This window comes from Podarcis muralis, chromosome 6, assembly GCF_964188315.1.
Source record: "Podarcis muralis chromosome 6, rPodMur119.hap1.1, whole genome shotgun sequence".
Taxonomy (NCBI): domain Eukaryota; kingdom Metazoa; phylum Chordata; class Lepidosauria; order Squamata; family Lacertidae; genus Podarcis; species Podarcis muralis.
The window spans coordinates 91,701,648-91,823,563 of record NC_135660.1 but is presented as its reverse complement, the minus strand read 5'-3'; the positions used below and the strand labels follow the sequence as shown (position 1 = coordinate 91,823,563).

The following is a 121,916-nucleotide window of genomic DNA, read 5'->3' as shown; positions in this document are numbered from 1 at the left end:
TGAGACAACAAAAGCAGCAGCAAAAAAAGTGAATACTATTCTAGGCTGCATCAACAGAAGTATAGTGTCCAAATCAAGGGAAGTAGTAATCCTGCTCTATTTTGCCTTGAACAGACTTTGCCTGTAATACTGTGTCCAGTTCTGGGCACTACAAATTTAAGATGAATATTGATAAGCTGGAATGTGTGCAGAAGAGGGCAACAAATATGATCAAGCTCTATGAGGAATATAGCCAAAATTCTATACTACTAGGTCATGGCAATCTGTGCTTGAACTTGATTCAATTACTATGTTCTCAGAGAAGTTTGAGTCTGATAAAGCATATAGAATGGCATTTGTCCACCTGATGCAGCAGACAAAATCACCAAAAACAGACTGCTGGGTCACACAGCCAGAGCAGTGTGGATGAGGATCTCAGGTGAGTGCGGACCCACTTTTTGAAGATTGCTCCGTCCTCATTGACTTCTACTGTGACATTACGCTTTTTTGCTGGGCTGCCAGGCCATAGGACCAATATGCATGGGCTTAGGATCCCCAGTAAGTGCCCCTCTTCTGGTCCTGCCCCACCGGTCCCCCAGAACACTCTTTTCCCCAGGTTTAAACCAGCAGCACCTTAGAGAGCAACTAAGTTTGTTCTTGGTATAAGCTTTCGTGTGCAGGCACACTTCCTCAGATACACTGAAACAGAAGTCACCAGACCCTTATATATAGTGGGAGGGTGGAGTGAGGTTTTTCTCAGGAGGGTAGTATGAGATGGGTATGGTAAACCTGTTCAACGACTGCAATTAGACCTACAAGAAAAAGCAAGGGATAGTATGCAGATGATTAGATTATGTAATGAGACAGGAATCCAATATCTCTATTCAGACCAGGTCTCTCCATAGTTTTCAGTACCATACCAAGAACAAACTTAGTTGGTCTCTAAGGTGCTACTGGACAATTTTTTAATTTTTATTTTTATATTTCGACTGCTTCAGACCAACACGGCTACCTACCTGAAGGTTTAAACCAGTTTAAGGTTATGTCTTGTAGCACATATTTCAAACATAATCCATTCACAAGTTCACAATCAGCTCAAAGATAAGCACTGTGCATATTTTACAAACTGGTAATGCTTAGGTTTGGTTGGATTGCTCCTTGTTTCTTTCAATACTGCACTTTTTTATAAAAACAAAGCAAACTAATTTAAAACTTAAATATGGCTGGTTTCTCAAGCAAGCTGTGTATTAAGGTAAGTGCTGTGTGTTTTCAAAGGGTCTTCCGGGGGGAAAGTCAGATTTTGGAGCCTAATGAAAAAGACGTGGTGGGATGAATCCAGCTCATCACAAGACATGGCAGATGAGGCACAAAACCTCAATCCAGCTCCATACCAGCCATGCCTTCCAAGCTTAGTAAGCATCCACCTATGGCCAGCCCTAGCTGATGCTAGCTTGTTACGTAGAAGGATGAGCAAATTGCACACTGTTCACATGCAAGGGCCACTGGTTTCTATGCAACATTAAATAGGTCTCTTTACTGGAGACTTCCTGAATTTGAAACTACAACTCGGTTCTGTTCAAAGAATGGAAACACTCCTCTTGAAGATTTACAGCATGCCTGTTAATATGTGGCTTGCTTTGCCTCTGCTGCATAGCAGAGGCCAGCAAACCATGCACAACTGGAACCCAGTCAAACTTTTATAGTCTTTCAAATTGAAGTTGGAGCCGGAGAGGAAATACTAAAATCCTGCATATACAACTTCTGTCTCTGTGTGCGAGAGAAATTCCATGAAAATCAGTGCAGTGATGAATAAAGTCATATCCCATTTAAATGGATCATTTCTTTCTTTCTTGAACTCCTTTAAAGATATGGAACCTTTAAATATTATTGAAAAATGAGCTTTCACTACAGGGTAAGGACTTAATTAGCACACAACTCATAGTTTATGAAGGCTAGTCCAGTCAAACGTGTTTGCTTACAAAGATAAAACCCACTTAATACTTTTAAATAGCACATCCTATACACATTCAGTTAAAATTCTGAAATCAACAGATCCAGTCTACTGCCTTACTGGTTGTTGTTTTTAAAACACAGGAAAAATCAGGAAAAGCTGCCATATCTTATGTGCCACTCCAGTCAGTTCAGAGGTGCAGAAAAGATATGTAGCCCAAGCCATTTTGCTGCCTGCAACAGAGCCTCCCCCCCCCACGGAGTGGCAGCAGTCAATGCTTATTGCACCCACTGTATTGTCACAGAGTAGTGGCCCAAAGTCCTGTGAGACTTGTAGAAAACCTCTCCCTTGCACAGCCAGCTTCTGCCTGCTCCAATGCTGCTGGCTGGTCTAGCTGAATGCCAATGGCAGAGCAGCTGGTTCTGTATGACAGCTACAGCACTTAAGTGACCCACTGGTGGTCTTCCACTGTCTGACACGGTGCCAGCCAGGCAGCTGCAACTATCAGGGACAGCAGCAGCAGAATCCTTCCACTACCTGCCCCAATCTACTGTCGGAGGCAAAAAGCTCAATATGCCTCATAGTAACATCGGTCCCAGAAGGACCTATAGCCATGCATCCGGAGAGGGGGCTGGATGGGAAGTCACTAACTGGGGGTTTGCAAGGCTTTGCAACTCATGTCATAGTTCTCTTGGAGAGATAGATGAATGCAAGAGATGAGACAATCTTGAATATCTCTTTTATTATAAATACATTTATATACCGCCATTCATAAAAATTAGAGCCCTTTACAACAACCAGGCATAAAACCATAAAATGAAAACATATAAAAATGGAAAACCAGAGATCAAATATTGCAAAGGGATATTTCAATTGCCAGTGTAAGCCTGGCAGCATAGAAATGTTTACAACAGGCATTTAGAGGTTAGAACAGAAGGCGCCTGCTGAATCTCTGTTGGCAGAGCGTCCCTCGACTGGACTGGTGACACTAAAGAGACAGTTTCTTGTTGCTGTCCAGTGAGCCTTGCCAGCTTGGGGCGGGGGGGGGGGGGGGAATCAACAATGATCCTGTAAATGACTCCTCATTTAAAGATACATTATAATGTTTAGGTGTTCTTAAGTGAATGGAAGCTGGAGGCAGCTCAAAAATTGTCAAACTCCTACTCGTTTCAATAAGTGTTATATGTTTGCTGCTGGTTCCTAAGAGCGGAGCAAGGCATAGGAGATCAGTGTGGTGCATATACAATGTGGCTTCAACCACATTGCGCTGACCTCCCCGCACCTCACCTCTGCCTCTCAGAAACCGGGAGCAACCCTCAGCGTTGAAGAGGCATGGGAGCAAACCCCATTTTGCCAGCACCACACCACTGATCACTACTGGTTCTAGGGCTGGTTAACACTTGCACTTAAAAAATCATCACTTGATAACTTCCACCCAAATAAGTTACCTCCATTGAAAAATACTGCATTTTCAAGTGATAGGGAAGTTTTCTCTATGTCTCAGCCACACAGGATGATGCAAACAATTCAAACTTGCATATGTAAAACTACATTAAAACATCCCACCCATACAAAAAGGCCATAGATGGTTAAAAGGCAAAGGCCTGGTTTAAAAGGGATGTTTTTGCCTGGTGCCTAAAGTGAGCTTCCCGGAGGAGTGTTCCAGAAATGGGAAGCCATTGCAGAAAGTGCCTGAGCGTGTGTTGCCGCCCAACTAATTTTTCCTGTGGCTCAACAGTATCAGAGAAAGCAAAGTGTTCCAGTGGCTCATTCGTGTATTTCAAAAACAGTTTGATCCTACAATGGGGAGTTATTTTGTTATAATTAAATAAACATTTTGGATTAATGATCTGGGGTGATTGACTCACCACTAGCGAATGTGGGAGAAATTGGACTCATTTCACATTTAAAGGCAAACCAACTTAATTCACTTTTCAAAACAAGATACGAACCAAAACACAGCAGTCCTTTGAAATTCACAGTTCTCCCTATTTTGCAATGAAGTTCTCCATCCAAGTAAAGTGTGCATAAAAAGGAAATATTAGCAAAAGCAGCATTAAAAAAACATAGTTAGGAAAAATAGGATTTGCATATTTGTTTTAAGGGGAGGGATCTCTTTAATATTGATGAATTTTCATGAGACCTTTCTTTTTTTAAAAAAATGCAAACTGATATAGAAATGTGAATAACTGAACTTAAGACTGGAAAACTGATAAAGTGAGAAAATCACTGAGTACATAAGAAAAATGTACTGAGAAATAACTTTATGCAAGAAGTTTTTTGATCCAATACTTTCCTTCTTCAAATAATTTGGACTATGCATAGAAACCTGATGCATCACTGTTGCCTGTTTTTACTATTTTGATGTCCGTGACCATGAATATGGTTTGCCAAGTAAGGAGAAAACTTCATACATCTGACAAAGTGGTCCATTCTCCCAAAAATCCGAAATACCACATAACTTGTTTTGTTATTTAACCTTTGGTTATAAAGAGGAAAAAGTAAGGTAATTTAGTGAAACACTCTGACATTATAAAATACAAAAATTAAAATTAACAATCTTGTAGTTTTCATATCTGTAGTATTTACGTTTGCTGTAATTTTTAGGTTTGTTTAGAGATGGTGTATTACAGCGCCACCTGGTGGCATTTGCTAAATATAAAAGCGCTCCTGCAAGAGGAAAATTTGATTGGAAAGGAAAGTCCTGAACAATAATTAATGCAGGGGTGGGCAATATGAGATCCTAAGGAGACTCAAGATTTACCCACTCTGGAAGAATGGCAGATGAAGGTGATGGACTACATGGAATTGGCGGAAATGACTGGCAGGATCCGAGACCAGGGAGAAGAGTCAGAGGAAGACTGGAAAAAATTTAAAGACTACCTACAGAGACATTGTAAAATTAATGAATGTTAGAATGATGTTGGATTGAAATTAAGTGGTTTCTAGCTGAAATAGTATAAAAGAATATGAAAAAATGGTTTTTTATAAGTGTAAATTCAAGGTTATAATAATTTAAGATTAAAGATCTGGGTAGAATAAAGAGGGAAAGAAACTGCTGAGCTAATAAATTGAACTGGAATACAAAAAAGGGAGGTATGAGGAGGTCCGAGAAACAAGTAAATGAAAAATAATGTGATGAAAAGATTTATTGTTTTTAACTATTTTTATTTCGTATTTTGTATTTTTTTCTTTTTCTATTTTGTAATGTAAAAATCTTAATAAAATTTTATTTAAATATATATATATATGAGATACTAAGGAACTTGTGTACAATCCCAGAGCTAACTTCTGGCTCCTTTACATATTATTGTGGAAATTACGTGGAAATTTCCAGGACTATGTTTCATTGCAAAGGAAATCTGATGTGTGGGTGGGTGCGCTTATATTTTAATCGCAGTGTAGTGTGAACACTGCAAAATTTACATGCATGGCATGACGAGCACCAATACGACAATGAATTCCAATCTGGGAGCACCCTCAGATTATTTCAGAATAGTTATGATGCCATAATTGTTTTTAGATATTGGAACCCATTTCTGTGTCTGCTGGTCTATACTGGAACCCCCTATACTCTCTCTGTCTCTCAGAGGAAAGGTGGAATATTAATTTAATAAATTAAAAATAAATAAATTCACCCATTAACAAAACTTTTCCACCTGTTTTCTGAGTTGTATAGTTCCCAAATATTTTCCTTTGCTACAGGGTCTAAACTTCAATCACATATTGTGATGGGTGGACCTTGGGTCAGCCACCTGTAGATCTAGAAACTAATCAGAGCTGGGTAGTGTTCCATCCAGGGATGCGGGTGGCGCTGTGGGTAAAAGCCTCAGCGCCTAGGGCTTGCTGATCGAAAGGTCGGCGGTTCGAATCCCTGTGGCAGAGTGCGCTCCCGCTGCTCGGTCCCAGTGCCTGCCAACCTAGCAGTTCGAAAGCACCCCTGGGTGCAAGTAGATAAATAGGGACCGCTTACCAGCGGGAAGGTAAACAGCATTTCCGTGTGCGGCTCTGGCTTGCCAGATGCAGCTTTGTCACGCTGGCCACGTGACCCGGAAGTGTCTCCGGACAGCGCTGGCCCCTGGCCTCTTGAGTGAGATGGGCGCACAACCCTAGAGTCTGGCAAGACTGGCCCGTACGGGCAGGGGTACCTTTACCTTTAGTGTTCCATCCAGTCAGGAGGAAGGGGAGTTAAAAGTTAGACCCTGGCAGTTAAAACTGTTAGATAGGGTTCGGTTAGGGCTGAGATAGGTCTTGACAGTCAGATAGGGAACAGACAGGGATTAGGGACCCTGAGGGTCATCTAGTCCAAGCCGCTGAAATGCAGAAATCTCAACAAAAGCATCAGTGACTATCCAACTTCTGCTTTAAAACCTCCAAGGAAGGAAAGCCCTTGAGGGAGACCGTTCCAAGCTATTGGTTTGTGTCCTGCCCTCCAGAGCATGAGAACACAAGGCTGGTATATTAAATTTATGTATTAAGTGTAATTAAATAAAATAAATAAGCATGGAGCAACCAGAATTTATTAACCCCTAATTTACAATTGAATACTTCCATTGTAACCAGGCCTTTGGCCTTGAATCTGTGGCCTTTTAGAAGCAGGTGGAATGTTTATTATTGTTGTTGTTGTTTATTTATTTCATAAAATTTGAACACCGCTTGATTGTAAGGAAACCTCAAAGCCGTTTACAAAAAAGATACAACATAGAACCATAGAATTGTTGAGTTGGAAGATACCACGAAAGTCATCTAGTCCAACCCTCTGCAATGCAGGAATACAGTAAAATAATAAAACCCACAACCCTACTTTAAGACATATAAAAGTTAAAAATACTCATACAGATTAAAATGACCCCGACTTTGGCACCTGCATGTCAACAGGCAGTGAGTTCCAGAGTGCAGCCGCTGCCACACTAAACATACAAATGTGGGAAACGGGAATCATGCAGCACATGTAATAGTGCCATGTGTCTGTGCACTCGAACATTTCCCCCTTGGCTTTAATTGTAGCTGGGGGCATGGGAATAGCCAGGATTTATGCTGGGTGGCAGAACCAAGCTACAGTGGTGCCCCGCAAGACGAATGCCTCGCAAGACGGAAAACCCGCTAGACGAAAGGGTTTTCCGTTTTGGAGGTGCTTCGCAAAACGAATTTCCTATGGGCTTGCTTCGCAAGACGAAAATGTCTTGCGAGTTCCTGCAGGGTTTTTTTCCTTTCCCCCCCCTTTTCCCCAAGCCGCTAAGCCGCTTATCAGCTGATCGCTAAGCCGTTTATCAGCTGATCCACTAAGCCGCTTATCAGCTGATCCGCTAAGCCGCTTATCAGCTGATCCGCTAAGCCCGCTAAGGACGCTAATCCGCTAATGGGCTTGCTTCGCAAGACGAAAAAACCGCAAGACGAAGAGACTCACGGAACGGATTCTTTTCGTCTTGCGAGGCACCACTGTATCTCCTATGCAACTGGTCAGTTAAGTAGTTTTATTTATTTTCGTTGTAGAAAAAAATGGGGGGTTGGCTTTTGCTACCTAACTCCCCAAAGGGACTTGATGAGTCCCCTAAGTCCATGATCAGTCAGAGAAGAATGGGTGGAGGCAGGATCCAGTGGAAAGCAAGGCAGACCTTTATTTTCCTGTTGCAACTGTTTCCCCGCCCTGCAAGGAGGTGGGAGAGACCAAGGAGAACAAAGTGCACAGGAATCTTTAATATTCTTTACAAAGACTTACTTTCTTTTTCCCCCAATTTTTTTTATTGGTTTTCACAACATTATAAACAAACACATAAGACAAACAAACATATTGAAAATTACACTTATTAACATTGTTAAGTGACTTCCTCGCTTCCCCTCGGTTGAATTTCCTTGCATGTCCTTTTAACGATTTTCCAAATCACCGTTCTTATAAAATTTAACTTAAACATTAACATCCTTAGATCTTCACATTATGAAATTAAACATATTAATTCAGCACTAAACACAAATAAAGTCCTAAGCCAATTAAGTATCTGCAAGCTGTTTTCAGTTAATTTAACTTAACATATTTAACTAAGTAATCACTGAATTTAATCCACTCTTCCTGATACTCCTCCTCCTTCTGGTCACGGACTCTTCTGGTTAGGTCAGCTAGCTCTGAAAAATCCATCATCTTCATCTGCCATTCTTCTATCCTTGGTAATTCTTGGGTCTTTACAAAGACTTTCGCGTTGCTCTGCTCAACCCCTTAGCCAAAGGCCACCCTAAAAGCATCACATGTATGTCACTGATGACGTTACACGGGTTGCGTTACCTGGGCAGCCTGGCCCATTCTTTTGTGATGGTAAACACTTTAGTCTGTGAATCCAGGTCATTCATGCACAAAATATGCCCTTAAGGCAGGATTTGCTAAGGGAAAGAACTATGGGGAAAGGTTTCTGAAGGGAGCCCTGTTTGGGGAAGTTTTTAATTATTTAATGCTGTACTGTTTTTAACATTTGATTGGGAGCCGCCCAGAGTGGCTGGGGAGACTCAGCCAGATGGGCAGGGTATAAATAATAAATAATAAATTATTATTAATAGGCACATCTCTGGCTCTCTAGATATCCAAAGGTCATTCCTAGCTGGGCGGGGTATAAATAATAAAATATTATTATTATTATTATTATTATTATTATTATTATTATTATTATTATTATTATTATTATTATTATAATATTAGGCACATCTCTGGCTCTCTAGATATCCAAAGGTCATTCCTAGCTGGGCGGGGTATAAACAATAAATTATTATTATTATTATTATTATTATTATTATTATTATTATTATTATTTCTTCCAGGATATCTCCTTCTTCAGAGGAAATAATTCATTAGGAGAGCCAAGACGTGTGTTTTTGGGGTGTGTGGGGGATGGTTCTGTGGGCTAAAATAATATGCAATTTTCTCGAGGGGAAAAATCCTACATTTTGGGAGGCTACGAAGGTCGAAGCGTGCGTCTGCTATGTGCGTTCACCCTGAAATTTTATAACCATTTACTTGATAAAAGGGGGGGCGGGCAACGACCCCCCCCCCGCCGGCTGCTTGTTGCGTGTCTGCTTTATAACTTTTAGCAAATAACAACAAGTTCTCCGCCTTCCTGACGTGTTCGGGGTGTAGGGGAGGCTTCGCCGCCCCATGGACCGAGTACCCCCCCAGGGGAAAAAAAGCGAGTTTTCCCCTCACAGAAAAGCGCGGGAAAGAAGAGGCTGCCTCCCCCTCATATTATCCCCCCCTCCCCCCCTCAGGCGCTTCAGCCCGGCCACCCCGGAGAGGTCCAAAAGGGACGGCCTGAGAGGAGCCAAACCTGAGCCGCCTCCCGCTTCTGCCCCTGCCCGGGCGGGAGACGACGAACCGCCGAGGCGTCTGCGCCGAAAGAGCCGGGCGGGCGAGCGAAGGGAAGCCCGCAAGCGCGCATGCGCCAGTCTCAGTCTCAGTCAGTCAGTCTCTCTCTCTCTCTGTGTGTGTGTGCGTAGCGAAGAGGCGGGGCGTGCGCGTCCGCTAGCGTCCCTCGCAGCTCAGCCAATGGTAAAAGCTCCGTCTTCCAGCGCCGGAGAAGCCCCGCCTTTCCTCTCCCCCCTCCCCCTGAGTATGTGTCTGACGTCAACGGGGCTTATGTCCAAAATTACGATGGGAGGTGAATGGGTGAGAACGAGTTACCGAATTGTAATAACACTTACTTACTTACTTACTTACTTACTTACTTACTTACTTACTTACTTACTCATTCATTCATTTACCCCTAATAGGGGCTCACCTTGCCAACAAAGGTCCGTATAGTTAAGCCATGGTTTTCCCAGTAGTGATGTATGGAAGTGAGAGCTGGACCATAAAGAAGGCTGATCACCGAAGAATTGATGCTTTTGAATTCTGGTGCTGGAGGAGACTCTTGAGAGTCCCATGGACTGCAAGAAGATCAAACCTATCCATTCTTAAGGAAATCAGCCCTGAGTGCTCACTGGAAGGACAGATCCTGAAGCTGAGGCTCCAATACTTTGGCCACCTCATGAGAAGAGAAGACTCCCTGGAAAAGACCCTGATGTTGGGAAAGATGGAGGGCGCAAGGAGAAGGGGACGGCAGAGGACGAGATGGTTGGAGCTACCAGCATGAGTTTGACCAAACTGCGGGAGGCAGTGGAAGACAGGAGTGCCTGGCGTGCTCTGGTCCAGGGGGTCACAAAGAGTCGGACACGACTAAACAACAACAATAACACTTACTTACTTACTTACTTATTCATTCATTCATTTATTTACCCCTAAAAGGGGCTCAAAGCAGCTTACAGATTAAAAATAAAAACAGCTTAAAAAAAACATACGAGTGGTTGTGTGTGGGGGGAAATCATTAAAAAATATACTGATAGAATTCAAATGAAATGGGTATAGATCAAATTCATACAAATAATGAGACTGAAGAGTGATGGAGATCACTCAGTGAACACTGAAATAGCATGTATAGAATTTAAATAATAAATAGGGAAAATAATAATTGATGTGCCCTCTCTTTACTGAATGTGGTTTGCAGGCTTATCAGTTGTCATACCTCATGTTACGTTTGCTTCATGTTACGTTCTTTCAGGTTACATCCCGTGGCGACCCAGAAGTACCGAAAGGGTTACTTCCGGGTTTCGCTGCTTGCACATGCACAGACACGCAAAATGATGGCATGCGCAGAAGCACTGAATCGCAACCTGCGCATGCTGAGGGTTGCACTATTTTCATGTTGCGAACGGGCCTCCAGAATGGATCCCATTCGCAACCAGAGGTACCACTGTACTAAATCTTGTTCTGCCAAATTTTTGGTTGGTGGGTCAAATACATGTTTGTAGTACTGTTGCTATTTTTGCAGTTATATGTTTTATGCTTGTCTACTCAATGGGTCTTACTCCCAGGTACTTGGGTATAGGAATGTGGCCCAACAGCCTGATTCTAAGCATGTCTGCTTGGAGGATCAGTGTCAGTGAATTAAGTAAAGAGAGAAGCTGGGGACAAAAGCCATGGAAAAGTTATACTGCATAGAAAGAACCACACAAAAATATGCATAAATTGTACAGTAATGGAATAATGATTTACTTACTTACTTATTTTATTACATATTATCCCACATTTTTTCCATCATGGAACTCAGGGTGATGTTGTTTTAAGCATCACCCAACCAGGGAGGGAGGGAATGATGCAAAGGTACAAATTATGACGTTGCCAAGTTACCCTAGTTGGACTCCTGTGTTGTTTGACAACCCTGCAGAGGAGCAGCTGGAAATTTTGTGTGCCACATCAGCATAAAATCTAGAGTGGCCACACCAGCATAAGGTGACCCGATTTCAGATAGAAATTAGCTGGATAGGACTGCATGCAGACTCTATGGCTGTGTACACAATATAACGTTCAAGCACATTTTAAGGAATATTCTTTCCCTCAAAGAATTCTGGGCACTGTAGTTTGAGGCTTGCTGGGAATTATGACTGTGCATTGTAAACTAAGGTGCTCAGCAGGGTTGGCCCACCCACGGGGCAAGGTAACTCATAGAGTCCTGTGCCCAGTTCTGAGCACCACAATTTAAGGATGTTGACAAACTGGAATGTGTGCAGAGGAGTGCAACTAGGGTGATCAAGGGTCTAGGAGCTAGAAGTTATAAGAAAAACTGCTCCCTTTCCCTTATGGGGTATTCAGGAGCCCATATAGAGTCCTTAAGTAGGTTCACTATCGGTAGGATAAAACACAGGTCAAACAGAGTATATTGAGAAGCAAAGTGGCTAGTAAGCCTGATCTTTATTTAAGGAACTGTTGCAACAGGGTTCCCACTCACCACACGGAGGAGAGAGAAGAACCCTGAACAATGGTGCACAAGCCCTTGTATAGACGTTTGAAGTTGCCCACCCTGTAGCCCAAGACCACCCCTCAATACATCATACATACATCACAGAAGCAGGCGGTTTACAGCAGAAATCCTGCCCGCCAGTATTCCTGATAATGGTCACTGATTGCATTACCTGGGCAGTCTGGCCATTCTTTTGTTCTGGTTAATACTTTAGTTCCTGAATCCAGGTCACAGGCTCACCCTATTCATACAAAAATATGCCCTTAAGACAGGATTTACTGCAGAGTATTTGAGGTCATTGGAAGAGTCAAAACGGCTTCAGGATTGCTTTCCCATACTATTTCAGACACATGGTTCATATATTTAGATATGTGTGCATTTATGAATATTCTATATTTGAGACCTTAAAATTCTTATAACAAAGCCAAGCTTTATGAGGAACGGTTGAAGGATCTGGGTGTGCTTAGCCTGGGAAAGAGGGGACTGAGAGGAGATACGATGGCCATCTTCAAATATCTCAAGGGCTGCCCCATGGAAGATGGAGCAAGCTTGCTTTCTCCTGCTCTGAAGGGTACGACCTGAGAACCAATGGCTTCAAGTAAGAAGAAAGGAGTTTCCAACTAAATATCAGGAAGACCTTTCTGACAGGAAGAGCTGCTTGAACAGACCTCCCTTGGGAGGTGGCAGATGCTCCTTCCTTGGAGGTTTCCAAGTAGAGATTGGATAGTATCTGTCATTATTAAAGAATTAAAGAACTTTTTAATGAGGGTGAAAGAGGAGAGTGCAAAATATGGTTTGAAGCTCAACATCAAAAAAACGAGGATCATGGCCACTGGTCCCATCACCTCCTGGCAAATAGAAGGGGAAGAAATGGAGGCAGTGATAGATTCTACTTTCTTGGGCTCCATGATCACTGCAGATGGTGACAGCAGCCACGAAATTAAAAGACGCCTGCTTCTTGGGAGAAAAGCAATGACAAACCTAGACAGCACCTTAAAAAGCAGAGACATCACCTTGCCAACAAAGGTCCGTATAGTAAAAGCCATGGTTTTCCCAGTAGTGATGTATGGAAGTGAGAGCTGGACCATAAAGAAGGCTGATCGCCGAAGAATTGATGCTTTTGAATTATGGTGCTGGAGGAGACTCTTGAGAGTCCCGTGGACTGCAAGAAGATCAAACCTCTCCATTCTGAAGGAAATCAGCCCTGAGTGCTCACTGGAAGGACAGATCCTGAAGCTGAGGCTCCAAGACTTTGGCCACCTCATGAGAAGAGAAGACTCCCTGGAAAAGACCCTGATGTTGGGAAAGATGGAGGGCACAAGGAGAAGGGGACGACAGAGGATGAGATGGTTGGACGGTGTTCTCGAAGCTACCAGCATGAGTTTGACCAAACTGCGGGAGGCAGTGGAAGACAGGAGTGCCTGGTGTGCTTTGGTTCATGGGGTCACGAAGAGTCGGACACGACTAAACGACTAAACAACAACAACAGTATCTGTCACGAATGCTTTAGCTGAGATTCCTGAATTGCAGGGGGTTGGACTAGATGACCCTTGGATCTCCTTCCAATTCTATGATTCTACGATTCTAAGGCTGAAATCAGGGTCCCCTCTCCTCTCTTGGCTTCAGTTTCAGCGAGGACCAGCTGCTGCGAACCCGCAGCCACGCCGCCTCTGCACATAGCTGTCAACGTTTCCCATTTTTTAAGGGAAATTTCCTTATTCCAAATAGGATTCCTCGCAAGAAAAGGGAAAAGTTGACAGCGTTGTTTCCTATGGGCGGCGGCGGCGGGAGGAGAAGGAACCGGGAAGTTCTACCTCCGGCCCGCCGAGAGCAGCTCTGTCCGTTCTTGCCTCTACGTGCGCGCGGGGAGGCGGGCCGGCGGCCTGCGGGCGCGCTTGCGTCACAGCTCCGTGCGTGGCGGGGAGCGCAGGGATTGGTGACGCACGGATGGCAGGGACGTGCCCCGCTGGCTATATGAGCTCAGTGGCAGCGCCGCCTCGGCCTTTCTCCGCCTCGCTCCTTGCTCTCGCCGGGAGTCGCCGCCCAGCCACTCCGCTCCCCGAGGCCGCCCGCCCGCCCGCCCGCTCGACCCACCGCCGCCCGACGACGCCTCAGCCATGATCATCTACCGCGACTGCATTAGCCGTAAGCGAATCTCCCTCAGCGCCGTCGAGGTCGGGCCCCCCGCGGAGCCCCCAGAGCGGCGCCCTACTGCGCTTGCGCGGCTCCGCGGCCCGGGCTCGGCACCTCGCGCGCCCTCCCGCTGCACTGCGCCTGCGCGGCACAGAAGAGAGGGGGAAGGGAGACTGGTTCGCGGGGCGGGGGGGGGGCGAGCGAAGGCTGGCGCCCCGCGGCATTCTATTCACTGCGCATGCGTCTTTTTGCCGCGGCTACCGCGCTTGCGTGAGCGGGGCTGGCGAAGGGGCCGTGGGGCTGGAGGCCTTTGGCGGCGCTTCCGGCGTTGTTCCCTCTTGGCTTCCGGCGCAGCCTTCCCGAGGCCTTTTTCCGTTCCGGGCGGCGTCGCCGCTTCTACCTCTGGGGCCTGGCAAGGCCTGGACCGGAAGGGCGGGAGGGAGGGAAAGAGGGGCGACCCCTGAGAGGAGGGTGGGGTTTGGGGGAGGGGGAACGGCCGGCCGACCATGGGGAGCCCCCCTCACGCGCTCTCCTCCTTCCTCCCCCGCAGAAGACGAGATGTTCTCGGACATCTACAAGGTCAAAGAAGTGGCCAGCGGACTCTGCCTGGAAGTGGAAGGGAAGGTAGGCTTTGTTTGTAAATCTACTCATTTTATGTAGGTGGGGTGGGGTGGGGTTCGAACCCTCGCCATAGTATAGTTCAACTGGTACCATGAGGCCCTTCTTTTAGCAGTTGCTACCCTTCACAGACACTCGGATCAACTTCTGTTATTGGGGGGGGGGGTAAATTGGCAACACCTGAGACAAACTGGGAAATTTCAGCCACTTCTATGAAGTCATAAAGTAACCAAAGCTCACATTTACTGTGCAACGACCATGTTTTGGTCTGCACAGTTGCAATGGGAGAGATCCATGCTTTAGCCTTTCATAATCTATGCATCACCATGGAAATATGGGTCACCTTTATAGCAGAGATGTCACAGTGACTTGAGAGGGGCTAGGTTGCAAGATAAACTCTGACACATCCATTAAGCCTCCACAGTGGTAATGGCGACATCCAGACTGAGTAATTTGAGGCGTGGTGTTTTAAAATCCCTTAATTTTAATGGGAAGAAGTAAAAAGTAGCAGGTTGTGTGTGTGTGTGTGTGTGTGTGTGTGTGTGTGTGTGTTTCGAAAACCTTGAAAATTAGAGTCTTAATCATAAAGACTTCCGATTTAAGATTCTCTGGGCAGTTTATTCTCCCTTTGCTGACAAATTCCACTTGGATAGCTTTGCTCATAGCTGAACTAGTTTCAGGACTTAACTCTGTTTTAAAGATTTGAGTAGATTAATGAACAGGAGGAGATCATTTTACAATTAGATTTTGCTTTTCAGTGGTGGTATTTTTCTCCAATGAATGGTTTAGATGGTGAGCAGGAAAGAAGGTGAAATAGATGATGCTTTAATTGGTGGAAATGCGTCGGCTGAAGGTCCAGATGGTGAAGGGGCAGAGGCTACCGTTGTCACCGGTGTTGACATTGTAATGAACCACCACCTTCAGGAAACAAGCTTCACTAAAGAGTCTTACAAGAAGTACATCAAGGACTACATGAAAGCGTAAGTTATCCTGGTGTCTCATTTCAAGGCTAGAAGACAGTTATGACGAGGGTTATAGAGCAGACACTCTTGGAAGATGTCCATAAGGTTGCAGCACTCCCTTGTGATGGAGATGGGCTGCTGGGATCCAGTTGTGGGGATGATTACAATGGTGCTCTTATTCTGAAAGATCTATAATTTAAAGCCATAACCACCTGCATACACATTTTGCTAAGATACTGCTTCTTTCCACATATCCTGTTATAGTATTGGATATCTGAAGGATGTCCTCTTAAATATACTAGGTTTGGTACATCATGTTTAAGTCATCAAGGTCAAAAGGAAAATGCTACTAGTGAGAACCCTAAATCTTAAGGTTAATTTGAGGCCACATTTCTGATATGGTAACAAATGCACATAGTGATTGCAGTGCTGATGTAAGCATACCTCAACCTTTCCTCATAAGGCTTGGCTTCCAGACCTGTGATCCTCTTGGTTGCCATCCTCTGCACACATTCCAGCTTGTCAATATCCTTCTTAAATTGTGGTGCCCAGAACTGGACATATGACTCCATGTGTTATTCTGCCATAAAAAGGTAAAGGTACAGACTCTAGGGCTGTGCACCCATCTCACTTAAGAGGCCGGGGGCCAGCGCTGTCCGGAGACACTTTCCGGGTCACGTGGCCAGCGTGACAAAGCTGCATCTGGCGAGCCAGTGCAGCACATGGAAACGCCGTTTACCTTACCGCCAGTAAGCAGTCCCTATTTATCTACTTGCACCCGGGGGTGCTTTTGAACTGCTAGGTTGGCAGGCGCTGGGACCGAACAACGGGAGCGCACCCCACCGCAGGGATTCGAACCGCTGACCTTTCGATCGGCAAGCCCTAGGCGCTGAGGCTTTTAGCCACAGCGCCACCCGCGTCCCCCATTCTGCCATAGTCAGAGTGATATACCTTCCCTTGATCTGGACACTATGCTGCAGTATACTGTTGGGCCCTGGATCTTTTTCACATGTAAGCCAGGTGTCCCCCATCTTAAATTTGTGCATCTGGTTCTTCCTGCCTAAGTGCAGAACCTTACATTTGTCCCTGTTGAAATTCATTTTGTTACTTTGCGCCCAATTCTCCAATCTAAAGGTCATTTTGAATTCCAATTCTGTCTTTTGTGGCATTAGCTACCCCTCCCAATTTGGTATCATCTACAAATTTGATGTGGATCGCCTCAATTCCATCATCGAAGTCATTTATAAAGAGGATGAACAACAGTGGGCCCAGAATAGAACTCTGTCACCCCACGTCACTTTTTCCTAGGATGACTAGGAACTATTCATACGTTTTTGAGTTCTGTTAGTCAACCAGCTACACAACAGCTTCTCCACAAGAATGTCATGGGGAACTTTGTCAAAAGTATTACTGAAATCAAGATACACTATGTCCATAGCATTCCCCAGATCCACCAAGCTTGTGTATGCTTCTTATAAAGCCACACAAGTTTATTTAGGGGTGTCTCACTTTTTTTTCTGGAATTGTCTGCATTTGTGCCTTCATTATTTCACCTTTAACAAACTCTCATCTTGGGCTCCCTTTTCTTGACTATTTTTGACCATGAGATCTCACCCGGTACTTCAGGCATAGGCAGACTCGGCCCTCCAGATGTTTTGGGCCTACAACGCCCATCACCCCTAGCTAAGAGGACCAGTGGTCAGGGATGATGGGAGTTGTGGTCCCAAAACATCTGGAGGGCCGAGTTTGCCTATGCCTGCAGTAGTTCCTTAAGCATCCAGAAATCAGCCTTCTTAAAGTCTACAACCGATTGCACTCAGTTTTCCCTTTCCCTGTATCATGAAATCCAAGGCGACACGATCACTTTCTCTTAAAATTCCCAGTAAGGACCAGCTGGGATGCAAACAACTCAAAGAGAGGTGCAACCAAAAGATCCTGGTTATTGGCAGAACTGATCAGTGGCTGTGCTTTTTGCTGTAGCTTCATGGAGTATTTAAGGCTCTGTATTGCAGATAGGATGTTGCTTTATATTTAGAAGCCAGATATCTGGGCCAAAGGCAACCCCTTCTTTTGATACAATATTGTCTATTCTGCTATTTTACTGTTGCCTCAATGGAAGCACATACAGAAATCTGCTGGCATATTTTACCATGTCAGTTTATGTGGCCCTGTGTATAATGTATAATAAAAATGTTCCCAAGAAATAGAATTTAAAACTGCCAGGTAAAATAAAGCACTATCCATGCAGGGGAGCAGTAAAAAGCAATGCAGTGTTTTCCTTTCAGATCAGCTATTAGAAACAGTTGGGTACAATCCTCAAACTTGTTAAATTGCAGGTGTTAGAATTGTTGTTGTTCTTCCCCTAGAATCAAAGCAAGACTTGAGGAAACAAAGCCAGAGAGAGTAAAGCCGTTCATGACTGGAGCAGCTGAACAAGTCAAACATATCCTTGCAAACTTCAAAAATTACCAGGTAAGTTCCAAAGCTTCCTCTCTTTTTTGTAACATTTTCGGTACTTGCATACTGTGAAGTAGCTTTTGCTGCTTGTTTTAAGATTGGCATTTTGTGGGAAGTGCCTGATGCTTGAGCCAAGGAAATGTGCATTGTTATGTGAGTGAATATTAGTGCTTTCTAAAAACTTATTTGCATCAACAGATTTTTTTTCCTTCTGAAAGTTTTTTGTAGGCGAGAACATGAATCCAGATGGAATGGTGGCGTTGCTGGATTTCCGCGAGGATGGTATCACTCCTTATATGATTTTCTTTAAGGATGGATTAGAAATGGAGAAATGTGTAAGTATACATTCCCGAGAGAACTTGCCAAGATTAAAATCTTGTGCGGTTTTAAATTTTGCTTGCTGATAAATGGGGTGATTTGCTGCAGAAACGAAACCCTGTGTCCATCTAGTCCAGCATTTTCAACTAACCAGCCAGGTACATGAAGGAACAGCCCTTGTTCTCCCAGCAACTTGTGTTCTGTTGCAGACTGCCTCTGAACCTGGAGATTTGACTTACCTGATTGCATCTTAATAGCCATTGTTCTCTGCTTCAGGAGTTCACCTAATCCAGGGGTGCCCAAACTTTTTTCAAAGAGGGCCAGATTTGATGAAGTGAATATGTGTGAGAGTTTTTTAGGATTTTACCCAAGGACATATACTAGCATGGGGCTGGATTAGGCCCCCCAAACAGACTTTGGACATGCCTGAAAAGCCATCTAAGCTTCTGGTAATCATAATATCTGGTAGGAGGAAAGTGTTATAAGTAGTAGCTTTTGTCTGCATACAGCTGATGAATTGTGTGGCCAAGCACTAGTGCTGTAAGAGGAAGAAAAAATAAATATGCTTTCTCCACGCCATTCACTCATCTCACTGAAATTCTAACATCTTTCCTGCTTTTTCCATGGGAAAAAAAAGAAAAGCCCAAATGATACCGCCTTTTCTATCAACTTTCCTAGCTCTGTAGTATCCTTTTTGAGATTGTGCAACCAGAGGTTTGTACACCTTTGTGAGTGAGGCTGCACCCTCAATTCTTAAGGCTAGAGTGATACTGGAAGTTCTGAAGTTCTGTACTTCAAAACTATCCACTCCAACTCAGTCACAGCCAATTTACTCTCCCATCAGTTTGTATGAAGCTGGGATGGTTATTTGCCCTGAATGCAGTGTTTTTTAAGTCTTACTCTGAACTTCATTGTCCTTTATTTTTTTGCTTATTCATCTAGCTTGGAGGGAGGGAGGGATCCCTTTTCAACTTCTTTGCAGTTTGGGTTTTCAATATCCTATATAATTTGGTGTCTTCTACAAACTAGGTTACCTTGTTGCTTATTTTTGATTCTCGGTTCGTGTGTGAACAAGTTCAATAGCCTCTTAGTTTAACTTTCTAGATTTCCCCAGAGTTCCAATAAAAAATTTATCTTTCATTACTCAGTTAACAATGCTGATAGAAGACAAACTATTTATTTATTGACTAGTCTTCCATACAGCTTAGCATATGCATTTTCTGCCCTTCTAAGTTGAGGCTTTCCTGCCAATGGCTTAAATAGAAGAGCAGATCATTCAGGTGGGCAGGGGTAAGAACAGAAAATGCAAATGGTATGGATTGTTAGATTTTTTTTTTTTTTAAAACCCGCTGTTGCTAGATTTAAATCTTGGGAGGTATTTAATCGGTCATTAATTTCAGTAGGTCTACTCTGAGTAAAGCTTGGTTGACCACCGCACTTCGCTTAATATCAAACCAAAACATTTATTGGCTGTATTTTGATATGGCTGTTGAAGCTATTACCCCCTTTCCATAAATGAAAGGGTGCTAATCAAAACTGGTACCCTCTCAAACAGTGCCTTAGGGAAGGAGTTGAGATGCAAGTTCGGAATGTTAAGCATCTGCTGATAGGCTGGGAACAACTACTTTTGCTCTCTAGCTTGCATAAAGATGCAACAGCAATTTCCTTGCGCTTTCTGTGTGCCTGATAAACGTGGCAACTCAGATTGAATAAGGGAGAACATTTAAGAGAGTGAATATTTAATGATGACATAAGGAATTGGTACAAGCATAGGCTAATTCTCATTAATTTCTTAACAGTAACAAGAGACCAACCCTTCTGGATCATCTATCATCATCATAATTGGCTGCTGTTCTTTATTCATCAACAAAACATCATGACTCAGCATTGTTTGAAAACTGGACTGATGCCATCTTGAGCTTAATTTGATTTATTTTGACCCTGAATTAATTGGAGTGGAGGCATTGGTTTTTAAAAACTTGTCATGTAGGCTGTCTAAAATAAAGAAAAACTCATTTAAACCCAGCATAGATAATGCCTCTTGGTTTAATGCATTCGGCAGGGTTCTTCAGCAAGCTTCTTGTAGCTCTTGTGAATTTGGATTTTTGACTTCAGTAGCATAGCCTGGCCTAATGCATGTGTCAGACTGTCGTCCGATACTGGTGACCTAGAACTGGAAGATCAGCCGGCTACAACCGACTTGCTTCTAAACACCTGAAAATGATTAGTAGAGAAGAAGGCTTTCATTCTGAAATGGACCGAGTTTCTTGATGTTCAACAAGCCACAATAGCTAGCTGGAGGACAGAATTGGAAGACTGAATACAGACTGCTGATTAGAGTTCTGAACCAGTCAAGGAGAGATGGATTTCATCAGTTTATCATGGCAAATTATGACTAAGGCAGAAGCAATGGAACAGCAATCTTTGGTGGCAGAAACAAGCATTTTAGGCAGGGATTCTGCACACAAGAGGCTGTAGTTCAAAGTAATTATAACTTAAAATGGAAAAGTAATACTGGTTTAATCACAGGACACTAATAATCTTTGTGGTTTATCAAAGCCTAAATTGGTTAGTTGTGGTAATGGCAAACTTAAGCACTAGTCCAAAGAATTAGTGTAGACAACATGTGCATCATACTGTTTTTGCTGATGTTTGCAAAGTCCTGAAGTATATTTTATGGGCTGTCCCAGGAGACGTTTGCCTGACAGGCCATGATAAAGTAAATTGGTTCCCATAGGATGCAAAAATGAGAGCTCTGTGCCTTTCCCATCGTTCCACTTTCTGCTCCCCTGACATGACATTGTTCAAAGCATAATACGAAGTGGACTTTGCACTTGGAGCAAGGTTAAAGAAGCGTGTCAAAGCCAAGCAAATGCAACATGGTTTTTAAATCAGGAGGGCTGCTATGATCTCAAAATGGCAAAAGCTACAAAATTTGCTACAAATTTATACTGGTAGTAGAAGCCATAAAGATTGTTGGTTTGCATCCTAATAGACAAAAGAACAGGAAGATTCTTTGAGAGACTTGGCGTGCTACAAATACTCATAGCAGTAGTATGGGAATCTCCCTGGTTGGCACTGTGAGCCTAGAGCAGTTTTGGATCCTTGTTTCCAAAAAGATCGGAAACCTGGCATGTAGAGGAAGTAGCCAAGCAGCTAATTGACCGCTTGCTGTGCTGTGTATCAAGAGTGTATTAAGAAACTTAGGCTGTGTATTCCTGAGACTTCTACATAGTCTTGCATGTGTGTTACGGTTTAGTAGTACAGTTTTGTTATCCTTTTTAAGTTTTTCATTTTGGTTCCCCTTTGATGCTTCAATGCTTGTTCTATCCCTCTTTCCCATCTAGCAGCTTCATCCTGTGAATGAAAAAAAAAAGTGTAACACCAGAATGCTTGCTGCTCAGAGCAAAATCATTGGTTTTTTGGGGGGAATAGAAAAGGGGGTTGCAGATACTGTGTACAGCTTGTGGTCTATTTTTGTTGATGTATCACTGATACTACTTTTACATCAAAACAAAATTTGACCAATTATCTGCTGAAGCAAGCAGAGTTTTGTCAGGCAGTGTGGAGTGATTCATTTCCCCCCCAATCATGTTTAACTTGATTTTGAGAAACTGATCCCTAAAAGGATGTCTGTGTCCGTCCGTCCCCCAATTAATTTCTCTGCACAGAATTCAGTTACTGGACCACTATGCTTGCGTGCAGTTACTCTGCCCCGTAAAGCTTCCTGTAACCTCAAAATCTGTTCTGGAAGGTTGAGGGGACCCTCCAGGGCATTTGGGGGGGGGGGGGGAGAAGGCACTAGTTTTGTTCCATGAGTGAAGCTCCACTTCGCTCCAGAGGATAGCTTGTAGCGGATAGGAGCTGGAAAAGGTTTTCCACCATTGAAGTTTCTCTTATAGGCTGGTATAATCCCAAAATGAACAAAATTAGTGTATTAAAAAGAGTGCCAAAGTATTGGTATATTTGACAGGCAAAACTTTGTAGTCTTTTTTGTACCCCTGAATCAAACTTTCCTATATCACCTATGCTAATGCCGTAGAGGGCCACAGAGAACTAGCTCTGTTCATCCTTTTTAAAAAAATATATAAATTGCTACTATGATTACAAGAATGCCTTTCACACGACCTTGAAAAATTTCAGGAGCCCATGCACTGTACTAATGACACCTTAATGCCTCATAAGGTCTGAAGTACAAAATTTACCCATTTAGTACACCCAGGGTCAAACTTAACTCTGAATTTAGCTGTCTTGACATGTGAGAATTGGCTGTGAGAGGGGAACTTTGCAATAGCACAAGTTTTTTGGGCTGTTAATTGAAGTATAATTTCTCCACAATGTTCTTCCCAAATATTCATGTTTCCCACACATGGCCTAAAATGAGCAGTGGTGCAGGTGGGAGTCACAGTTTGCTTCAATATGCACATTGCTGTGGCAAGCTGCTCATCTTGGAAGGGGAGTTTAGTATGGGCTTATTTGACTGTGGCCTTGGCTGCACTAGCTTGGGGAAGGGATGGCAGATATGCCACATGTTTTCCAGAAATTTATATGAACATCCTGTGGGCAACCCCCACCATATTGCAGGAAATTGCTTTCTCCCCCTTATTAACAAGTTTCAGGTAGTTTAGTTCAAAATGTAAGTGAATGTTTAAATTCTTGTTCTGGGTTGTGTGATTATTTGCTTATTTCCAGCTGTGTTGAAAGATAACCTTGCCAGAGTGAAGCAAGGCCATTATTTAAAAAGCGGTGGCTGGTGCAACAAAAAAGCGAACTCTGCTACCATGCTAGTTTGTGGTATGGATTTGTTGCAAATTACATCAATCTCTGCTCAGCCCTACTTTTCAGAATAAAAGCTTTCCTGCAGACTGGTACTAAAGCAGTTCATGAGAAGGATTCGGCAGTGGGTGGAGGGGAGCCACTGCCTGTAGACTAAAATTCAATCAGTTAATACAAAATGAAAAGGAAGGCCACTCATTTCTGCCAGTAACTCATTTTTGTGTTAAGTCTACAGAACTTGGATGATCCACAAGAGAAGGGGGCAGTGCAGAGGTGCAATATGTTTGTCCTCTTAGCCCAAAGTCTGCTGCATTTGTGCACTGGATAGGCTAAATAAAAAAAATTTCAACCGTTGTTAAAATCATCATATTCTGGCTACAAAACCAGAAGCACCTTTAGCTCTGATGGTAACGTAATTTACACAGAGTGTACCCAAAAACGCACAGCAAAACTGCAGACGTTTTGCATGCAAGCAGAAATGACAGAATTAAACTAGATGTGGGTAAAAGCCTCAGCGCCTAGGGCTTGCCGATCGAAAGGTCGGCGGTTCGAATCCCCGCGGCGGGGTGCGCTCCCGTTGCTCGGTCCCAGCGCCTGCCAACCTAGCAGTTCGAAAGCACCCCCGGGTGCAAGTAGATAAATAGGGACCGCTTTCTAGCTGGAAGGTAAACGGCGTTTCCGTGTGCGGCTCTGGCTCGCCAGAGCAGCGATGTCACGCTGGCCACGTGACCCGGAAGTGTCTCCGGACAGCGCTGGCCCCCGGCCTCTTGAGTGAGATGGGCGCACAACCCTAGAGTCTGTCAAGACTGGCCCGTACGGGCAGGGGTACCTTTACCTTTAGCAATGGCCTGCTAAAGTATTTTTCTTTTAGTTATTACATATCTATACCACTCTTCATCCAACACCTTTGGTTCATGTGAAAAAAGTTTGTTCTGAGGCCCATGGTGTGAACAGAAACTACTGTTACAGAAATCAGCCTTTCATTGAAGCTACGCCAGACTCCACCTGAACAGTGACCTTAATCTTAGTATTTCAGATACAGCCTTGGTCGGGGCTCTCAATTTCTTTTCCCTCTTCCCTTTTGCCATTTTTGCAGTTGATTCATATTTGTTATCCACATCTATGAGCCTCTGCATACTGCTTCAGTTGCCACCATCTTTAGTTTTTTGCAGTACCCTAAACAATTCAGTTCCCCAAGGTAGCAGATGCTCAAAGTAGCTTTTCTACAAAAGATACTCAAGGCAGCTGACCAAATTTCAAAAGTTTACATACACTAACAACTTTGATTGCAGGTCGAACAGTAGACTATGAAGATAAGCGCAAGGTTTTTAACCTGCCTCTCCAAAAGCCTGAGCCACGACGGCACTGTGGACATGTTTGTAACAGCACCTTGGTGTGTAAATACATCTGGCAATCAAATTTAGCTTAACAGCATGGCTAACTTCAGCTGATTTATGCAAACTAGGGTACTGTGACCCAGGATAAAGATTAAAAAGTACATTGGTCTCTTGTCCCAGGTTACTGAAGAGGGCACATACGTGGCTTCTTCCCTTGCTCTCGGGCACTGTTACGAACAGGAGTTAGTTGCCCTCCAACTCTTCCTTCTATAGTTTCAATCTGCAGCTGCTCAAAGAAAATTAATTAAGTGAGAAATCCCTCTGCTTATCTGCTCAGTCAGATCTTTTACCTCCTAAACTGGTTCTTCAGGAAGGTCTGATTGGCTCCTAATTTTTGTAAAAAGAACGTTTGCACTACTGAAAAAGTGCAGGATTTTGAAGGTCCCACAGAACTTGAACAAATATATGAACTCAGGAACTGAGTAATGCTTCCTAATTTCTAGAATGGCTGGTCATGTAGAATACTGATCAGCTGACCCTTCTGGCATAAAGCCACCATGAACGTTTTAAATCTAAAAGCAGAAGAACAAGCATTTTGTGTTTGTACAAATTAGAAACTGCTTTTATTAATACAGAAACAAAATAATTTTAATACAAAGAAGTCATTGTTACTTACTGTATTTAAATGCTTTCGTGTTGTATTAATTTCCTCTTCCCATCATTTCAGGAGCTATTCAAACTATGTTCCACTTCTATTTCTTAATAAGGCATAATTCAAAGAGTTGGACAGCAACCCATAATATGGTCAGGACCATACAGAATTTTAGTAATGAAATAAACACATCTCTGCAATAAATAATACCAGTCCTTACTAACATTGTTATATTTTTACAAAATGTAAAAAAATAAAAATGATAAAAGGCCAATTATTACAAAGAAACCTAATGCATGTTTATTCTTTAAATAATATGTTTGCAGAACCAAAACATGTTTCTTGCAGAATCTTTTTTTAATGAAGCTAGACTTCTTAAAAATTATCAACACTTAGCATTTTAAGGGTGAACAGTTCAGCAACTCTTCCTGCTCCTACAATTGACAGATTTCTTGCTGGCTTAACGATTATGCTAATCGCTCTTATCTTCTCCTTGGTAATGCCTGTATTCTGGCTTAAGTTCCCACGTGTTTTTGTGTGTTCCCTTAACGTTGTAGATGCCTATTTCTCTTAAAATTTCTTTCAAGTAGCTCTGAAAAAAAGGAAAAGGAAATATTTAATTTGATATTAATATCAGGCTATTTTACATTAGTGATAAAGATGGTACTAAAACAAACTAGCCTAGGCCAGAAATTGCTGCTTAACAGTTTAATAATGGAATTTTCATCTGCACGCAGAATTACGCTCTGCTTACCTTCCATGTAAATCCTTTAATTGCAACAGTTTTGTTTAAGAGTATCAATCATATGTTCATGGGAAGAACAGAACTGCAGAGCCACAAAAGATGAAGATTCTTACACAGAGGAAATATGCTCCGGAATGCAGACTAAGGTAGTTCAGGTGTTGCAATGATAAGACAACAGCTGTTCCACAGGGCTGCATGTGTTTGTGACAAATAACAGCCTGTGGGCTTTATCAGGTCCACCAGGCCTCTGAATTTGGCCCACAAGGCCATTTGGGGCAAACCACACCCACCTGCCAGTCACCTGAAGTTCATATGCAGTTAAGTACAGAGAGATGTTATCGCTTATCTAAGCACAACAGCAAAGAGGGGAGCCTCTGCCTGCTGCCTTTTTGCAAGCAGAGCTTAATCGCCAAGAGGGACGCGGGTGGCGCTGTGGGTTAAACCACAGAGCCTAGGGCTTGCCGATCAGAAGGTTGGCAGTTCGAATCCCCGCAACGGGGTGAGCTCTCGTTGCTCGGTCCCTGCTCCTGCCAACCTAGCAGTTCGAAAGCACATCAAAGTGCAAGTAGATAATTAGGTAACGCTCCAGCGGGAAGGTAAACGGCATTTCCGTGCGCTGCTCTGGTTCGCCAGAAACGGCTTAGTCATGCTGGCCACATGACCTGGAAGCTGTCTGCGGACAAACGCCAGCTCACTCGGCCTATAGGGCTAGATGAGCACCGCAACCCCAGAGTTGGTCACGACTGGACCTAATGGTCAGGGGTACCTTTACCTTTTATAATCGCCAAGAGCAGGCAGAGGTGCAACTCTGGCCTTAGTGCTGTGAAGGCTACAGCTCTGTGATGGAGCATCTGCAGGAGGTACCAAGTTCAGTCCCCAGCACCGCTAAGCAGGACTGGGGGAAATTCCTGCCTGAAATCCTCAAGAGGGGCTGCTGTTCATTGTTGCCATTACTGAGCTAAATGGACCAGTATAAGGCAGCTTTCTATCTCCCTGGTCCCTACCTCTGCCTGCACAATGCAATTGCTCTGGCTACAGTTTGGAAGGAAACCGCAACATGGCGGACAGAAGCTTGTCAACGCTTTCTTCCTGCACCATTTTCCTGATCACGTCCTCCTCTGGGCAAAAAGATGAGCTCATGGTTCTAGACTTTCCTTCAAAATTACAGTCATAGCAACTTCAGTGTATAAAATAAAATATCTGTGTGTATCTGAAGAAGTGTGCATGCACACGAAAGCTCATACCAAGAACTAACTTAGTTGGTCTTTAAGGTGCTACTGGAAGGAATTGTTTTTGTTTTGACTATGGCAGACCAACACGGCTACCTATCTGTAACTAAAATAAAATATTTAGTTCTAACCCTTAGGCTGCAAACCTATGAATATAGTGAGATAACTTCCAAGTAAACATGCTTAGGATCAGGTAATGTTTCCTTTAGTCTTGGGAAACGATGAAAATATGAGAAACAGAAAATATATTGCAAAGTGAATTAATGTAGGGTAGCTGAAGGATCTCCAGTCTAGTCTTCTAATGGGGTTGGGGGCAGTTGTTACCCCAGATTACCCCATAAATGTCAAGGTGGTGGTTAAAGAGACTGGGTGACCTACTGTGGCCAGTCTAATCCAGGACGGGTTTTGCCGCACAATGCCTCCCTGTGGTTACAGGCCTGTGACACAGGAAGAAAATAAAGTGTGTATCAGCCCTGGAGCAGGAGGTCCATGAATGACAAGCTTCTGATGTGTCATTTTATGTCTGATTTTTCTCATTTCCTTTCTGGGTGAATATGGACAAAGCATTGTAATCGTGGTGGATGCAGTTTGAACATACATTCCAGAGCGTGTTCAGAGCAACAAATGTCTGCTCAAACCACTTGCACTACACTTAATATGTTAGATCTGTTTTCGGCATGTTTTAGCATTTCACTGCTGCAAGGATTACTCATACAATATCCTCCCACCACCAGATGGCAGCAACTCATCATATGAGCATCCAAAAATTTTTTGGAAAACTGCAAGTAATAGAAGGCACCATTCTCGACCACTGCTCTGCACTCACCATAGGCTTCAAGTGTGCCTTTCTGGCACTGATGGTGCAAAAGGATGTAGGAAGTACGCAATATAGTGCTACAATTGTCGTACTCTGGCCAAGTTTGTCATGGTTATTGGAAATAACCGACTTGGCGATGACTGCACCATGGCTTCTTCCAGGGCATCTAGACATGCTGTCCTAAGTGCCTGTTCTGCAACCTAGTCTGCCTTGACTGTACTTCTCCAGTAAGGCTGCCTAAGGCACAATTTTGACAATGAGCCATCCTTCCACATTAAGGAAAAACTTTGTGGACCCCATGGAAGAGATCCACCCCTTTGCAATCAACACTAAGCCTTCACATCCCTGCCAAAGAGGCATGGAGTTTGATAAATAGTTGGCTACATTGCTAGAAAACACACTAACTGCATTGTAAGGTCACCTAGATACAGTGGTGCCTCGCAAGACGAAATTAATTCGTTCCGCAAGTTTATTCTTCTTGCGAGTTTTTCGTCTTGCGAAGCACGGTTTCCCATAGGAATGCATTGAAAATCAATTAATTCGTTCCTAGGGAAACTGCTTGCCAGGCTGGCGGTGCGGAGAAGGGCTTTTCTCCCCACCGCAAGCCTTCAGGACAGGTACGGGAACAGAGGGGAAGGCGCGCAGCGCTTTCCCTCTGTTCCCGGGGCTTGCGTGGGAGGAGGGTTTTTCCTCCCCACCGCCAACATTCAGAACAGCATTCTGAATGTTGGCGGTGGGAAGGAAAACCCTCCTCCCACCCCAAGTCTTCAGGAAAGCCATCCGAAGCCGGGCGGCGGGAGGAGGTGTCCCCGCCCCCCCGCCCGGCATCGGAGCTTCGTTCTGATGGCGGGCGGCGGGAGAACGCGTTCCCGCCCCCCCGCCCGGCATCGGAGCTTCGTTCTGATGGCGGGCGGCGGGAGAACGCGTCCCCGCCCCCCCGCCCGGCATCGGAGCTTCGTTCTGATGGCGGGCGGCGGGAGAACGCGTCCCCGCCCCCCCGCCCGGCATCGGAGCTTCGTTTCGATGGCGGGCGGCGGGAGAACGCGTTCCCGCCCCCCCGCCCGGCATCGGAGCTTCGTTCTGATGGCGGGCGGCGGGAGAACGCGTTTCCGCCCCCCCGCCCGGCATCGGAGCTTCGTTCCGATGGCGGGCGGCGGGAGGAGGTCCGAGGACAGTGGGGAAGACACGCTGCGCTTCCCCGCTGTCCCGGAGATTTCCCTATGGGCTTTCGTCTTGCGAAGCAAGCCCATAGGGAAAATCGTCTTGCGAAGCAACTTGCAAACGGAAAACCCTTTCGTCTAGCGGGTTTTCCGTCTTGCGAGGCGTTCGTCTTGCGGGGTACCACTGTAATTTCAAATTTCTAGTGAAAATATAAGCCGGCTATACCAGTTGGGCACATGCACACTGCTTGCCGATGAAGGCCAGAACCAAGAGGTAAGTAATCAGTCCTGGCAAAAAAACTAAAAAGTGAGTTTGATAAACACTTAGAATCATAGAATTGTAGCGTTGGAAAGAATCACAAGCGTCATCTAGTTCAACTCCCTGCAACGCAATAATCTTTTGCCTAATATGAGACTTGAACCCACAACCTTGAGATTAATAGTCTCATGCCTTTCAGAAGCCCACCCAAGTTTTTCTGGAGATTCTGGTAAGTACTGAGTGAAATAATATATGCTTCATGGGATCCACAAAAACGCAGGCGTTTCCCTGCTTGGAAGCATCTACAATGATCTAGGAAGGCTTTGCAAGTGCTTCCTCACCATCAGCCTGACCCAAGGCCAACATCTTGGGTCAGGACATTGCCAGCACTCCATGCATCAGCTTTGGTGATCACACGCTTGAGGTGGTAGACAATTTTGTCTACCTGGACTCCACCATAACCAGAAACCTGTCCACTGATGCTGAACTGGACAAGTGTATTGGGCAAGGCAGCTCTGGCAATGACTCACCTCTCCAAAAGTGTCTGGGAGAATGTGATGCTAACGACCAATACCAATATGAAGGAATAACAAGCTTGTGTGTTGAGTGCACTGCTTTATGGAAATATTGCAGGGTCACTTCCATGGAAAACCTTTACATCCTTATGGAAATTCATGAAGCAATTCATAATTAGGTTGCCAGTGTCGCTTCAGATCCTCATGCAGTGCCTAGACGGCAGGTTTCAAGTCGTAAAAGGGTGTTAGCTCATGAAAAGTCATCTGATACCAATGTGATTTCAGATCCTTTTAAACCCTTTTTGGCTCCAGAACTCAAAGAAGCAGAGTGTAGAATGAGGAGTGTGTGTTACCCGTAGACCTTTCCAAGATGCACATTTTATTCTCTTGCTTTGCAATATATTAGCTGTGTTGATCCTCCCAGCTTCCCCTGTCAAAAATCAGCAACTGGAGTCTACCACTCAACGTCAGAGAGAGCTGTCACTCCAGTCTATTATCATGTGACTAATCATGTAATATACTCTGACACTGACTAACATAAGGAGGCACAAATAACCATTAACAATTCTGATTGTGGACTGCTGGGAGGATTAAGAACACACTCTGGGCCAAGACAAGAAATGGACTAAGGCGTTGGCTGATGGCTACTGACAAAGATCTTACTGCATCTCCTGCCTTCAGGCATGAGAGGGCAGTATAACCCCACCATGCCATTGTTTACTGCCTCTGAATAGGCATGACTAATATCGGTCTACAAATTCAAACAGGTCTGCTCTGAGAAGAGATTAACTGGATGCAATCCAAAGACTGCAGTAATATTATGAACACTTATTTGGTAGTAAATCCCAATGAAATCAATAGGATTAACAGGATCTGCTAACTTGGGCCCCAAGTGTGTGATCTTTATGTGCAGTGGAAGCACACTGTATTTGATACGAAATCTGTTGGGTGACATTTTTCAACAACAACAACAGACTGGGTTGTCCCAGCCAATCTGGGTGGCTTCCAGCAAATTATAAAATCACAACAAAGCATCAAACTTCCCTAAACGGGGCTGACTTTAGATGTCTTCTAAAAGTCCTCAGTTTATTTGTTTGACATCTGATGGGAAGGCATTCCACAGGGTAGGTACCACTACTGAGAAGGCCCTCTGTCTGGTTCCCTATAACTTCACTTCTCACTGTGAGAGGACCACCAGAAGGCTCTCGGAGCTGGACCTCAAGTGTGAGGTATACAGGGCCCTTCAAGTATACAAGGCCAAAGCTGTTTAGAGCTTTAAAGATCAGTGCCAACACTTTAAATTGTGCTTGGAAACATACTGGGAGTCAATGTGGATCTTTCAGGACCAGTGTTATATGTTCCCAGCAGCCACTACCAGTCACCAGTCTGGCAGCCACATTCTGGGTTGGTTGTTTCCGAGTCACCTTGAAAGGTAGCCCCATGTGGAGTGCATTGCATTAGTTCAAGAGATAACCAGGGAATGTCCCACTCTCAGCTCCATCGGTATGCCGGGTCTTAGCTGGCATACCAGACGGTACTGGTAGACAGTTGCCCTATGGCACAATGGAGAGCTGTGAGTCCAGAATGACTCCCAGGCTGCACATCTGGTCTTTCAGGGGCACAGTTACCCCATTCAGGACCAGGGAATCCCCTGCACCTGTTCGTTCTCTGTCCCCAAGAAACAGTACTTCTGTTTTGTTGTGATTCAACCTCCATCAACAAACCTTCATCCACCCATCCTCCAACTGCCTCCAGACACCCACACAGGACGTTTCCATGATTGGGCCTGAAACCTGATTGGAAGGGGTCCAAACAGTCCAGACGTGCCTGCAGTTATTTCTTCAGCCACCCACTTGATCACCTTGCCCAAGAGACTGGATGATAACTGGCCATAGTGGTGGGGTCCAAAGATGTTTAAAAAAAAAGAAAAAAAAAAGAAATGGTTTGATAACTGCTTCTTTAAGGGGGTCTGGGAAGGCTCCCTCCAAGAGGGAAGCATTCACCAACCCACGGATCCCAGAATAGGAAAGGGTTGAGAAGAAAGGTGGTTGGTTTTACTCATCCAAGCAGCCTCTCCACATCCTCAGAGGTAACAGGTTGAAATTGATCCCCTACAACTTGACTAGATAGAGAGCTGGCACTCCCCCGGCCTGGCCTTGCTACCATGGTGGAATTTACCTCCTTCCAGATTCAACCTATTTTATCTGCAAAAAAACTTTGCAAAATCGTTGCAGGAGTACTTGGAGTTCTTACTGGACCCTGATGACGAAGGTGGTTCTACGAACTACCGGAAAGAGTCTCCTGCAACTGTTTTCTGCTGATGCAATGGGGGCAGCAATGAAGGTGTTCTTTGCCTTTGCCATTGCCACTTGGTAAGCTCGATGTTCAGTTCAATTCAGAATGAGTCTTTCACTGCTGTCACTCTAGCCATCTCAGTGATTATCTCATCGCCCTCAGTCCTGGGGAATACCACAGAACCGTTCGAGCTCCATAGAATCATAGAATCATAGAGTTGGAATAGACCACAAGGGCCATCGAGTCCAACCCCCTGCCAAGCAGGAAACACCATCAGAGCACTCCTGACATATGGTTGTCAGGCCTCTGCTTAAAGACCTCCAAAGAAGGAGACTCCACCACACTCCTTGGCAGCAAATTCCACTGTCAAACAGCTCTTACTGTCAGGAAGTTCTTCCTAATGTTTAGGTGGAATCTTCTTTCTTGTAGTTTGGATCCATTGCTCCGTGTCCGCTTCTCTGGAGCAGCAGAAAGCAACCTTTCTCCCTCCTCTATATGACATCCTTTTATATATTTGAACATGGCTATCATATCACCCCTTAACCTCCTCTTCTCCAGGCTAAACATGCCCAGCTCCCTTAGCCGTTCCTCATAAGGCATCGTTTCCAGGCCTTTGACCATTTTGGTTGCCCTCCTCTGGACACGTTCCAGTTTGTCAGTGTCCTTCTTGAACTGTGGTGCCCAGAACTGGACACAGTACTCCAGGTGAGGTCTGACCAGAGCAGAATACAGTGGCACTATTACTTCCCTTGATCTAGATGCTATACTCCTATTGATGCAGCCCAGAATTGCATTGGCTTTTTTAGCTGCCGTGTCACACTGTTGGCTCATGTCAAGTTTGTGGTCAACCAAGACTCCTAGATCCTTTTCACATGTACTGCTCTCAAGCCAGGTGTCACCCATCTTGTATTTGTGCCTCTCATTTTTTTTGCCCAAGTGCAATACTTTACATTTCTCCCTCTTAAAGTTCATCTTGTTTGTTTTGGCCCAGTTCTCTAATCTGTCAAGGTCGTTTTGAAGTGTGATCCTGTCCTCTGGGGTGTTAGCCACCCCTCCCAGTTTGGTGTCATCTGCAAATTTGATCAGGATGCCCTTGAGTCCATCACCCAAGTCGTTGATAAAGACGTTGAATAAGACCGGGCCCAAGACAGAACCCTGTGGCACCCCACTAGTCACTCTTCTCCAGGATGAAGAGGAACCATTGATGAGCACCCTTTGGGTTCGGTCAGTCAGCCAGTTACAAATCCACTGAGTGGTAGCATAGTCAAGACCGCATTTTACCAGCTTCTTTACAAGAATATCATGGGGCACCTTGTTGAATGCCTTGCTGAAATCAAGGTAGGCTACATCCACTGCGTTCCCTTCATCTACCAGGCTTGTAATTCTGTCAAAAAACGAGATCAGGTTAGTCTGACATGACTTATTTTTCAGAAATCCATGCTGACTATTGGTGATCACAGCATTCCTTTCTAGGTGCTCACAGACTGTTTGCTTAATGATCTGCTCCAGAATCTTCCCTGGTATTGATGTCAGACTGACTGGGAGATAATTATTTGGGTCCTCTCTTTTCCCCTTTTTGAAAATAGGGACAACATTTGCCCTCCTCCAGTCTGCCGGGACTTCGCCTGTTCTCCAAGAATTCTCAAAGATGACTGCCAGTGGTTCTGAGATCACATCTGCCAGTTCTTTTAATACTCTTGGATGCAGTTCATCTGGCCCTGGAGATTTGAATACATCTAAACTAGCCAAGTATTCTTGTACTATCTCCTTAGTTATTCTGGGCTGTGTTTCCTCTGCTGAATCATTTGCTCCAAATTCTTCAGGTCGGGCACTGTTTTCTTTATCGGAGAAGACTGAGGCAAAGAAGACATTGAGGAGTTCAGCCCTTTCTGCGTCCCCTATTTGCATTTCACCATCTTCTCCTCTGAGTGACCCCACTGTTTCTTTGTTCTTCCTTTTGAACATGCATTTGGAGAGGGCGCTTTAGAGCCAGACAGTCGATAGCCCTGGTTAACTCCACATTCCAGTGGGCCACCATGGAATCAGCTGAGAGGCTACCACTCTCTGGAAGCCTTTTGGATCCATTAAGTGGTGGGGCGGACCATCAAACTGCTCCCACCTCCCTGCAGAGAAGTCTAGTTGCACCAGGAAGTAATTTGACCATGGCACTTCTTTTGTTCCGCTGGAACTTAGTGTCAGATCACGCACGCCGAGATCTAAGCCATTGGCTTAGGGCCAGATTTATTCAGGGAGAGCCCCATGGAGGCCATGCTTTCCACAAAGTCCTGAGCTGTCAGGAACAAATGCTGCCAAAATAAAATTGCCCAAGAGGGCCATTAACAATGCCTAAATGAAATTAACCTAGTCTGTCAAGCTGCCAGCTTTACAAGCTAATTACTGACATCTAGTAATCAACAGACAGTCAAGAACAAAGCAGCCAAATCAGGTACTTTGCAGAGATGAAAAAGAATACAAAGATAAAGCTAACAAACTGACAGCAGAAAAGGGCACATTTTGAGTAGCTAATTTGGGAAATGCAAGTACTTAGAAATTAATTTTAATACAGTACTGAAAGGGCTTGGAAAACTGGCTAAGCAAAAGCTTTGAATACTAAGATTAATTTCACCTTGTTTAACAAGTGCTGAGAAAACTTTCAATCAGAAGAAAAGCAATGAAATTGTCTCAACATGACCCCACCTTCCTTTCTCTAATCCGGGGGTGGCCAACTTCCAAGAGACTGTGATCTACTCACAGAATAAAAAACTGGCAGTGATCTATCCCCATTCTTAGGGGTTCAGGTCAAAGTTTTTTTTAGGGGGTTCGGGGGAGGAATAAGTTGCTTAGCTTTTTGGGGGCGCAACATTTTTACATTATTTTGGGGTCAAAAAGAAACAGCAACTCACCGAAGGATTGCTGGGGGGAAAACAGCCTCAGTTTGTAAACTCTGTCTTCCCTTCTCCAACAATGATGGAGGGCAGGGCAGGGCGAGGGGGAAGGGCCAGCGATTGACCGCGATCAACCAAAGCCTCACAGGGATCAACCAGTAGATTGCGATCAACCTGTTGGACATCCCTGCTCTAATCCACTCACTCGGTTCTACATTACTGTTCTCAGTAGGCTTCCTCAAACTCGGCCCTCCATATGTTTTTTGCCTACAACTCCCATCATCCCTAGCTAGCAGGACCAGTGGTCAGGGATGATGGGAATTGTAGTCTCAAAACATCTGGAGGGCCGAGGTGGAGGAAGCCTGGTTCTCAGTCTCTGGGAGCTGGCAACCAGGGCCAGTAAAGATTTGAGAGGCATTGGTGGAAAAGACAGAACAAAGTGAGCTCGTGCCTCTGGGGCTAAGGCTGGTTGCTTATCTAAGGCTGGTTGCTTGCTGCTTGAAGGCTTGCTTGTGTGCTTTTGTGTGTTCTTGGCCATGTGCTGTACTACAGCACATGGTCTGAGGGAGAGGAACTGAGAAAGGAAGTGAGATGGAGCTAGCAAACCCCATTTCTACATCACTGGGAGATTGCAAACAGGGGTGTTTGTGAAGGTGTTTCGCAGGAAAAAGCTGGAGTGTTGTGCTGGAGTGCATAGGAGCAAGAGACATGGATAGCGAGAGCTGCTGCAGTGACCAGCCGTGCCAGTGGCTTGTTTATTTTTCTACCTGAGGAATTACACAGCTTTACCTGCAGCAAGTGGCTGCCCTGCTGGAGGAGAAGGTACAACAACCCCTTGAGGCACTTTGAGCTATCAGGGAAGATGAAAAACTTCTGGACAGAGCAGAGCAGGCTGTTCTGGGAGAGCAAAAGATGAGGAGTGCTGTACGAAATTGCTGTCAAACACGAGTGTTAGTGCATGAAGGGGTTAAGACCACAGAGTTGCATTGCTAGACTCAGGTCATGCTTCTTATTCACTTTCCTTTCCTCACTCTTCATGCCATGTAACCAACCAGAAAGGACATGTCTGAGTTTGCTCCAAGTTCAGAACGCATGCTTGTAATAATCTTTCTATATTCTGTACCTGTGTTCTTCTTGCTGCTGCATGGAATAACGCGTGAACCAGACCTTTGGATTTTGTCAGTAAAGCTTTTAAACTTACTTAACAGTTGTGTGGTCTGTTCATTGTCAGAGGGGTAGAGAGAGGGGCAACCACTAGAAGTGAAACAAGATATGAAAAGGGGTCTAACAACCTACATTCCCAAGCTATGCTTCTGCTGAACTCTGCAACTGTTTTAAACTTTGCTGCAGCCTCTCTCCTGCTGGAGAGAATCCAGGAATCTGGCCAATTCTGTTGTTAATTACCCATATGTGGGTCACAGATCTTATTTCCCCCCAACAGATGCCTCTAGAGAGGAAGATCACCACATGCAGCAAACAAACATGTGGAAGAACATGGCCTTTATCATGTGAGGTGAATTTTATGTGGTACAATTCATTTTACACACATATGTCTGTGATCTAAAGTCTGGCATTAACGCCAGGCTTATGGATAATGACAATACTTTGCCATTTTCCATGGAAACCTGGCACGACAGCTTTTTAGTCCCTTTCCAGTTGGTATTCTGGGGACAATTCTCACCCCAGAGAAAAGTTCTCTGGAATTCTCCAAGGACAAAAAGTGTGAACTGGGAGGCCCAGAAGAACCTGGCCAGGATAGAACCCCATAATGTCTATCTTGCGGTTCCTGAATTTGCCACCAAACCAATTCCCAACATTTTTGTAAATGCTGCCTTAAGAGTTAACCACAAGATTTGTTAAGATCTGTTATTTGTTCAAATCCATAGAAATGTACTTTCACACTCTTGCTTTTAAAAGGATGCTTGTTAAATTGTTCCTGCTTAAATTGTTCCCATGGTAGTTAGGTTTTGTTTTTTTCGAGAAAACAAATTGGTGATAATGGCAATAAGATTGCACTTGCAGCACAGAAGACTGCCAAAAATGCATTTTATAAAAATGCATTTGGTTACAAGAAAGCTATTAATGATCCTCAATATAGATTTTTAAATAAAGTGTAAGCTGTTCATACAGCATAATAAGAGCATATTCTGGGGAGCTAAAGAGTTCAAAAACATTCAAGCCCTGAGTAATACTTTTCAGATATTAAAGGTAAAGGTACCCCTGCCCATACGGGCCAGTCGTGACCGACTCTAGGGTTGTGTGCTCATCTCACTCTAGAGGCTGGGAGCCGGCGCTGTCCGGAGACACTTCCGGGTCACGTGGCCAGCATGACGAAGCTGCTCTGGCGAACCGGCACCAGTGCCGCACACGGAAACGCCATTTACCTTCCTGCTATAAAGCGGTACCTATTTATCTACTTGCACTTAGGGGTGCTTTCGAACTGCTAGGTGGGCAGGAGCTGGGACCGAACGACGGGAGCGCACCCCGCCACGGGGATTCGAACCGCCAACCTTGCGATCAGCAAGTCCTAGGCACTGAGGTTTTACCCACAGCGCCACCCGCGTCCCTTTCAGATATACAAGGATGATAAATACAAGTGAGAAATATAAATGTCTCAGAATGACAGGAGGATTCGCAGAAGCGTTTGGACACACTTTGGAGTACTCAAAGCATCTATCACAGAATCAAAGAATTACAGAACTGTAGGGTTGATGAGTTGGAAGGGGTCCCAAGGGGCATCTTGTCCAACCCCCCCCCCCCAATGCAGGAATCTCAACTACACCATCCATGGCATGCGGCCATCTAACCTCTGCTTATAAACCTCCAAGGAAGGAGAGTCCACAGCCTCCTGAGGGAGACCGTTCCACTGTCAAACAGCTCTTCCTGTCAGACAGTTCTCCCTGGTGTTTACTCAGAATCTCCTTTCTTATAACTCGAAGCCATTGGTTCAAGTCCTACCCTCCAGAGCAGGAGGGAAAAAAGTGTGTTCCCTCTTCCATGTGACAGCCCTTAAGATATCTGAAGATGGTTATCATGTAGGAAATCAGCCCTGAGTGCTCACTGGAAGGACAGATTGTGAAGCTGAGGCTCCAATACTTTGGCCACCTCATGAGAAGAGAAGACTCCCTGGAAAAGACCCCGATGTTGGGAAAGATGGAGGGCACAAGGTGAAGGGGACGACAGAGGACGAGATGGTTGGATAGTGTTCTCGAAGCTACCAGCATGAGTTTGACCAAACTGCGGGAGGCAGTGGAGGACAGAAGTGCCTGGCATGCTCTGGTCGGACACGACTAAACGACTAAACAACAACAAATCATGTGTCCTCTCACTTTCCTCTTTTCTAGGCTTAATATACCGTATTTTTTGCTCTATAACACGCACCCGACCATAACACGCACATAGTTTTTAGAGGAGGAAAATCCGTAGGCATGCCACCCGTAGGCATTCCCTCCATACACGCACAGACATTTCCCCTTACTTTCTAGGAGGAAAAAAGTGAGTGTTATGGTGCAAAAAATATGGTACCTCCTTCAACCACTGCTCATAAGGCTTGTTTTCTATACCCTTGATCATCTTGGTTGCCCTCCCTGGCACATGTTGCAGCTTGTCAACATCTTTCTTAAATTGTGGTGCCCAGAATTGGACACAGTATCCCAGGCATGGTCAAAGGTGGAACAGAGCAGTACTATCACTTCCCTTGATCTGGACACTAGACTTTTGTTGAAGCAGCCGAGAATAGCATTAGCTGTTTTTGCTGCTGCATCACACTGATGACTCATGTTAAGCTTGTGGTCTACCAAAACCCCTCAATCCTTTTCACATGTACTACTAGCAAGCCAGGTGTCCCCCATATTATATTTGTGCAGCTAGTTCTTCTTCCTAAATGCAGAACCTTACATTTCTCCCTATTGAAATTCATTCCGTTAGCTTGGGCCCAGCTCTCCAATCCGTTAAGGTCATTTTGAATCCCGGTTCTGTCTTCTGTGGTCTTAGCTACAACTTCCCAGTTTGGTGTCATCTGCAAATTTGAGGAACATCACCTCAATTCCTTCATCCAAGTCATTTATATAGGCGTTGAACAACAATGGGCCTAGGACAGAACGCTGCTGTACCCCACATGTCACTTTTTTCCAAGAGGACAAGATTTCACCCCTCCCATTCCAAGAATCTGCTGATGTTCTCTGCTGATTCTCCAGAGAGGAGGGGGCGGTTTCTGCTCACTACTTATTCCGCTCCAGCCTCACATCAATGAGAGAGACTGAGTGTTAGAGAGAGAGAGAGTGTTATCTCTGTATAGATAAGGTTGCTGCTAAGAGCAGCTGCAGACACTCAGTGCAGTTCAGCTTCTCCATTTAGCTCTGTATATAGTTTGTATGATAGTTGTAGATAGAATAAAAGTAGATATTCTACAGAGCTGTTCTCCGAGTGGTTTATGCTCTGCTATACTCTGCTGTGCAACGACTGTCTTCGGGAGTGAATCTGGTGCTCACAGCTCTGAGTTGTGAGTACACAGCACTTTGACCTGTTCCTGTTCAGAAGGTGGTCTCTGGAAGTGCTACCCCAGCTCGCCTGGCCCAGTCGGGCTGAAGTGGATGAGTCCAGTCGGTGGCACTGACTCAAGGGCGATGCTGACATGTCTGTCATCTGCCATGGTTGCTTTAGTTGAGATTCCTGCATTGCAGGGGGTTGGACTAGATGGACCGCTGGGGTCCCTTCCAACTCTACAGTTCTGTGATACTCAGTAGCTCCAGGTGGGCTATGAGCTGTAGAATCCAAGAATTACAAAACAACACTGTGGACGACTGATTTTCACTTCCGTCTCACACTATTGAAGAACCGCAATAACAGGCCTCTGTCAAGCCCAATATGGTGACGCAGCCTCAGCATAATGAAAACAACAATCCAGAGAGACTGGAAGACACAATTGACACAACAGCCTTGATTGCTTTAATTAAAAAAGAATTAGCTGATGACTGGGATAAGGCATTAAAACCACTAAGAATATTTTTCAATTCACCCAGTGTATCCACAACAGCAAATAAAGACATGGAATTCAGTATGAAGAACAGAGCCATCTGACATAAAACTGCAGCTTGAAGATGTGCAGGATCAGAATCGCAATCAAAATTTGCACTAGAGTGGGCCTAATGGGAAATTTTTCTTAAAGGCCTGCTACACAACTCCTGTCTGACAAATGGTTCAATTCATAAAATAAAGATCTATATAGCATTTCCTAATAGATGATGCTGCAATACAATATTGGGAGGGTCAGTTACGTTCAGAACCTACTGTTATATTAACTTGAGATGCAGTTAATGCATTTGATTGCTTGAACTGGCAATCTCTTTTTGCAATTTTATGTTCCTTTGATGTAAGCACATCTCAGGTCAATATGCTGCCACACACAGGCCCAAGGTTCAGTGGGACTGAATGGGACACGTTCTTCAGCATATCTCATTCTCAAAGCTCATTCAGCACTTACTAACAGCAGTTAAATTAGTGATAGCAAAATACTGGAAATCTCTCGGTACAAACCTGTTTGAAGCCTGGTTCTCACAAGAATGGGACATTTATGGACAAATTAACCATTCTACAAAGGAAGCACCGCACTAGGGAAGAAACCAACACTTTCTACACAGCATGGCATCCCTTTATTGACTTTGTAAAATTGACTGAGCATGGTTTCCAACAGCCAACATCACATGGAAGAAAAACTATGGAACAACACCTTTCTTTGACTGCCTATATTGGAATTGAGGAGACTACAATCCTTATGTGATACTTACCTTTTACACTTGCCAAAGCTCCATATTTCATATTTGGTAAGTGTTTCTAGGTTTTTTGTGTTCAGTATTGTTAACTGACATTTTTTTAAAAATCCAATAATATACATTTTTTTAAAAAAGAGGCCATGAATGCCTATTTTTACAGAAGGCAAACCGTTTCAAATGAGATCATGAATGAGAATGAAAGCTTTGCTCTTCCTGCAAAGCACAACTTTATGAGGAAGACCCATAGAATCATAAAATTAGAGAGTTAGAAGGGACTATGAGGATCATCTAATCCAGGCACCCCAAAACCCGGCCCTCCAGCTGTTTTGGGACTACAATTCCCATCATCCCTGACCACTGGCCCTGTTAGCTAGGGATGATGGGAGCAGTAGGCCAAAAACATCTGGCGGGCTGAGTTTGGGGATGCCTGATCTAATCCAACCTGCAATGCAGGAATATTTTGCCCAACGTGGGGCACAAACCCATGACCCAGAGATTAAGAGTCTCATGCTATCTGAGCTATTCCAGGTTTGTTGATGTTGTACATCAGGCACAAACTTAGCCAGGGCTATTATTGTGGCTCCTTACTGAATCTCTTGCAGACCATTCAAGCTCTGTTGACCCTATTATATCTGCTCATTACCTGATTCCCAGCTCCAAGGTCTTTCAGATTCTGTAACTATTATTAGCTAGTGACATACCTGCAATCATTATAGGCAGTAAGTGCTAGGAGAGGCCTTGCAACAATAATCCCAAGTGCAGTAACTCAGTTTTCCCCACAAGCGGGTGGGAGAAAGGCTCAATTCCCCTCCTCCAGCTGTCTTCAAGGAGCAGATGGCAAACTTTGCCCTTAAAAACAGTCTCACCTACAGTTCTTGTGCTGCAAACTCTGTCCATTATGGGTAGAATTTGGCTTTGACAGAAATGGGAATCATCATGGATGCTTTAGTTGAGATTTCCTGCATTGCAGGGAGTTGCACTAGGACTAGGTGACTCTCAAGAGTCCATTCCAACTTTTCCATTCTATGATTCTATGCACTGGAACTCCATACCCTAGAGAGAATCCTAGAGCAAGAGGACTGACATGCTAGCAACAAATTCTAAAAGGCTTGAAATCTGAATCTAAACGTTGAAGGGGGCACGGGGATTATTAATCAATCAGTGCCAAGTAGTCAAACCCTTCCAACTGTTCCATTACACAAGAAGCATCTCAGTTTTCTTTTCTTTTCTCACTTAATCCCCAATATGTGAAGAGTTACTTTGTTGTGTTTCAGAACTTGTGGCTTATACAGTGGTACCTCTGGTTACGTACTTAATTCGTTCCGGAGGTCCGTTCTTAACCTGAAACTGTTCTTAACCTGAAGCACCACTTTAGCTAATGGGGGCCTCCCGCTGCTGCCGCCGCGTGATTTCTGTTCACATCCTGAAGCAAAGTTCTTAACCCGAGGTAATATTTCTGGGTTAGTGGAGTCTGTAACCTGAAGTGTATGTAACCCGAGGTACCACTGTACACCGATCAGGAAGAACAACAAAACGTAACCAATTTGCACGGCTTTGGTTATTTTTAAACATGCAGTTGCAATGTCTGTTATTGGGAAAAAACAAACCTGTATGTGCCGATTCATTTAAAATGCAGGTTATGCACACGTTACATACTAAAGCATTTGTCTTAATAAGTTAATGTATTTATCAGCGACAAACGGCATCCATTTTCAGAACAAGCACTTACCACCGGCTGTTTCGTTATGTCCACCAAGTCCTTAATGTTGTAATACTGATGTTTTTCAAAGGCTGAAAAAAGCATGTCCAGCACTTGCTGCTTTTCAGCCCGAGCCCTCTTCCCATCTTCCTTTTTCTTCTTTTCATAATCAATCTGTCAATACAAATGGCATAATTTTAAAACGGTGTTTTTAACCCACTCCAGGAGAACCACCATATGAATTTGTAGCTGCAAGGAACAAAGCGCGCGGGGGGGGGGGGGTGTCGAATCAGTTCTGCTTTGGGTATGAATAAGAATCTTCTTAACTCTTAGTTGAGGCACAATGAAAGATAAACCAAATTATAAAACAGAGCAAAGTCCCCCAAAGTACTGCATCCCATTTATGCTTCCACTGCCATTCCTTGAATCTGAGAGCAGCCAATTGCCATGGGCCTCCTGCTAACCATTTTAATGTATTTCTAGTTCCACAGAAGGGGACGCGGGTGGCGCTGTGGGTAAAAGCCTCAGCGCCTAGGGCTTGCCGATCGAAAGGTCGGCCGTTCGAATCCCCGCGGCGGGGTGCGCTCCCGTTGCTCGGTCCCAGCGCCTGCCAACCTAGCAGTTCGAAAGCACCCCCGGGTGCAAGTAGATAAATAGGGACCGCTTACTGGCGGGAAGGTAAACGGCGTTTCCGTGTGCGGCTCTGGCTCGCCAGATGCAGCTTTGTCACGCTGGCCACGTGACCCGGAAGTGTCTCCGGACAGCGCTGGCCCCTGGCCTCTTGAGTGAGATGGGCGCACAACCCTAGAGTCTGGCAAGACTGGCCCGTACGGGCAGGGGTACCTTTACCTTTACCTTTAGTTCCACAGAAGAATTATTTTACTGTAAGAAGTGGCAATCACAATTAATTCCTTTAAAAAGACCAATTGTTTCTTTTATATAACTTGTTAAGCGTACCTGTTATGTACGCTTTACTTGATATTTCTGCACTTCAGGGGGTTGGACTAGATGACCACAGGGTCCCTTCCAACTCTACAATTCTATTGGATTCAAGTTTACAAGAAATGAGATTCCGACTAAACACCAGGAAGAAATTTTTGACAGCTAGAGCTGTTCAACAGTGGGAGTCTCCCTTGGGAGGTTGTGTATTCTCCTTCCTTGGAGGTTTTTAAGCAGAGGTTGGATTCATAGAATCATAGAGTTGGAAGAGACCACAAGGGCCATCGAGTCCAACCCCCTGCCGAGCAGGAAACACCATCAGAGCACTCCTGACATATGGTTGTCAAGCCTCTGCTTAAAGACCTCCAAAGACGGAGACTCCACCACACTCCTTGGCAGCAAATTCCACTGTCGAACAGCTCTTACTGTCAGGAAGTTCTTCCTAATGTTTAGGTGGAATCTTCTTTCTTGTAGTTTGGATCCATTGCTCCGTGTCCGCTTCTCCGGAGCAGCAGAAAGCAACCTTTCTCCCTCCTCTATATGACATCCTTTTATATATTTGAACATGGCTATCATATCACCCCTTAACCTCCTCTTCTCCAGGCTAAACATGCCCAGCTCCCTTAACCGTTCCTCATAAGGCATCGTTTCCAGGCTTTTGACCATTTTGGTTGCCCTCCTCTGGACACGTTCCAGTTTGTCAGTGTCCTTCTTGAACTGTGGTGCCCAGAACTGGACACAGTACTCCAGGTGAGGTCTGACCAGAGCAGAATACAGTGGCACTATTACTTCCCTTGATCTAGATGCTATACTCCTATTGATGCAGCCCAGAATTGCATTGGCTTTTTTAGCTGCCGCGTCACACTGTTGGCTCATGTCAAGTCTGTGGTCAACCAAGACTCCTAGATCCTTTTCACATGTACTGCTCTCAAGCCAGGTGTCACCCATCTTGTATTTGTGCCTCTCATTTTTTGCAATACTTTACATTTCTCCCTGTTAAAGTTCATCTTGTTTGTTCAAGGCTCATCACAGCTTTAGGAACATAAAATTAAAGGACTTGACACGTAGGCAAGTGAGGATTATGTTCTCCTGTCTCATGAACCTGCTGGATTTCTTTGAGAGAGTTAACAAGCATATAGCAGTGATCTCCAGTTGACATAGTGTACCTGGACATTCAAAAAGCTTTCCACAAGGTCAGTGCACACCACAGTTCCTCCCCCCCCCAAATATCATTTTAAGTGGGGGGGGGGGAGGACTGTTGTGTACATTGACCTTGTGGAAAGCTTTATTTCATGTCCTCTTAAAACTGTGAATTCAGGAAGAGAATTGCATGCACAGTCAGTATTTATTGCAGGCAGGAGCTTAGAAAGTTCAAAACGCATCTATAAAGTGATATTTTAGTTCTAAGTCGATGGTGATAAAAGGCCAGCATCTGCCAACATTATTTTATTTCTTCAATGATGTCTCTTATTGTGGTGTGTTCCTCTTCAGGCAATGCTCAGGAAACAAAAAACATTAACCTAATGAAAACAGATATATCCCTGCATCGGCTCGCTTGAGCCTTCTCCTGAGAAAATGACTGTGCTGGCCATTTTCTCTTTTATGTATTTGGAGAGCAGATACACGCCCACACAAGGAGAGCTTAAGTCCTGGTGAGAGCTTATGACGTCACCTACTGAGTGTTCCTGGCAGAGGCAAGATTTGAACTGGGGATTTCCCTATTACCGCACGGTTCAGCCTCCCGGCCACTATAAAACATTAGACACTGCCTCTGTCTCATGTTCCATCATGGTCTCTATTATAACATAAATTCCTTATTAAGTAGGACTGCACAGATACACAGAAAACATGTATATGTACCAGCTGATGACATGGCTCCCCAAATCTCTTTTCTGATGAGAGCAGCTTTTGCATCTCATTTGGAAACCAAGGACCCAGAGTCTGGAGGAATAATGGGGAGGCACACAATGCCAGATGCTTGAAGTCCAATGTGAAGTTTCCACAGTCTGTGTTGAATTGGGGAGCCATGTCATCAGCTGGTGTTGGTCCACTGTGCTTCATTAAGTCCAGGGTCAACGCAGCCGTCTACCAGGAGATTTTGGAGCGCTTCATGCTTCCTTCCGCAGACGAGCTTTATGGGGATGCTGATTTCATTTTCCAGCAGGACTTTGTCACCTGCCCACACTGCCAAAAGTACCAAAACCTGGTTCAGTGCCCATGGGATTACTGTGCTTGATTGGCCAGCAAACTTACCTGACCTGAACCCCATAGAGAATCTATGGGGCATTGCCAAGAGAAAGATGAGAGACATGAGACTGAGCAACGCAGAAGAGCTGAAGCCTGCTATTGAAGCTTCCTGGTCTTCCATAACACCTCAGCAGTGCCACAGGCTGATAGCATCCATGCCATTGAGGCAGTAATTGATGCAAAAGGGGCCCAAACCAAGTACTGAGTACATGTGCATGCTTCTACTTCTCAGAGGTCCAATATTGCTCTATTTGCAGTCCTTGTTTTGCTGATTTCATTTAATATTCTAATTTTCTGAGCTTGTTAATTTGGGGTTTTCATCAGCTGTACGCCATAAACATCACAATTATAACAAATAAAGGCTTGACATATCTCGCTTTGCATGTCATGAGTCTATCTCATATATTAGTTTCACCTTTTAAGTTGAATTACTGAAATAAATGAACTTTTCCACAATATTCTAATTTTCCAAATTTCACCTGTATATAGAGGCTGCCCCTCAACTCTGTAATGCACTGGGGACTGCCAAACACCTAACTACATTGGGAAGGAATATTTTTTCAGCAGCAGCATCCCATTATGCTTTTGAGCACGTTCAGATGGCAGGTCAAAACAGTTCTATTTGATCATGTGATTTACAGTCGTATTATTCTTTTTTTAAAAATTCATTCCTGCCACTTCACTGGGTGTTTCATTGCACTAACTGCTGCTGAACTATTCTTTAATCCAATCATTTGCTTTATTGCTTCAATGTTGTTTTATTCTGCCACTAGGCTGACCTGGCGTTGTGCCGATTATACCTCTCCTTCAATTAAAACATACTGAGGTATTTGCTAACTGTAAAAATCAACTGAACCTCTTCCAATAACAATTTGAAAGCCAAAAAAATTAAAATTAAAATGGGTATGCACAGGATTCTGGACCTTTTAAAATAGATTTATAGAAGTATGCTCTTATGCTGTTGTATAATACAGATGACTTAATAGGTCAACTTAAACACAATTTAACTTAAGTCCAACTTAAATACAGTTGGACTGAGTGCTGAATTTCATCTCTTGAGTTGAACTAACCACCTAGTGATTTGGCAATATTAGTTTAAGAACTACAATAAGGGTTAACATGAAAAGTAACTCACATTATATTGATGATTAGCCACAGGTTTGTAGTTAGTGGTTACAGCTTTGTCCAGCTGCATAGTCCAGCTTACAGGTTTAGAAGATTCTTCAATCTGAAGCCTAAAAGAAAGAGAAAAGAAATTAAAAACCAGTAAAAACAACATACGCTCATAATAGTTTGGTTGTATTAGATATCCTGTCACAGGTGCCAACTTGAATAAAATAGGGGGTGGGGCAGGTAAGCCCTACCCTGAATAACTGATCACATGATGTGGTGCATGCACACCATTTGAATGGCAATGCCCATCAACTGGGGGGAGGCTGGCCCCCTCAAATATTTTAATGGGGGACAAAGAATCCTCAGCCCCTAGGTATTGGCTCTGTACAGTTCTTATCAACCCCACCTAAAAAGGATATAGTACAGATCGACAAGCAAAATGAATGCAAACTTCTAGTGTCAAATTCCCTAGAATTTTAATTTTTTTAAAAAAATCAAGAAATGATTTTAAAGAAACAATTACAAATCAAGGTGTAAATAACTTTCTTGCAAGCCTGAGCTCATCCTGAGCTTAAGCCTGCCTGATAGCCACCCTTCTAGATTCAGATAGGTAGCTGTGTTGGTCTGACGCAGTCGAAATATATATAAAAATTGTCCAGTAGCACCTTAGAGACCAACTAAGTTTGTTCTTGGTATAAGCTTTTGTGTGCATTCACACTTCTTCAGATACCTGTGGTGGCACATACGTAGCTAGGAGCACTGATGGCATACGGTTTCAGATCAGAGTCCATATATCCAGAAACACCTACTGTGATAGTGCCAATACGTGAGATGATGGGGGGTGTCCTGGATTTCCTGGTTTGTGTATTTTGGGTAGAAGATAGAAGGTTCCTGGTCGAGGTTCTGTTGGTGTGTTTGAGAGGATCTGTTCTTGGATGTGGGGGGGGGGTAGCTCTTTAACTATCTTGTTCAGTTCTTTTTTGTATTCCTGTGTGGGGTCTAAGTCCAGTTTTTTATAAAAGGCCCTACTGGAGAGTTGTCTGTGAACCTCCTGGATGTAATCAGTTTTGTTCATGATGACAACAGCTCCACCCTGAAGAAGTGTGCATTTGAAGAAGTGTGCAAACTTAGTTGGTCTCTAAGGTGCTACTAGACAATTTTAAATTTTATATATATATATTTTGATATTCACCCTGCAATTGTTGGCTCCTCTGTGATTCCCCCTTTCTTCCGTTTCTTACACATGCCCATCTTAAATCTCAGCTCATCTGCCAGCTCCTTATCCAGCCACACCGGTTTCTTTAGACGCCTCTCACTTTCCTTTCTTGTTGGAACTGTCTGCCTTTGGGCCTTCAATATTTCACCTTTAAAAAACTCCCATCCATCTTAGACAGCGCCTGGCATGCAGAGGAATGAGCTCTATCAGCCCTAGCCCTGTGAGGCACCAATGGCTGATAAAGGTCATTCTTCTGCGAACCAGACACTGTCAGTGAAGGGAGTCCCTCTGCCACCAGCACCCGGTGCACCGAGGGAAAAATGTGTTCCATCAGCTCTGGTGCCACACAATCATAACTTCCTTTGTTTGAGGACCAGAGCGCAATGGCACCTTAGGAGTGGCAGCGGTTTCACACGTGGTATACCACTGAGTGAAGGCGCCATCGTGCTCTGGCCCTCAAACCAGTCCAGGACGATGTATCGCTACATCACCCAGGCCTACTAGTGTGGTGTTGAATCCAGGCCCAAGATAAAAAGTGCTGCCACCGAGTCTGCAAACAGGTCGAGGTAAATATATTTCTGACAGTTATTGTGAGTTAGTTCTCGAAACTCGCCAGGAGAGGGACATTTGTGTACCCCTCTCGTATAATGTTCATAGGTGTTGAACATTATATAAAGAAGCTTGTGTGCTAGCTGAGAATCAAGGTCAGAAGCATAGAAGCAATTTCCCTTTTTTTTGTATCACACGTTGGCCCTAATGAACTTTGGCTAAGAGCAGATCACTCAAAGTCTATTCAGTATAGGAAACTGTCGTTCCACCAGGAAATTTTAGAGAATTATTATTTCTAAAAGCACAATGTCTCCAAAAGCATGCTGTTACCACATTATGTTCCTTACACCTACGAGTGGAGTTTTTCTTCTAGGCTAGCATCTCATGCACATTCCAGATTGAACAGTGAGTCATGAAACTCTTGTTATTTTCCTGACTTTTATTATAATGACAATATGCATCCAACAAGCATGACTGATTTCTCCATATGATGCATAAGATAAAATGGAATCAAACAGGGATAGCTATATAAAGATACGGTTATGTGAAAGGTTCATTTAGTTCTACATTGGGGAAGTTTCTGAGACTGCTTAATGTTGTACCTGGGGTTATTAACAACCTAAATTTCTCAAGCAAGAGGATTAAGCATCAGTAGTAGATTATGCAAACAAAAAACAAAACAAACAAAACAGGAACAGCAGCTAAAGAATAAAATGTCCAAGGTTCAAATTTCATGTCAACCAGAAACTCTCAGCTTCATCCACCAACCATCCCAATCTGTAATATGCCTGCTATAAGAATTTTCTGTTTTTAGGTTTTTCTATTTTATCTGTGCTTTTGTAGTATTATCTGTAAGTTGCCTTGAGTCCCACTCTGGGGAAAAGGCGGAATATAAATATATATAATAAATGTTTTGGATGCTTAAAAACTCTATATACATAATTGCTAGGTGTGATTATTCAATAAATAATACAACGAGCTTTTGCAGTACAAAAAGAAAACCATGATATCTTTGTAACTCTCTGATCTTAGCCATCTGGATCCCTATTTGACTGGGTACTCAAGTACAGCGGTACCTCGGGTTACATACGCTTCAGGTTACAGACTCTGCTAACCCAGAAATAGTGCTTCAGCTTAAGAACTTTGCTTCAGGATGAGAACAGAAATTGTGCAGCGGTGTCACGGCAGCAGCAGCAGGAGGCCCCATTAGCTAAAATGGTGCTTCAGGTTAAGAACAGTTTCAGGTTAAGAACGGACCTCCGGAACGAATTAAGTACTTAACCCGAGGTACCACTGTACTTGGACATAAGCATATGAGCAATCTTAAGAGTTGAGTTGGAATATAGCGACTGCTGCAGTCAGGTATGCAACTTAACCCCCTCATCCCCATCATATTGAACAGAAGCATGAAAAAGAGCAAACAGGGGATGGAAGAGCAAAATGCACAAGTTATCATCCAAGCAGGAAAAAAGGAAAACAAAGGAGGAGGGAAATAAACACATAATGTAATTGCTGTCAGGGCTATCACCAACCACTCCAAGAACATCCATCACAGGATGGAGCTGCCGAAGGGGCCGAGAGGACCCCCTCTCCTTGGCCTGGCACAAACCCGGTGCAGGCTTGGAACGTCCCATGGGCCTCCACCCTCCAGCGCTGCTCCTGGCATCCTCCCTGTCCCCTTGGCGACAGAGTTGAAGGGGAGGAAAGCCCTGCGAGTGCTGAGTGGGCCCTCCCCCTTTCGCAGCCTCTGCCATGTCCCTTGTTGGGATGGTGGCCGTGAGGGAAGCCCAGTTCTGCCGCCTTCCCCACCCCAGCCCAATCATCTGCAGACCACTTTGCCTTGCATAGCCTCATCGATACCCAGCAGGCTTGCTGCCAAGGGGCAAGGCGAGCCCCCAGGCACACAAGCAGCTCTCTCTGCCTCTCTCTCCTTCTCTTTTTCTCCATCTTCTTCCTCCTCCCCCTCCATTACCACAGCCGCCTCCACCTCCCCTCTTGCCGGAAATGCCCATGGCACCTTTTTCTTCTAGAAAAAAAAAGCACTGACCTTAAGTATGCATACAAACTCAATGAGAGGTGTGAGCCTGATTTTGCCATGTAATCTCATTTATAATTATCTAATTTGAGACAAATTCCCATCTCCTCATCAACACAGAGAAGCCTTTCTCTTTTCTGATCTTTCATATTTGTCAGAGTTGAAGATCCTTGTTCACAACAATATATCATGAAGAACTGTAGAAGAATAGCCAATGCGCTTGGAGAGAGATTGTTTCTGGTTGTATAGCCAAAAAAAATTATTCTGATACTATGCCATAGTGAAATGTTTAACTGTTTCTTCAATTCTCCATGAACCTTCCCACCACACTTGCCATCCTCTCCTGCCACACCAATGTGGTGTACCCACTGGTATAGAAATGTGAGGTCTTAGCTCAGGAGGTCCAGTGGAGAAGCTTCAAAATTTCTTTCTTAAGAAAGTATTTCCTTTACCTGTTGGTACCAGTGCAGCATATGGCAGTGCAGAAGTGGGCTGGAACAGGCTAGAATACAAGTTCGACTCTTAAATTTCTAGAGCAGAATGTAAACTCTCCCATTTTCATGTCTGCTTTCTATAGCTTATGGCGCGCACTCAAAAGTCAATTGCTGCTTTGCCTACACTTGCTAGAGAACTTGAGAGTGAGCTGACTAAGATCCAGTCACGGTCTAAATTGCAGTTATTGTTTCTTGTGTATGAGAAAGCTTCTTGGATATGCCATTTATCCATTCTTTTGAAATTTTCTAGCTGCATGCACATATTAAGACAGTTAATCAGAAAGCCAACTGTTTGGAGGCAGTTACCTTAGCTTCACAGAGAATTGCTTTTACAGAATTAAAACTCAGTGTTATGCCTTGTGCCTTTCTGGATAGATGCACAAGAAATTACCTTTGGAACAGCACTTCTGTGTCTTCTGCAAGGCAGCTATAAAGGACATACTAGGTAGTTCACTGTATTGTTCACCAACGTCCTCTCTATAAAGATCCTCACGGAATTTCTCAATCTTTGTTTAGCCTCAGGAAGAATTTTGGTACACTAAGTGAATTTGGGTACATTTTGCTATTAGGCAAGGAAGATGGTGTTACATTGCCTGCTTCCTTATTTATGTTGGCAGCCAAGGACTTAGGAACCAAATTGGTGTTCAACTCTGAATGTCTATGTTTGTTATGCCTTAAAAGGTAAAGGTAAAGGGACCCCTGACCATTAGGTCCAGTCGTAGCCGACTCTGGGCTTGCGGCATTCATCTCGCTTTATTGGACGAGGGAGCCGGCGTACAGCTTCCAGGTCATGTGGCCAGCATGACTAAGCCGCTTCTGGCAAACCAGAGCAGCGCACGGAAACGCCGTTTACCTTCCCGCTGGAGCGGTACCTATTTATCTACTTGCACTTTGAGGTGCTTTCGAACTGCTAGGTGGGCAGGAGCAGGGACCGAGCAACGGGAGCTCACCCCGTCGTGGGGATTCGAACCGCCGACCTTCTGATTGGCAAGTCCTAGGCTCTGTGGTTTAACCCACAGCGCCACCCGCTTCCCTTTGTTATACCTTATAATTAAGCAAATACCACGATTACTGCACTGGCGGGGCTTGATGGGAATTGCAGCCCCCCCCCTCTGGAGGGCCCCGCAAATGTTACCCCTGCCCTATGCCATGGGCCCAGGATCTCTTACTCTTAAGCTGCAAGTCTATAGACAGGGTTTGTTCTTTTAACTCAAGCACTAGCTTCTGAAATATGCTATTTACCGGTAATTGCATATGCTTCCATATACAGTGGTGTCTCGGGTTAAGAACTTAATTCATTCTGGAGCATAGCTGTCAACTTTCAGATTTGAAAATAAGGGATCAGCAGCCAAAATTAAGGGATCAGCAGCCTCACCCTTCCCAGGCACTCCTGTCTTCCACTGCCTCCTGCAGTTTGGTCAAACTCATGCTGGTAGCTTCGAGAACACTGTCCAACCATTTCGTCCTCATGGCTTAATGTTACTAGTGAGCAAAGTTACCCAGTCAGGATTTGAATCTTGGTCCTAACTTTTGGGGTTAAGTTTCTATTTAGCTGTCCATTAATACTGACAAAACATATCTCCCATTCATCTCTCAGATCCCCTTGTAAATCTAAAGTACTGATCTCACCACATCCTGCGGTAAAAAAAAATCCCCAAGTTAATTACACATTGTGTGAAGGTAAGTGTGTAAAGCTACAGCATTCCTAAAGGTAAAGGTAAAGGTACCCCTGCCCGTACGGGCCAGTCTTGACAGACTCTAGGGTTGTGTGCCCATCTCACTTAAGAGGCCGGGGGCCAGCGCTGTCCGGAGACACTTCCGGGTCACGTGGCCGCATGACAAGCTGCATCTGGCGAGCCAGCGCAGCACACGGAAACGCCGTTTACCTTCCCGCTAGTAAGCGGTCCCTATTTATCTACTTGCACCCGGGGGTGCTTTCGAACTGCTAGGTTGGCAGGCGCTGGGACCGAGCAACAGGAGCGCACCCCGCCGCGGGGATTCGAACCACCGATCGGCAAGCCCTAGGCGCTGAGGCTTTTACCCACAGCGCCACCCGCGTCCCCAACAGCATTCCTACTATCAGCTTAAGTGACACATTCTCTCTCTCTCTCTCTCTCTCTCTCTCTCTCTCACACACACACACACACACACAGTAGAGCCCCTCCAAGCCAAAGGCCCAAAGGCAGAAAGCCCAGCCAGCAGCCAAACGAAGCCTCAAGCAGTGGTTCCCACAGCGCAGCGACCCAGCAAAGGGATACAGCAGCAAGGAAACCACCACACCGCTGGGAAGCGCTGATGCAAAGGCGAGTCCCCAGGCAACGCGGCCGATTTGATCGGCACAAGGCATGCAAGCTCCACCCCCCCCCCAGTCGTTCTCAGACTCCTTATTGGGCAGCTGAGCAACGCAGTTGAGGAGCCTCCCTGGCGGGCAGGGAGGAAGAGGAGCTGTTTCCTTTGAAATCCGGGAAATTTCCGGGATATCAACAATCTGGGATAGCAACGGGAAACGGCGCTGGAATAAGGGAGCTTCGCGCCAAATAAGGGAAGGTTGACAGCTATGTTCTGGAGGTCCGTTCTTAACCTGAAACTGTTCATAACCTGAGGTACCACTTTAGCTAATGGGGCCTCCCGCAGCCGCCGCGCAGCCGCCGCACGATTTCTGTTCTCATCCTGAAGCAAAGTTCTTAACCCAAGGTACTATTTCTGGGTTAGCGGAGTCTGTAACCTGAAGTGTCTGTAACCTGAAGCGTCTGTAGCACGCGGTACCACTGTACACAACGCTGTCAGACAGCCAGGGGTCCTTTAGATGTTGTAGGTATCCAGCTTTTTCTAAAACCTCACCAAGTGAAACAAACAAATGGTTACCAGGGAAGCAAGCACACCAGCGGGAACTGGGAAAGGCAAGACGCAGCACCTAGGGCAACAAGGTGCTGAGATGTAACTGGTAGCAATATGCTGTTACTTTGGTAGCTCTGTGTGAAAGCTGTCAATACCTGGCCTCTAAGAGAGGTTATAATTAACAGATGCAGCAATGAAGCATGTCAGCTAGCTTGTTTCTGATCATGTCACCACCGCAGGCTCCCAGAAAACACCGGCACCTTCACCGCTTAACTATAACACTGTACGTTCAGGTATTAAACATAATTAAACATACATTAAGCCCACGCACAAATAGCCATATGCCACACACCCATGAGTACGCAAAGCAGCGATGCAGGTAGTCTCCTGTCTCCATAATCCTAGAATGCACAGTAACCGCTCCTCACGCTTTGCAGGTTTTACTAGTGTATTACATTTTTAAAAAACAGCTAGAAACACAGCCCCACTCTCCCACAGCAAGGTAAGGAGCTTGTTGGAAATGTTTAAAGGATTCCAGAATCTGAGCAAGACAAGCACAACACCCACAATCAGTCTGATTTAAATGAAAAACAAGTGCAGTAGCACTAGTCCTGCAGCAATTGGGTTTAGCAGCAACAGTCAAACAGAAACTATTAATACATGCTGTAATGGGAGGGGGAAAGGTCTCTCCCCCCATTCCATCCTCCTTGGCAGTCTGGCAGGCTGCCATCACACCCCCATTTAGACTCCCTCTATTCCCCAGACAGAAGTGACTTCTAGGGATTCAAAGCACATCTTTAGGGAGGGAGACAGAGAGATCACCCAGCCTAAATGGTTTCTTTCTGAGCCCCAGGCAGTTTGCGTTCTCTGTCAGATTATTAAAACACATATGCAAATTTATCTCCAGTTACCCCTTGACAAAATATGTGGACAGACACCATGAAGACATTTCATCAAAGGCAACTTTTTGTTAGTATTTTGTCTGCTCAGCAACCTGACATGGATGCAGGCAGCTTCCAGAATCTCTATAGCATATAAAGGTAAAGGTACCCCTGCCCGTACGGGCCAGTCTTGACAGACTCTAGGGTTGTGCGCCCATCTCACTCAAGAGGCCGGGGGCCAGCGCTGTCCGGAGACACTTCCGGGTCACGTGGCCAGCGTGACATCGCTGCTCTGGCAAGCCAGAGCCGCACACGGAAACGCCGTTTACCTTCCCGCTAGTAAGCGGTCCCTATTTATCTACTTGCACCCGGGAGTGCTTTCAAACTGCTAGGTTGGCAGGCGCTGGGACCGAACAACGGGAGCGCACCCCGCTGCGGGGATTCGAACCGCCGACCTTTCGATCGGCAAGCCCTAGGCGCTGAGGCTTTTACCCACAGCGCCACCCGCGTCCCTTTCTATAGCATATAGCAGGTGAATATTAATAAGTTAAGAATAGATATTCCATGAGAAAAAATAAGATTAGTTTGGTGATCCACTTATAGATGAATAAATTTAACACAAAGCCAAGTGTAATAAAACATTACAACTTGACTCTCTTCCCCATGATTAGATACTTCAATGGAAAAGGCGCAGCAATCTGAACTGGATGTTTTGATTCAAGTTTTTCAAAACACATCTGTGCCATTATTTAATAGCACAAGAAGATGATTTGATTTCAAATTCATTTCTTTGTGAGAGATTCTCAAACACAATCTTAGAAAATGGCTGGTTTCCCAAAGAGGAAGCTGTGTAAGTGTGGGTGTGAGAGCGAATGTGTGAATGTACCTTCCATGATTATCCCCCTCCTATCCGCTGTAGTCTGATATTTAAGGATTTAAGCATTTTGGAATATGTGCACTTGAGTGGAACATGTACATTTCCCAAACTGGAAAGCCTCCTTGTCTGCCACACTTTCTCTCTTTTCCCCAAAGATAGTCAGAAGTACATGAATACAGCAAATCTCGGTATTGATAAATTTTGGAAGAGTAAAAAATCCTCCAGCAATGACACAATGGCTGAAGAAAACTTGGGCAATTGTCTTGCTGATAAAGCAAACGTGATTAGGAAAGCAACAGGTAACAATTATCAAAACATATTTGATGAAAGATGATCCACGTTTCTTCAATTTTGGAATGACAAAGTAAATAGCAGATGAGTAACTCTGGGACTGGGAAAGACCCAAGTGTTAAAGAACATGAAAGGCTCTGAGAGTAGTGTCAGCATGGTCTATAAGTGAACTGCTGCTGAATAATTGAGATCTTCCGGCCCCATTAATATGATCTATATACTAGACCTAACACACGAGCAAGTGCAAACCCAGGGTGTCTGGTCTTTGTATGCTAAGCCAAGAAGAAGAAGCGGTTTCTTTCCTATAATGAGAATGACAAACCTGTTGTACTGTCCAAAAGGTCACCTTAAATAGCTGGTATGAAGTCTCTGCCTTGATGTCCTTTATTTAGGACATTTCATTTGAAATTGGTTAGAGGCCTAGTAGCATATATTTGCAAACATTGATGCAAGGTTTAAATTGATGAACCTGTAGCCAACTGAACCCATGGTCCCACACCTTCAAGGCAAATTGTTCCATGAATATAGGATTACAATTAATGTAGAAATCTTGTAAACTAAACATAATTTTTCTTTTCCCAAGAAAAAACAGTTTTCTATGAAGGAGAATCAACAACCTGATGATAATATCTCAGTGGAAACAGAGGGGAACATACTGGAAAAAATGACCCCGCAATGTCTTTCCATATCCTGATCCAATTGAAAGTATATGGCTTGTGATTTTTTAGTATCTAAACCACAGAGCCAAGGGCTTGCCGATCAGAAGGTCGGCGGTTTGAATCCCTGCGACGGGGTGAGCTCCTGTTATTCAGTCCCAGTTCCTGCCCACCTAGCAGTTCGAAAGCACACCAAAAGTGCAAGTAGATAAATAGGTACCGCTCCGGCGGGAAGGTAAACGGCGTTTCCGTGTGCTGCTCTGGTTTCACCAGAAGCGGCTTAGTCATGCTGGCCACATGACCCGGAAGCTGTCTGCGGACGAACGCCGGCTCCCTCGTCCAGTAAAGCAAGATAAGCACCGCAACCCCAGTCATCTGCAACTGGACCTAAGGGTCAGGGGTACCTTTACCTTTACCTAATACCTCTAAATCCATATGTGGTAACATCTCATGCTGCAACATAATCCGTTTTTAAGCAATCTTTCTCAAAATAAAACTAAGCTGCCCCAAATGAAAAGCATCATAATATGACGAAAATGGAGGAATTTCCCATCTGCCCCCTGCCCCCGTTTTCTAGAATCATGGCCAACCTGGGTTTCTTTTTCTGAAATCCAAAAACAGGTATCATTTTTTTGGCCATTTTTTCAAAATACTTGTTTGAAGATGGATGGGGAGAACTCAAAATAATATATTTTTTGGAAGTATCACCATTTGTGCCATTACAGTTCTTCCTAACACCTATAATTGTAGTTTACTCTGTCTGCCTATGTTCTTTTTTTAATTTTTTCACTAAGGGAACATAATTTAAAGCATAAAATTTATTCATGTTTCGGGGTATACAGATTCCTAGGTTTTAGTAAACCTTTTAACTTGGTGGGACATTTACCAATTATTTTAGGTACAGTTGATCATCTTGGGTACACCGAAATACAGTGGTGCCTCACAAGACGAAATTAATTCGTTCCGCGAGTTTTGTCGTCTTGCGATTTTTTTCGTCTTGCGAAGCACGGTGTCGGGAAAGTTTTGGAAAAGCTTCAAAAATCACCAAAGTCTTTAAAAACCTCAAAAAAGGCTACCACACCGCGTTCTATGAGTTGCTCCTCGAAGTCAAGTCGCAACTGTATTAACGGTGTTAAGAAAAAGGAAACAAACTTGCAAGACGTTTCCGTCTTGCGAAGCAAGCCCATAGGGAAAATCGTCTTGCGAAGCAGCTCAAAAAACAAAAAACCCTTTCGTCTAGCAAGTTTTTTGTCTTGCGAGGCATTCGTCTTGCGAGGTACCACTGTACATTATTAAAGATTATCCAGATTAGTTCTAAGGCCTGCCACCCTTTCATATTTACAAAGTTCCGTTGACAATGCTGGTCAGGTTATACCATCTGCTCAGAGGCTCTTCTTCCACCTGCCCCCCAGAAAACCACACATATTTCAATTATTACGTATTACTGTCACCAGGGGGTTCAGAGAGAGGGCAAAGAGCAATTGGACAAGGGGCAACCCTGCTCTGTGCCCCTTCTGTCAAAATGGGATTCACATCTTAGGATGAACTATTGCAAAACTGGCACCCTATAAAGCTTTGATTGTTCCTATAAATAGGGTTATAATACTCAAGTGAAGGAGCCACACCTCAACTAATGGAAATGATGAAAATAGAATATAACAAATCATAGAATTATAGAGTTGGAAGGGATCATAAGGGTTATCCAGTCCAACCCCCTGCAATGAAATAAGATTGTGCACTACAGATTGCACATTACAGATTAATACTGTATGGTGAAATGGATGAAATATAAATACTTAAGTGCTACAATTCAACCCCTAGCTAATCTTACAGTTCATATTGTGAAAGCCTGTACAAGAATTAAAAAAACAACAACTAGTGAATTATTCTTCCAGTAATTTTTTTGGCCAAATAAAAGATAAATGCTTGGGTTAAGAGAATAATTATTCTGAGAAAACTTTGGTTCCAAGGAAATGATCACTAAGAAAATAATAACTTTGATCCTTCTGCCATCAGGCTCTCACTATTGAGCCATGAAAGTGAAAGGTCTCTCATTTTCAGATTTTTTAAAATGCAACTTTTCAACAGAAAGCTCTCCTCCAACCTCAGAAAGTTTCTCACTATTATTCTACGTATATCTGTAGCATATGTGCTAAAATTAAAAGTTGGAGCAAGTTTTCTTTTGCTCTCTCTCTCTGCCTGCTTGGCAAAGATGCAATTTCTCAGCTCAGGTGATGTTTACCTCTTCTCCAAACAAAATAATGTGTCATAAGTGCTAGGCCTCTGTGAACACCATGGAGAGCTTTTATAGCCCCGAGGAATACATTTGCAAAGACCCTGCAACACAAATAAAAACAGTAGCCAAAGCCAGTTTTCATTTTAAAGAAGAACCACATGACAAACATCAGGTGGGTTGCTTTTTTGGTCCTCTACACTTGCTGAAATTGAAAAATCAAGGCCTATTTGTGGATGAATCAGCTACAGATCTCAACCTTGTTACGTCTAAAAAGCAACAACAAATCTTGCAAACTTAATTGTCTTAAAATTATTTGATTTTGCAATCCTGTAACCACTTACCTAGGAGTAGGTAACCACAAAGAGATTTACTTCAGAGTAGACATGTTTACCATTTTATGCTGCCTATAAAGTGAATTCTTTATGAATGCCTGGAGTTCAGCTTCTGCACAGCAAGAGACATACCTAAGCCTCTTGTTTTCACATTTTTCTTTCGCCATTTTGTCGGAGGCAGGGATTTTTTTAACCTCCTCTTGTACTTACTGTATAGTAGGATTTGCAGGAAATGCTTTTGGTAGTATCGAGTGAAGTAGCTCCACAACCACAATAATTTCTGGCTGAACAATGGAACTGCCCCTCCCTCTTCTCTCCCTGTGTATCCTCTAAATCTGTTCAAAGTACAGTGGTACCTCGGTCTACGAAATATTCGGTGAACGAACTCTGCAAAACCAGAAATAGGTGCTCTGGTTAGCGAACTTTGCCCCGGAAGACGAACGGAAGATGAATGGTGGAAGGGCACCGGCGACGGGAGGCCTCAGTAGGGGAAGTGCGCCTTGGTTTAAGAATGCTTTGCTTTAAGAATGGACTTCCGGAACGAATTAAGTCCGTAAACCGAGGTACCACTGTATTCCCCCAACCCTCCAGAGCAGATTTGGAGAGGACATGGGGCAACTAGGAGGGGAAGATCTACTGTGCAAATAGAAGAAGAAGAAGAAGAAGAAGAAGAAGAAGAAGAAGAAGAAGAAGAAGAAGGAGGAGGAGGAGGAGGAGGGGAGTAGTAGTAGTAGTAGTAGTTTGGATTTGATATCCCGCCTTTCACTCCCCTTCAGGAGTCTCAAAGCGCCTAACATTCTCCTTTCCCTTCTTCCCTCACAACAAACACTCTGTGAGGTGAGTGAGGCTGAGAGACTTCAAAGAAGCGTGACTGGCCCAAGGTCACCCAGCAGCTGCATGTGGAGGAGCAGAGACGCGAACCCAGTTCCCCAGATTACGAGACTACCGCTCTTAACCACTACACCACACTGGCTCTTGCACTAATGCAACTACTGCATTGGAAACTGTTTCTGCTTTGGGAATTGTAAAGAGTCCATTCTGTTACATGCTGATCCCCTAGTTCTGCTTTCTTTGAACAAAATTGGAAGGATGCTAGTTAAATTTGATCAACTGTGTAAAAAAGAACGTCTAAAAGGAAATTATGCTAAAACCCAAAGCTGTCACATTGAGTAAGAGGGTTACTAAGTCCAAGTGGTCATTCGATGGTCATATACTTGAGCAAGTACATATGTTTAAATATCTAGGATTGCTTATTGATGAAAAGCTTTCATGTGAATGCCAAATGAATGCAATTAAGTTATCACCTGCCTGTTCTACTGGCCACTTAGTTATACAGGTTTTTTCCATTTGAAAGGGGGCAGCTAATCAATTCTGCCCTCAAGATCTATGTGCACAAATGCTTTACGGGGCTGAAATTTGGGAAACTGGTGTCAAATCTGAACAAAAAGTTCTACAAAATAGATTTATGAGGCAGATACTAGGGCTTCCTTCAGGGACTCCATCGGCTCATCTTAGAGCTGTTGGGTCTTCCCTTGATAGCAGCCAGATTTGATCTAGCCTGTCTTAGATACTGGGGTAGACTAAATGCCTTTGAGGACCATACTCTCACCAAGCTCTGCTGGTTAGAGCAATTAAGGACAGGACGTTGGGCACAAAATGTCAAGACAAGCTTAGAACTTATAATCTACAAATGGAGAACTTAGAAATTGGATCTTCTACCATGACACCAACCAGCATCTATTATTCTATCTGGTATCCTCAAATCAAGGACAACTATTCAAGGCCTCACTACCTTGAGACACTTGACTTTTCCACAGTTATACGGGGCCTTTGTTGAACAGCTCTACTCTCTCATTTGCTGAACTGAAAATAAGTTTTACCTTAGAAACAAAACCAGATGGTCTTACGACAATAAAACATACATTGATTAAGTGTGTTACATTGCTCACAATGTGTTGCATTGGTGTGTTACATTGGTCACAAAAACACATGCATCCCCTTGCACTAAATGAAATGAAAAAAACAGGTTTGAACTTTATTGTCTTCTTTGAGGTTTTCAGGATTAAAAGAAAATGTGATGAGATGCTTGTGGCCAATGTACTGCCACAGAATGCAAGTTGCATAGCATAAATTTGTTGCCATGGTGTCCCTTAAAATGAATAGTGTAAGGAATTGGTGGGGAACCTATAGTTCTCCAGATGTTGCAGGATGAGATATCCCACCACCCCACAATGTTTGCTGGGGCTGATGAATCTGAGAGTCCAAAGCAAAAAGAAAAAAGGGGGGAAGTTGTGCTGCCAGTCACCGATGCAGGATTCTATTTTAACAATAGAATACCTGAATAAATAAGGAATGAAACATGATCATCCCAATGTGTTTCAAATATCACCTTTCTTCAAGGGATCGACTGAAAATTATGATACACCCAATTTAACAACCATCCATGTATAGGCATCACTGCAGCCATGTGAAAGACAACGCATATTTAAGTTATACCAAGCTACCATACAACAGGTTTAATTAAAAAAAAAACAGAAAGAAAGGCTCACCTTTTCAACTTCATGTAATTTTCATTGGCTGCAGGTCTGCACTCTGCACGCTGGACTACTATTCCTTCCAGAGACAGTTTTTCTGAAATAGAAGGAAACCCAGATTACCAGCAAAAGTCATATGCGTATGAACGGTAGCCATTTTAATAAGTTGTATTTTTATTTATGCTTTGAGTGTGATAAAGCACTCGATATGCCCAAGATTTTTTCAAAACAGTTTTACTTCTGTAGTAGAATCAGTCCAATCAACAATTCTAACAAAATAAACCATCAGGCTATTGACAGCACATGCTCTTGTCCTATTCCAGTACAGTGGTACCTCAGGTTAAGAACTTAATTCGTTCTGGAGGTCCGTTCTTAACCTGAAGCTGTTCTTAACCTGAAGCACCACTTTAGCTAATGGAGCCTCCCGCTGCTGCTGCACAATTTCCGTTCTCATCCTGAAGCACAGTTCTTAACCCGAGATACTATTCCTGGGTTAGCGGAGTCTGTAACCTGAAGCGTCTGTAACCCAAGGTACCACTGTATATGAGGAAATTGTCGTCAAACATCTTCAAAAGACTACATCCTTCCCCCCCCCCCCACAGGTGTGTTCCTCTAGTATATGGGTATTGCCAATGATACCCTACAACCAGGTTATAGTTATGCTTTTGTAGGTTCACAACACCAGCATACAATTTTTTTCAGTCAGCACAGGGGGATTTAGTAGCAATTTCATCCTCGGGAAAGAATAACTCAAAAACGCAATGTACAGGTAACCCCAACACTGTATCAGCACCATCCACTAGATATATAAATATAAAATATGGACAAACCATTTGCACACTTAGATGTAATCTTTGAAGCACAGTCTATTAAGCTGTTGGTTCCTATCTGTTCCTATTTTAGACTCATGCAAACATAATAAATAACAAGCCTATGACTAAGCCTCATGGTTATGGAGAACTGTCTGAAAATGTGGAGATAATACCTAGATTCAGAAACTAGGCTATGAGGAGAAAATGGAGGTATTCTTAAGACATCCTGGCTAGCTCTCTGTCCATCCTTGCAACTCCTAATCCCGTTGCCCTCGCTTGTACGCAGGAGGAAAAGCTATCTTCTTTTTCGGCGTGTACATGGCGAGAGTAAATGCACCTCTAAAACCCGTAAAAAGATTAGCATTGCTTGTTGTATGACAGTGGATTCGGCACTAGCGGAAACTGCATGGATAACACCTGAATTATATGAGTCATAGAACTGCAGAATTGGAAGGGACCCAGAGGTCATCCAGTCCAACCCCTTGCAATGCAGGAATCTCAAACGTGAATACATTTTGGCATGGATGGGGCAGCCTAAACATTAAAAAGAATTAAAGTTAATATACTACTTGATTCTTGGCTATAGAAATATTCCTTAATGCTGTAGCTATGCCACAGCAAATAGCAAATAGCAAGTAGATGATGTTGAAAGAGTTAATTCCCCCCCTCCTCCTCTTGCTGTGGAATACAAAGCTGCAGACCTAACCTTTCTTACACGAAGTAGACATCCAGACTTGCACAGCTTTCCTTGTCATATACCTTGTTGAAAATATTTGCAAAGGGAGAATCGGTTGTTTAAGATCTGAGCCTGAAAGCTATGGCTGCTACAAGAAGAAACAGTGCTGCTTTTCCAATGCCATGTTGTGGTCATTTTCTCATCGCTGAAGTGTTGCTAAGCTGTAATATTGTGTGGTATATACAAAGATTTGTGACAAACCTACCAGCTTGCTTTCACATTGCAACAGCAGTGTCATTTTAACCAGAAACTGAACTGATCTGTCAAATATAGCCATATAAATTCAAACCAATTAAGTCATCTCTACTAGCAATATTTTTGCCAATAAAATTATTTTCTATTGAAAGGGGGGGGGGAAAATCCCAGATTGCTTTATATGGTTAAAAAGCAGGTTTGCCCTAGAAATCCATTTTATATAAAACACTGTTTTTTTAACACTATGTTTAATTTTATGACAATATTATCAACAGTTGCGTTTCAGAGCAAGGTGCACGAGCAAAATGCAACAGGACGACGAAAAGCTTAAAAAATGGTTGAAAAACATAAATATTAAAGGTTTTTGAGGTTACTGTTTGGTAACCCTTTTTGAAAAGTATTTTACAACAAATAGCTAGGATTCCTCCACCATTTCATAATTTTCAATATACTATATTTCAACTTAATACCAAGATGCAGGCAAACAGCTAATTTCTTTCTGCATCAACAAAAGACACTTCTTAATCATTTAAACTTCAGAGTCTTCAAGAGGAAAAATAACTAAGACGCCTTTCTCCCCTGCCATCCTCTTGCCCTTATACGGTTAAATGCAAATTGCATCTTCCAGTCATACTCCCAGTATCACACTGCATACATATAGCTTCTACGCCACCTACTGCAAGGCTGTTGCCGACAAGCTCATGCAATGCTTCCAGCACTCCCATTCTATCATTGTTCTAGAGCTGAATAAAGGTGCCTTTTTGACGAAATCTCCATACAAAGCAAGAGGAGGACAAAGCCAGAAAGCCGTCTTAAAGAACGGAGCACAAAACAGGCGTGAAATGGAGAGCAGCAAAAAATGCAACGACTCGGAAGGCACCGATCAAGGCAAGAATTGTAAAATGTCTCCAATTACTCTCAACGTTGGTGGATATCTGTACGTTACGCAAAAGCAAACACTAACCAAGTACCCAGACTCTTTTTTGGAAAGAGTTGTCAGTGGAAAGGTTCTCTGTCCGTCTGATGCAGATGGCCATTATTTTATAGACAGGGATGGGCTGCTCTTTAGGCACGTTCTGAACTTCCTACGGAATGGAGAATTGCTTCTACCAGAGGGATTTAAAGAAAACCATCTTCTGGCACGAGAGGCAGATTTTTTCCAGCTTAAAGTGTTAGCTGATGCAGTGAAATTAAGGTGGGAGAAGGAGCAGCTTGCAGCCAGGGAGACTACCTTTCTGGAGATAACAGACAGCCACGACCGTTCGCAGGGCCTTCGGATTTTTTGCAATGCTCCTGATTTCATAACAAAAATAAAATCCCGCATTGTTTTGGTGTCCAAAAGCAGGCTGGATGGCTTCCCAGAAGAGTTTTCAATCTCTTCCAACATTATCCAGTTCAAATACTTCATAAAGTCAGAAAATGGGACTCGGCTTGTTTTGAAGGAAGACAATACTTTCGTGTGCACCTTGGAAACTCTTAAGTTTGAAGCTATAATGATGGCACTGAAATGTGGATTTAGGTTGCTGACCAGCCTGGACTGTTCCAAAGGGTCAATTGTTCACAGTGATGCACTTCATTTTATCAAGTAATTACTTCTTCTCTCAATAGACAAAAGGCCACAAGCATGCAGCCTGTAAATCTAATTAAACTTCAAGACATCGCAAAATGATTTATTCAACTCTGTACACCACAGAGCACTGCTGCTAATGAATAAATGTGAGCTAATGGTATGTAAACTGTAACATCCATCTATGAGTTCTTTGTGCCTAAATTTATTAATAAAAGAGATACTTACTAAACAGGATTTAAAAAATCAGACTGAATGCTGAAGCAATTTACATCTCTGTCTCCTCTCTCCTGTCTCTTTACCACAGAATCTAGCTAAAATATTAGTATGTGCTTTTGTGGCTAATATGCAGTACATCTTATTTCACTCAAGAATGATAAAAGTGTTTTCTTTTCAACATACACAGTTTTCTAACTAAATACATCCTGGTTTTCAGATACCAATTAAGTTTCAGTTTTTACTTGCTGATTTAAATGCAAGTCATACTGAATAATTACAGAAGATATATAAACATGCCCACTCCATTTCAAAAAGCTAGACAGGAGATTTTATCTTGTACTTCGAAAATATGATTTCTATAAAGGAACCCAGTTTTGTTGTTTGTTGTAAAGATTATATACTTTGCGATGTAAGTGATGAGTAAAATGCAATTACGCTGTTTCTATCTTGCTTACTAATTTCACATAGCTATTGAACTAAAAAAATTATTCAAACTTCATTTCCACAAAGGCTTGCTTTTTAGGATCCTGAATTGCAGGTCTTCCATATTATCAGCATGAAAACTTAAATCAACATATCAACATTGCAGTGGTTTGGTAGAAAACATGTTCTGGCTAGAGGAGGAAAGAAATGTTGGCAGATGCTCTACAAATTTTAAATTCTGAACCATAACTACAAGCGTTAGTTATGCCCATCTTGACTAAAACAATGGGCTGTACTTTAACTATATCATGACAAATGTTTGAACAAAATAAGATGATGATGACAATTATGTCTAGAGGTTTTTTTTGCACTTCTACGAGTGAGAAAATGACATATAGAACCCGGTGATGTCACACAGAATTTTGATCTCCAGCAAGTTTAACACTAAGGGCCACTTAGTATTTGTAGAGGCCTTTTCAAAGCTCTACACAATACTTGCTGCAATACTTCCAAATAATCAAAGCATGCCATAGTATACAGAGTATATAGTGTGAGAGTATGAGCAGAGTATGAGAAATAATGGTTTCTCTAAAAGCTAAGCAAGCAAGTATATGCAAGAGGAGAGGTTCATACTGGAGACTTTCCAATTTGTAGCTCAGTCTCTGACCAAAAGAGAGGTGCAACATACCAGATTGTCAATAGTAAAGTTTTCATTTACCAACAAGGATATAGAAATATCAGCTCTTATAACCTGCCAATGCTTCTGAAGCGTATGTCCCAAAATAAGCACACTACAACTACTTTTCATGTGTTTGGAATCATAAAACAGATATAGTGGGTGCTTTGCAGAACATCAAATGGATGTGGTCCCAGGTTGGTATGCAGCGATCGGGACCCTGTTCCAGAGGAACAGCTATCAGTCCGCAAAACAGGGCTCTGTCCTTGCTTTACCAATCATCAGCTGCCAGCACAAATCACAAAAGGCTTATTAAACCCCGATTTAAAAACAAAACAAAAACCACTTGTGATACAATGGAGAAAGAGGTGATTTGCTAAAGATCAGAAAGATGGGGAAGTCTGTATACAGTGGTGCCTCGCAAGACGAAATTAATTTGTTCTGCGAGTTTTTTCGTCTTGCGAATTTTTCGTCTTGCGAAGCACGGTTTCCCATAGGAATGCATTGAAAATTGTCACATTGTATCCTTTCGTCTTGCGAAGCAAGCCCATAGGGAAATTCGCCTTGCGAAGCAACTCAAAAAACGAAAACTCTTTCGTCTTGCGAGTTTTTCGTCTTGCGAGGCATTCGTCTTGCGAGGTACCACTGTATATGCATTAGCTCTCTCTTGCCCCCCGCTCCCCATTTTCTGGATTTAGTTTGACAGACGTTAGAGAAGTAGTTCCTAACTTGTGGGTCATGGACCCCTGAGGGCCCACGGAGTTATCCCAAGGGGTCCGCAAGTAATGATCCTCCAGCTAGCACTTGACTGATTCCCTCTGCCTCTTCATAGCAGCATCTCTAGGAGCCCTGCATGATCACTGGGGGGCTTGCGGTTGCTGAAAAGCACTGGTTATTGTTGTGGGTGTGGCCTGTGCCTTCCTCGCTTTCCTTGGTTGGTGCTTGGTATGAGGTGCACCTGGAAGAACCTGGGGGCAAGGCACAGGAATGCAGTGGTCCCTAGCACTGCTTCCCCTCCTTGCTGCTTTGCCTGAAGAAGCGTGTGGCACTAGGGGTTTCTGGCCTTTAGGTAAAGGTGAAGGGACCCCTGACCGTTAGGTCCAGTCGTGACTGACTCTGGGGTTGCGGTGCTCATCTCGCTTTATTGGCCGAGGGAGCCGGCGTACAGCTTCTGGGTCATGTGGCCAGCATGACTAAGCCGGTTCTGGCGAACCAGAGCAGTGCACGGAAACGCCGTTTACCTTCCCGCCGGAGTGGTACCTATTTATCTACTTGCACTTTGACGTGCTTTCAAACGGCTAGGTTGGCAGGAGCTGGGACAGAGCAATGCGAGCTCACCCCGTAGCGAGGATTCAAACCGCCGACCTTCTGATCGGCAAGTCCTAGCCACCCACGCCTTTACATTGCCCTATACGCAGGGCTTTCTGGTAGGAGGCAGAATGAAAGTCTTCAATTTGATTTTAGTGGTTATGGTATGGACCATAAGTGGGGGGTTTGCCTCTTAACTACTGACTATATTCACGTTCATTAGTTTTGGCGATATTGGGGGTTCCTTTTGTTGCTTTATTCGGATACATTCCAGGGATAGGTAAAGGTACCCCTGACTGTTAGGTCCAGTCGCGGACGACTCTGGGGTTGCAGCGCTCATCTCGCTCTATAGTCCGAGGGAGCTGGCGTCTGTCCGCAGACAGCTTCTAGGTCATGTGGCCAGCATGACTAAGCCGCTTCTGCCGAACCAGAGCAGCACACAGAAACGCTGTCTACCTTCCCGCCGGAGCGGTTACCTATTTATCTACTTGCACTTTGACGTGCTTTCGAACTGCTAGGTGGGCAGGAGCTGGGACCGAGCAACGGGAGCTCACCCCGTCGCAGGGATTCGAACCGCCAACCTTCCGATCAGCAAGCCCTAGGCTCAGTAGTTTAGACCACAGCACTACCCGCCTCCCCATTCCAGGGATAGGAGTTGCCTAATTCCTGGGGTGGGGGCTGGCTTGTTTGAAGGCTTAGTTCATTTCGGCTGTCTGCTGTTCTGAGTTGCATTTGCTGCTCATCCCAACTGGCTTATAAAAAAAAAGAAAAATGAATAAAATGTTAAGTATAAATAAAATAGAATCAAATTAACTGTGTCGTGTAGCTTTATTCACAGTGACAGGGATTCATTGAAGTATACAATTGATAGCTCTGATTTGACAGAAAGGAACATATTATATTAGTGGCAATGCAAGTTCTCCTTTTCATCCTTCTGGGGATTGTTTCAATTGAGTTCACTGGGGGGGGGAAATTAGTATTTAGTTTGGTATGATTGATTACTTGGGATTGCTGACCATTATACTGGATAAATAAATGAATAAATTTATAATTATAAATAAAAATGGTATTTCATACCTTTTGAATAAATTGGGTTGATCAGTGGGTACATTGGGGTCAAACAGATTTATATTTATGATTAAAATTATATTTAAAACCTTTTGGAATTAATCCTTGGATTGTTTGTTGCTGAGTATGATGGGGAAATAAATGCTTTTTTCCTGCTTTCTTTGATTTTGGCACATTTTATTATAAGTTTTTTGTCATTATGTATTTTCTCAATAAACAGAGCCTAAAATCACAACAATTAAAATGTGGGGGGTCCACATTTCTTAAAAGGTGGTATTCATACTCATAAAGTTGGGAACCACCATATTAGAGGAATGAGAAAGGTTTGAGCATGGGAGAAAATTGTCAGATATCTAGGAATGAAATCTAGTAGAGGTGCAATAATGGCTTCCCATAAGCTATGCTTGTAAATTCAGGAGCCAGCATCAAGAAAGTTTACTCCCCCTCTACATATCCAGTGCAAATTCCTTCAAATGGGTTCAATGTTATATTTTTTGCCACAGTTAAAGTCGAAAAAGGAAGGAAGGGGGACATCTTTGAAGGAAGGAAGGAAGGAAGGAAGGAAGGACACGTTCCCAAGACTGATTGAGATTGATATATTTTGCAGGTAGCCAGGGTGCTCTCAAGACAAGTATTTCTACTCCTAAATAACTGAAACTTCAGCTTTTCATTTCCATCCATTAAAGCCCCAGGGCCATATGCGGCCCATTGCCTGTTCTAGTAAGAACAGAACAGTTTCTGGGATTATTGCCAGACAGCAGAATTGGATTCCAATGGGAACTATGATTCTCAAAAGATAGATGGAGGACTACATCAGATGGCACAGGAAAGTGTGATGCGTACATGGCTCTCTGACACACAAATCCCAAGGGCACAGCTTCATGTTTACTTACCTCTAAACGTGCTAGACCTTGGATTATGCCCACACTTTAAAGGATTAAAGGCTTGTTATAAATATTTTTACAACATTACCTTGATCTTTCCTATTTGTTTCTAATCTGCTAATAATTTTGGTCATTACATTTTCCCAATAAGGTCCAAAAGAATTGTTATTTCTAAAAAGTGAAGCACGGGGTTCTTGGGATTCTTTCAGCAGCTCATAGGTGACCTTTCAATTAAGGAGCGGCACCAGCCCACATTTCATACAGACTTGGCCTTTTCAGATATCTCTTATATCTGGGTTGGGCTAGAAACAGTGTGAGGCTGACAACTTCCATTGACAGCCACAAACCACTTTCATGAATATGATATCTGAATGGGATGAAGCCACATGAAGCTATTCTATCTGAGTTGTCCCAGGTTTTGCATTAAGAAAATACATACCAGATTGGTAGATAAAGCAAAAAATTCCTTTGATTTTTAAATCCAGTGCTTAAAGAATAGGATATCTGGCAGCCGGCAGCTTCATTAACTGGCCTAACATATCAGAAATGGCTCTGCTTCCCATGCTGTCAAAAATACAACTCTGTAACCATAAAATATGGAGGAGGCTATTGCTCACAAAGTGTCACATCAAACATTTTCTCCGAACAAGTTTGCACTAAACCATCAGTTACCATGACTGTGTGATTAGTTTTTTAAGTAACTGCAGAGCATTAAGACAATGACTGAAGCTTGCTATTAAGTCATTATATTAGAAGGCAAGCATTCTCAGAATTGAACTGATATACCTGAAGGTTAGCTTCTCATGCCATAGCATCATGGAAGAAGCTAGGACCGTAGTGGGAGCTCTTTTGGCAACATGAGAAACTATGGGTTGTAACAATGGGAATGAGTCTTGGGCTCATGGTCTCCTGCTCTCCTCTCCTTCCCCAGTGTGAAAGTGAAGAGATCAAAAGCTTTCGCTTCCATTTTTTCCATTTCTTTTTCATTTAAATACAACATATACCGTATTTTTCACTCTATAAGACGCACCTTTTGCCTCCTAAAAAGTTAGGGAAAATGTGTGTGCGTCTTCTGGAGTGAATGCAGGCTGCGCGGCTAAGCCAGAAGCCAGAACAGGGAGAGGGAGCTCTGCGCAGCGCTCCTTCTCGCTGTTCTGGCTTCTGGCTTCGCCACACGAAGCCTCCGCAGGGCAGCGGGTGCCTTCATCCCATCAGTCTGATGCGGCCCATCAGTCCCTTCTCCCTCCTCGGGGAAAAGCCCCCATGTGCCGCAAACACGCTCATTGACAGGCTGTCCTTCTCCCACCTCGTAGAAAAGCCCACAAGAGCCGTGCTCCCTTTAAAGAGTGCACAGCTCTTGGCTGGCTTTTGTGGGAGGTGGGGCAAGGGACAGAGCGCGCAGCCTTTTCCAGGCAGGGGGAGCCTTCATCCCGCTGCCCGGGAGAGGCTTCGGCGGCTATCCCAAAAGCCAGAACAGCAAGAGGCTATCCCAGAAGCCAGATCCCTCTTGCTGTTCTGGCTTCTGGGATTCAGGATTTTTTTCCCTTGTTCTCCTCCTCCAAAAACTAGGTGTGTCTTATTGTCTGGTGCATCTTATAGAGCGAAAATACGGTAACTACGGTAACCTGTCCAGTGGTACATTCTTATTCACTTTCTTATGCAGTACATAGTACACAAGCAATACATTTATTTATGCATTATCAACTCAAGAAGCCTCTCCACGGAGATTCTTGTGTTGAGGGTGGAATCAAAGTATATTTCATCTCATTTATAAAGGAAAAACAAGCCAAGTTTCACCAAAAGTGTCCATCCTTGAATTGCTTTTAATTACCCTTCTGTGGCAAGTAAAGGCAAGTAAAGAAAGGGGATTTCTACAGACTGTGTATTGGGCTATTGTTAATTGGGCTGCTGATAACAGATAAAATACATGGGAAACTAAAGATGAAGAGGTAAAAGCAGTAATAATTCACTGGGCAAAAGATGTGAGGTATAATATACAACTTGCAGATTGGGAAAGACTGTGGAAGGAGGACTTGAAATTTACAGCATGCTGTACGTTAAAAGAGAACTATATGAAAATGATGTATAGATGGTATTTGACTCCGGTAAGACTAGCAAAAATGTATAAAAATAATACTAACATATTCTGGAAGTGTAAAGAGAAAGAAGGCAAGTTCTACCATATGTGGTAGACATTCAAAAAGGTAAAGGCATTCTGGGAAATGACATATAATGAATTGGAAAAAAATGTTTAAGATAACTTTTGTTAAAAAACCAGAAGCCTTTTAAATAGATATAATAGGAGAAGAATTACCAAAGGATCTGAAAAGACTGTTTATGTATACGACGACAACTGTGAGAATGCTTTACGTCCAGGCATGGAAGGAAGAGAAAACACCAACTAAAGAAGAGAGGATTATGAAGTGGATTATGAAGACAATGGAATATGCTGAAATGGCAAAGATGACTGGAAGAGGACAACAAATTTAATACAGAATAGAAAAAATACATAGACTATATTAAAGAACACTGTAAACACTTAAAGATGTTAGCAGGGTTTTTATAACACTTGTAATTTGCAAAAACCAAAAGACTAAAAAAAGGGGGGGTTAAATTAAAGTTAGAGAAATCTAATCAAATGTGGTAAAGATAAAAAAATGTATCAAGTTTGTATCAGTGTTATTTTGTTTAAATGGATGTTTGTAATGTTAAAAAATAAAATAAAATAAAATAAAATAAAATAAAGATAACAGATAAAATACTAAATAAAACACTAAAATACTAAATATCTGCATTTAAGGTTATTGTTAAATTTGGGTCTAATGATAAGAAGGCAAGAGCTGAATTTGGTGGGGGGAGTCGCTGCATAATTTTGGAAATAACATAAAACACCTTTTCCCAAAAGGAGTATACCAGCATGCAATTCCACCATGCATGACAATATGAGCCTATCTCTCCACAGCATTTCCAGAATAGGGGAGAGAACCTGGATCAGAAGAGAATTCATGTGCTGTGGGATTTACTGTAATTTTCCGTGTACAAGACTATGTTTTTTTCCTTAAAAATAATGTCAAAAATTAGGGGGCATCTTATACACAGGTACATCTCTCCCCCCCCCCCATTTTCCTAAATCTAAGTCCCCAAAAATTGGGGGCGTCTTATACATGGGGGGCGTCTTATAGACAGGAAAATATGGTAAATGTCTCCAAGTGTCTGTTAGGCCCCAGTAGGCAATTAGACTGATTATCTTGGCTGCTTCTTAAAGAACAGGAAGAGCTGCGATCTATGAAGTCATTAGGGCAGCAATTAATGTCACCTCCAATTATAACTGAGCCTTCTTTGAAGACATTCAGTATTTTGCAAAGTGTCCTTAAGAAAAGCATGTTGGCTGGAATTTGGTGCATATATGCAAGCCAGAATTACAAAAAGAAACCTGCCATTTAGGTCTGCTAGATTTTCCCATCTGAGATGGCCATTGCTTAGTGAAGAGGGTAGCCCCATCCCTGGTTTTGAAGAGGCAGGTGTGCACAGTTGCTCACTGAGCCATCAACCCTTAGGTCAGTGTTTCCCAACTGGTGTTCCGCGGCACACTAGTGTGCCGCGAGACGTTGCCTGGTGTGCCGTGGGAGGGAGGCGGGCGAGTCGGGCGGTGAGAGGCGGGGCGGCGGCGGCGAGGATCCGCGTCGAGCCGGGGGCGGCTCCGCGGTGATGGTGCCGAGGTTTCTCTCTCCATTCTCCCCTCACACACACACACACACACACAGGAAATAACACAGGATCAGCTGACAGGACCCGGCCAATGGGGCGGCGGCGGGGCAGCGCGCACAAAAGGGAGGAGCGCGAAACGGCGGCGGCGCAGGGCGGGAGGGCGGCGCATTGCGCGTGCTCAAACCTGCCCTCCGAGGCGCAGAGGGGAGCTGGGCAAGCGCCTTCTTCAACCACGCGCTCGTTTAAAAGTTTCTCTTTCAAAAAGGAAACGTGGGTTTCTTCCACCCCATTGGCTGCGACTCCGCCCACTCCGTCCTCCTCCCCCTCGCCCGCCCGCGGCGCCTCGCTCCTCAGCCTCCGCCATGTACCGCTCGCTCCGCTCCCTCCAGCGCCTGAGTTGCGCCAGGGGCGCCGCCGTCCACGCGCGCCAGAGGGGCCCGCCGACCTGCAGCCGCCACGCGCAGCCACGGAGGATGGTGAGCGACGCCCCCCCCGCTGCGCGCGCAATGGAGGGAGGGAGGGAGGCGCAAGGGCGTCAGAGGTGACCTTTGCCGGCCTCTTGCGGGACAGGCGCCTCCTGCGCGGCTGAGGGGCCCCTTCCCACCTTTGTGGGCCTGACGCGGCCTCAGGGTTCCCTCCCTCTCTCCACATATATAAATTGGCTTTTATTATTAGCGCTTTCGCATTCCTTTTTCTCCCTCCCAGGAGCTCCGGTGGGGGGGCGGGCGGGGCTCCCCACCATTTACCCCCCACAACAACCCTGTGAGGGAGGCCGGGCTGAGAGGATTCCAACCCGCGTCCGCCCCCGCTGCTTCCTTCAAGTGGCGTCCTGGGCGAGGACAACTTTTGACGGCCCCTCCCTCAAATATCCCTCATTTTCGCAATAATTCATTTTGGTACAGCTCCTTTTTCCAACGGATCTGTTCAGTGTTGTTATTTGCGCCCCTCTGCCGCCAGCAGCGTCCCAAATCCAGCGCTGCTCCCCTCCTTAGGATGCCAAGCACTCTGAATTGGGAAGTGGCCCCCTTGGGAAGAGGGAGGCTTGCCTCCAAGTAAAGATGAATATGAAAGTACCTTGTTTTTAAGGGCCTGCGGTGGTGGTGGCTGTTTAACATCCAAGGCTCACAACACAAAAACACAAAACTACATTACATGGGACAGTGGTACCTCGGGTAACTGAGGCTTCAGGTTACAGACTCCACTAACCCAGAAATATTACCTTGGGTTAAGAACTTTGCTTCAGGATGAGAACAGAAATCGTGCTCCAGCATTCAATTTTTTAAATAATAATCTAAAAAAGTTAACTACAGCTTTGAAACTTCCCAGGAGAGGCCACCCAGCGCGGGGCTCTCGCCGTCTGCCTGCCTGGCTGCCTGCGAGCTCGGCGGGCAGCGCCTCCGTCCGCAGCGCCCGCCTCGCGGCTCTCATTCCCTGCCCCTGCCAAAGCTCACCCAGCCAAGCCGCGCTCTCCTTCCTGCCTCGCTTTGCTGCCTCCTCCCCCCCCCCACCCCCAAAGCTTGGAGGTTCCCCGGCGCCGGCCCGCAGGTTTGACCCCCTTCTCACACCTGTTCGCGCTCCTTGCACGGAATGGGGCGAATGGGGAGGAACGGGGCTCGCCGCTGCCTCCGCTCGCCCTCCCCCCCTCCGCCGGCGGTCCCACGATTCTTGGCTTTTTGGCGGTGGGCACAGAAGGAAGGCAAGGGGGGGGGAATTGAAACTTACACTTTCGTGCGTCCCTCCCGGCGTGACGCTGCGCGCTGACGTCACGGGGCTGTGGTGTGCCTCGAGATTTTTTTCATGAAACAAGTGTGCCTTTGCCCAAAAAAGGTTGGGAAACACTGCCTTAGGTAAAGGTGACTTGGAGGATTTGTGTTCATGAGATTCCTACAACACAATTGTGTCCGGGTAATCTCACTATATGGCAGCCTCAGTTCAAGTTCTTTTAACTGCTGAGTCCAAATCTTTGTCATTGAAATGAGATAATTTTTAAGGAGGACTGGGTAGTGGTCATGCCTGTACTGGGAGATCAGCCTCCAGGAAGACCCAAGTTTGCAAGCTCGGAAGCCTGTTCCATGCAGTCACAGTCACAAAACAGGACTGGGTAGTGGTCATGCCTGTACTGGGAGATCAGCAAACTGTTTTGTGACTGTGACTGCATGGAACAGCCTTCCAAGCTTGCAAACTTGGGTCTTCCTGGAGGCTTTTGTTAAACACCAGACTAAGATACCATATTTTTTGCTCTATAAGACGCACCAGACCACAAGACGCACCTGGTTTTTGGAGGAGGAAAACAAGAAAAACAATATTCTGAATCCCAGAAGCCAGAACAGCAAGAGGGATCGCTGCGCAGTGAAAGCAGCAATCCCTCTTGCTGTTCTGGCTTCTGGGATAGCTGCGCAGCCTGCATTCGCTCCATAAGACGCACACATATTTCCCCTTACATTTTAGGAAGGAAAAAGTGAGTCTTATAGAGCAAAAAAATACGGTAATTGGTAAGGGACACGGGTGGCACTGTGGTCTAAACCACTGAGCTTCTTGGGTTTGCTGATCAGAAGGTCAGCGGTTTGAATCCCCACGATGGGGTGAGCTCCTGTTGCTCGGTCCCAGCTCCTGCCAACCTACCAGTTCAAAAGCAGGCCAAAAGTGCAAGTAGATAAATAGGTACCGCTCCGGCAGGAAAGTAAACGGCATTTCCGTGAGCTGCTCTGGTTCGCCAGAAGTGGCTTAGACATGCTGGCCACATGACCCGGAAGCTGTACGCCGGCTCCCTCGGCCAATAAAGCGAGATGAGCACCGCAACCCCAGAGTCATCTGCGACTGGACTTAATTGTTAGGGATCCTTTACCTTTATGGTAACTATAAAAAATTAAAACAGAACCAACCTTGCCGAACAGGCAACCTTTAACTGCCTTGGGAGCAGGAAGTCGCACATCCACGGAATAATACCAGCAAGAAAATAACCCCCACCCTAAATTATATGGCTGCAATGAAGAGAGTTTGAGGTATCCACAACTGGATGTGTTTGCAGAAGGTCTCTATTAGAGTTTTGATACTCACAAATCCTTGGACTCAGATTTATGGAATTCTCTGCCTTTTGCACCAGATCATGCAAGTCTGTCCATCCCCATACAATTGTGATTATTTGTTATATTTCACAAAACCCGAAGTGGTTTTTTGAAATGAAGACGGTCATAACTTGCTTGTGAAATTCCCTCACCAAGCATTTGCAAACTGCAATGATATTAAGTAGCAAAGGAAACCAGAAATACATCCAAACGTTTTAAAAGTTTCAATGTAACCACCTGCATAAACACTAGATTTTGAACAATTCAAGGAATTTGTAGCAATGAATCAGTTAGTGTTGTTTTTTATTATCTCCGTAAACAAGTTATTGCAGCCAACACTTACCACTGCTGCTGATTTCAGGTTTTTCATCTGTCTGACTTTCTGCAAATGACAATAAAATAAGGTTTAGGACTTTACAATTCAATATTAAGAGTGTTCCTATTTGTAACCCAACCTTATGGAATGCTATAAACTCCCTGTAGTCCAATCCTGAACAACATAAGGCTTTTCAGTCAATCATGATCTACTGTTTGAAGCTCTTTCACGCCTCTTTCTAGAACCATCTGTCCCACTCAAGCTATAAAATTGGGGTTTAGAGCAGAAGAATCAGCACCCAGCCTGGATTATGAGGTGTGTAGTGGAGGTGGCACCACTTTCCCCCATTTTAACGCTAACAGCCCCATGATTAAGAGTGAAATTACATGCAACGTTACATGCGAATTTAACATCACACAGAGTTTGGCGCCAAGAGATAACTTGTCAAAGTCCAACCGTGCCAGAAAACTGATTCACAAATGTAAAATTTTGTGTAGTCGTAGTAGTAGTATTTATACCCCACACATCTGGTTGGGCTTCCCCAGCCACTCTGGGTGGGTCCCAACAGAACATTAAAAACAGAATAAAACTTCAAACATTAAAAACTTCCCTAAACAGGGATGCCTTCAGATGTCTTCTAAATGTCATATGGTCGCTCTTCTCATTGACATCTGAGGGGAGGGCGTTCCACAGGGCGGGTGCCACTACCGAGAAGGCCCTCTGCCTGGTTCCCTGTAACCTCACTTCTTGCAGTGAGGGAATCGCCAGAAGGACCTGGGCGCTGGACCTCAGTGTCCAGGCTGAGGTATACAGGGCGCTTGAACGATGGGGGTAAAGACGCTCCTTCAGGTAAAGGCTGAGGCCATTTAGGGCTTTAAAGGACAGCACCATCACTTTGAATTGTGCTTGGAAACATACTGGGAGCCATCGTAGGTCTTTCAGGACCAGTGTTATATGGTCTTTGTGGCCACTCCCAGTGGCCGCATTCTGGATTAGTTGTACAGTGGTACCTCGGGTTACGTACGCTTCAGGTTACATACACTTCAGGTTACACACTCCGCTAACCCAGAAATAGTGCTTCAGGTTGAGAACTTTGCTTCAGGATGAGAACAGAAATCGTGCTCCGGCGGTGTGGCAGCAGCAAGAGGCCCCATTAGCTAAAGTGGTGCTTCAGGTTAAGAACAGTTTCAGGTTAAGAACGGACCTCCGGAACGAATTAAGTACTTAACCCGAGGTACCACTGTATTTTCTGGGTCACCTTCAAAGGTAGCCCCACGTAGAGCACATTGCAGTAGTCCAAGAGGGAAATAACCAGAGCATGCACCACTCTGGCAAGACAGTCTGCGGGCAGGTAGGGTCTCAGCCTGCGTACCAGATGGAGCGGGTAGACAACTGCCCTGGACACAGAATTGAGCTGCGCCTCCACGTGAGTCCAAATTGACTCCCAGGCTGCGCACCTGGTCTTTCAGGGGCACAGTTACTCCATTCAGGGCCAGGGAGTCCCCCACACCTGCTCCCCCCCCCCCGCAACATCTGATATGATCACCAACTGGGAGTGGCAGGGCAGTTGTTTGCATGTTTAGTCGGAAGCAAATCACACTGAATTCAATGGGAATTACTCCCGAATGCACACGGGTTTGCAACCTTAATTGGGGGCCAGAACTCACTCCTAAAATGTAGGAATGGCCTCAGAGAATGTCCAAAGTGCATTTTTCTCCTTCAACACAAAGTGTTCAGTCTATCCCAAACCCCCAAGTTTCAATCTTCTATATAAATAAAAAGTAGCAAATAAATCCTACTTTTTTCAGTGTGAATTATGGGGGGCAGGGGGTGGGACATACTCGGTTTTTTATGTTATCAGACTAAAGGTGCAAGGTATACAGAGCAGATGGCACAGCTCCCAGTCTTGAACTATGATGGGTCCCTTCTAAAAGTTAGTTAAGCAAAGGCAGGGTGAATTAATATTTTGTTACCCTACCACTGGCTTCCAGTACGTTTCCGAGCACAATTCAAAGTGTTGGTGCTGACCTTTAAAGCCCTAAACGGCCTCAGTCCTGTATACCTGAAGGAGCGTCTCCAACCCCATCATTCAGCCCGGACACTGAGGTCCAGCTCCAAGGGCCTTCTGGCGGTTCCCTCATTGTGAGAAGTGAGGTTACAGGGAACCAGACAGAGGGCCTTCTCGGTAGTGGCGCCCTCCCTGTGGAACACCCTCCCTTCAGATGTGAAGGAAATAAGCAGCTATCCTATCTTTAAAAGACATCTGAAGGCAGCCCTGTTCAGGGAAGTTTTTAATATTTAACGCTGTACTGTTTTTAACACTTGATTGGGAGCCGCCCAGAGTGGCTGGGGAAACTCAGCCAGATGGGCGGGGTATAAATAATAATAATAATAATAATAATTATTATTATTATTATTATACCATCCTTGAAGAAAGGCCACTTAATATATTTTCCATTTCCCGCATATTTTAGATTCTTGAAGAAAAAAACATGTATTTTAACTCTGTTTAGACACTAATACCACTTCATTTGCATATTGCTTTGTTGTGGGAACATATTGCTATCAATTTCACTCATTCCTTAAAACTTCCAGTACCAACTCTCCATACAGCAGCACAAAATCATGTCCCTTGCTTCTGCCTCTTTGTTCTTAAATTCTATAGTATTTTATTTTATTTTTAATCCCTGTTAAGTCAGAAAACTTCAGTCGCCGGCTAGCCTATAAACTGCAAGGAAACCAAGCACACTTAAACAAAATAGCTTAATTTGCACAGAAGGAAAATGATGCAGGCATGGCTTAAGTGTTCAAGGGTTGTGGCTCTGCTATTTTTGTACATGTGAATTCATATATATTCTCAAAATGTCTTCCTGGTTACTAATAAAGCAGGAATCGCATTCAATTTGGAAATGAAATAAGAATTCATGGAGCTGCCTTTGACCAAGTCAGGCCTTTAGTTCATCTAATTCAGTACAGTGGTACCCCGGGTTACATACGCTTCAGCTTACAGACGCTTCAGGTTACAGACTCCGCTAACCCAGAAATATTACCTCGGATTAAGAACTTTGCTTCAGGATGAGAACAGAAATCGTGCAGCAGTGGGAAGTCCCATTAGCTAAAGTGGTGCTTCAGGTTAAGAACAGTTTCAGGTTAAGAACAGACCTCAAGAACGAATTAAATTCTTAACCCGAGGTACCACTGTCTTCCCTACTCTGATGGGCAGAGACTTTCCAAGGTCTCAGATAGAGGCATTTCGTACCTGTGCTACCTAACACCAGGTAACTTGAGAAACAAAGATTTGTGGGTTCGGCTTCCAGGAGGACAGTGGATCTGAAAGGGGAGGGGAAGAATGTGCCATTTCTGGACCCAAAGTGGGTTCATACCAGATGCAAGTCAAAGCAATATTCTATTACGGTAAAAATTGTTATAATCAAATGAACATACTATTTCAATAATCAATGCCAATTCCTAATACAGTAGTACCTCTGGATACGAATGGGATCTGTTCCGGAGCCCCGTTCGCATCCAGAGCAGAACGCAACCCACGCCTGCGCATGTCGCAATTCACCACTTCTGCGCATGACTTCATTTTGAGCATCTGCGCATGCACGAGCAGCGAAACCCGGAAGTAACATGTTCCGTCGCCACGGAGCGTAACCCGAAAACGCTCAACCTGAAGCAACTTCAACCCGAGGTATGACTGCAATTCAACATACACCATTATAATGGCAGCAGAAATAGAAACTCAAGAGTTCATTTATCAAAAACCGGTAATAGAATTCAGCAACATAAATGCAAATAAATGAGAATGCCATTATAACAAGTACAACAAATTCCCATTGGGGTAATTGTGTTACTCTGCCGCAGCAAAAAACAGCAACAGGTTTGGTGGCCTCTTGAAGATTATTTATAATGAATTCATTATGATACGCTTTCATGGACTTAATACAGTGGTGCCCCGCAAGACGAATGCCTCGCAAGACGGAAAACCCGCTAGACGAAAGGGTTTTCCGTTTTTGAGTTGCTTCGCAAGACGAATTTCCCTATGGGCTTGCTTCGCAAGACGAAACGTCTTGCTAGTCTTGCGATTTTTCCCCCCGCTTCCCCCCCTTTTTCTAAGCCGCTAAGCCGCTAATAGCCTTTTAGCAGCTAATCCGCTAAACCTTTAATAGCCGCTAAGCCGCTAAGCCGCTAATAGCGCTAATCCGCTAATAGCCGTGCTTTGCAAGACGAAAAAAACGCTAGACGAAGAGAATCGCGGAACGGATTCTTTTCGTCTTGCGAGGCACCACTGTATTATTAAGAACTATTACATGTAAATTCCAGATTACATCCAAGGAACTCAGTGTAGCATTCATGGTTCTCCTCTCCATTTTATCCTCACAAACGACTGTGCAGAGGGTTAGGCAGAGAGAGAGTAAGCACAAGGTCACCAAACAGGCTTCATGGCTGAGTAGGGACTTGAACCCTGGTCTTCAAGGTCCTAGTCCAACACTCTAACCACTACAAGACACTGGCAAAAGCAGTAAAAGTTACTGTTTATGCCATTATGTGGGTTTAGAGGGATAGAGATATGGAGCTATATTTTTCTTCTAATGCTAGTGTGAGATTACTTCTTATCCACAGATTCTTGAACACAATACACATTGCTTTGCAAAAGGATCTCTCCCGTGGAACAGACATCTGATCCTGGATGGCTGGTCCATAGAAAGCAGATGAGTTTAATAATAATAATAATATAATAAATTTTATTTATATCCCGCCCTCCCCAGCCGAAGCCGGGCTCAGGGCGGCTAACAACACTAAAACAGTACAACATTATAAATACATTCTAAAAATTAATTAAAATACAAATTGATGGCAACCATAGACTAAAGCTTTGTAGAGATTGCCAAAGGAGGGAGTCAGGCTGCGCCCTAACCAAAGGCCTGGTGGAACAGCTCTGTCTTACAGGCCCTGCGAAAAGATGTCAAGTCCTGCAGGGCCCTTGTCTCTTGCGACAGGGCATTCCACCAGGTTGGAGCCGCAGCCGAAAAAGCTCTGGCTCTAGTTGAGGCCAGCCTAACCTCTCTGTGGCCTGGGACCTTCAAGATGTTTTTATTTGAAGACCGTAAGTTCCTCTGTGGGGCATACCAGGAGAGGCGGTCCCGTAGGTACGAGGGTCCTAGGCCGTATAGGGCTTTAAAGGTTAAAACCAGCACCTTAAACCTGATCCTGTACTCCACCGGGAGCCAGTGCAGCTGGTATAGCACCGGATGAATGTGATCTCGCAGCGAAGACCCCGTAAGGAGTCTCGCTGCGGCATTCTGCACCCGCTGGAGTTTCTGGGTCAGTCTCAAGGGCAGCCCCTTGAGGGCAGTTTAGAACAGGTGTGCTAAATTCTGAAGTCTTAAAACACTACTTTAATTTAAAGTTCTGAGAACTGAACCTGAAATCTTTAAATGCAAAACATGTGATCTACCAAGCTGTCACTTTACTCCTATCTGGAAACTGCAGCAATGAACCACCATTGTGTCTGCTTTTTTTTTTTTACTCTACAGCAGCATTTTACTGCTGTTAGGCTGATAGAAATGCCAGTCTTAATTTAAAATAGTGTGTAATTGTTCGCTAGGTTACACAGTAAGTGTATATTTGGGAAAAGAAACACCTAATTTGCTCATGGTGGCCTATTAATATTGAAATATATGCCAGAGACGTAGAACTGGGACAGCAATAAAGACAAAACAATGGGTAGCACAAATTGCACTGTTGCGTGGCAACCAGTTATGTACATATGGCGATGTTTACAGAACAAAATGTAGTTTATATTTCATGCACAAACAACAACAAAAAATAGCTCAGCAAACTCAAATAACTAGGGCTCACATTTACCAGCCAACTAAGCAGCACCCCCCTTTTAAAGAGATATTCCAGCTCTGAGAACAATAGACAACAGTCAAATTTAAAATCAACCATATAAATAAATCAAATCAAAGTCTGTAGAGGCAGGCAAGGATCAGAATAATAAGGCCAAAGCATCTGGTCCCTATTAACAATCTAGCTGTCATTCTCCAGGACCGTTGTAGTTTACAGGCCATTTTCAAAAGGTAGCCCCACATATACTGTATTATTAAAGGTAAAGGTAAAGGTACCCCTGCCCGTACGGGCCAGTCTTGACAGACTCTGGGGTTGTGCGCCCATCTCACTTAAGAGGCCGGGGGCCAGCGCTGTCCGGAGACACTTCCGGGTCACGTGGCCAGCGTGACGAAGCTGCATCTGGCGAGCCAGAGCCGCACACGGAAACGCCGTTTACCTTCCCGCCAGTAAGCGGTCCCTATTTATCTACTTGCACCCGGGGGTGCTTTCGAACTGCTAGGTTGGCAGGCGCTGGGACCGAGCAACGGGAGCGCACCCCGCCACGGGGATTCGAACCGCCGACCTTTCGATCGGCAAGCCCTAGGCGCTGAGGCTTTTACCCACAGCGCCACCCGCGTCCCACTGTATTATTACCTTGAATCAAATGAATGGAATTGATAGCCAAATGGCACCACACATGGGAGGGGGTACTAGGCACCGAAGGCTTCGAAGAAACAGAAACATTTTATATGGTTCCCTCTCATAACTTATGTGACCCAACATCAGGGTTCGATTCTTCCACCCACTGTCCATACTAGACCTAGCCTCTTCCCATCCAAGGCTACTGATCATGAATGAGTATGCCGATAACCCATTTGCTACATTCCAAGCCAATGATTTCAGAGAAAGGTCCAACCAATTCCTCCACTGCCTCCCACATTTTGCTTCCCCAAAAGTGGAAGAAGCAACAAGGGGGTCATCTGTCTTAGACCTGGTCCTCACCAATAGGGAAGAACTGATCAACAAAGTGGAAGTACTGGGAAATTTGGGAGGAAGTGATCATGTCCTCCTGGGATGTAGAGGCAAGGGAAAGCTGAGTGGAGTCAGACATGTACTCTAGGCTTTAGGAAGCCCAATTTCAAAAAACTTAAGGAGCTTCTTCTTCTTTTTTAATGGAGAAAGACTGTTTTCTCCTGCTCCAAAGGGTAGGATTCGAACCAATGGCTTCAAGTTACAAGAAGAGAGAGTCTGAGAAAACATCAGGGAGAACTTTCTGACAGTAAGAGGTGTTCAACAGTAGAAAAGACTCCCTCAGGAGGTGGTGGACTCTCCTTCCTTGGAGGTTTGGAAGCAGAGGTTGGATGGCCCTCTGCCATGGATGCTTTAGCTGAAATTCCTGCATTGCATAACCCTCTGGATCCCTTTCAATTCCACAGTTCTATGATCTGGTGGGCCACCATGAGAACTGGATAATGGGTTAGATCGACCATTTGCCTAATTCAGCCGGCTCTTCTTATGTTCTTGTGACATTTTAATACAAAAGAATCTGCCTACAAAAAGGTTCAGAGTTTAAAATTTTAGAATTCTGGCAACTGCCATCATTTCGTTCCATACTAATTGTTTATGCAGGGATGCGGGTGGCGCTGTGTGTTAAACCACAGAGCCTAGGACTTGCTGATCAGAAGGTCAGCGGTTCGAATCCCCGCAATGGGGTGAGCTCCCATTGCTCTGTCCCTGCTCCTGCCAACCTAGCAGTTCGAAAGCACGTCAAAGTGCAAGTAGATAAGTAGGTACCGCTCCGGCGGGAAGGGAAACGGCGTTTCCGTGCGCTGCTCTGGTTCGCCAGAAGCGGCTTAGTCATGCTGGCCACATGACCCGGAAGCTGTACGCCAGTTCCCTCAGCCAGAAAGCAAGATGAGCACCGCAACCCCAGAGTCGGCCACGACTGGACCTAATAGTCAGGGGTCGCTTTTAATTGTTTATGCTACACCACAAGCATCAAAACAGGAAAAGTCCAAACCAAAGAAACCATCTCAAAAAAATCTGGATGTAGAATTTCAATTTAGCAAACACCTCTCATTTTGCAAAACTTTAGTTAACTATCAATTTTCCTCCAACTTACCCAGTGAACTCTCTGTAAACACGGTTAACATCTGTCCTCCAACACTTTGTAAGAGAAAAGGGTGTTCTCTGGGTGCACTGATGGAAGTTGGCTTCCCACCAATATCATCAATGTTGGCAAGATCTTCATTCAAAGTGAAAGATACCTGAAAACCAAACACTGCAATAAATACTTCTTATGGAAAAGGAATTGTCGACTGCTTTGGAGAATTAATTCATTGTTCAATGTTGTTGGCATCTGTCTTGAGAGACAAAGGAAGAGTTTGCCATGAGGAGTAAAGTGCTGCTTCCTGCGTTGTTTTTGCTGCATTACCAGCACCGACGTAACCTCTCCAGGGCACAAGCCTGTATATATGGAAGTCCTGGGCTGCCCAGACAACAACAACTAATTATTATTAATAATAATTATAATAATAACATTTTTTATTTATACCCCGCCCTCCCCAGCCAAGGCCGGGCTCAGGGCAGCTAGCAAGCAATAATAAAAACAAGTTGAATGAATACAACTTAAAAACAAGATTAAAATACAACATTAAAAGATTTAAACATTAAAATATTAAAATGCAGTCTCATCACAGGAGGAGAAAAGGAAAAGAAAGAGGGGGAGGGAATCAAATTGGCTCCAAGCCAAAGGCCAGGCGGAACAACCCTGTCTTACAGGCCCTGCGGAAAGAAATCAGATCCTGCAGGGCCCTGGTCTCATGAGACAGAGCGTTTCACCAGGCTGGAGCCAGTGTTGAAAAGGCCCTGGCTCTGGTTGAAGCTAATCTAACTTCCTTAGGGCCCGGGACCACTAGGGTGTTGCTGTTTATGGACCTTGAGGCTCTCCGTGGGGCATACCGGGAGAAACCCACCTATCTGGCCGGGTTTCCCCAGCTCCCCCTCAGTCTTGCTGATGTACTACTTTGCTTTCCTTTGGACTACATTTGACACCAGCTTGGCTGCAGGAGTTGCCAGAAGGAAAAGTACAAGATGCCTAGGGACTCCACTCTGGATTTGTGTAGGGTTTACAGTGAGACATGAGCATCCAAGATGCTATGTAATGGGTGAATACTCACAAGGACTGCAACATTCTAAGAAAGAATCTTGTGAGGACATATACGTTGTGCCTGAGACAGCTGTGTAAGCTAGTACAGTTATGTCAGTTAATAACAATCTTTAATAACAGTTTTTTGTGCTGTTAGAGCAGCTGAGCAGGGGGTCTGTTCTGTTCTGCTGCTGTCTGCTTTAGAGTTAGTCAGAGTCTGCAAGAGTTTTAGTCTTAGTGATAAATTTATGTAATACATTAGTAACATAAGTAATACCTGCCTGCCTTGTACATGTGCACTTAATCTAACAAGTGCAAGGACACAGTAAGTAAGAGTTATTGTTATTTAAACATTAAAATAGTGTCTTGCATACTTTTTGTAGGAGGGAAAAAGGAATAAACAAAAGGGTTAAGCACCCCAATCTCTAGCTTTCACACAAGCTCTGTTAAGGGAATTAATAAATGTTAGTTTATTTAGCAATTCTATTTAAGTTTCACAAGTGTGAAACAGAAAAGATAACATGTACCTTCTCAGTAAAGGATTATACTGTTAGATGAAATACGACACAGAACATAAAAATATGTAACCCACCTATTTCAATATAAGGTAAAGGTAAAGGTACCCCTGCCCGTACGGGCCAGTCTTGCCAGACTCTAGGGTTGTGCGCTCATCTCACTCTATAGGCCGGGAGCCAGCGCTGTCCGCAGACACTTCCGGGTCACGTGGCCAGCGTGACAAGCTGCCTCTGGCGAGCCAGCGCAGCACACGGAACGCCGTTTACCTTCCCGCTGGTAAGCAGTCCCTATTTATCTACTTGCACCCGGGGGTGCTTTCGAACTGCTAGGTTGGCAGGCGCTGGGACCGAACGACGGGAGCGCACCCCGCTGCGGGGATTCGAACCGCCGACCTTTCGATCGGCAAGCCCTAGGCACTGAGGCTTTAACCCACAGCGCCACCCACATTCCAATATACTCCAATACAAAATATACTTTCATAATATTTGTATTTTATCTACTTACTTCTGTTCTTCCTTGATTCCTATGGAAAAAAGCAAAAGGATACAGTATTTTAATTATTTCTTATGACTACTGGAGTACAAGGAATAAAAACAAATCCCTCCTGAGGAATCTAAATGCTATATAACTGGGGAATCATTGTGGTATTTTCAGGGCTCTCCCCTCCCTCTGCTGCCTAGGTTTCAGCTCCAACAAAGAGAAACCAACCAGTTCTGTGATACCAGCAGCACTAGAGCCAGTGAGTCCCGAATTGGGACAGCCAGAATTCACACGCTCTGAGCCTGTACCCAGCTAAGGAACTGAAAGCCCTCCACATCAGGGCATCAGCAGAGGCAATAAGCCTGGAGGGAAATGACGAAAGGCCTCTTAAGGATGCAATAGGTAGGACAAATGCACATTTCAATGCTATAGATCAGGGATGTCCAACCCGCAGATTGTGATCTACCGGTAGATCCCCGGCTGATTGTGGTAGATCGCGGGATCCTTATCGTGTACAAAAAGTTATGGGGGGGAAAGCTAAAAAACTCTGTGCAATCCACCCATCCTCCTCCGCTCTCCAGTGACAATGGGTAGATCACTGCCAGATTTTTTTATACTAGGAGTAGATCACTGTCTCTTGGGAGTTGGATGTGCCTGCTATAGATGGGTTTGGGCTCCAGTTCCATGTGCAGAAAATAGTTTCACCACAGAACTGAGGTTTTTTGGCTTTCCTATTCTCTTTGCATCTCCTTGCTCCCTCCCACTAAATCTGCTCCTGATGACTGGGGCACTCTCACATGCAGTGAGAGAAGAGGACTCACCCTTAAGTTCACCCAGAATTTCAGTTCACACAGAACCCATTTGGATCAAAGGGAATGAGACTAGGAGACTGGCTAGGCTTTGGTAACTGAGATGGACTTGCAACTAGACTATTGTCAGAATCTAAATCAGCACCATGATGGTTACAAAAAAGGGGGGGGGATGACCCAAAGACTTACACGCTGAAAAAGAATGCAATCGGTGTGTCCCACTCAGCACCGTATAGAACAACCCTGTCCAATTTTGGTCACTGTGTTCGAAGTAAGATGGATTCAAACCAGGAAGGATTCAGAGTGGTCAAAACGGATAAAATGTGTGAAATGTAAGGCATGTGACATCAGAGCAAAGAACCAGGAACTTTTAGCTTCAAGGAAAGATGAGAGCCAGAGTGGTGCAGCAGTTAGATTGCTGGACTGAGACCAGGGAGACCAGGCTTCAAATCTCCTGGTAGCCATGGAGCTCACTCTCACTCACTCACCCTCAATCTAACCTACCTCACAGGGTTGTTGGGAGGATAAAATGGGGAGGAGAACTATGAATGCCACCCTAAGCTCCTTTGAGGAACAATGGGATATAAATAAAATAATAATTTGAGAATATGTCAATGTCTTACTTTCTGTTTGCTTGGGAAGTTGCACATTCATATTTATTGAAGGAATCAAGCCGTGTTATTAGTTTAGGGAACTGTTCTGTTATATGCAGTTGGGGGGGGGGAGCCTATTATAACTCTGTGGGCCCAGTGATCTCTCGAAGCAAGATCAAATATTCCCTCTCAGTACTGCCGTTCATTTGTACATCTGAAGCATACAATTTCTCCAAAAGGACCATATCCAGAGCCAAATGGACAAGGCAGAAATATAAAAACCGGCACCTGGCTTATATGGGCAGGATTCTAGGCCTCACAGGGCATATTAAAATGCCTCATCTCAAAGGCTGTATTTAGAGCCAGACTGTGTTATTGCAAACCGGTGCCTGAGTATCACATACAATCATAATGATTCAGGAACTATACTATTCAGCAACTATACTATCAGATGTGTCTCAAATAAGAAACAAACTGTAAGCCAAAAAGGTTCCACAGTACAGTGGTGCCTCGCAAGACGAAAAGAATCCATTCCGCGAGTCTCTTCGTCTTGCGGTTTTTTTGTCTTGCGAAGCAAGCCCATTAGTGGCTTAGCGGATTAGCGCTATTAGCGGCTTAGCAGGCTTAGCAGATCAGCTGATAAGCGGCTTAGCGGATCAGCTGATAAGCGGCTTAGCAGATCAGCTGATAAGCGGCTTAGCAGATCAGCTGATAAGCGGCTTAGCGGATCAGCTGATAAGCGGCTTAGCGGATCAGCTGATAAGCGGCTTAGCGGATCAGCTGATAAGCGGCTTAGCGGATCAGCTGATAAGGGGCTTAGCGGCTTGGGAAAAGGGGGGGGGGGAGGAAAAAAAACCTGCAGGAACTCGCAAGACATTTTCGTCTTGCGAAGCAAGCCCATAGGAAATTTGTTTTGCGAAGCACCTCCAAAACGGAAAACCCTTTCGTCTAGCGGGTTTTCCATCTTGCGAGGCATTCGTCTTGCGGGGCACCCCTGTAGTTCCTTCTCCCCCCTACCCCATCCACTACCCAAACAAAAGAAAATCTGAATGCACAATATAAGCACTCTTACTTGGCAATTCTTAGCTTCCCAACTTCACCTCTTCCTGAAGCCTTATTCCACTGTTGTGATAAGTATTTTGGAACCTATAAAAAAGGCAACAAAATAAAATAAAATCCAGTGAGTACATACAGAAAAGAAACATGTACTTTAATTTTCTCTCTCTTCCCCCACTCTTTCAATCCTGAGACAGGAAGAACTACATATTTCAGGATGTAGAAGAAAGCAACACTAAATCAAAATATATTATAGCTTGCTTTCTTAAGCAGTAAAGAACAAAGAGAACATCAGCGTTACAATAGAATCATATTCATGAATTTCAAACAATATAATTACAAATCAAACAAAGCACTGATCACAATTTGTAGCACTATTGTTTTAAAATGAATTACAAGAGGGAGAACAGGATATGCATCACCTTTACTTTTTATTAACATTATAATGATTGGCACACAAGTAGTAAGAGAGTTTTCAAACATAATACATTTGTCTACAGACTACTAACACTACAGAAATTAATAAAGGTTTTTTTAAAATTAAATAAAACCCATCTTTGTATCTTTTCCCTGAAATTGATATAATTCATTATTTTTCCATGATAATGCTATAGCATATTCCCACTACACTACCAAATTTGTTTAGAAACATGGGCTAAGTTCTGTTTTGCCAAGCCTGATCTTTTCTCTCTTCCCAACCATCACCCTAATTTACAAACCCAGTAAAAAAAGAAAAAGAACGTTTAGGACCAAAGATTGATGATGGGAGAGCCATGAAGACAAAGGAAAGTGCAAGTGGTGAGAGAAAGACTGCCAGAGGAGGCTCTTCGGAAATTCAGCTAGGTTTGTTTTGTTGTTGTCGTTGTTTTTTCTTTGATGGGAGTATAGAAAGTTGGAAATTAAGTTTTTAAAAGGAGCAAACAGAGCAGTTTAGCACCCAAGTACCGTAATTTTCGCTCCATAACACACAGTTTTTTCCTCCTAGAAAGTAAGGGGAAATGTCTGTGCGTGTTATGGAGCGAATGCCTACGGATGGCAGGGGAATCTTCTGCAGTTGTGAGCAGTCCGTGGCTCGCTTTGAAACAGCAAAGCGGGTGTAAGCGGCTCCTGTCAGCGAGCCCAGCCGGGGAGGAGGGAGAGAAGCAGAGCGGGGTTGGCTGCTTTAAAACAACCCTGTGCTCTCTGTCCCTGCCTGCAGTTTTTTGCTGTCCAATTTTGGATTAGCCACTGTAGGGGCTGTGTGTGTGTGTGCTTGAGCTATCTTTCTCCTCCTCCTGCTTCCCGTTCACTCCCCCAGCGCCCCTGCGACTTTAGGGCGACTTTAGCATGGATCCACATGGATCCTCAGGATTTTTGCATTGGGCTACCCCAAACTCACCGTCAGATCACATGTCTGTGGCCACAGCATGAACCACAAAAATCATACATCCACTGTTTCGTTTAGAATATTTTTTTCTTGTTTTCCTCCTCTAAAAACTACGTGCGTGTTATGGTCTGGTGCGTGTTATAGAGCGAAAAATATGGTAATCGAAGTCCATAGCCAAGATTCTTCGTAATCCAAAAAAGAAAGCAGAAGCACATGGGGAGAGTTGCTCTGGCCAGGTATGCTCCCTCCTATATTCATTCATTTACACACACACACACACACACACACACACACACACACACACACACTTTCCCCCTCCCCTTTAAATTCTCTCTCCCAGGAGCTTCCTAACAGAGCAGAAAAGCCTCATTGGCCATGCTCTCATTTCATTTCTCCCCCCTCCCCCACCTATTCCCATTTTTTTGTCCTCAGAAGATGCTGAAAAGCCTTCTGCCATGCATGTGTGTGCGCACTTTCTCCTACCCATCCAGCCTTCTCCTTCCCCCAACACAAAAAAGCAGACCCTCAAAAAGCAGTTCTATCAGGGGCTGTGGTGACGGAGAAGGAGGGCAGGAAAGCCAGTGGCAAGGAGGCTACGATAGCTCCCTTCCCCACTAATTCAGTAAAAGAGAAAACTAACAGAACCTGGCTCCCATTGCCGAAATGAGGCAGGGAGGTGAGTTCAGGCTCCCTTCTCCTTGCATAGAAATGAACAAAATCGTACCCCCGCCCTCTTCATTTAGCAAAGCAGTCAGTAACAGCATCCATGGTCAGAAAGCCTGCCACAGTCAGAAACACAAGCTGTTTCAAGGCCAGAAAACACACCAGTGTTAAAAAGCACTGCCAGATCTACCTATGTGTAGTCCACCACTCTTGCTCAGTCTGTGTATTGTCCCCACTCCAATCTTTTTTGCCAGGGCCAGAATTTATTTATATTATTACATTTACTAGCTGAAAGTGCCCAGCCTTACCAGGGAATGCTAAGATACCAAATAATATAGAGATTTTTAAACAGATAGTGGTTTTAAGGCTGTCCATGTGCACATCAACCCGCGGCCATAGTGACCTGGGGAACACCTGACCCAGATACAGCCACAAATCAATTTGGGATTGTGACCTATCTAGTCAGGAAAAGGGCCGGGCAAGCAGGCGCTGCCTCTCCTTTCCTCTTTGTCTGACTACACTGCAGAGAGCAGGAGGCTTCAATTCTGCTGGTGCTGCTTTGTCAATGCATTCCTTGCAGCAAACAGGCTGGTGAAACAGACTCCTGCAGCCAGGATAGCGCCCTTGGAGTGCGATTTCTACAAGCTGCTGCATATGGTTGTCTGCTATGCCAGGCCTCCCTGGCCTCCCCATTCTGCCATTCCTTCCACCCAGATATTAAAAGCTTCCCAATACTAGGCTGCCTTCAGATGTCTACAGAAGGTTGTATAATTGTTATCTCTTTGACATCTGATGGGAGGGTGTACCACAGAGTGGGCACCGCTACCAAGGACCTCTGCCGGGTTCCCTGCAACTTCACTTCTCGCAGTGAGGGCCCTCAGAACTGGGCCTCAACGTCCAGGCTGAACAATGCGGGTGGAGACACTCCTTCAAGTATACAGGACCGAAGTCATTTGTGCTTGGAAGCATACTGGGAGTCAATGTAGATCTTTCAGGACCAGTGTTATATGGTCTCGGTGGCCACTCGTAGTCACCAATCTGGCAGCCACATTCTGGATTAGCTGTAGCTTCCAAGTCACCTTCAAAGGTAGCCCCATGCAGAGCACATTGCAGTAGTCCAAGCAGGAGATAACCAGAAAATGCACCACTCTGGAAAGACAGTGTGCAGGCAGGTAGGGTCTCAGCTGGCATACCATATGGAGCTGGTAAATAACCACTCTGGACACAGAATTAACTTCTGCCTCCATGAACAGCTGTGAGTCCAAAATGACCCCAAGGCTGCACATCTTGTCCTTCAGAGGCACAGTTACCCATTCAAAACCCAGGAGTCCCCCACACCTGCTCGCCCCCTGTACTCCAGAAACAGTATTTCTGTCTTGTTGGGATTCAACCTCAATCCGTTAACCGCCATACATTTTCAACTGCCTCCAGACATTCACACAAGATGTTCAATGCCTTCACTGATTCCAATTTAAACAATGGGTAGAGATGAGTATCATCCACATATTGGTGAACAACCAGCCCAACCCCGATGATTCCTCCCAACAGTTTCATATAGATATTGAAAAGAATGGGGAGAGAACGGAGCCCTGAGGCACTCCACAAGGGCCCTGGCCCCGAAGGCACTGTGGACGATGAAGCATGTTTTTTCCTTGGCGCGTCGGGCACTGACAGTGGAGGGACACCCTCTGCCACCAGCACCCGGCGTGTGGAAGAACAAACTCCATCAGCCATGGCCCTCCAAGGTGCTGGGGTGAAACTGCCGCTGCTCCTGCCAAGTGAGCTGCGGTGGTTTCACCCTGGCACCTTGTGGAGCCAGGCCCAATGTAGCTTGTTCCTCCCTCCACTTTTCAACGTTGCAATGTATCACTATATCATGATGGTTGGCTGGTGATACATCACAATGTTGAAAAGCTGATATCATTCAGTCCTAGTGAGGTCCCTGCAGACTGGAGGCAGGCAACTGTTGCCCCCATCTTCAAAAGGGGAGAAAATGAAGACCCAGGTAACTACTGACTGGTGAGCTTGACGCTGATACTAGGAAAGACCCTAGAACAGATAATTCAACTGTTGGTCTGTGAGCCCTTAGAAAAGGATGCTGTGATTACTAAGTATGGTATGGGTTTCTCAAAAACATGTCATGCCAGTAGAATCTCATTTCTTTTTTGATACAGTTGCAAGCTTGGTGGATCAGGGGGATACTGTGGATGTAGTATATCTTGTCTTCAGTAAGGCTTTTGACATTATATTATTGCGAGGTACTGATAAAATGTGGGCTAGACAAGGTAACTTAGGTAAATCTGTAGCTGGTTGACTGACTGAACCCAAAGAGTGCTCACTAATAGTTCCTCATCATCCTGGTAAAAATTGACAAGTGGAGTGCTGCAGGGTTCTGTCCTGGGCCTATTGTTCAACATCTCTATGAATGTATTGGATGACGGAACTGAGCGGATGCTCATCAGATTTGCAGATGAGACAAAACTGGGAGGAGCAGCTAATGGTTCAGAAGACAAAATTGGAATTCAAGATGACCTTAACAGATTTGAGAACTGGGCCCAAACAAATTTAATTTCAACAGGGACAAATGTCAGGTTCTACACCTACACAGGAATAATCACCTGCACAAATATAAGATGGGGCTCACCTGGGTTGCAAGCAGTGCTTGTGAAAAGGATCTAAGTGTCTTAGCATACCACAAGCTGAACATGAGTCAACAACACACAACAGTGTCATGCAGCAACAAAAAAAAGCTAATGATATTCTAGGCTGCATCAACAGAATAGTGTCCTGATGAAGTAACAGCACTGCTCTATTTCACTTTGATCAGACCACAACTGTAATACTGTGTCCAGTTCTGGGCACCACAGTTTAAGAAGTATATTGAAAAGCTGGAACATGTACAGAGGAGGATGAGCAAGATGACCAAGGGTCTGGAAACCAAGCCTTAAGAGCAGGGGTCCACAAAATAAGGACCATGGGCCGGATAAGGCCCCAGGGACTCGTTTATCCGGCCCGCAGCAACCCCCACCGCCTGCTGCCACCGCCTCCTCTTACCAGCGTTGCGCTGCGCAGCTCCCCACTTTCGGGTCAGAGGAGCACCAGAAATAGCTTGGGCGCATGCGCAAGCGTTATTTGTGCATGCACAAGCGTTATTTCCGGTACACATCCGGGTCGGAGGAGGCCCGTGCACATAAAGCTATTTTCGGTGCTCCTCCGACCCGGAAGTGCACCAGAAATAGCGTTTGCCTATGAGTATGGGCACATGCTCCCCCGCCCTCCAGCCCGCCGCGTGATCGGCGTTGGAGACACCGGCCCGAGGCACAGTAAGTTTGCTGACTCCTGCTTAAGATGAACAGTTGAAGGAGTTGGGTATGTTTAGCTTGATAAAGAGGAGACTGAAAGGAGATGTGAGAGCCATCTGCAAATATCTAAAGGGCTGTCAAATGGAAGTTGGAGTAAGCTTGTTTCCTCCCGCTCCAGAGGAGGGTAGGACTCGAACCACTGGCTTCAAGCTGGGACACTGAGGTCCAGCTCCGAGGGCTTTCTGGCAGTTCCCTCAGTCCGAGAACTGAGCTTACAGGGAACCAGGCAGAGGGCCTTCTCGGTAGTGGCATCCGCCCTGTGGAACGCCCACCCATCAGATGTCAATGAGAAGAGCCACCATATGACATTTAGAAGACATCTGAAGGCAGCCCTGTTTAGGGAAGTTTTTAATGTTTGATGTTTTATCATGTTTTTAATATTCTGTTGTGAGCCGCCCAAAGTGGCTGGGGAAACCTAGCCAGATGGGCAGGCTATAAATAATAAATTACTATTACAGTGGTACCTCTGGTTACGTACAGTGGTGCCCCGCAAGACGAATGCCTCGCAAGACGAAAAACTTGCTAGACGAAAGGGTTTTCTGTTTTTTGAGTCGTTCCGCAAGACGAATTTCCCTAGGGGCTTGCTTCGCAAGACGAAACGTCTTGCGAGTTCTTGTGAGTTTTTTTCCTTTTTCTTAAAGCCGCTAAGCCGTTAATAGCCGTGCTTCGCAAGACGAAAAAACCGCAAGACGAAGAGACCCGCGGAACGGATTAATTTCGTCTTGCGAGGCACCACTGTACTTAATTCCATACTTAACTTGAAACTGTTCTTAACCTGAAGCAGCACTTTAGCTAATGGGGCCTCCTGCTGCCGCCAGAGCCCGATTTCTGTTCTCATCCTGAAGCAAAGTTCTTAACCTGAAGCACTATTTCTGGGTTAGCGGAGTCTGTAACCTGAAGCGTATGTAACCCGAGGCACCACTGTATATTATTACTCCGACTAAACACCAGGAAGAGCTTTCTGATGCTAACTGGCTCCCTCGGCAGGTGGCGGGACTCTTTCCTTGGTGGGTTTCACAGCTGAGGTTGGACGGCCACCTCTCATGGATGATAGGTGGGGCGGGGGGGAGAGATCTAGTTGAGACCCCCGAGTTGCAGGGGGTTGGGCTAGATGACCCCCCGGAGTCCCTTCCAACTCTGCAATTCTATGAGGGGGTGGGGTCGTCAACCCCCCCCCCCGGCCCCCGAAGCTCCGTTGGTCAGAGCAGAGGGGGGGGGTCGTCGGCCTGAGGCCCCTGAGAAGGCCGGGGGGGGGCCGAGGGCGCTTCAAACCCCCCTGTTTCCCTCAGTTTTCGTGGGGGTCGGGGACGCTCCTGAGGGCGACCCTCTGAGGTGAATAACCTGGCGTCCGCATCAATAGCCGGGGCTCACCTTGACGAGCCACATGCCCGTGTTCTGCTTGGCCCCGGCCAGGTCCAGCTCCCCCTTGTCGCTCATCGCGGCCTCGCAGCGAGAGCGCCGTGAGGGGAAACGGCAGGAACCGGCGGCGCACTCCCAGCTACGGAAGCCCGCAGAGGCCAAACGTCCTCGGGCCGGCGGCCGCTTCCCAACGCCCGCCCCCTTTTCCGTGCACGCTGCGCGAACGCCTCGCCGGCGGAACGCGCGCGTCGACGTCACCCGAGGGGCGGGGACTGCCCCGCGTCAAGCTCCGCCCACTGGAGGAGAAGAATGGAAATGCAAATTGCATTGCGTTGTATTGCATTGTATATAAAATAAAATAAAATAAAATAAAATAAAATTTGTTTAAGGTACCCTAAAGAAAACTGCTCTTCCTAGGAACGGAAAGGTGTTGTTGTTTTTGCAAACTGTACCCGCCTCTCGAGGAAACATGCAATAGGGATCGTTATTGATCCTGCTTGAAAAACTCCACAAAGGTGGGGAAATAGCTCGTCCCCTCCTCTGCTGCCTAGCAACCAGACCAGGTAGCGCCAGATATTTTTGGGCGCAGCTTTTCCTCATCCCTTTGCAGATGGACGGACTGCGGCTCTTGGCTCTTCGATGATGGTCTGTGTAGGATCAAGGATGTAAAAAGCAGCCTCTCCCCTTCTTGCCTTCGGTGGTTGCTGCTAATGGGGCTGCACGCAGGTTTGTGAATCAAATGCCTTATGTTTTCCAGTGCTTTCAGCAGACCCCAAGCAATGCCCGTGTACTGTCTCACTATTCAGAAGTGGGAAGCATGGAACAATCAATTCTCACGTGGAACACAGCAGCTGAAAAATAGGTGGCAAATTTGGAACAGATTCAGAATCCAGAGTAATCTCATGATAATACAGTACAAATACTTCTCTAATGCCAACTAGTTAAAAACACACACACATCCATTTCATTTATGGATTGTTGTTATTTGATTGTTGTTAGCCGCCCTGAGCCCGGCTTCGGCTGGGGAGGGCGGGATATAAATAAAATTATTATTATTATTTATTATTTAGTCACAAAGAGATTGACTGATCTACTAGATTTCATACAATGGATCTTGCAGCCCAAAGTGAGTTTTTGACTTCAGTTAAAATATATCTTAGGAAATAAATGAATCTTAGATCTATAGATTTCACTGTTTATACCCACAGACATCCTTGTTCTTATTTATTTGTCTGCCCGAAAACCTATGTACATTATCTATCTGCTACAGAGTTATTGCTGGTTGTGTGTGATTCTGGGCACTTTCTATAAGACATACATTGAAATGACTGATATTCTGTTTAACAACAAACTCTAAACCTCCTCGGCATTCACTGGTGGTTAGGCTTGTTCATTTGAACCAAAAGGGTGTATTCTGCTGGCTCCATAGTGTGGGACATTAGTGCAGTCAAGCCAACAATTCATGTTTTGCCAGATAGGCTGCAGGTTTCTCACATATCCAATTGCATTTGATTGATGACAAATTCATTTAAGTTACAACTGAAAGGCGCAACATTATTCTACAAATTCCCAAGTGAGCTCTCTCTAATCAGCTTTCACGAATACCATAATCACATTCCCCACATTGAAGGAATGCCAATTAGTAGCCAAAGAGTAAGTGAATTTTAAATTGGGATACCCAAAGCAGATTTTGCTAAACACCTGTAGAAATTAGTTCCTAGTTATCCAGTTTTTATGCATAACTAATGCCTTGGTACAAAAAAAAAATCCACTGTCTTTACAGATGATAAACTATTGTTGACAACTATCAGGCATTTTATGCTTTAGCTCCCAACATTATGCTATAGGTTAGCAGGAAATGCTGATTGTTTAAACACTGGATGGAAACCACTAGGCTATGAAGCTCTTAACAAGGCTGGCATTTAATGTGATAGAAAAATATCCTCCACAAAATGACACTATAAGCCCCCTCCCTTAAACAAACAAGAACCCAGAATTGTGCCACACTTAGAAAAATAGTAGAAGTGCAGGCTTTTATGTCTCCTGCAATGTTAATACAATTAAAAGAGTAGAGAAAATAGCAGCTTGATGTCTTTTAGGATAGGGAGGTATAAAGGCGCTTCAAAGTTTATATTCATTCCTTTTGTAAAACACTTCACAGCATCCCAACATCTCCTCATACATTCAGAAGGATCAATCTCTCTATATAATGGGGTCACGAAGAGTCGGACATGACTAATCGACTAAACAACAAACCACTGCCAAATATGGCCAAAAACAAAGGTTGCAGAAAAGCTTGAAAAAGGTATCACTGAATGCAGAGGGTGAGGCGAGGCAGTTCATCCTGCTAATGTATAAGTAAAAAGGTAAAGGTAAAGGTACCCCTGCCAGTACGGGCCAGTCGTGACCAACTCTGGGGTTGCGTGCTCATCTTGCTTAAGAGGCCGGGAGCCAGCGCTGTCCGGAGACACTTCCGGGTCACGTGGCCAGCATGGCGAAGCTGCTCTGGCGAGCCACCGCCAGCGCAGCGCACGGAAACGCTGTTTACCTTCCTGCTATAAAGTGGTACCTATTTATCTACTTGCACTTAGGGGTGCTTTCGAATTGCTAGGTGGGCAGGAGCTGGGACCGGATGACAGGAGCTCACCCCACCGCGGGGATTCGAACCGCCGAGCATACGATCGGCAAGTCCTAGGCACTGAGGTTTTACCCACAGCACCACCTGCGTGGGTGTATAAGTATAAGTACAGCACAATAAACATCTGGGAGCAAAGCAATTTGCACACAGAGGTCTTTTCAGATCCCCATGTCCAGTGACAACCCAAATGTTACCCCAAAGATCAGGGCTTCCTTTAAGTAGCACCCAACAAGGAAATTCAGGCACCCCCCTCCCAGTGAACCAAATTTCAAAGTATTAATATTTAAAATATTGCTTTGAGTGTATCTGCCCGCTTTCGTGACTCCACTTGTCCCTATTGTTCTCGTCTTCAATGCTGATTCTGTAAGACACATTAGCAGAAGTCCCTGTGATTTTTAATTGCTTGCTGGAGAAACAAACAGCATTTGACCCATGCAGCCTGATGCATTAATAGCTCTCCAGATGCCTTCTGCTAGCGAGATATTTCCCCCGCCACCCAATGGTTGCTAGGGAGACTATGCGCCCGTCTCATGCTGCTGACACCAAGCTTTGGCAGCCTTGACTGCTTTCTTCCCGTTGAGACCTACTGAAATCCTAGTCAATGCTTCAACAGATTTCTACGGAGAACTTGGTTTGCATTCTGGTAGATTAATAAGCAGTGTTATTTTTCTAGAAAAAGAGGTGCCACAACTCACCACGAACACCTTCCTTATTGTCTTATAATGGCAATAGTGCCCACCTAAGAGGTTCCGGAACCAAATTACGGCTGTGGGGAAAAAAGCCCTGTTAATAAGGAAGCAGACAGAGTAATGAAATTTCCAGAGTCGTAAACACATAAGGGGGGCGTGGGTGGCGCTGTGGGTAAAACCTCAGCGCCTAGGACTTGCCAATCGTATGGTCAGCGGTTCGAATCCCCGCGGCGGGGTGAGCTCCCGTCGTTCAGTCCCAGCTCCTGCCCACCTAGCAGTTCGAAAGCACTCAAGTGCAAGTAGATAAATAGGTACCGCTTTATAGCGGGAAGGTAAACGGCGTTTCCGTGTGCTGCGCTGGCTCGCCAGAGCAGCTTCGTCACGCTGGCCACGTGACCTAGAAGTGTCTCCGGACAGCGCTGGCCCCCGGCCTCTTAAGTGAGATGGGCGCACAACCCTAGAGTCGGACACGACTGGCCCATACGGGCAGGGGTACCTTTACCTTTTAAACACATAAGAGTCAAGCACCAAATGTTCTCATTGCTTAACAGTTTATTTATGAATGAGGGACAAGAGGAGACTGTGGTGTCTTTATGATATATGGTTTGTTTACACAAATATACAACCTGAGCCTACTGTTGAGTGACTCACAGCATTAACACCCCAAGCAGGTCTTGCTTCTCCCATAGCCTCAGCCTTGGATTTCAACAGAAATCAGGCGCGTCTCTCCTTCACAGAAGTCACCCTGCAGCCTGCTTCTAGCTCCTAGCTGTCACACACCTCTTTTGCCCTTCTAACTGCCAGCCAGTTGGGCCCACCCATTTGCTCACTAGCACAGAGCCACTTCCTTTGTTACCTTTATGTTCCATACTTAGGGATTGTTATGGACTGACGCAGGGGTCAGCAAACCTTTTCAGCAGGGGGCCGGTCCACTGTCCCTCAGACCTTGTGGAGGGCCGGACTATATTATGAAGAAAAAAAATATGAACGAATTCCTATGCCCCACAAATAACCTAGAGATGCATTTTAAATAAAAGCACACATTCTACTCATGTAAAAACACCAGGCAGGCCCCACAAATAACCCAGAGATGCATTTAAAATAAAAAGACACATTCTACTCATGTAAACACATGCTGATTCCCGGACCATCTGCGGGCCGGATTTAGAAGGCAATTGGGCCGGATCTGGCCCCCAGACCTTAGTTTGCCTACCCATGGACTGACGGGTGCAGAGGAGCGGTGGAAGGCACCAGGTGGGGAACCCCCCAGGAACTCCCGGGGGAAGAAGGTTCAGAGCTAGGAAATTGGTGGCGGGACTAAGATGGATGGTCAGAGGGAGAAGAAGGAACAGAATGGGAAGAGGTGGTGTTGGAAGCTAAAGAGGCAACAGGGTTTCGTGAGCAGGAAGAGGCTGGGGCAGAGAGCAGTCCAGACTCAGAGGCAGAAGAGGAGGCTGGAGAGGAGAGGGGACAGGAGGCAGAGATGAGGTAGGCTGCTGAAGAATTCTGGGAGTCTCCCTATCCTGGTCTCCCACAACTTGCAGATAAATGAAGAGAGCAGATCAAAGTGAGACAAGACAAAGGAGCCTTGGGTTGCTGGGAAAGAACCTTAGAGGGAGGGGGAACCTTAGAGAGTAGTGGGAAGGCAGGGACCTTCAGTCCTCGCAACTGCTTCATTGGGGCAAGAGCTGCTGGGAAAAGCTGCTGTGACCACTAGGGCTGAGCTGTTTTGTTTCTTTGATGAAAGAGTTGACTTCACTGACATCAGGTGCTTTATTGTCTTATTGCTGACCTGCAAGTGATTCCAGCTCCTACCGGCAGAAAAAGATTTTTTTGAAAAAATCCCTAAGCCCCCGGGGTCACAATTTCATCAAAAATCTGACTTTCGGCCATTCACTCAAAAATGGTGCCAAACGGTTGCAAATGCTCCCCCGAGAGGTTTGGCGGTGGAAACAGAAGGCTTTTTATCACAGGAAAAGAAATCAGCCCTCGACAACTTAACCGGCAGAAAAAGATTTTTTTGAAAAAATCCCTAAGCCCCGGGGTCACAATTTCATCAAAAATCTGACTTTCGGCCATTCACTCAAAAATGGTGTCAAACGGTTTCAAATGCTCCCCTGAGAGGTTTGGTGGTCGAAACAGAAGGCTTTTTATCACAGGAAAAGAAATCAGCCCTCGACAACTTAACCGGCAGAAAACGATTTTTTTGAAAAAATCCCTAAGCCCCGGGGTCACAATTTCTTCAAAAATCTGCCTTTCGGCCATTCACTCAAAAATGGTGCCAAACGGTTTCAAATGCTCCCCTGAGAGGTTTGGCGGTCGAAACAGAAGGCTTTTTATCACAGGAAAAGAAATCAGCCCTCGATAACTTAACTGGCAGAAAAAGATTTTTTTGAAAAAATTCTAATCCCAGGGGTCACAATTTCTTCAATAATCTGACTTTTGGCCATTCACTCAAAAATGGTGCCAAACGGTTGCAAATGCTCCCCTGAGAGGTTTGGGGTTCGAAAAAGAAGGCTTTTTATCACAGGAAAAGAAATCAACCCTCAACAACTTAACCGGCTGATTTTTTTTTAAAAAAAAAAATCCCTAAGCCCCGGGGTCACAATTTCATCAAAAATCTGACTTTCAGCCATACACTCAAAAAGGGTGCCAAACTGTTTCAAATGCTCCCCTGAGAGGTTTGGCGGTCGAAACAGAAGGCTTTTTATCACAGGAAAAGAAATCAGCCCTCGACAACTTAACCGGTATAAATTTTTTTTTTTTTGAAAAAATCCCTAAGCCCCGGGGTCACAATTTCATCAAAAATCTGACTTTCGGCCATTCACTCAAAAATGGTGCCAACGGTTGCAAATGCTCCCCTGAGAGGTTTGGCGGTCGAAACAGAAGGCTTTTTATCACAGGAAAAGAAATCAGCCCTCGACAACTTAACCAGCAGAAAAAGGTTTTTTTGAAAAAACCCCTAAGCCCCGGGGCCACAATTTCATAAAAAATCTGACTTTCGGCCATTCACTCAAAAATGGTGCCAAACGGTTGCAAATGCTCCCCTGATAGGTTTGGCGGTCGAAACAGAAGGCTTTTTATCACAGGAAAAGAAATCAGCCCTCACAACTTAACCGGCAGAAAAAGATTTTTTTGGAAAAAATCCCTAAGCCCAGGGGTCACAATTTCTTCAATAATATGACTTTTGGCCATTCACTCAAAAATGGTGCCAAACGGTTGCAAATGCTCCCCTGAGAGGTTTGGCGGTCGAAACAGAAGGCTTTTTATCACAGGAAAAGAAATCAGCCCTCGAGAACTTAACCGGTAATAATTTTTTTTTTGAAAAAATCCCTAAGCCCTGGGGTCACAATTTCATCAAAAATCTGACTTTCGGCCATTCACTCAAAAATGGTGCCAAACGGTTGCAAATGCTCCCCTGAGAGGTTTGGCGGTCGAAACAGAAGGCTTTTTATCACAGGAAAAGAAATCAGCCCTCGACAACTTAACTGGCAGAAAAAGATTTTTTTGAAAAAACCCCTAAGCCCCGGGGCCACAATTTCATCAAAAATCTGACTTTCGGCCATTCACTCAAAAATGGTGCCAAACGGTTTCAAATGCTCCCCTGAGATGTTTGGCGGTCAAAACAGAAGGCTTTTTATCACAGGAAAAGAAATCAGCCCTCGACAACTTAACCGGCAGAAAAAGATTTTTTTGAAAAATTCCCTAAGCCCCGGGGTTACAATTTCTTCAAAAATCTGACTTTCGGCCATTCACTCAAAAATGGTGCCAAACGGTTGCAAATGCTCCCCTGAGAGGTTTGGGGTTCGAAAAAGAAGGCTTTTTATCACAGGAAAAGAAATCAACCCTCGACAACTTATCCGGCTGATTTTTTAAAAAAAAATAAATCCCTAAGCCCCGGGGTCACAATTTCATCAAAAATCTGACTTTCAGCCATTCACTCAAAAATGGTGCCAAACGGTTGCAAATGCTCCCCTGAGAGGTTTGGCGGTCGAAACAGAAGGCTTTTTATCACAAGAAAAGAAATCAGCCCTCGACAAGTTAACCGGCAGAAAAAGATTTTTTTGAAAAAATCCAAACCCCCGGGTCACAATTTCATCAAAAACCTGACTTTCGGCCATTCTCTCAAAAATAGTGCCAAACCGTTTCAAATGCTCCCCTGAGAGATTTAGCGGTCGAAACGGAAGGCTTTTTATCACAGGAAAAGAAATCAGCCCTCGACAACTTAACCCGCAGAAAAAGATTTTTTTGAAAAAAATCCCTAAGCCCCGGGGTCACAATTTAATCAAAAATCTGACTTTCAGCCATTCACTCAAAAATGGTGCCAAACAGTTGCAAATGCTCCCCTTAGAGGTTTGGCGGTCGAAACAGAAGGCTTTTTATCACAGGAAAAGAAATCGGCCCTCGACAACATAACTGGCAGAAAAAGATTTTTTTGAAAAAATCCCTAAGCCCCGGGGTCACAATTTCATCAAAAATCTGACTTTCGGCCATTCACTCAAAAATGGTGCCAAACGGTTGCAAATGCTCCCCTGAGAGGTTTGGCGGTCGAAACTAAAGGCTTTTTATCACAAGAAAAGAAATCAGCCCTCGACAACTTAACCGGCAGAAAAAGGTTTTTTTGAAAAAACCCCTAAGCCCCGGGGCTAGAAATTCATCAGACATCTGACTTTCGGCCATTCACTCAAAAATGGTGCCAAACGGTTTCAAATGCTCCCCTGAGAGGTTTGGCGGTCGAAACAGAAGGCTTTTTATCACAGGAAAAGAAATCAGCCCTCGACAACTTAACCGGCAGAAAAAGATTTTTTTGAAAAAATCCCTAAGCCCCGGGGTCACAATTTCATCAGAAATCTGACTTTCGGCCATTCACTCAAAAATGGTGCCAAACGATTGCAAATGCTCCCCTGAGAGGTTTGGCGGTCGAAACAGAAGGCTTTTTATCACAGGAAAAGAAATCAGCCCTCGACAACAATTTACCGGCAGAAAAAGATTTTTTTGAAAAAATCCCTAAGCCCCGGGGTCACAATTTCATAAGAAATCTGACTTTCGGCCATTCACTCACAAAACGTGCCAAACGGTTGCAAATGCTGCCCTGAGAGGTTTGGCGGTCGAAACAGAAGGCTTTTTATCACAGGAAAAGAAATCAGCCCTCGACAACAATTTACCGGCAGAAAAATATTTTTTTGAAAAAATACCTAAGCCCCGGGGTCACAATTTCATCAGAAATCTGACTTTCGGCCATTCACTCAAAAATGGTGCCAAACGATTGCAAATGCTCCCCTGAGAGGTTTGGCGGTCAAAACAGAAGGCTTTTTATCACAGGAAAAGAAATCAGCCCTCGACAACTTAACCGGCAGAAAACGATTTTTTTGAAAAAATCCCTAAGCCCCGGGGTCACAATTTCATCAGAAATCTGACTTTCGGCCATTCACTCAAAAATGGTGCCAAACGGTTGCAAATGCTCCCCTTAGAGGTTTGGCGGTCGAAACAGAAGGCTTTTTATCACAGGAAAAGAAATCAGCCCTCGACAACAATTTACCGGCAGAAAAAGATTTTTTTGAAAAAATCCCTAAGCCCCGGGGTCACAATTTCATAAGAAATCTGACTTTCGGCCATTCACTCACAAAACGTGCCAAACGGTTGCAAATGCTGCCCTGAGAGGTTTGGCGGTCGAAACAGAAGGCTTTTTATCACAGGAAAAGAAATCAGCCCTCGACAACAATTTACCGGCAGAAAAATATTTTTTTGAAAAAATACCTAAGCCCCGGGGTCACAATTTCATCAGAAATCTGACTTTCGGCCATTCACTCAAAAATGGTGCCAAACGATTGCAAATGCTCCCCTGAGAGGTTTGGCGGTCAAAACAGAAGGCTTTTTATCACAGGAAAAGAAATCAGCCCTCGACAACTTAACCGGCAGAAAACGATTTTTTTGAAAAAATCCCTAAGCCCCGGGGTCACAATTTCATCAGAAATCTGACTTTCGGCCATTCACTCAAAAATGGTGCCAAACGGTTGCAAATGCTCCCCTTAGAGCTTTGGCGGTCGAAACAGAAGGCTTTTTATCACAGGAAAAGAAATCGGCCCTCGACAACTTAACCGGCAGAAAAATATTTTTTTGAAGAAATCCCTAAGCCCCAGGGTCACAATTTCATCAGAAATCTGACTTTCGGCCATTCACTCAAAAATGGTGCCAAACGGTTTCAAATGCTCCCCTGAGAGGTTTGGCGGTCGAAACAGAAGGCTTTTTATCACAGGAAAAGAAATCAGCCCTCGACAACAATTTACCGGCAGAAAAAGATTTTTTTGAAAAAATCCCTAAGCCCCGGGGTCACAATTTCATAAGAAATCTGACTTTCGGCCATTCACTCACAAAACGTGCCAAACGGTTGCAAATGCTGCCCTGAGAGGTTTGGCGGTCGAAACAGAAGGCTTTTTATCACAGGAAAAGAAATTAGCCCTCGACAACAATTTACCGGCAGAAAAATATTTTTTTGAAAAAATACCTAAGCCCCGGGGTCACAATTTCATCAGAAATCTGACTTTCGGCCATTCACTCAAAAATGGTGCCAAACGATTGCAAATGCTCCCCTGAGAGGTTTGGCGGTCAAAACAGAAGGCTTTTTATCACAGGAAAAGAAATCAGCCCTCGACAACTTAACCGGCAGAAAACGATTTTTTTGAAAAAATCCCTAAGCCCCGGGGTCACAATTTCATCAGAAATCTGACTTTCGGCCATTCACTCAAAAATGGTGCCAAACGGTTGCAAATGCTCCCCTTAGAGGTTTGGCGGTCGAAACAGAAGGCTTTTTATCACAGGAAAAGAAATCAGCCCTCGACAACAATTTACCGGCAGAAAAAGATTTTTTTGAAAAAATCCCTAAGCCCCGGGGTCACAATTTCATAAGAAATCTGACTTTCGGCCATTCACTCACAAAACGTGCCAAACGGTTGCAAATGCTGCCCTGAGAGGTTTGGCGGTCGAAACAGAAGGCTTTTTATCACAGGAAAAGAAATCAGCCCTCGACAACAATTTACCGGCAGAAAAATATTTTTTTGAAAAAATACCTAAGCCCCGGGGTCACAATTTCATCAGAAATCTGACTTTCGGCCATTCACTCAAAAATGGTGCCAAACGATTGCAAATGCTCCCCTGAGAGGTTTGGCGGTCAAAACAGAAGGCTTTTTATCACAGGAAAAGAAATCAGCCCTCGACAACTTAACCGGCAGAAAACGATTTTTTTGAAAAAATCCCTAAGCCCCGGGGTCACAATTTCATCAGAAATCTGACTTTCGGCCATTCACTCAAAAATGGTGCCAAACGGTTGCAAATGCTCCCCTTAGAGGTTTGGCGGTCGAAACAGAAGGCTTTTTATCACAGGAAAAGAAATCGGCCCTCGACAACTTAACCGGCAGAAAAATATTTTTTTGAAGAAATCCCTAAGCCCCAGGGTCACAATTTCATCAGAAATCTGACTTTCGGCCATTCACTCAAAAATGGTGCCAAACGGTTTCAAATGCTCCCCTGAGAGGTTTGGCGGTCGAAACAGAAGGCTTTTTATCACAGGAAAAGAAATCAGCCCTCGACAACAATTTACCGGCAGAAAAATATTTTTTTGAAAAAATACCTAAGCCCCGGGGTCACAATTTCATCAGAAATCTGACTTTCGGCCATTCACTCAAAAATGGTGCCAAACGATTGCAAATGCTCCCCTGAGAGGTTTGGCGGTCAAAACAGAAGGCTTTTTATCACAGGAAAAGAAATCAGCCCTCGACAACTTAACCGGCAGAAAACGATTTTTTTGAAAAAATCCCTAAGCCCCGGGGTCACAATTTCATCAGAAATCTGACTTTCGGCCATTCACTCAAAAATGGTGCCAAACGGTTGCAAATGCTCCCCTGAGAGGTTTGGCGGTCAAAACAGAAGGCTTTTTATCACAGGAAAAGAAATCAGCCCTCGACAACTTAACCGGCAGAAAACGATTTTTTTGAAGAAATCCCTAAGCCCCGGGGTCACAATTTCATCAAAAATCTGACTTTCAGCCATTCACTCAAAAATGGTGCCAAACAGTTGCAAATGCTCCCCTTAGAGGTTTGGCGGTCGAAACAGAAGGCTTTTTATCACAGGAAAAGAAATCGGCCCTCGACAACTTAACCGGCAGAAAAATATTTTTTTGAAGAAATCCCTAAGCCCCAGGGTCACAATTTCATCAGAAATCTGACTTTCGGCCATTCACTCAAAAATGGTGCCAAACGGTTTCAAATGCTCCCCTGAGAGGTTTGGCGGTCGAAACAGAAGGCTTTTTATCACAGGAAAAGAAATCAGCCCTCGACAACTTAACCGGCAGAAAAATATTTTTTTGAAAAAATACCTAAGCCCCGGGGTCACAATTTCATCAGAAATCTGACTTTCGGCCATTCACTCACAAAACGTGCCAAACGGTTGCAAATGCTGCCCTGAGAGGTTTGGCGGTCGAAACAGAAGGCTTTTTATCTCAGGAAAAGAAATCAGCCCTCGACAACAATTTACCGGCAGAAAAATATTTTTTTGAAAAAATCCCTAAGCCCCGGGGTCACAATTTCATCAGAAATCTGACTTTCGGGAGAAAAGAAGGAGGCTATTTCACATATTGAAGAAAGAACAATTGGACATTATTTGTTTACAAGAAACCCATGTAACCAGGCTCCACAGGAAAGTTTTGGTTAACAGAAGACTAGGCCAAGAGTTTATTTCTTTAGACAAAGTAAAGAAAAGAGGAGTGGTGATCTACGCTAAGGAGAGCCTGACACCTAAATTTTTATTCAAAGATGAACATGGAAGAATTTTGGCAATTGAAATTCAGACCCAAGGAGAAAAAATATTGATACTAGGAATTTATGCTCCAAATGACGGGAAATCAGAATTTTTCAAGAAGCTGCATGAGACTTTGCTGGACTATCTGGACTATGCTAACATCATAATGATGGGATATATGAATGGAGTGGTGTCTACACATATGGATAAGTCTTACAACCAAAATTTAACATCAGACGGCAGACTGCCTAAAACTTTTTTCGAAATGACTGACAATCTGGACTTGATTGATATATGGAGGACAAAGAATCCCCTAGGTAAAGAAGGAACTTTCTTCTCTGAGGCCCACCTGTCCTGGTCAAGGATCGACCAAATCTGGACCTCCAGGGGGCTGGCACCCAAGACCAAAAAGGTGGAAATCTGCCCAAAAACATGCTCCGACCACAACGCCTTGAAAATAGAACTCAGACTAACTCAATCCGGTTCCTTCAGATGGAGAATGAATGACACACTATTAAGAGATCAAGAGATTGTGAAAAAGGCCCAAAAAACACTAAAGGACTATTTTGAGATAAACCTGAACACTACAGTAGAAAAAAGAACGATCTGGGACGCAAGCAAAGCCGTTATGAGAGGGTTTCTGATACAACAGAATACAATTAAGAAGAAGCTCTGGAATGGAAAGAAAGATAAAATATTGGAGAAAATACACCAAGGAGAGAAAAAATTGAGAACCAAACCAAAGTCAAAGGAGCTGCTGAGAGAAATTAAATTCCATCAAGCAGAATATTCAAAATTGATTAACCAGGAGATTGAATGGAAAATAAAACAGATGAAGCAAAGATCCTTTGAATCAGCAAATAAATGTGGAAAGCTGCTAGCCTGGCAGCTGAAAAAAAGACAAAAGTTAAATACGATAACAAATCTAGAGATTGAAGGAAGGATGGTACAGAAACCAGAAGAAATCAGGAAGTGCTTCCACAGATATTTCAAAGAACTTTATGCACAGGGGCCTCAGAAAGAATCTGAGATAGATCAATTTTTAAAGACAAATGGACTATCAAAAATAACTCAAGATAAAAGATCAATCTTGAACTCTACAATAACTATTCAGGAAATTGAAGGTGCCATTCAGAACATGCAACTAGGCAAATCTCCAGGCCCGGATGGGCTTACCTCCAAATACTATAAGACTTTGAAAGACTACTTATCACAACCATTGTTGGAGGTATGTAACCAGATCTTGGATGGGAAGAGGGCACCAGAAACGTGGAAAGAAGCTTTCATCACATTGATACCTAAGACAGAATCTGAAAAGACTCAGCTCAAGAACTACCGTCCCATCTCACTCCTGAATGTGGATTACAAAATATTTGCAGACATTTTGGCAAGTAGACTTAAAAAAGTTTTAAATGAAGTAATTCACAAAGACCAAGCAGGCTTTCTCCCTGGTAGACATTTATATGAGAATACCAGAAACATCATTGATATTTTGGAACTTTTACAAACTAACAGGAACACAAGGGCGGTGTTAATCTTTATTGATGCGGAGAAAGCATTTGACAATATATCTTGGAGGTTTATGAAGAAAAACTTGGAAGGGATGGGAGTGGGGCGGGGGTTTGAAAATGGGTTACGAGCAATTTACTCAGAGCAAAAGGCCAAATTAATAGTGAACAATGTGGTGACGGAGGAGTTCAAAATTGAAAAAGGGACACGACAAGGGTGCCCTCTATCCCCTCTTTTATTTATTTCAGTCCTGGAGGTGCTATTGAATATGATAAGGAAGGACCGGCTGGTACAAGGGATAGAGGTCGGAGTGAAACAATATAAACTGAAAGCTTTTGCAGATGATCTAGTTTTGACACTGCAGGAGCCAGAATCCAGTACAAAAAGAGTTCTTGAACTTATATCTGAGTTTGGTCGGGTGGCGGGATTTAAGTTGAACAAACAAAAAACCAAGGTTTTGACCAAGAATTTGACACTTACAGAAACAGAGGGGTTTCAGAGAGAAACAGAACTAAATGTGGTAAAAAAAGTGAAGTACCTAGGGATCTATTTGTCTTCCAAAAATTTGAATTTATTTAAGGATAACTATGAAAAATGTTGGTTGGAAGTTAAGAAGGATTTAGAAATTTGGTCAAAATTGAAACTTTCCTTGTTGGGAAGGATTGCAGCAATAAAAATGAATGTGTTGCCGAAAATGTTATTTTTGTTTCAAACCCTACAGATCGTGGACAGAGTGGAATGTTTTGGAAAATGGCAGAAGGATATATCTAGGTTTGTCTGGCAGGGCAAAAAGCCCCGAATAAAGTATAAAATATTAACAGACTCAAAAGAAAGAGGGGGGTTTGCCCTGCCGGATTTGAGGTTGTACTATGAAGCTGCAGCCTTCTGCTGGTTGAAAGATTGGTTTTTGCTAGAAAACACCGATGTCCTAGATCTGGAAGGTTTTGATAATGCTTTTGGCTGGCACGCATACCTATGGTATGACAAGGTTAAAGTTCACAAATTGTTTAAAAGCCATATTGTCAGAAAAGCAATTTTTGCAGTCTGGACGAAATACAAAGACTTATTAGAGAGTAAAACACCGAGGTGGTTATCACCGGTGGAGGCCAAGGCTCGAAAAAGACTCAATATGGAGGCCTACTGGCCGAAATATTGGGAATTAACTGAAAAAATTGGAGACAGTTGGAGGTTGCAGAGCCAGGATAAACTAAAAAACAAGGTGCGAGATTGGTTACATTATGCTCAAATTCAAGAGGTTTTTAAAATGGATAAAAAAGTTGGTTTCCAGGAGGAGAAATCGAAACTAGAGACAGAATTGTTAGAACCAAAGACCAAGATTTTATCTAGAATGTATAACTTGCTGCTTATGTGGAACACACAGGACGAGATAGTTAAATCTGCTATGATAAAATGGGCACAGGATGTTGGACATAATATTATGTTTGAAGACTGGGAAAGGTTATGGAACACCGGAATGAAATTCACGGCATGTAGTGCCTTGAAGGAAAACATTATGAAAATGATATACCGGTGGTACATGACCCCAGTCAAGCTAGCTAAGATACGTCACCTGTCTGACAACAAATGTTGGAAGTGTAAGGAAGCAGAGGGGACTTTCTTCCATCTCTGGTGGACCTGCCCAAAAGTGAAGGCCTTCTGGGAAATGATTTATAATGAATTGAAAAAGGTATTTAGGTATACCTTTCCCAAGAAACCAGAGGCCTTCCTGCTGGGCATGGTGGACCAGAAAATGCCAAAGAAAGACAGAACTTTGTTTATGTATGCTAGCACAGCAGCAAGAATACTCATTGCAAAGAGTTGGAAGACACAAGATTTGCCCACGCTGGAGGAATGGCAGACGCAGTTGATGGACTACATGGAGATAGCTGAACTGACCGGCAGAATCCGAGATCTGGATAAAGAAACAATTGAGGAGGACTGGAAAAAATTTAAAGACTATTTGCAAAAATATTACAAGCTGTATGAATCTTAAGACAGTGCATGATTAGGAAATGTTATGCTTTAGCAATTATGATTAAGTAAATTGTAAAATAAGTGACAAAAGAGAAAAGGAGACAATTTGAACTGGACATGTTATGTTTATTTTAAAGGTATTGAAATTGAGATACAATATATTAAATCTGGGTACATAACATTTGAAAGTTACAATAAGGTACGAAATAAGGTAACAAAATGCTGACATTGTCAATCCAAAGAACGCAGAACCGGAAGGGGTGGGGAAGTCCAAGTTGTCTTTGTTTGTTTTTGTTGTTAAAAAAGGAAAATTTGTTTCTTGTAATTATTTTATTTGTTTGTAACCTATAAAACTATGGAAAGAAACGCAATAAAAAATTTATTAAAAAAAAAAAAAAGAAATCTGACTTTCGGCCATTCACTCAAAAATGGTGCCAAACGATTGCAAATGCTCCCCTGAGAGGTTTGGCGGTCGAAACAGAAGGCTTTTTATCACAGGAAAAGAAATCAGCCCTCGACAACAATTTACCGGCAGAAAAAGATTTTTTTGAAAAAATCCCTAAGCCCCGGGGTCACAATTTCATCAGAAATCTGACTTTCGGCCATTCACTCAAAAATGGTGCCAAACGGTTTCAAATGCTCCCCTGAGAGGTTTGGCGGTCGAAACAGAAGGCTTTTTATCACAGGAAAAGAAATCAGCCCTCGACAACTTAACCGGCAGAAAAATATTTTTTTGAAAAAATACCTAAGCCCCGGGGTCACAATTTCATCAGAAATCTGACTTTCGGCCATTCACTCACAAAACGTGCCAAACGGTTTCAAATGCTCCCCTGAGAGGTTTGGCGGTCGAAACAGAAGGCTTTTTATCACAGGAAAAGAAATCAGCCCTCGACAACTTAACCGGCAGAAAAATATTTTTTTGAAAAAATCCCTAAGCCCCGGGGTCACAATTTCATCAGAAATCTGACTTTCGGCCATTCACTCAAAAATGGTGCCAAACGATTGCAAATGCTCCCCTGAGAGGTTTGGCGGTCGAAACAGAAGGCTTTTTATCACAGGAAAAGAAATCAGCCCTCGACAACAATTTACCGGCAGAAAAAGATTTTTTTGAAAAAATCCCTAAGCCCCGGGGTCACAATTTCATCAGAAATCTGACTTTCGGCCATTCACTCAAAAATGGTGCCAAACGGTTTCAAATGCTCCCCTGAGAGGTTTGGCGGTCGAAACAGAAGGCTTTTTATCACAGGAAAAGAAATCAGCCCTCGACAACTTAACCGGCAGAAAAATATTTTTTTGAAAAAATACCTAAGCCCCGGGGTCACAATTTCATCAGAAATCTGACTTTCGGCCATTCACTCACAAAACGTGCCAAACGGTTGCAAATGCTGCCCTGAGAGGTTTGGCGGTCGAAACAGAAGGCTTTTTATCACAGGAAAAGAAATCAGCCCTCGACAACAATTTACCGGCAGAAAAATATTTTTTTGAAAAAACCCCTAAGCCCCGGGGTCACAATTTCATCAGAAATCTGACTTTCGGCCATTCACTCAAAAATGGTGCCAAACGATTGCAAATGCTCCCCTGAGAGGTTTGGCGGTCGAAACAGAAGGCTTTTTACCACAGGAAAAGAAATCGGCCCTCGACAACTTAACCGGCAGAAAAATATTTTTTTGAAGAAATCCCTAAGCCCCAGGGTCACAATTTCATCAGAAATCTGACTTTCGGCCATTCACTCAAAAATGGTGCCAAACGGTTTCAAATGCTCCCCTGAGAGGTTTGGCGGTCGAAACAGAAGGCTTTTTATCACAGGAAAAGAAATCAGCCCTCGACAACTTAACCGGCAGAAAAATATTTTTTTGAAAAAATCCCTAAGCCCCGGGGTCACAATTTCATCAGAAATCTGACTTTCGGCCATTCACTCACAAAACGTGCCAAACGGTTGCAAATGCTGCCCTGAGAGGTTTGGCAGTCGAAACAGAAGGCTTTTTATCACAGGAAAAGAAATCAGCCCTCGACAACAATTTACCGGCAGAAAAATATTTTTTTGAAAAAATCCCTAAGCCCCGGGGTCACAATTTCATCAGAAATCTGACTTTCGGCCATTCACTCAAAAATGGTGCCAAACGATTGCAAATGCTCCCCTGAGAGGTTTGGCGGTCAAAACAGAAGGCTTTTTATCACAGGAAAAGAAATCAGCCCTCGACAACTTAACCGGCAGAAAACGATTTTTTTGAAAAAATCCCTAAGCCCCGGGGTCACAATTTCATCAGAAATCTGACTTTCGGCCATTCACTCAAAAATGGTGCCAAACGGTTGCAAATGCTCCCCTGAGAGGTTTGGCGGTCAAAACAGAAGGCTTTTTATCACAGGAAAAGAAATCAGCCCTCGACAACTTAACCGGCAGAAAACGATTTTTTTGAAAAAATCCCTAAGCCCCAGGGTCACAATTTCATCAAAAATCTGACTTTCAGCCATTCACTCAAAAATGGTGCCAAACAGTTGCAAATGCTCCCCTTAGAGGTTTGGCGGTCGAAACAGAAGGCTTTTTATCACAGGAAAAGAAATCGGCCCTCGACAACTTAACCGGCAGAAAAATATTTTTTTGAAGAAATCCCTAAGCCCCAGGGTCACAATTTCATCAGAAATCTGACTTTCGGCCATTCACTCAAAAATCGTGCCAAACGGTTGCAAATGCTCCCCTGAGAGGTTTGGCGGTCGAAACAGAAGGCTTTTTATCACAGGAAAAGAAATCAGCCCTCGACAACTTAACCGGCAGAAAAAGATTTTTTTGAAAAAAATCCCTAAGCCCCGGGGTCACAATTTAATCAAAAATCTGACTTTCAGCCATTCACTCAAAAATGGTGCCAAACAGTTGCAAATGCTCCCCTTAGAGGTTTGGCGGTCGAAACAGAAGGCTTTTTATCACAGGAAAAGAAATCGGCCCTCGACAACATAACTGGCAGAAAAAGATTTTTTTGAAAAAATCCCTAAGCCCCGGGGTCACAATTTCATCAAAAATCTGACTTTCGGCCATTCACTCAAAAATGGTGCCAAACGGTTGCAAATGCTCCCCTGAGAGGTTTGACGGTCGAAACAGAAGGCTTTTTATCACAAGAAAAGAAATCAGCCCTCGACAAGTTAACCGGCAGAAAAAGAATTTTTTGAAAAAATCCAAACCCCCGGGTCACAATTTCATCAAAAACCTGACTTTCGGCCATTCTCTCAAAAATAGTGCCAAACGGTTTCAAATGCTCCCCTGAGAGATTTGGCGGTCGAAACAGAAGGCTTTTTATCACAGGAAAAGAAATCAGCCCTCGACAACAATTTACCGGCAGAAAAAGATTTTTTTGAAAAAATCCCTAAGCCCCGGGGTCACAATTTCATCAGAAATCTGACTTTCGGCCATTCACTCAAAAATGGTGCCAAACGGTTTCAAATGCTCCCCTGAGAGGTTTGGCGGTCGAAACAGAAGGCTTTTTATCACAGGAAAAGAAATCAGCCCTCGACAACTTAACCGGCAGAAAAATATTTTTTTGAAAAAATACCTAAGCCCCGGGGTCACAATTTCATCAGAAATCTGACTTTCGGCCATTCACTCACAAAACGTGCCAAACGGTTGCAAATGCTGCCCTGAGAGGTTTGGCGGTCGAAACAGAAGGCTTTTTATCACAGGAAAAGAAATCAGCCCTCGACAACAATTTACCGGCAGAAAAATATTTTTTTGAAAAAAACCCTAAGCCCCGGGGTCACAATTTCATCAGAAATCTGACTTTCGGCCATTCACTCAAAAATGGTGCCAAACGATTGCAAATGCTCCCCTGAGAGGTTTGGCGGTCGAAACAGAAGGCTTTTTATCACAGGAAAAGAAATCGGCCCTCGACAACTTAACCGGCAGAAAAATATTTTTTTGAAGAAATCCCTAAGCCCCAGGGTCACAATTTCATCAGAAATCTGACTTTCGGCCATTCACTCACAAAACGTGCCAAACGGTTGCAAATGCTGCCCTGAGAGGTTTGGCGGTCGAAACAGAAGGCTTTTTATCACAGGAAAAGAAATCAGCCCTCGACAACAATTTACCGGCAGAAAAATATTTTTTTGAAAAAATCCCTAAGCCCCGGGGTCACAATTTCATCAGAAATCTGACTTTCGGCCATTCACTCAAAAATGGTGCCAAACGATTGCAAATGCTCCCCTGAGAGGTTTGGCGGTCAAAACAGAAGGCTTTTTATCACAGGAAAAGAAATCAGCCCTCGACAACTTAACCGGCAGAAAACGATTTTTTTGAAAAAATCCCTAAGCCCCGGGGTCACAATTTCATCAGAAATCTGACTTTCGGCCATTCACTCAAAAATGGTGCCAAACGGTTGCAAATGCTCCCCTGAGAGGTTTGGCGGTCAAAACAGAAGGCTTTTTATCACAGGAAAAGAAATCAGCCCTCGACAACTTAACCGGCAGAAAACGATTTTTTTGAAAAAATCCCTAAGCCCCGGGGTCACAATTTCATCAAAAATCTGACTTTCAGCCATTCACTCAAAAATGGTGCCAAACAGTTGCAAATGCTCCCCTTAGAGGTTTGGCGGTCGAAACAGAAGGCTTTTTATCACAGGAAAAGAAATCGGCCCTCGACAACTTAACCGGCAGAAAAATATTTTTTTGAAGAAATCCCTAAGCCCCAGGGTCACAATTTCATCAGAAATCTGACTTTCGGCCATTCACTCAAAAATCGTGCCAAACGGTTGCAAATGCTCCCCTGAGAGGTTTGGCGGTCGAAACAGAAGGCTTTTTATCACAGGAAAAGAAATCAGCCCTCGACAACTTAACCGGCAGAAAAAGATTTTTTTGAAAAAAATCCCTAAGCCCCGGGGTCACAATTTAATCAAAAATCTGACTTTCAGCCATTCACTCAAAAATGGTGCCAAACAGTTGCAAATGCTCCCCTTAGAGGTTTGGCGGTCGAAACAGAAGGCTTTTTATCACAGGAAAAGAAATCGGCCCTCGACAACATAACTGGCAGAAAAAGATTTTTTTGAAAAAATCCCTAAGCCCCGGGGTCACAATTTCATCAAAAATCTGACTTTCGGCCATTCACTCAAAAATGGTGCCAAACGGTTGCAAATGCTCCCCTGAGAGGTTTGACGGTCGAAACAGAAGGCTTTTTATCACAAGAAAAGAAATCAGCCCTCGACAAGTTAACCGGCAGAAAAAGAATTTTTTGAAAAAATCCAAACCCCCGGGTCACAATTTCATCAAAAACCTGACTTTCGGCCATTCTCTCAAAAATAGTGCCAAACGGTTTCAAATGCTCCCCTGAGAGATTTGGCGGTCGAAACGGAAGGCTTTTTATCACAGGAAAAGAAATCAGCCCTCGACAACTTAACCGGCAGAAAAAGATTTTTTTGAAAAAATCCCTAAGCCCCGGGGTCACAATTTAATCAAAAATCTGACTTTCAGCCATTCACTCAAAAATGGTGCCAAACAGTTGCAAATGCTCCCCTTAGAGGTTTGGCGGTCGAAACAGAAGGCTTTTTATCACAGGAAAAGAAATCGGCCCTCGACAACTTAACCGGCAGAAAAATATTTTTTTGAAGAAATCCCTAAGCCCCGGGGTCACAATTTCATCAGAAATCTGACTTTCGGCCATTCACTCAAAAATGGTGCCAAACGGTTTCAAATGCTCCCCTGAGAGGTTTGGCGGTCGAAACAGAAGGCTTTTTATCACAGGAAAAGAAATCAGCCCTCGACAACTTAACCGGCAGAAAAATATTTTTTTGAAAAAATACCTAAGCCCCGGGGTCACAATTTCATCAGAAATCTGACTTTCGGCCATTCACTCACAAAACGTGCCAAACGGTTGCAAATGCTGCCCTGAGAGGTTTGGCGGTCGAAACAGAAGGCTTTTTATCACAGGAAAAGAAATCAGCCCTCGACAACAATTTACCGGCAGAAAACGATTTTTTTGAAAAAATCCCTAAGCCCCGGGGTCACAATTTCATCAGAAATCTGACTTTCGGCCATTCACTCAAAAATGGTGCCAAACGATTGCAAATGCTCCCCTGAGAGGTTTGGCGGTCAAAACAGAAGGCTTTTTATCACAGGAAAAGAAATCAGCCCTCGACAACTTAACCGGCAGAAAACGATTTTTTTGAAAAAATCCCTAAGCCCCGGGGTCACAATTTCATCAGAAATCTGACTTTCGGCCATTCACTCAAAAATGGTGCCAAACGGTTGCAAATGCTCCCCTGAGAGGTTTGGCGGTCAAAACAGAAGGCTTTTTATCACAGGAAAAGAAATCAGCCCTCGACAACTTAACCGGCAGAAAACGATTTTTTTGAAAAAATCCCTAAGCCCCGGGGTCACAATTTAATCAAAAATCTGACTTTCAGCCATTCACTCAAAAATGGTGCCAAACAGTTGCAAATGCTCCCCTTAGAGGTTTGGCGGTCGAAACAGAAGGCTTTTTATCACAGGAAAAGAAATCGGCCCTCAACAACTTAACCGGCAGGAAAATATTTTTTTTGAAGAAATCCCTAAGCCCCGGGGTCACAATTTCATCAGAAATCTGACTTTCGGCCATTCACTCAAAAATCGTGCCAAACGGTTGCAAATGCTCCCCTGAGAGGTTGGGCGGTCGAAACAGAAGGCTTTTTATCACAGGAAAAGAAATCAGCCCTCGACAACTTAACCGGCAGAAAAAGGTTTTTTTGAAAAAACCCCTAAGCCCCGGGGCTACAATTTCATAAAAAATCTGACTTTCGGCCATTCACTCAAAAATGGTGCCAACGGTTGCAAATGCTCCCCTGAGAGGTTTGGCGGTCGAAACAGAAGGCTTTTTATCACAGGAAAAGAAATCAGCCCTTGACAACTTAACCGGCAGAAAAAGGTTTTTTTGAAAAAATCCCTAAGGCCCGGGGTCACAATTTCATCAAAAATCTGACTTTCGGCCATTCACTCAAAAATGCTGCCAAACGGTTGCAAATGCTCCCCTGAGAGGTTTGGCGGTCGAAACAGAAGGCTTTTTATCTCAGGAAAAGAAATCAGCCCTCGACATCTTAACCAGCAGAAAAAGATTTTTTTGAAAAAATCCCTAAGCCCAGGGGTCACAATTTCATCCAAAATCTGACTTTCGGCCATTCACTCAAAAATGCTGCCAAACGGTTGCAAATAAGCCCCTGAGAGGTTTGGCGGTCGAAACAGAAGCCTTTGTATCACAGGAAAAGAAATCAGCCCTCGACAACTTAACGGGCAGAGAAATATTTTTTTGAAAAAATCCCTAAGCCCCTGGGTCACAATTTCATCAAAAATCTGACTTTCGGCCATTCACTCAAAAATGCTGCCAAACGGTTGCAAATGCTCCCCTGAGAGGTTTGGCGGTCGAAACAGAACCCTTTGTATTACAGGAAAAGAAATCAGCCCTCGACAACTTAACGGGCAGAGAAATATTTTTTTGAAAAAATCCCTAAGCCCCGGGGTCACAATCTCATCAAAAATCTGACTTTCGGCCATTCACTCAAAAATGCTGCCAAACGGTTGCAAATGCTCCCCTGAGAGGTTTGGCGGTCGAAACAGAAGGCTTTTTATCTCAGGAAAAGAAATCAGCCCTCGACAACTTAACCGGCAGAAAAAGATTTTTTTGAAAAAATCCCTAAGGCCCGGGGTCACAATTTCATCAAAAATCTGACTTTCGGCCATTCACTCAAAAATGCTGCCAAACGGTTGCAAATGCTCCCCTGAGAGGTTTGGCGGTCGAAACAGAAGGCTTTTTATCTCAGGAAAAGAAATCAGCCCTCGACATCTTAACCAGCAGAAAAAGATTTTTTTGAAAAAATCCCTAAGCCCAGGGGTCACAATTTCATCAAAAATCTGACTTTCGTCCATTCACTCCAAAATGGTGCCAAACGGTTGCAAATACTCCCCTGATAGGTTTGGCGGTCGAAACAGAAGGCTTTTTATCTCAGGAAAAGAAATCAGCCCTCGACAACTTAACCGGCAGAAAAAGATTTTTTTGAAAAAATCCCTAAGCCCCGGGGTCACAATTTCATCCAAAATCTGACTTTCGGCCATTCACTCAAAAATGCTGCCAAACGGTTGCAAATAAGCCCCTGAGAGGTTTGGCGGTCGAAACAGAAGCCTTTGTATCACAGGAAAAGAAATCAGCCCTCGACAACTTAACGGGCAGAGAAATATTTTTTTGAAAAAATCCCTAAGCCCCGGGGTCACAATCTCATCAAAAATCTGACTTTCGGCCATTCACTCAAAAATGCTGCCAAACGGTTGCAAATGCTCCCCTGAGAGGTTTGGCGGTCGAAACAGAAGCTTTTGTATCACAGGAAAAGAAATCAGCCCTTGAAAACTTAACAGGCAGAAAAAGATTTTTTTGAAAAAATCCCTAAGCCCCTGGGTCACAATTTCATCAAAAATCTGACTTTCAGGCATTCACTCAAAAATGCTGCCAAACGGTTGCAAATGCTCCCCTGAGAGGTTTGGCGGTCGAAACAGAAGGCTTTTTATCTCAGGAAAAGAAATCAGCCCTCGACAACTTAACCGGCAGAAAAAGATTTTTTTGAAAAAATCCCTAAGCCCCGGGGTCACAATTTCATAAAAAATCTGACTTTCGGCTATTCACTCAAAAATGCTGCCAAACGGTTGCAAATGCTCCCCTGAGAGGTTTGGCGGTCGAAACAGAAGGCTTTTTATCTCAGGAAAAGAAATCAGCCCTCCACATCTTAACCAGCAGAAAAAGATTTTTTTGAAAAAATCCCTAAGCCCCGGGGTCACAATTCCATCAAAAATCTGACTTTCGGCCATTCACTCAAAAAGGCTGCCAAACGGTTGCAAATGCTCCCCTGAGAGGTTTGGCGGTCGAAACAGAAGGCTTTTTATCACAGGAAAAGAAATCAGCCCTCGACAACTTAACGGGCAGAAAAAGATTTTTTTGAAAAAATCCCTAAGCCCCGGGGTCACAATTTCATCAAAAATCTGACTTTTGGCCATTCACTCAAAAATGCTGCCAAACGGTTGCAAATGCTCCCCTGAGAGGTTTGGCGGTCGAAACAGAAGCCTTTGTATCACAGGAAAAGAAATCAGCCCTCGAAAACTTAACCGGCAGAAAAAGATTTTTTTGAAAAAATCCCTAAGCCCCTGGGTCACAATTTCATCAAAAATCTGATTTTCGGCCATTCACTCAAAAATGCTGCCAAACGGTTGCAAATGCTCCCCTGAGAGGTTTGGCGGTCGAAACAGAAGGCTTTTTATCACAGGAAAAGAAATCAGCCCTCGAAAACTTAACCGGCAGAAAAAGATTTTTTTGAGAAAATCCCTAAGCCCCGGGGTCACAATTTCATCAAAAATCTGACTTTCGGCCATTCACTCCAAAATGGTGCCAAACGGTTGCAAATACTCCCCTGATAGGTTTGGCGGTCGAAACAGAAGGCTTTTTATCTCAGGAAAAGAAATCAGCCCTCGACAACTTAACCGGCAGAAAAAGATTTTTTTGAAAAAATCCCTAAGCCCCGGGGTCACAATTTCATCCAAAATCTGACTTTCGGCCATTCACTCAAAAATGCTGCCAAACGGTTGCAAATAAGCCCCTGAGAGGTTTGGCGGTCGAAACAGAAGCCTTTGTATCACAGGAAAAGAAATCAGCCCTCGACAACTTAACGGGCAGAGAAATATTTTTTTGAAAAAATCCCTAAGCCCCGGGGTCACAATCTCATCAAAAATCTGACTTTCGGCCATTCACTCAAAAATGCTGCCAAACGGTTGCAAATGCTCCCCTGAGAGGTTTGGCGGTCGAAACAGAAGGCTTTTTATCTCAGGAAAAGAAATCAGCCCTCGACAACTTAACCGGCAGAAAAAGATTTTTTTGAAAAAATCCCTAAGCCCCGGGGTCACAATTTCATCAAAAATCTGACTTTCGGCCATTCACTCCAAAATGCTGCCAAATGGTTGCAAATGCTCCCCTGAGAGGTTTGGCGGTCGAAACAGAAGGCTTTTTATCACAGGAAATGAAATCAGCCCTCGACAACTTAACGGGCAGAAAAAGATTTTTTTGAAAAAATCCCTAAGCCCCGGGGTCACAATTTCATCAAAAATCTGACTTTCGGCCATTCACTCAAAAATGCTGCCAAACGGTTGCAAATAAGCCCCTGAGAGGTTTGGCGGTCGAAACAGAAGCCTTTGTATAACAGGAAAAGAAATCAGCCCTCGACAACTTAACCGGCAGAAAAAGATTTTTTTGAAAAAATCCCTAAGCCCCGGGGTCACAATTTCATCAAAAATCTGACTTTCGGCCATTCACTCCAAAATGCTGCCAAATGGTTGCAAATGCTGCCCTGAGAGGTTTGGCGGTCGAAACAGAAGGCTTTTTATCACAGGAAATGAAATCAGCCCTCGACAACTTAACGGGCAGAAAAAGATTTTTTTGAAAAAATCCCTAAGCCCCGGGGTCACAATTTCATCAAAAATCTGACTTTCGGCCATTCACTCAAAAATGCTGCCAAACGGTTGCAAATAAGCCCCTGAGAGGTTTGGCGGTCGAAACA

General features: G+C 44.2%; 3 protein-coding genes and 1 non-coding gene across 4 annotated transcripts; 3 read left to right on the top strand and 1 right to left on the bottom strand.

Annotated features, from left to right (window-relative positions):
* Positions 1 to 13,734: 13,734 nt before the first annotated feature.
* On the top strand, positions 13,735 to 20,258 carry TPT1 (tumor protein, translationally-controlled 1). The gene is made up of 6 exons (XM_028728818.2): positions 13,735 to 13,890; positions 14,429 to 14,502; positions 15,286 to 15,476; positions 17,825 to 17,930; positions 18,134 to 18,250; positions 20,033 to 20,258. Exons 1-6 carry the CDS (start codon positions 13,863 to 13,865, stop codon positions 20,033 to 20,035), a joined length of 519 nt encoding a protein of 172 aa, XP_028584651.1. The 5' UTR covers positions 13,735 to 13,862; the 3' UTR covers positions 20,036 to 20,258.
* Positions 19,828 to 19,958, top strand: LOC114598276 (small nucleolar RNA SNORA31). The gene has a single exon (XR_003707016.1). It is a non-coding gene; the product is annotated as a small nucleolar RNA SNORA31 (small nucleolar RNA).
* Positions 20,259 to 24,939: 4,681 nt separating the features above from the next.
* Positions 24,940 to 95,978, bottom strand: GTF2F2 (general transcription factor IIF subunit 2). The gene is made up of 9 exons (XM_028728817.2): positions 95,788 to 95,978; positions 89,042 to 89,115; positions 86,592 to 86,610; positions 84,546 to 84,690; positions 76,616 to 76,654; positions 61,627 to 61,708; positions 46,695 to 46,794; positions 42,404 to 42,547; positions 24,940 to 25,590 (listed from the first exon to the last, which is right to left on the bottom strand). Exons 1-9 carry the CDS (start codon positions 95,851 to 95,853, stop codon positions 25,471 to 25,473), a joined length of 789 nt encoding a protein of 262 aa, XP_028584650.2. The 5' UTR covers positions 95,854 to 95,978; the 3' UTR covers positions 24,940 to 25,470.
* Positions 64,039 to 65,450, top strand: KCTD4 (potassium channel tetramerization domain containing 4). Its single transcript, XM_028728815.2, has one exon. It carries the CDS (start codon positions 64,056 to 64,058, stop codon positions 64,941 to 64,943), a length of 888 nt encoding a protein of 295 aa, XP_028584648.1. The 5' UTR covers positions 64,039 to 64,055; the 3' UTR covers positions 64,944 to 65,450.
* Positions 95,979 to 121,916: the final 25,938 nt, after the last annotated feature.

Bases quoted from the DNA above. Each gene is read 5' to 3' on its own strand.
- KCTD4 (XM_028728815.2), top strand. From the start codon at position 64,056: ATGCAATGCTTCCAGCACTCCCATTCTATCATTGTTCTAGAGCTGAAT.
- TPT1 (XM_028728818.2), top strand. From the start codon at position 13,863: ATGATCATCTACCGCGACTGCATTAGCC. The intron at 15,477-17,824 runs GTAAGTTATCCT...TTCTTCCCCTAG, and splicing joins ATCAAGGACTACATGAAAGC to AATCAAAGCAAGACTTGAGG. The intron at 17,931-18,133 runs GTAAGTTCCAAA...TCCTTCTGAAAG, and splicing joins CAAACTTCAAAAATTACCAG to TTTTTTGTAGGCGAGAACAT.
- GTF2F2 (XM_028728817.2), bottom strand. From the start codon at position 95,853: ATGAGCGACAAGGGGGAGCTGGACCTGGCCGGGGCCAAGCAGAACACG. The intron at 89,116-95,787 runs GTGAGCCCCGGC...CCTTTTTTATAG, and splicing joins CGGGCATGTGGCTCGTCAAG to GTTCCAAAATACTTATCACA. The intron at 46,795-61,626 runs GTGAGCCTTTCT...TCTTTCTTTTAG, and splicing joins AATTACATGAAGTTGAAAAG to GCTTCAGATTGAAGAATCTT.